Source organism: Staurois parvus, unplaced genomic scaffold (assembly GCF_062004578.1).
Source record: "Staurois parvus isolate SC_StPar_1 unplaced genomic scaffold, SC_StPar_1.0 ptg000347l, whole genome shotgun sequence".
In the NCBI taxonomy this organism is placed as follows: Eukaryota; Metazoa; Chordata; class Amphibia; order Anura; family Ranidae; genus Staurois; species Staurois parvus.
In genome coordinates this window covers 2326644-2470822 of record NW_028318143.1, presented here as the reverse complement: position 1 = coordinate 2470822, position 144179 = coordinate 2326644, and the positions used below count along the sequence as shown (strand labels likewise).

Here is a 144179-nt window from a genome sequence, read left to right as displayed (position 1 = left end):
TTTTGCTGACAAATAATGCTCATATATCCTGGGGGGCGCGCAGTTTGGCATGTTTGCCCTGGGCTCTAGATGACCTTGTCCCAGCACTGTAGGGCCCATTCACACCGGAACGTGGTAAAGGAAACCCCGTGTTCCATGCGTGTTTCCAGCACTGGGCGCAAAATCTGCTAAGGGTATCAGTGTATTCCTAATGACACCCCAAATGCAGATCACAAACGCAGTGTGTTTGCCTACACTAGATCGCATGGTACCGTAGCACCCTGCAATCTGGTAGCTGTGCATTCTTAAAAGTAGTGCATGCATTACATTCAGTGCAATCCAGTGCAATTGCAACCTATTCAAATGAATGGGTTGAAAATTGCAGCGCAATGAATTGCACAGAAATCGCTCAGGAACACGCAATGTGTTCCTTTGTGATTCTGGTGTGAACTGGCCCTTGCTGCATTCAAAATGAAAACAAAATGTTTTGCCTGTAGTCCAACTTTAAGGGCTAGTTCACACCAGGAGGTGATTTGAATATGTGCACATTTTTGCGTTTTCCCGTGCATTACACTTTCGGGTGGCCTACTAATTTCAATGTGCTTCCCTATGTGTGTGAATGCACAAAAAAAAGCAAAATGCATAGTACTGAGGCACCATATGGGCCCGAACGTGCGTGTGTCTGCTAGATGCATGTGGGTGCCATTAAAAATGCAGCTCTTCCATTCAGTAATTTTTTAAAGGATACAAAGGGTTCTGTGATTGGACAAGAGAAGATTGTGACCTTGGTATGTCCTATGTCCAATCACAGAATGCCTTGAATTCTTTGAAAACTGGGCTCCAGTTTTATCATCGGAACGTCAGTGATGACATCACCATCAGATATTGCATGTAAAGGGAGAAACAGCAGCCACCAGTGGGGTACACACCAGTAGAGGTATCTTACTAGTGCCTGGCTGATGCCTCACTTGAGCTTTACCAAAACAAAATGGGGCAAAGTCAAGAATTTCATTGTTAGGATTTACATTCCCTTTAATTCCACGTGTCTTGTGGCCAGTCACATGACAAGCCAGGGTCCTTATTCAAACTTACTGTTACCTAGCTAATGCCCCAATAAAGTTTTTAAGGTTTTTTGCATTTCAGTTTTAAAGTGTTTGTAAACCCTTAGGCTCCATTCACACTTGTGCGACTTGTTATGCGACTTTGGACATCAAAGTCACATGAACAGTCGTGGCCCATTCTTTTCAATAGCATCCATTCAAATTGGTGTGACTTAAAGTTGCAGTGACTTTGAAAATGTACCTGAACTACTTTGATGCACCTTTTGATGCGACTTTGATCCAGAGAGTGTAAAGCTGGATCAAAGTCATATTCAAAGTCGCATCAAAATCGCTCTCACAGTCAAACTGGAAATCGTGCAACTTTGGAATCACGCAAGTGTCAATGCAGTTTTACGTATACCCAGTGAAGTGACTGGCCTCAGGTGATACACAGCCTCCTACATAAGTTGTACCTGTTTATCTGCAGTCTGCTCTTCTCTACATCTGTTCAAGGTGCTGAATTTATAAAGCTTGCCTGAGAGCAGGGGCGGACTGACAAATCATGGGGCCCCCGGGCAATAGGGGACTATGGGGCCCCTATGTCATCGCCCACACTCAAACCACACCCAAAAAAGCCTATGAAGGGTACCAGGGACATCTCAGGGGGCCTCCTACTGACCCCGTGCCCTCAGGCAGTGCCCGAGTTCCAGAATGGTCAGTCCGCCCCTGCCTGAGAGTTCAGAAAAAGAGCTGAAATGACACTGCAGAGAGGAGAGCTCACAGGGAAAGAGCTGAGGATGTGAATCTGCTGGCGGTCCCTCCCCTGTCTCCATTCTTCTCTTGGTGTCAGGAAAACTTGTCAGAAGTGACTCATGCTGATAGCTGAGGAAAAAAGCAGCAGACAGAAATGACATGTAGTGGTCTGGATTGAGAAATATTTCACCTCTGAGGTTTACAACCATTCAAAAATACTAATTGGTGTGATTTCTGAAAGAACCAAACAATAGCCTCTTGTGCTCTTTGCCTGGGAGGGAGGGGGCTGAGGGGTGGAGTTAAAGTGGGAATGGACTTTAATAATGCTTAAAAATGTAAAATTTGTTAGTATTATGACACTATGATGTCTTGGGTAGACAGACTTTTTTTTTTTCAAAATTCAACTGACATGTGAATCATACTTTCCTTTCAAGCCTGCAAATGTCTCTTTTCTCTAATTGTGTGGATGACCGGTCTGATGCTGCGTTTGACCCTTTTCGTCTTGCTTTTCTTTCCACACAGCTGGTCCTATTGAGGTTCCGTTTGTATTGCAGGAAGAGCCGGTTAGCTGCAGCCCCTTTACCCAAATGCGTGCATTCCAATGCAAATTGAAGCTTTCTTAAACAAAGCCCATTAACACAAGCTCCGGTCTTCTCCTGGACATCACCATCCTACCATATGTGGTGGTACAAGACTATAAAGAATAATTATGGTGTGAGACCTGAACTGGACTAAGATGCCCAGCTTGACCAGACTCCCTAATCCCAAACTGGAGTAGAGTGTCGGACTGTGTTAGCCATTGAGTAATGCTTTTGGTGATACCCCATACAGGCTAATTTGAGTTTCTAAAGATGCTAATTTTTGGGAGTAAATGTAATAGTGTTGTACCATGCAGGGGTGGACTGACAACTCATAGGGCCCCTGGGCAATAGGGGATCGTGGGGCCCCTGTGTCCTTGCCCACACTCAAAAAAGACTATAAAAAAGGTACCAGGGGTGTTTCATGGGGCCCCCTACTGACCCCGAGCCCTCGGTCAGTGCCCGAGAGCTCTAATGGTCAGTCCGCCCCTGGTACCATGTTAGTGTCAGGACCGGAGCTGTGGGACGGACAGGCAGGCTTAATGGCAGGGTCACGCACCGACTGACGACAACCACCAACCACAGACCGGAGTCACTCAGGGCGCGGAGTCTAAGTCCCAGGCTGCCCTTCACCAGGGCCCCTGATGGTGGGGATGGACTTGACGCAGCCAGGGACCAGGTCGCGGCCACCGAGACACCCCAGCTGCGGTAATGGCCGCCGCCAATGGCGTATAGCTGGTAGGAACAAGAAAACAATAGCGTAGTTGGGCAGGCCGGGTCGATAACAATGGGACAGAGAGTACAGAACGGTAGACAAGAATAACAGGTCGCAAGCCGGGTTCAGCAACGGGAGGTCAGATAAAGGGATAACGCAGAGAATAGTCTAGTCAAAAGCCGAGTCAGTTTCCAGGAGAGCCAAGAGAGTATAAACAGAGCTTGCTGCAACACAAACATACAAGACACGAATGCAAAGGGGACATGCGGACAACAGGCTTATATGTGATCAACCACACCCCTCTGGGGGATGGACCGCAGAGGCCTGATGGCATAAAAGACTCCCACCATGCTCTGCAGAAATCCAAGATGGATGCCAGCACATGGAGCAGCATAACCTCTGGGAAAAGATAGGACCTTGACAGTTAGTCATTGATTTATGCCAAAAATTTGGATTTTAAGTGATATCCTTTATTGGCTAACTTTAATTATTAACGATACAAGATTTTGGGATGAAATGTAGTAGAGTGTTGTACCATATTAGCCAACAAATAATGCCGAAAGTTTGGAGTTTAAGCGATTCCCTTTATTGGCTAATTTGAGTTATTAAAGATACCCTTGCTAGTGCCAAAAAAATCTCCCCCACTCCATTACACCACCGCCAACACCAGCCTGAACCGTTGATACAAGGCAGGATGGATCCATGCTTTCATGTTGTTTATGGCAAATTCTGACCCTACCATCAGAATGTTGCAGCAACCAGTCTGCCCATTCTCCTCTGACCTCTGACATCAACAAGGCATTTTCCTCCATTCTCTGTAAACCCTAGAAATGGTTGTTTGTGAAAATCCCAGTAGATCAGCAGTTTTGGAAATACTCAGACCAACCCGCCTGGCACCAACAACCATGCTGCATGAGTCACCACGCTAAATGCATTGTGTTGCTGCCATGTGATTGGCTGATTAGTAATTTGTGTTATCAAGCAATTAAACAGTTGTAATAAAGTGGCGGGTGAGTGTACATTTCTGATGAAGGGATCTGAGTTATCCCAAAAAGATTGCATCTTTTATGTTTAATTTCACTTTAAAAAGAAACTCAGAGGATCCACACTATCTGGACACATAGGGGGTTATTTACTAAAGCTGGAGAGTCCAAAATCAGACTCCCTTCTGCATAGAAACCAATCAGCTTCTAACCTCAGCTTGTTCAATGAAGCTTTGGCAATGAAACCTGGAAGCTGATTGGTTTCTGTGCAGAAGGGAGTCTGATTTTGGACTCTCCAGCTTTAGTAAATAAACCCCATAGAGACACTTTTGGACAAGTGTATTGGGGATTTCCAAGATGATTAAATCCTTTCAACATGGAGGTTTAGCTACCTGGTGCCCTCACTGTGCATGCCTTCTGCATTTTTTGTGTGGGGATGGTGGCCCCTTTTTGTTCTTCCCCCATTACAATCTTGGGTCTGCATGACTCCTTGAGGGTTCCTTGTTGGGTTTTCTACCCGCTTTGGTGCTCAGTGTTCTGGAGGGAGTGTCTGTTCTTTTAGTGGTTCATTATTTATGTGGATTATGATATCCAGCCATGCTCCCTGAAGAAGATCTTGGTCAAAATGCGTTGGGGCTTCACCTGGATATTGCATGAGAATTGGTTTTGAACCTATGATCAACAATATTTTATAAGGATTGATGTATATTGTATGGTGAATATATCATACTGGAGCCACATATATTAGAGTATCCCATGTTAATTGCTTTTAACCATGTATAAATAAAACTATATACGTTCAGAGATGTTTAATATGTGGTTGCTGCCTCAAAGTTCCAAGGGGTATTGGTAGTGTGCTTTGTTTAATTAATCTCACTTTGGAGTTCAAGTGATTCCCTTTATTGGCTAATTTAAAATATTAAAGATGCAAGCTTCCGGAATGCCTTAGATTTCTTCTCCAGGCTTTATACATTTCATCTCGAAGGTTTGGAGATTAAGTGGTACCTTTTATTGGTGAACTTGAGTTATTAAAGTAGAATTCTATTAAAGTAGAATTCCAAGCTGGCTCAAATTAATTTTTTCCTTTGCAGAAAAATGTGGCAGCTGGGTGTGCTGTAATGGACTGTAGTAGCGTTAGCTACACACAGCAAGCAGCACTGGGTTTTCAGCAACAGTATGGACAACTTCCCATCTGCTGCTGGATGTAAAGAGAGTCATGCCTTTCCACCATTTAGGAGAACCCTTGTTTTTAATCAATAAATGCAAGGTTTCCTCTGGTTGGCCATGTTGAAGACATGATGTCATCCATCTGCTTCTGCACCTCGACCAACTAGAGGAAGCCTTGGGGCAGCACTAGGGTTGTTGGTTCAAGTCCCAACCACGGCATTACCTGTACAGAATTTGCATGTTCTCCCTGTGCCTGTGTGGGTTGCCGATTTCCTCGCACACTGCAGACACAGGTTGGTAGCATGTATGTGTATGTATGAATGTGAGTTAGGAACCTTAGATTGTACGCTCCTTGAGGGCAGGGACTGATGTGAATATACAATATATATGTAAAGCACTGTGTAAATTGATGGCACTATATAAGTACCTGTAATAAATAAATGAATAATATTCATTCATAAAATTCAAAGCTTCTCCTGAATGGTGGAGAAGCACTCAGCCCAACTCTTTTTATATCCCACAGCAAATGGAAAGTCACCTGTATACTGCCGGAACATAGCCCCACTCACTGTATGTAGTTAATGATACTAGAGTCTATTACAACAAACGTAGCAGCCATATCGTTATGTAACTGAACTATTTTGTTTGGGCCAGCTTGGCCCACACAAGCTATTTAAAGTGACATTAAACATGGAATTCTACTTTATGATGCCAGCTTTCAAGATAACTCAGATGCCTTCATTAGAAATGTACAGTGCATAGCTTGATGAATGGATCTGAGTTATCCTAAAAGCTTGCATTTTTAGTAACTCAAAGTAGCCAATAAAGGGTACCACTTAAACCCCAAACTTTCTGGATGAAATATATGAAGCCTAGGGAAGGGATCTAAGGCATCCCAAAAACCTGCATCTTTAATATTTAAAATTAACCAAGAAAAGGTATCACTTAAACTCCAAACTTTTTGGTTAAATGTGTGAAGCCTGAAGAAGGGATCCAAGGCAAGCTTGCATCTTATAAATTTAAGTTGGCCAATAAATGGTATTACTTAAACTTTCACTCTATCGCCACAATTTCGGGATTAAATGTATAAAGCTTGAAGAATCTAGGACATCCGGAAAACTTGCATCTTTAATATTTAAAATTAGTCAATAAAGGATATCACTTAAACTCCAAACTTTTTAGATGTAATGTATAACACCTGGAGAAGGGATCCAAGGCATTCCAAAAGCTTGCATCTTATAAACTCAAGTTGGCCAATAAATGATATTACTTACACTCCAAACTTTTGGGATGAAATGTATAAAGCCTAAAGAAAGCGTCTAAGCAGGGGCGGACTGACCATTTGGAAACTCGGGCACTGCCCGAGGGCCCGGGGTCAGTAGGGGGCCCCATGAGATGCCCCTGGTACCTTTTTCATAGGCTTTTTTCAGTTTTGGCAAGGACACAGGGGCCCCATGATCCCCTATTTCCCAGGGGCCCCATGAGTTTTCAGTCTGCCCCTGCGTCTAAGGAATCTGGAAATCTTGTATCTGTAATATTTAAAATTAGCCAGTAAAGGGTATCACTTAATTATCTCCAAAGTTTCAAGATTAAATGTATAAAGCTTGAAGAAGGGATCTAGGACATCCAGAAAACTTGCATCTTTAATATTTAAAACTAGTCAATAAAGGATATCGCTTAAACCCCAACATTGTTGGATGAAATGTATAAAGCCTAAAGAAGGGATCCAAGGCATTCCAAAGGCTTGCATTTGAATAACTCAAGTTGGCCAATAAATGGTATTACTTACACTCCAAACTTTTGGGATGAAATGTATAAAACCTAAAGAAAGGATTTAAAAGTATTCCGAAACCTTGTATCTCTAATATTTAAAAATAGCCAGTAAAAGGTATCACTTAATCTCCAAAATGTCGGGATTAAATGTAGCATGAAGAAGGGATCTAAAGGGCATCTGGAAAACTTGAATCTTTAATATTTAAAATTTGCCAATAAAGGGTATCACTTAAACTCCCAAGTTTCTGCATCAATCCCAGGCTGAACACAGTGATAATGCTCGGTGACACACCATCAGAGGAACAATGTCTATATTGTGTAGGTTTGTGGCCGGGGGTGGCCTCTTGTAAGCAGTGCCAGTCACCAGGGGGGTTATTCTACACAGTGGGAGGCTTCCAATTGGTGTTTCCAAGGATTTCAAGTGAATTGCAGGAGGGTTGCTGAGTGTCAGCAGATGTAATTATTGACACAATTATCTTTTCTCCTTCCTCTCTTCCTTAAGTGTTGTACTACTGTGTAGCCTCTTAGCAAAGTAATGAGCTAAATCAGGGCTGGAGCATTTATAACAGGTATAATTAGCAATGGGCTAGATTTCAATATGGCATGTCCGTTCCATCCTTCTGGCTAATATTGTAGTAAAAGAGAAATGACAGTACAATGGGGCTCATTTATAAGTTATTTAATAATCCATGTTGTGTTTGGGTCATCTGATCAGAGTCCTGCTTCTGCGTGGAAAGCCTATATATTAAAACTGAATTCCAGGCAAACAGCTAAATACACAGACGACAGACATTTTAGGGGTATGTTTTACCTTCCAAAAGGATTTTTATTTTTGTCCATCCAGTGCTGAGATTTACACAGCTCTGACAGCCCGGTCCTGTCTAGAAGGGGAGGAGACCTGAGCTTTCCCAACTGCAGTTTCACTGGGAAGGTCTGCTTTCCACTCCAACTCTTGACAAAACAGTGAAAAGCAAAGCAACACACCAATGAGCCCATCTCTCCATCAATCTGCTCTTTCCTCCTATCAGCAGGCTCCTTGTTAGCATATGAGCATTGCAGCACTGTTAATTGTGACTCCTTGTACTGCTTCCCTTTCCTCCAGTCTAAGCTCTGCTGTACAGGGTATTATAGTGTCAAGTCAGATTCAGTTACACTGCTTGCATTAGGGTATTATCAGGGGCGGACTGACAACTCATGGGACCCCCGGGCAATAGGGGATCATGGGGCCCCTGTGTCCTTGCCCAAACTCAAAAAAGCCTATGAAAAAGGTACCAGGGGCATCTCATGGGGCCCCCTACTGACCCCGGGCCCTCGGGCAGTGCCCGAGTTTCCAAATGGTCAGTCCGCCCCTGGGTATTATAGTGTCAAGTCAGATTCAGTTACTTACACTGCTTGCATTAGGAAACAAATCAATGTATTAATGTATTATTGAATACAGATCTTCATTACCCCAGGTTCACACCTAAGCGTTTTCTGCACTGTTTTTCATTTTGTAGAAACTCAGTACAGTCCATTTAACATGATTTCCTATGGGACATATTCACACCTGTGCGTTTTGACCCGGTGCGTTTTTTGGAAAGGGTCAGGGACTTTTTTTTTTTTGTCGCAAAAAGTTGCGTTTTTGTCCATATGGAAGAAAAATATATTTGAAATATATTTTAAAAATATTATTCTCAAATATATTGCCATATATTTGAAATTCTACAATTTTGGCCACATTCAATATATTTAAAAAATAATTTCAATAAATATATATATAAATACTGCCTGTTGAAATGCGTTTTTATTATAAAATATATGAAAAATATTTTTAAAAATACATTTCAAATATACTGTATGTTTTTAAAAATACAAATCTACATTTTTGGAATGCATTTACAAATATATGTAAAACTATGTTAAAATGACTTTTTTAGATGTTAAAAAAAATCTGAAGAATATATTTAAAAAAAATATATTTAAAAAAATATATTTTTTAAATATATTCTTCGGATGTTTTGTGCCAACAGGTTAAGTTTGTTATACATTAGTCACCCTCTTCATGCTCCAGCACTGCTCTCTGCATCCTCCTCTGCTGCTGGTTGCTGCTCCTTGACTCTGAAGAGCAACTGATTGGTTGTTTGTGCTGCTCCTTCCTTCCCCAGTCTTAGCTGTGCTGTACAGGGACTGCAAGAGGCTAATATCAGGTTAAATTCAAGTATTTATACTACTGGCATTAAAAACACATTTAAGGATGTATTAATGACTACACAGCTGCAAAACTTGTGTTTTTAACATGTTGCTGCCCGTGTAATGCACATGTGCGCAGGCACAGAGGGTGGGCTTTTCATGTTCACATGCTGCACATGTTCCTACACTTTAACCTTTAGGCTAGGTTCACACTTATGCGGGTAGCTGGAAGTGAGGGACAACGTGTAAATCATACCTGTCCAGCAACCACCCGCAGCCAAAATGCATTTTTTGCAGATGCATGGGGCTGCCATTCATAATCTTAATAGCACCCCCACACATCTGAAAACGCAGCACATATTCGGTTGTGGGAAATCGCATGGTGAAAAAATATGCAATTTCCATATGGCTGTGTTTTTTTTTAAAAAAAGGTGCAGGAATCTTTTTTTCCGGCATGAAACGCAGGCACGGCAGTCCATTCAAATGAAAGGGTTGTCATGCCCGAGCAAATGCAGCTCATAGAGCTGCTTAGGTGTGAACCAAGCCTTAGGGCTCATGCACACTGGGCTGAAAAAAGGGGCGCTTTAAAGGCATTTGGCTTTTTTTCTGCCTGTAAACAGGGTGCTATGTTAGCCCATGTGCCCTTGCATGCATAGGCGTTCACTGGTAAAGAGGAGCATTTACAGGCTGAACATCTCCAGTGAGTTTTGGGCAGAAGTAACGCTTGATGTGCCTAAATTCATCCCAACACATCTAAACGCGTCTAAACGCTAGACACATTTAGCTCTTCAGTGTTCATTCATTCCAATAGAATCCATAAATGGTTAAATGCTTGACACACCAAAAAGCGTGCGCAGCAGTAGTGGACTGACCATTTTGAAACTCGGGCACTGCCCGAGGGCCCGAGGTCAGTAGGGGGCCCCATGAGATGCCCCTGGTACCTTTTTCATAGGCTTTTTTGAGTTTAGGCAAGGACACAGGGGCCCCATGATCCCCTATTGCCTGGGGGGGTCAGTAGGGGGCCCCATGAGATGCCCCTGGTACCTTTTTCATAGAATTTTTTGAGTTTGGGCAAGGACACAGGGGCCCCATGATCCCCTATTGCCCGGGGGCCCCATGAGTTGTCAGTCCGCCCCTGGTGTGCAGTATGCAGCCATAGGCACTTTTTTTTAGCCGCAGCCATCTCTCCTCTCTACAGTTGTTCACAGTGCAGTATGTATATAGCTTTTCTTAGCTTTCAGAAAGTAGGGGCGGGGAGCTGAAGTTACACGTAGTGAGGACAACTGAGAGCTGATTGGAGGGAAGGGACACACCCCTTCCCCCCCACAGAGCACACAGGAACATAGATGAGGCTGTCAATCACAGGCTGTGTGCTGATGCTCCCTCCCCTGTCACCTTTTTTTCTCTTGGTGTCAGGAACTTGTCAGAAGTGATTCATGCTGAAAGCAGAGGAACAAGGCAGCAGACAGAAATGGCACTTTGTGCCCTGGATCGAGACAAGTACACACTATAGAGGGATATGCTTTGGTTATATTTCATGTCTGAGCTTTACAACCACGTTAAAATACCCGAGATTCATTTAGATTTCACTCTGACTTTATTGTTGGGATCCCTGTGCTGAGTGCCTTGCTCTGTAGCCATTTGGAGGGGTTCCCACTATCCCTTCATTTTTTTGGGATTATGGAGAATGTAACGGGGAAGCCTAGGCAAAGGTAAGTGGGGATACCCAAAACCCTCAGCTGGACAGGAATTACATTAACCTGTTGTCACTCTCAAAACAATATATGTAACACACATAAAAAGGGTGGGCTTTGATGCCCACACCCCAAACATTTGAGTGCATGGGTGGCAGAGGTGCAAGCTCGCTCACTGCGCTCCCAGCAGGATGACCGACCTATCAAAGATGCGCCCAGCCTGTAGTAATGCACCGGTGGCTCCCGATTATGTGACCACTGTGGTCAATCACAGTGGTCACATGATCAAGCAAACCTTTCCCCCCCAGGTGCAATAGCTCAGTTAAAGGGCTGGATGGGAAGGGGTTAACATGTTGACATCTATACAAGATTTTAGGGATTGGGTTCATTTAACTTAGCTGCATGCAAATGTTTCCTGGCACTTACAATCTGTCTCTAATACTTTATTATTAAAAGAGATCTGTTTGTATGTATTTGCAGATAAATGGGAAAGTCAAGGCGCCTCTGCACAGCGTGGTCCCCACTCCAATCTGCAGGAGCACCCACTTTGGGATAAATAAAGTAATGAATAAACTGAGAGCAAGCTTACCAGGAGGCAAATCATATTTTTGCAAATGTATGCAAATAGAAAGCTCTGTTTTAACAAAATATTACAGGCTGATTCCTTTGGGTTTCTCTTCCAAGCTGACATAGTAAAGTGCTGACAAAAGTTTCCATTTTTTAAAGGAAACAACATTTTGTTTTTGGTCAGCTGTATTTATTTTTTATAATGATTATTTTTTTTTTTTTACTATTTTCATGCAAACTTTGTTATGAAAAAAGAAATACATTTAATACATGACAAAGGATTCCCAGAGCGCTGTACAATGGATAGAGACAGCACAACAAAAATAACTCACATTCCCGGAAGGATCTCTGTCACTGAAACTACAAATTGAGCAATTTGATAGAGGATTCAATCACTGTGTATACATTGCAGCTTAAGCTTCTGAGCTCTGTAAATTAAGAGACTTTTGTTTGTATTTCATGTGACAAGGAGACATAAAAGGAATTTGAAAGGGAGCCTAATGTCTTACTAAAGACTGAATTAAAGAGGAACTTCAGTCATCTGTAAAAAAATAAAATAAAAAGTAATCAGCAACGAATACTGGGCCAGTTCTTTGTCTGTCTTTGGATCCAATGCTGCCATCTAAGGCTGGCCATACATTATACAATTTTCTTGAGCTTTTTGGTTTGGATTTACCAAAAACCATATAATAGGAGGTTAAAACTAACAACACTTTCAATTGTATCCAATTAGGCCGGCTCTTGTACTACATAGTTGAAGTTAAATCTAAAGGAAATTGGGCAGAAACTGGACAGAAAATTGTATAGTGTTTGGGAAGCCTTAGTTGTGGGAGCCGACTGTGATGACTTCCTGCTCTTTTATTGCTGGATCCACACTGTACATGTGCAAGATCGTGCTGTGCCATTAGATTGGCCCCGCAGCCTCCTGGGACGTATGACCCCCTACCTGGAACTGCAAAATCACCTATATATACGTGATTTTGCACACCCGTGCCACCCTGTAGCAGTATTTCTGCTAAAGGGTGGCACGGAAGTGGTTAAGGTCCACTTTAAGGTCTACATAATATTCATATGTATCACTCAAATAGAGAAGGATTGTTATGTTAGAGGGAATATCAAGAAATAATAATTTTTTTTGAAAAATGTACATTGTGTCTTGAGATCCTTCTGAAAGATAGTAGTGCACTTCCTGTGCCTAGGCACTCCTGTGCTTTGAGCCTTATAGATGTATGTCTGCTGCGTGAGTTCATTGAAGGCACTGCTGCCTCTGTCTGCTAGTCTCATCAGATTTAGTATGAGAGATCTGGTGATGCCAATACTGTGCTGCTCACTGTTTCAATATCTGAGGTCCTGCAGTGCAAGAGTCCCCCTGCATCATTTATTTTGAGGATGTATGCTACCCAGGGGCGGACTGACCATTCGAGCACTCGGGCACCGCCCGAGGGCCCGGGGTCAGTAGGGGGCCCCATGAAATGCCCCTGGTACCTTTTTTATAGGCTTTTTTGAGTGTGGGCAAGGACACAGGGGCTACATGATCCCCTATTGCCCAGGGGCCCCATGAGTTGTCAGTCCGCCCCTGATGCTACCTCCACTTCTCTCTGCTGCTTAAAAAATCTAATTAGAAAATCTGTCAAAGTGACCTAACACCTAACCCCCTCCCCACCCCCACTGTCCCCACTGTACTTACCTCCCGCGATCCTGAGATGCCAGGGCCCCTGCAAGCCACTCAGACGGTCCAGGGATTTGAAATCCCTGCTGCTTTTTTTCCTCTCCATCCAGCGCTGCAAGGATGGATCAGTGCTTAGAATCCATCTGGTCCTTCCTAAATATTTGGTCACTCTGTCCTGCTTGCTGGAGAAAAAGCTGCAATGCAAGGATTTCCCTTCTTCTGCTTCATTCACTCTCCTGCTGCTTGAATATTCCCTGACCAGTCGTCCTTCCTCAACCTCTTTAGCTGCTGTTTGAATATTCTCTCACCAGTCATCAGGGGATCAGCTCTGATGCAAAGTTCTGGCGCTACCAAGATTGCCACCTCCACACAGAGACACAGAGAACAAGGCATGGGAATCAGTAATGAGGAAAATACCACCTGCCTGGAGTTTGCAAGTTCTCCCTGTGACTGCATGGGTTATCTCCGGGTACTCTGGTTTCCTCCCACACTCCAAAGAGATGCTGGTAGGTTAATTGGATCCTGTCTAAATTGGCGTATGTATGAATGTGAGTTAGGGATCTTAGATTGTACGCCCCTTGAGGGTTAGGGACTGATGTGAATGTACAATATATATGTAAAGTGCTGCGTAAATTGACGGCGCTATATAAGTACCTGAAATAAATAATAAATATCAGCTGTAGGTGGACCATGGGGAATATTGGTGATGTCTAGTCTTTTGTACTTTTTTTATATATATATACAGTGTACACACCGCTTCCAGAGTTCAGATCCTCTTAAAAACAACAGAAACACATCTCATTATCATGTCATTAAACACACATCACTAAAAACTTCAATAAATGCTGTATTACATGCTGTTCATACTCACTCAGTCATTATGGGATTCATTTTTTGTATTCTGCAAAAAACCTGGTTGATCCTGTTGTTCTCTACCTCTCCCTCCTGTCCATGTCCCCACTGCAATTGGAGATTTTGCAGAGCAGTGCTGGCAGCTAGTGCACATGCTCAGTTATATTTCTACCCTGAGCATTTCTTCCCTATCACATCTGAGCAGCCCATGTGACTATAAAATCATACATGTGGGTGTATACCCAGTGGTAAATGACAGCCCACTCACTCCCTCCCTCCCTCCCTCCTCCATGACAACTGAACATGTAAACACAATGGGGACAGCATATTACATCTTGATTGGTGGAGGCTTCACTTTCCTCTTATTCTATACACATACGCACAATAGACACAGGCTGGAGGGTTGTGACACAGCCTGTGGCTGTCAGAAATATGCCCGTACCATGCTACTGCTAAAAATAACAAAGATTGAATTTCACATATAAATTTGTATAACTATTTAAAACAGTTTATTGATATTATTTATTTATTTTTACTATGTATTTCAAACACTGTTTTTTCTTTCTTTTGAACATATGACCGGTAGTAGAGGACTAGAGGCTGTGCAGTCAAGCAACTAGTATTTGTGGATGGAGAGGTCAGCAATGGCAGCTCACATCTTGTTCTTTGTTATACCAGAATATATTTTTGGAGAAAGTAAGGTAATGGTAAGTAAGGTCTGTCTTTTTGGTGATGACACAAAGGTGTGTAACAGGGTTGATATCCCTGGAGGTGTCTGTAACATGGAACATGATTTGCCATTGCTGGACGTTTGGTCAAAAAAGTGGATCTGCAGTTCAATGTTTCTAAATGTAAAATAATGCACCTAGGGTAAAATAATCCATTGAGAGAGTACAATATTGGGGTACAGTGTTGGCCAGCACTTCAGAGGAAAAGGACTTGGGGGTACTTATTTCAGATGATTGCAAAATGAGCAATGAGTGTGGTCAGGCAGTGGGGAAAGCAAGTAGAATTCTATGATGCATCACTAGAGGGGTCACCAGCAGGAGGAAGGAGGTCCTGATTCCCCTATATAGATCTTTAGTTAGACCTCATTTAGAATACTGTGTCCAGTTATGGAGACCTCACATACAAAAAGATATTGCTAAGATAGAAGGAGTTCAGAGACGGGTAACAAAAATAGTGAAATATCTGGGGGATTAAACATATCAAGACCAATTTCTGGAACTTAACATGTACAGCCTGGAGGAAAGAAGGAAAAGGAGAGACATGATTGAAACCTTTAAATACATCAAGGGGGTGAATAAGCTTCAGGAGGGCAGTATTTTCAACACCAAACCAAAATCAAGAACACGGGGACAGGACCTTAAACTAACTGGAGGAAAGTTCAAAACTAATTTCAGAAAGTACTATTTTACTGAAAGAGTAGTTGACGCTTGGAATAAACCCAACTTCCCAAACTTCCAACAGAGGTAGTGAGCCAATCAACAGTGATTAACTTCAAACATGCTTGGGACAAGCATAGATCTATACTCAGACAAAATAGTTAACAAAGAACACCCCCCCCCAAAAAAAAAAAACAGACACACACACACACACACACAAAAGACGGGCAGACTCGAAGGATCACTCAGTCTTTTTCTGCCATCACTTTTCTATGTTTTTATTTTATTATCTGCAGAGCTACCGTTGTACTGCACAACCTGTCAATTAGAGGAATATGTGGTGGTTATATATCAATAAAGCTGCGGAGAGTTTTGGTGATATCTCTCCAGGATCAAGATTAAGGTTAAAGAGTCAGTCCACCCAAGATGATTCTGGTTATAGAGGGAGCCTGGTGGGCTGAGTCTTAAATGTCTTGGAGATTCCAGCAGTGAGATCTCATTGCCATAATTCATGTTCTTTTCCACTTGGGAGTTTTGGATGTTCTTGCTTACATTTATGTGTTCCAGTTCCTCCTGTTATGTCACTATATGGGGTTATGAGAATCATAAAGAAAAAGTTTGATTTTCCCACCATGGAAAGGAATGTTGTTTTGCTGAATTCATGTTTTAATATTTGGTCAGTTCACATACCATTAGAGCTTAGCAGATTTCTTCTTTAAAAGGTCTGTTTACCCCAAAAGGATATCTCAGTTTACAATGGAATCTGGTGGGCTGAATCAGCTTCTTTTATATCTTATCTACTCAGACAGTGAGATCTACCTGCAATAATTCCTGACCTATTCCACCTGGGAATTTTGGGTATTCCTGCACATCTGTGTGCATTCAAACATCTCCAGCAACCTCCTCCATAATATAAAATAGGTTAATAATCCAGCAGGAAAAACATTGGGACCTCTCATATTGACCACATTAGGCTTAGACACAGATTTGTCATTAGTCTACTTGCGACAGAAACAATTGAGTACTGACGTGATACTTTTTTTATTTGCACTAACATACAATTTTGAGGACAAGCTTTTGGGGTATGTCCCCTTCTTCAAGGTCCAGGCAGTACTGACCTGGAGTACTGCCTGGACCTTGAAGAAGGGGACATACCCTGAAAGCTTGTGCTCAAAATTGTATATTAGTGCAAATAAAAAAAGTATCACGTCAGTACTCAATTGTTTCTGTCATTTGGTTCAAAATTTTCAGCTTCTAACTAAACAGCTATATCTGTTTGAAAGCAATGAAAGGAAATGGAGGTGGCCCACAACGGTGTCATCATCATCATCAACATCCATGTTTGTCCATAACAGAATTATCTCTATATACAGCTCTGTGTGAATGGCCCACCTAGTCAGTTGGTTCAAAATTGTTAGCATCCAACCAAAAGAGAAATATTTGTATTGGGTGAACTTAATGAAAGCAGCAAAAGAGAGTGCAGGTGGCCTATGAATGTATCATCATTATCCATATGTGTCTAGAAAAGAATTATCTATCCCCTCCCTCCTAGATTGTAAGCTCGAAAGAGCAGGGCCCTTGACCCCCTCGTGTTTTGTTTTGTTACTGTATTGTCTCATGTTCTGTCCCCTACTATGATGTACAGCGCTGAGCAAACCTTTTGGCGCTATATAAATACTGTATAATAATAATAATCTCCATAAACAGCTCTTTTTGACTGACCCACATAACCTCTGATTTAACTTTCCAACAACTAACCAAAACAGAAATATCTGTTTTAGGTGAACTTAATGATGGCAAAAAAAAGAGAGTGAAAGTGGCCTACAAGGGGGTGACATCATCATCATCCATCTATGTTCAGAATAGAATTATCTTAATTGACAGCTCTGTTTGAATGGCCCACCTAACAGTTGGTTAAATTTCCAGCATCTAACAAAAACAGACAAATAATGGGATTGGCATAAAAGGGTGTCATCATCATTATCATCATCCTTGTGTGTCCAGAACAGATTATTTTCTACAGTTTATTTTCTACTGTGTGAATGGCCCAACTACCCTGTTGGTTTCAAATTTTCAGCATCTAACCAAAACAGAAATATCTGCTTTGGGTTAACCGCATGAAAGCATTGATAGAAAGTAGAGGTGGCCTACAAGGGTGTCATCATCATAATCATCACCATCATTATCACCATCATCATAATCACAATCATCATCCATGAATTATCTCTATACACAGTTCTGTGTTAAAAGCGTACTTAATTAGAGCGTTGTGAATTTTCAGCATCTAACAAAAAAAACAAAAAACATTTTGGGTGAACTTAATGAAGGCAATGAAAGGCAGCGGAGGCAGCCTATAATGGTGACATCATCTTCATCCATCTGTGTTAAGAACAAAATTATCCCTATAGATGCTTTGTTGAATGGCTCACCTAACAGTTGGTTTCAATTTCCAGCACCCAACCAAAACAGATATATCTGCTTTGGGTGAACATGACAAAGCAATGAAAGAGAGTGGAGGTCGCCTACAAAGGTGTCATCATCATCACCATCATCATCCATTTGTGTCCATGACAGAATTATCCCTATATACAGCTCTGTGTGAATATCTCACCAAATCAGTTGTTTTAAAATTTCCGGCATCTAACCAAAATGGAAATATCTCTTTTGGGTGAACATAATGAAGGCAGCGAAAAAGAGGGGAGGTGCCCTATAAGGGTGTCCTCATCTATGTGTGTCCAGAACAGAATTATCTCTATCTATAGCTCCTTGTTAATGGCGGCCTAACCAGTTGGGTTAAAATTGTAAGAAGCTAACCAGAACAGAATTATCTGTTTTGTGTGATCTTAATGAAGGCATTAAAAGAGAGTGAAGGTGGCCTATAAGGGTGTCGCCATCATCATCATCATCATCCACGCGTGTCCAGAACAGATTTACCTCTATAAACAGCTTTGTGAATGTCCCCCTAACCAGTTGAGTAAAATTTTAAGAAGTTAACCAAAACAGAATTATCAGCTTTGTGTGATCTTAATGAAGGCAGAGAAAGAGAGTGGAGGTGGCCTATAAGGGTGTCATCATCATCATTATGTGTGTCCAGGACAGAATTATCTCTATTTCCAGATCTTTTTGAATGACCCACCCAATAGCTGGTTTAACATTCCAGCATCTAACCAAAACAGAAATATCTGTTTTGGGTAAACTTTAGGAAGACAATAGATGTCATCATCCATGTGTGTCCAGAACAGAATGATCTCTTTCTACAGCTCTGTGTGAATGGCCCACCTAACTAGTTGGTTTAAAATGTTAAGCATCAAACCAAAACAGGAATATCAGTTTGTAAGATCTTAATGAAGGCAACAAAAGTGAGCAGAGGTGGCCTATAAGGGTGTCATCATCATCCATATGCAGGGGCGGACTGACCATTTGGAAACTCGGGCCCTGCCCGAGGGCCCGGGGTCAGTAGGGGGCCCTATGAGATGCCCCTGGTACCTTTTTCATAGGCTTTTTTGAGTTTGGGCAAGGAAACGGGGGCCCCATGATCCCCTATTGCCTGGGGGCCCCATGAGTTGTCAGTCCGCCCCTGTCCATATGTGTCCAAAACAGAACAGAACTATCTCTATAGACAATTTTGTGTAAATTGCACACCTAACTGGGAATATAGAATCCAGAAACCATTTGTGTGCGCCTAACAGCGACGAGTAACAAAACCAACTCACCATTTACTCTGACATAATACCACACGTTATCAGACAATTGTTACAGTTCAGCTTAGATTCTTTAGAAGTCACTAAGTAGTGGTGTCCATTATTGTCCTGTCTTTAGGGATAATGCCAGCACCCAGGCCATATTCAGCGTGATTCACTGGTCACACATTCATTAAATCTTTTTTTCAGCTCAACCTCCTCACTCTTCATTGTGTTTCCAGCAAGTGTACATTCCAAAAGACAGAAAGGGGAGAGAGAGCGCGCGAGAGGGGGGAGGGCAGAGATCTGCAAAATAGAGATGTCTTTGTTCTAAAACTAAAAACTGCTGTTTGTTTTGTGAATTGCAAAAATAACACATGGCCGCTTATTATTTTCCTGAAAGTACAAAGTGGTTCGGGGGTTTAACGCGCAGAAAAAAAACTTTATTCATCCCCCCCAAAAAAAGAAAAAAAAAGATCATCTGGAAGAAAGACTTTTTCTATAGCAAAATACTTCTGTTTGTGTGTAAGAGCGTGCTCTGCTTAAGTTGAGTTATGTCACCAACTTGTTACGGCTTAATCCCACTGGAAGTAGTTTAGAAAGTTTTTGGTGTGTATGTCACATTCCATTTTTCTAATAAAAAACAAACAGAAACCTTAAACATTTTCAAGAGGCCTATTACGGATTAAGGAAGCTGTGTTTTCTTTCAGTGTGTGTTGCTGCGTTTATCTGTTGTAACAAGTTGGGTAGGGTTGATGAAGTGTCAAGGCAAATAGTGTTTTGAATGTTTATGCTATTTAAGCATTTTCTTTGGAAAAGTTAACAAAGGATGTAGATATATATATATATATATATATATATATATATATATATACTGTAGTATATAGACCTGTATTTATGATAATTAAGTAGTGTTTGCTATAAATAAATAAATACATAAATTATATATATATATATATATATATATATATATATATAATTTATATATATAATTTATAAATATATATATATATATATATATTTGTAGACACCCATTTATGCTGTTTAACCACTTCCGGCCCAATTTTGACATTCCTCTCCTACATTTAAAAACAGATTTTTCTTTTTGCTAGAAAACTACTTAGAACCCCGAAACAATATATTTTTCGTAACCTCCCTGGCGATATGATTATTGCAGATTTTTGGTGCTGAAAGCGGTACCATTATTTTGCATGGAAATTTGGCGTTTTATATTGTAGGCCTGTAATTCTTAGGAATAACTCACTTAAATCTGTCCAAACCAGAGTCTAGTAAACATCCCGGGTAGGATAAAATTTGAAACACGAAATCATAAATTATAATATAATAAATAATCATAAAAAATAATAATATAATAATAATAAATTTAATTCAATAATATAATCAAACCAAAAACACTGAAATTTGAAATAGAGCGCCAAGTTCGCACATCGCTGAGCAAAGTCGCAAAATTGTTTTCAGTGTCTGATGATGAATTTCCCCACGAATAATTATCATTCAATTCTGCAAGTAGTTCTAATTTACTATCGCTGTTCTCTAGCTGGTCTAAAACTGATTTTGACCTAAAGGGACGCTTTTTGGACTCCATGGATGTTTCTCAGTTTTCAGGCAGAAAGAACAGTAAAAATGCAGGCAGGGCACAGGACAAAGCACTCGGGACAAAATGTATGTGAAATGGTTTGATACAGTAATGTTATACTATGTGATTTTAGTGTATTTAGTGAATGACACTTTTTGTCATTTTCAAATTTCCCACCGTTCCGTCCCCCGTACATCCCAACACTCGCAGGGGATGGAACCCAGATGACAGATGCTGGCATCTGCTGGATTACATTGCCGGGGACACTGCAGGAGGGGCATTGCGGGAGCGCAGGACGAGGTAAGTGATCGAGGGATCGCGGAGCAGCGCCGCATGGTAAGCCCGAGTGTAGCTCGGGGTTACCGCTTGTGGTACTGAAACTTTACCACGAGCTACACTCGGGAATACCGCCAGGGAGGTTAAGCAAATGCCCTAGAGAATAAAATGACGGGTGTTGCATACACGACATGTTAAGCTGAGAAAATAGATACCAAACATGTCACACTTTAAAATTGTGTACGCCCATGGAACAGTGCCAGTTTAGAGTTACACAGAAGGTCTGGAGCTAGAATTATTGCTCTGATGTTCAATAACTCACATGTATGGTGAAATTGCCATTTACATATGCATGCAGGACCAACGCGTGCGCCCACCTTTGTGCATGAGTACGGGGTGCTTTATTTTTTTAAATTTTATTATTTATTTTATTTGAAAGGTTTTTATTTTAACATGGTATCTTTATTTATTTATTTAATTTTTTTTTTTTGCAATTACAAGGATGAACAACATCCTTTGTGATAACATGAGCCATGACAGGTCCACTTTATGGAGATATGTGGGGTCTATTAGACCCCATTTATCTCCTATGGCCTCCAAAGCATCAGATCAAACCAAGGTCACATCAGATCATGGGACCAAAAACGGAAGTGATGAAATCCTAATCGCTTCCAGTTTCTGACGTTGCACAGTGGGAGGAACCACATCAGTTCCTCCCACTATATCCCAGGAACTGGATGCTGCCAGTCGCATTCTTGCTGGGCGCTCCTTCCGCCTCCTGTAAAAGTAATCCAGTGGCCTCAGAGCTTTTAGGATTACTTTTACATTGAAGGGATTCGCTGGCCCTAAAAAATGTCTCTTTCATAGCTGCAGCTGCAGTGATGACTGAGATGTCACCTTTCCAATCCAGCAACATACATCACTGGATGGGAAGCAGTTAAGTATTCTAAAATATACAAAGCTATAGGAAGAAAATGTGGTCAGATGCAAAATTCTGTAGAATGGAAACGTCAAAACATTGTGCTAATATGAAGAAATATAGTTAAAATGTAAAACTTTTTTTTTAGTTCTGGATAAAGTATGAAAATGGCTATTTTTGGCTGTTTGTGTCCCACTGAGGGAATTTCCCTTCTTGCCCTGTCTTAGGAATGCAACAGGAGGTAAAAGGAAATCTCCCCAAAGTTGGGGAAATTTCCATCTTAAGCTGGTTATAGGCTAGTAGATTTTCAAACCACCATTTGTACAAATATTCGTATGAACATACGCACGAAAATTCTTTGAAAATTTGATGATTGGACAAATGTAATTTGAAAGTAGTTCGAAATCTCATTTGCTTTTAACATTACATTTTGGAATTAATGTAATTTACATAGTTAGTGTGGCTGAAAAAAAGACAAAAGTCCATCCAGTTCAACCATTAAAAAAAAAAAAAGTTATAACCCTACACCCACAGTTGATCCAGAGGAAGGCAAAAAAACTAGCAAATCATGATCCAATTTGCTCCTGCAGGGAAAATAATTCCTTTCTGATCCCCTGAGAGGCAATCGGATATTCCCTGGATTAACTTTACCTATAAATGTTAATATCCAGTTATATTCTGTGCATCCAAGAAGAATCTAGGCCTTTTTTAAAGCAATCCACTGAGCTGGCCAGAACCAACTCTTGAGGGAGTCTATTCCACATTTTCACAGCTCTTACTGCGAAGAAACCTTTCCGTGTTTGGAGATTAAATTTCTTTTCCTCCAGATGTAAACAGTGCCCCCTTGTCCTCTGTGATGACCTCAGGGTGAATATCTCTACACCGAGTTCACTATATGAACCACTGATGTATTTATACATGGAGATCATATCCCCCCTTATGTATTATACATGGTGATCATATCCCCCTTATGTATTATATATGGTGATCATATCCCCCCTTATGTATTATACATGGAGATCATATCCCCCCTTATGTATTATACATGGAGATCATATCCCCCCTTATGTATTATACATGGAGATCATATCCCCCCTTATGTATTATACATGGAGATCATATCCCCCCTTATGTATTATACATGGAGATCATATCCCCCCTTATGTATTATACATGGTGATCATATCCCTCCTTATGTATTATACATGGAGATCATATCCCCCCCTTATGTATTATACATGGAGATCATATCCCCCTTATGTATTATACATGGAGATCATATCCCCCCTTAATCTCCTCTTCTCAAGTGAAAATTTCCCAAATGAAACCACATACACTTTCTATCCTGCTCCTTTGCATTTTCTTGTCACTGTGGTCAAAAATGAATAGCATTGTGACCTCACTAATGATTAGAAAATCAAGCAAATATTCTTGAAATTAGAAATTTCATATAAATTTCTACTCATGAATGACCAATTTTGAAGAATTGTCACCAGAGGTTGTGCCCCCATTAGATAATTTTCCCTCTTTTTTTGTTTTTATGAGATTTATCATTCATGGGGTTAGCAAAAAAGTTGTACTGTGAATTATTCTGAAAGGTTTATCTCGGAGAGCAAAACATTCAAAAGTCAAAAGGCTCCATTGTGCAATGGGAATGTATGTCCTCAAAGTGGGGTGGGTCAAGGCATTGGAGGATCTAAATGTTTTGTTGGCCCAGGGATTAAAAAGGAGAGGGTGGAGTTTTAGTGTAGGATCTCAGGATAGATTCATTTATCTGGTTGGGAAGGAGCTTAAAGGGTAAGGATGGCAGCAACAGTCAAGGAGCATCCATTGGTGTGGTACAGCAACAACAGCATGTACTGCCTACTCTTCCTTACAATTGTTTGGGGTTTTGGTTCATTTAAGTGTTGTAATTGTGGTGTTGGGAGGGGGGCACTTTCTTAGTCTTAGGTTAGGTTGTATGTTTGTAAGGGGATGGCACGTGAGGCAGTGTGGTCATGTTTTTCCCATCATGGGCCTTATGACAATGGCGCTTATGACATCGTAGGACAATGACAATTTATACCCAGTGACAAAGATGTTTGGACAATGAAGGACATTTGGACAATGGCTATTTGATATATTATGCCTGTACCCACTTAGGCTAAGTGAATATCAGGGGGTCTGTGAAAGGTATGATATAATGGGTGATTTGATTACACTCCAACATAGATAGGAAGGCTTGGTCAGTGGTCTGGTGAGTGGTCATGGAATTGGTTTACAGCTATTTACATATACATTTTTACACCTTCCTACCGGCCACAGGCATATATACTGCCTCTCGGTGGGTGGGCCTTAATGTGGCCCTGTATAAACAATGTGATCCCTGCAAGCTTCCAGCACAGTAGCCCACGGGGATCGGTAAGCTCCCAATGAATACTTGTGATCGGGAGCTTACCAATAATGTGACGGCTGTGATAGCCAATCACAGCAGTCACATGACCCAAAGGACCCCCTTCGCCTTCCAGCTTTTAGAAGTCTTAAAGGGCTGGGAGGCGGTCAGTGGGAAGGGGTTGAATATATTCATATCGATTGCTGTTAGGTTTTTATTGCTGTCTGTGCCATGTTGAGGAGATTCATCTTCTTCATTTGTCCTGTTTATCGTTATCATCAAAAGTGAAAGCAAAAGAAAATCCCAAATTTTGGGTTGTTCCCGCAATAGTAATAGAGGGGTAGTCTTCCAAAGGGGACACTATTTCTGGTGACTTGAGGGGGCCCCAAGGGATTCCCTTAATTTGCAGGGATTTCCTCTAACTTCCTGTTGTGGCTATAGGACAGGAAGTGAAAGAAATCTCTTTAATGGAACACAGATAGCAAACAAACACCTGACACAGGTTTATATCCCTCCCTTACACTACCCAAAATGAGAAAAAAAAAGTTTTGCCTATAGTTCTACTTTAACATTCAGATTGATAAAATATGAATTTAAATAAAGATGCAGTGTCCGTGTTGGAGTTTTAGGAGAGGTCATTTACCCCAGGTCATGCAATATCAATGCCAGAGAACCCCTGAACATACAGGGCCTGGCAATGTGAAGCCCTTCAGAATTAATATTTGGCAGTCAGCAATGGCATAGCCGAGGTCCTAAAAGACCTGGGGCACCTAGTCTGAAATATTCTTGGATTTATACAACAAAGCAATGGGGTTAGTGAGCTTGGGTTTCGTTTCCTGTTTGTCATCTCTTCATCTTTCTTCTTTGAGAATAGTTACTACAAAGCAGACCTGGGGCACCGGGAACAAGCCCCTGGGGCCAGGGTGTAGAATTGCCCCTGGCAGTGACTACTTCCAACATACTTTGCGAAAGCTTATATGAAAAATGTGCCTATCAAGTACTAGCCACTTATGAAATGTATCTGAAAGTGTCTTTGTTGCTGTAGGAACTAAGCAGGTGTCTGTCATAACTTTCCATAACAAATGGAATCTGACTGTTTTCTGCAATACAAATTTATTTTTCAGACAATTTCCTATACATGACGCCGTGATAAAGATCAACAAACTCTGTCATCGCTGGCTACAACCCAAGGTTCATGTCATTTACTGTCCTTAAAGACAATCTCCTACGTGTTTTTTTCTTTTTTTATTTCCATCTCTCTTAGATCAAAAACGCTGGGAGAAGAAATTACATAAACAGGATAAAATGCTTCTTGATATAAGATGTAAACAAATCCACAAGGAAACAAAACAATTTGTGTATGCTGTAATGTGCTGCAGATTCGGGTTTGCGGATGAACACATCTCCATGGGAATTTGGTATGCAGACAGGAAAAAAAAAAAAAATTGGCAAAACCTTTCCCCTAGTTTCAGTAATTTTCCTAAAGCTAAATTTCTTTCAAAATATAAACATTCAATCTGTCGGCGGGTCAAGTGTCTGAACTGAAAATTCACTGTATGTTCTACAAAGAGATCAGGAGAAGGTATAACTCAATGCTGTAATACCTTGGCTTGTTGGCTCAAAAGATGTCTTTAATTGGTGGTTATTAAATCAGATTTATGAAGGAAAGATTTATTATCTTATAGGAAACATCTAGAAGTGGTAATCATGCCAAAACAGTGCCCTAAAGATGTAATTTTTGCCTTGAATGCTTCTCGAAAAATAGTGTTTCACTTTCTGTGCCCAGGAACCTCTTTTCCATGAGCTTCATTGCTGTATGTTTATAGTTTTGGATCATCTAAGGCAGAGGTCTCCAAACTGTGGCCCAGGGGCCAAATGCAGCTCTTTGCTTGTCTTCATCCAGCCCCTGGGTCATTATTCATCCCACTAATAGGAGACACTATTCTGCCCACTGACACCAACAATAGAGCATAATTCCTGCCACTGACACAAACAATGGGGACTATTCCTTCATCTTATATCAAAGATGAGACACTGTTTACTCCCACTGATGCCAGAAAAAAATCTATTCCTGCTGGCCACAGTCCAGACCCACTAAAGTCTGAAGGACATTAAATCATTAGTAATACCTCATCTGGAATATGCAGCTCAGTTTTGGACACCAATTCACAAAAAGAACATTGGGGAACGGGAGAAAGTACAGAGAAGGGCAACCAAACTGATATGAGGCATGGAGGAGCTCAGCTATGAGGAAAGATTGGAAGAACTGAATTTAAGGAGATTAAGGGGGGATATGATCAACATGTATAAATACATAAGGAGGGATATGATCCCCATGTATAATACATAAGGAGGATATGATCTCCATGTATAATACATAAGGAGGATATGATCTCCATGTATAATACATAAGGGGGATATGATCTCCATGTATAATACATAAGGGGGATATGATCTCCATGTATAATACATAAGGGGGGATATGATCTCCATGTATAATACATAAGGGGGGATATGATCTCCATGTATAATACATAAGGAGGATATGATCTCCATGTATAATACATAAGGGGGGATATGATCACCATGTATAATACATAAGGGGGGGATATGATCTCCATGTATAATACATAAGGGGGGATATGATCTCCATGTATAATACATAAGGGGGGATATGATCTCCATATATAATACATAGGGGGGATATGATCTCCATGTATAATACATAAGGGGGGTATGATCTCCATGTATAATACATAAGGGGGGATATGATCAACATGTATAAATACATAAGGGGGATATGATCTCCATGTATAATACATAAGGGGGGATATGATCTCCATGTATAATACATAAGGGGGGATATGATCTCCATGTATAATACATAAGGGGGGTATGATCTCCATGTATAATACATAAGGGGGATATGATCTCCATGTATATTACATAAGGGGGGATATGATCTCCATGTATAATACATAAGGGGGGATATGATCTCCATGTATAATACATAAGGGGGGATATGATCTCCATGTATAATACATAAGGGGGGTATGATCTCCATGTATAATACATAAGGGGGATATGATCTCCATGTATAAATACATAAGGGGGATATGATCTCCATGTATAATACATAAGGGGGGATATGATCTCCATGTATAAATACATCAGTGGTTCATATAGTGGACTCGGTGTAGAGTTATTCACCCTGAGGTCATCACAGAGGACAAGGGGGCACTCTTTACGTCTGGAGGAAAAGAAATTTAATCTCCAAATACGGAAAGGTTTCTTCACAGTGAGAGCTGTGAAAATGTGGAATAGACTCCCTCAAGAGTTGGTTCTGGCCAGCTTAGTAGTTTGCTTTAAAAAAGTCCTGGATTCTTTCTTGGATATACAGAATATAACCGGATAGTAACATTTAAAGGTAAAGTTAATCCAGGGAATATCCGATTGCCTCTCAGGGGATCAGGAAGGAATTTTTTTTCCCTGCAGGAGCAAATTTGATCATGCTTTGCTGTTTTTTTTTGCCTTCCTCTGGGTCAACTGTGGGTGTAGGATTATAACTTTTTTTTTTTAATGGTTGAACTGGATGGACTTTTGTCTTTTTTCAGCCAGACTAACTATGTAACTATGTAAAACTGAACTGGCGCTTTTTTTAAAAAAAAGCTTGGAGACCCCTGATCTGAGGCATTATGGTTTTGCTGTTGCCCTCATTTCCTCTAGAGCTTATTGAATGTAGTGAAGCATCACTTTGTAAAGAATACCCAATCAGGTGCAAAGAATATGCTTGCATATGATTTGATAATGGAAATCAGAAGAGGTTCACCATATTCACTAAGCTCTGGGGGGAAATGAGCCTTTTACTGCTATTCTAATTAGATTTAGGTCTCTTTTACCCGATGGCTTTGGCTGTATAAACAGATGGTTTAGTGGTGGTTTCACTGCCCTCCCGGCCACCTACCTAATGTCTAGAATACAGCATGAGAAGGCTATTCACAGTGCATGCGGCATTTGCAACATGGCCGCAGCAAATTTAACAAAAATGCTTGGCTCACAGTTTTGTCACCTTAGCACCATTGTAAAGGCTTTTAGTAGGTGGCAGGGTCAACTTTGGAATGTCCGACAGTGGCTACTTAGCCTCACTTTACCGCAAATCACTTTTCAGAGCACGAGCTACTGTGAGCCTAACGTAGAATGAGATTTGGTGAATGAGCCCTAAAATGAACCTGAACTCAAAATGTGGAAATTTGCTATATTATCGCAAACATCTGGAAGATGTTAATTGTGTCTAAGCAGTACCCTTAAAGATGTATTGTTTCTTGAAGTCTTGAATTGAATAGCTACATACAGTAAGTGACGCGGTAGCAGTACTAGTGACCTCCTCCTCTGCTGCCACGTATAAAAAGAGTCAGTCTTATGCTTAGTATACACAATGAGAATATCGGACGAACTATGCTAATCTCCATATCAAAAATGAAGAGGTTACTCAATTTACGAAAATTCTCGTACGACTAAATAGAATTTCAAAAGCGATGTTGTGTATTTTATTGTATTTGTATTGTATTTTCGGACGACTACTTTTCTGATTAAACGAAAATCTTATGATCTGACATTGTAAGAGAAAAACTTTTGTGCTTGTCCCTTCGTATATTGTCATATGAATTGTCATGATCGGCTCTCAAAAGCTGTGAACCAATGATCAGATTATCGGACAATTGGTCCTCTTGCGAAAAATTTCGTACGATTTTCTTATCATGTGTATAGTGTCTCTGCCACTCAGGAGAAGCCTTGTATTTTTATAAATGGATACAATGCTTCCTCTGATTGGTCGAAGTGAAAATTGTGACGTCATCTGTCTGCCTTCCACTTCAGCTAGTCAGAGAAAGCCTTGCATTTATTAATAACAAATGTGAGGCTTCTCCTGATTGGTGGAGATGCACTAAATCCTTCTCTATATATGTCAGCAGAGGGAAAGTCACTCATACTGCTGCCTGCTGGAACACAGAGCCACTTACTGTATTTAGCTAATCAATTACAGCGCCCCCCCATTGAAATAATTCCTTGGGCCAGCTGGAATTCTCTTTTAAAATATTTATAAAGCCAAAACCTTTTTTAATTTTAGATAGAGTTGGGGAGCTTTACCCCCTCCCCCCCTTTGTGCCCTTTGAGATTTCCCTTTACTTCCTCTCCTGTAGATTGAACGAGACGTGAGAAGATATCATCTCAATGTGAGCAAAATCCTATCTTATACAGTTGTCACAGGAACAAATGTTCAAATTGTAGGATGTCCCCTCTATTTCTATTGTGGTAGAAAATTAAAATTTTGGATTTACTCTCACTTTTTGTTTCGTGGATATTGGTAATTATGTCAATTAGAGAGGGAGAAAGATACGGGATACAGACAGCCTCAAAATCCTGACATTGGTTCAACCCCCCCCATCACTTTATCAATGGCTAGAAAAAATGTTTTGCCTTTACCTACACTTTAACTTTCAGAGTACCTTTAGGCACCATATACATGGGCATTACAATGGGGATGGGACTTTCAACAATTTAAATTGGCACATATATGAAATGTGTCCTGATGATGGTCTTATTCCACTATGGCAACAATCTGGTGCAGAGATATGTACATCAGCAGACAACCTCTATATAGTTCACAACACAGAAAGAAAAAAATAGCAGCTACTAACCCTCACCAATCCAATCAGATTTTAGCTTCCATGTCTCCAGTGCTAGTTAGAAAGTAAAAGCAAGCTAGTGGTTGATTTTTATGAGCCAGACCAGTATTCCTCCAAGAAATCTTTTTAGTGTTCGTTCTTCTGTATATAATACTCCTTTATGCTTAACACAATTAAGTAATCTTTTAAAAATAATGCTCCTTTAATGTTATTTTTTTAAAATCTGAGAACAAATGCTTAATTGTTCACATGTTCTTTTTTAATTTTAAAATCCAGTTACATTAGCTCAGAACCTACCAAGTTTTACCACGATTTTATTGTTTTTTCAGACTAAGTTGTAGGCACGGCTGCGGAAAACACCCATTTCCATTTGTTTTATGTTAGATCAACACATAACCACTTAGAGTGATTTCATTCAGAGAAAACACAAGGAACATATTAGTCTTGTGGTTGGGGAGATTGATGGGCTTCAAACATTTTTAAGCCGGGATATTCCTTCTCAAGTCTACACTCTCATGCTTTTAATTTAACTAGGCCAACCAAAAAAAAAAAAAAAAAAACTTGGAGGATTCTGCTTGAACCGTTCACTTTTGTTTAGTTATACATGGAATGAAAAAAGGACCATAAGCATTTTTTAATTATTTTTTTTATTTATAGAAATATGATACTTGAGGTATAGGTGGAGTCTAGTCGTGAGGTATCCACTGTCTTCTCTCCACCCCTCTCTCCTCTAGCTAACCCCACAATTAGATTTAAAAAAAAACTAAAGTATATGGTCTAAACATTTATACACTCTGCCATGTGACACACTGAGCCTCCCAATCTTCTTTCCTCTGCACTGAAGAGGGAAGATTCCTTCTTTGGCTGGGCCTCTCCCACCCTAGTGATGTGGATCCCTTATAATGACTGCTCATTGGTTGAACCTTCAAGACTCCAGCAGTGGCATGATGACATCACAATTAGATGTGGCTACAAGACCTGCAGAACATCATTAGGGTCACATGATGGGAAAATCAGTAGAACAAGTTTTCAAGAATTGTTGTTTTTTTAATTTTAGATGGGTGGGAGCCATGAAATGGGATTCAGTAAAGAATAAATGAAACATCCAACAGAAAGATTTGCAATTAGATTGGGAGGCGGAGAGCAGAGATCCATTCTCCAAAGTCTCTGACAGACATAAGAGAATTAGGCAGTTTAGTACCACAGCATCTAAAACAGGCATGCTCAACCCAGGCCCACAGAGCCATCTGATGTGGCCCATGACCCAGGGGCGGACTGACCATTTGGAAACTCAGGCACTGCCCGAGGGTCCAGGGTCAGTAGGGGGCCCCATGAGATGCCCCTGGTACCTTTTTCATAGGCTTTTTTGAGTTTGGGCAAAAACACAGGGGCCCCATGATCCCCTATTGCCTGGGGGCCCCATGAGTTGTCAGTCCACCCCCACCATGACCTCAGACCTATTGCAACCTGCACAGCCTCCTTTGGATGCACGCTGCTCCCAAATTGCTGGTCCTCCATAATGAGCTGTCATGCAAAGACACTATTGTGGCTTGCTCCCCTCTCCTCTCTTTCTTTCCTAACACACAGACACGCCTTTAGATGAGTGGATTACATCTAGTGGCATCAGGGGTGGACTGACAACTCATGGGGCCCCCAGGCAATAGGGGATCATGGGTCCCCTGTGTCCTTGCCCAAACTCAAAAAAGCCTATGAAAAAGGTACTAGGGGCATATCATGGGGCCCCCTACTGACCCCGGGCCCTCAGGCAGTGCCCGAGTTTCCAAATGGTCAGTCCGCCCCTGAGTGGCATCCATACAGAGGTTCTGAATGTGGATTTTCACAGTTGTGTGATGAGCTTGATGTCATTCCGAGAGCATGTAAGTGTATTATGTGTCATTTTACTTTTGCTTAACAAAGATATTTATTGCACTACTAGAGCATGCACTTCCATGGTCTGCTTTTTTCTTGTTTAGATTGTCCACAGTGCTTGTTATGGCACGTCAAGGCATGGCTGAAAAGATCCTGATATCAGGAGCGTACCTACAAGGGTCACAGGGGTTGCAACTGCGGCCAGGCCTCATGCTGCAGGGGGTCCGTGTGGCTCCCTGTACACCTGGATAAGAGGAGCAACAAGGGAAGCAGCATATAGAGTAACCAATCTCTCCATATTCCCCCTGCAGCCGCTGAATGCCTGTGGGAGGGAGAGAAGGAGAAGCGGGCATTCAGCGGCAGCAGGAGGAACATGGATAGATCAGTTCCTCTATATGCAGCCACCCCCACCACTCCTCCTATCCAGATTTCTTGTGCTGCCCCCTGTGTGCTCTCTCCAGCCCCCTGTGCTCCTTGTCAACCCCCCGTGCTCTCTCCTGATCCCCCCTTGTCCCTCACAGCTCTGCTGGGTTCTCCCCTCTCCCGCCCACTGCTGCAGGAGATCTGTCAGGATGAAGAGTAGGGAGTGGGCTGGTAAATTTGTTTTATTTACCTGAAACTTTATTTTCTGAATAGAGAGTCAGTGATTCATACCAATTACTGACTCTGTCCTTTCATAAGTGAAACATAGTAAACTGTGTTTACTATGTTTCAGTTTGTGAATGGAGGGAGGCTCTGTACAGAGTTATTCCTATCCATTTATTTATTTAGTGCAGCTGAGGCTGCAGAGATTGAGATTGAGAGCTGTGTCCTCAATCTCCTTTTTCTGTCTCAATGGTTCTAGTTACGCCACTGCCTGATATAGCGAAGGCTGCAACACTGGTTCTAAGCTTTTTTGGCTAGTCACTCCTGAGCACGAGAGTGAGATTAATGGTCATCTGGTTAAAAAAATGTGATTGTGATTAAACATCCAATGGGTATTGGCCCCACAGAAAATGATGATCCTGATTGTTGTTTAAAATCTGCATTATGCTATTCAAAAAAAAAAAAAATCAATATTCAGCACCATTGCATGTCATTGTGGCCCACGACCGGTTAGAAAATCACTTAAGTGTCACGTGTTCTTCAAAAGGTAGAGCATCCCTTATCAAAAAGAGCTGAAATATATATTTTCGCTGGATTAGTCCTTTATTATAATGCACACAAAACAGTAAAAAACAAGCTATTACCAAAAGAAAAAAGAACAGAATTAAGTAATATTAACAGTAACTTTTGTTTTAAGCAAGGCTGAACTATACGTAAAACATACACTTTGTCTTAGCTTTCCTCTTAGGACATCAAACGCTTTAAAATTGTTTAAAAATATTATCCCTGTCATTAGAAGCATGCTTTATAAATTAGATTAAGGCCCCAGTAGTAGAAGCTCAGACATGTCTATATATCACTTGTAAGCCCTTGCTGGCTTAATTCTTACCAAACTGACGTCTGCGTGTGTCCATTTTATTCCGGTGGTAAATGTTAGATTTTACTGTGCACCTAAGCATTTTAGAAATTATATTTTTATCATAAACTACAGTAAAGGCACGGGCCAGACAAGTCAGCCTACCTGGTGATTGTATGTATTTAACAGCTAGCAACTGGGTAGCGGAGGTACAGAAAGAAAATAAAGCAACATAACTGCTCCTTTTTAGTAGTTTTTAGTCCTGAACAGTAAGTGAATTTGACAGTAGGCAAAAGTTCAGATTAAAAGTCTTTCAAACCCAAGACTAACAAACTATGGGTTCCTAAATTCAAGGTATTATTTACATTGTTACATTGGACCAGCTTTGTACCAATGTACATACTGTATGTGTGTGCCAATCCCAGTAGGCTGTGGTCTAGGTGCAGCATGGTGCGGTGACAGTAATGACACTGAGGCCCAAGATGCAGAAACTGATCATTTGTAGAACTTGGAGAACAGTCACAATGACCTGGCAGGAGAGTGCCCATCTGGCAGTGGAAAATCAGTGGCCTAAATTGAACACAGCTTCTGGCAAAAATTAAGTGTGGTGTGGTCTGTCTAACCCAAGAGGCAGCTTGCGAAAGTGTAGATGTAAGCCTTTCGCTTTCCCTACTCCTTTGAAACCTTTTCCTAGTGCTGTCCCTTAAAGACCGAGTATCTCTCCCTACACTAGCCACTTTGCAAATGCGTAAAACCTGGGGGCAGGGTTTTAAAAAGGCTCTACTTGACCCAAGATGGCTGCTAGGGCCATCTGGATGCAGCATAGCCAACCGGAATGCTGCTGCAGGGGACTGAGGAAACCATAGAGAAACAGTTTCTTCACCTACAATGGAAAAAGCAGACTGCACCTGCCTACAAGACAGCTAGCTTTTCATTGAAAAAATGGAAAGTGTTGTCTGAAAGGTGACTGTGCCAGGCAAATGACCTTCTGTGTTTTGCAGGCACCAGTGCAGCCGCACAGCACCCAGAAGCTAGTGGAGATACTGGAGTAGTGGTGTACCAAAGTAACTACCGGTATGTAAAAATTGCCATACCTGAAATTCAGCTTTAGGCTATGGAGAAAGGTGAAAAGAAACCCTACCAAAACTGAAACAGTTCTTCTGGCCTTCAGACAAAACTTTCCAAAGGGTATTTGCTAACTAGGTTTTGAGAGTCTCTTGGACTTCCACCAGATCCCAACTGCAAGGGCAAATCCATTTCAAAACCTGGCTGACACACTGCCTGATGAAGCTGGATCCAAGATCGGTGATCATGATGCTAAGCTTGCTGTGCTTTGTGACCATGGATGAATGATACCCCCTTGCCATTTGTGTCCATATGCTCCTTGCTATCAATTAAAGATTTATAAAGGAGTTTTATTTTATTTTTACAGACTGTTTCTCCTATACCCAGTGTGGTTTACTGAGACTTTGAGTACTGGGTTACTCTTGTGCTACAGTTTATTTGTTTTTTCAAAGCCTGCTTGACCTTACTAGATAGGTTACTGTCCCAATCTACATAGACTGCCCATCCCTACCAGATAGGTTCCTGTCCTATGTACAGTTCTACTCTATGGCATCTTAGTGATGCATCATATGCTAGTTGTAGCATATCTGCATCCTAAAATGGCTTCTGAAATATATTGAGAACTTTGTGTCAAAACTAGACACATATGGCTGCTGGAGCCCATGGCACATTAGTCCTCTTTTGAGCTCCCTTTAGCATCAGTAGTAAGCAGTAGTCATTTGACAACTCTTTTTACTACTGAAAGACAAGGGAGGGGTGATAAAGGGATCACAGAATCACTGCATCAGGTCCTAGCATTCTTTGTGATGTAGGAGTGCTGTGGGGTCTTGCTGGACCCCCAGAAGAGTTTACTAAAATTTTCAAAGGATGGGAACACCACACCAGCTTGTATAATACTTTAAAAAAGTTCATTTAACAACAGCAAATGCGTCTCGGGGACTTAGCACTCCCCCTTCATAAGGGCTAAAAAATAGATTATGTAGGCGCCTGCAATGGAAAAATCTTCCCACCATAGCTAATTAGATAGAGTGATACCTTCACTTCTCTGGTATAATTTTCCTCCATATTCCTGCCTACATTACATTTTTTCACTCTGGTGATCATCTGAAACACCAGGCTACCTAGGCCACTAAATCACTCTGTATGACTTAGTTTCTAGCTGTGGCCCTGAATCTATGTCTGACAAAAGGCAGATCTAGCACTCTATGGTACCATTCTCTGCACTTCTCAGAATGGGAGCTGACACACTACAGAATTATGTCATCAAGAAGATGTAGTCCTACTCAGAACCCATCATGACAGCTCCCGAATCTCACCCTTTCTGTTTAAAAATTGACCCCACTGTATTAATTACTGCAATGCAGTCAGGCTGTATATAAAGTCAATAAATGCACTATTTTCTGTGTATTTTAAAAGTGTGCTAGCAGCATGCTGGAGAGTCGAACCTCTGCTCTCACACACATGCCGAATTTTGATTCTCTAATAATCCAATACACCCATTGCACACGACTCCAATCATGAGCACTCACTTAGCAGAGCTGTTGATTGGAGCAGCATGCAGGGGGGAAATGTCAGACTACTGGAGACCTGGGCCCTTGTGTTACATGAGCAACAGTCAGACTCTCCAGCATGCTGGAGTATTTTAACCCTTGCTTCACAATTTTGTGTATGCAAAAATAAACAGAAAGAAGAGTATTATTTACTATATACACAGCCTGACAGCATTACATTAATATATAGTGAGGGTTCAAATGGCCCTTATTGTTACGGAAAACCATACCTTACGCATGAATCTCAATACTCAGTCTAAACTAATCATAATTGTGGCAGCACAATGGCTAAATGGTTAGCACCTGGCAGTACTAGGATCGCTGGTTCAAATCCCAACCATGGCACCACCTGCCTGGAGTTTGCATGTTCTTCCTGTGCCTGTGTGGGTGTCCTCCGGGTACTCCGGTTTCCTCCCACACGCCAAAGACATGCTGGTAGGTTAATTGGATCCTGTCTAAATTGGCCCTAGTATGTGTATGAATGTAAGTTAGGGACCTTAGATTGTACACCCCTTGAGGGTTAGGGACTGATGTGAATGTACAATATATATGTAAAGCGCTGCATAAATCGATGGCGCTATATAAGTACCTGAAATAATAATAATTACCTATGGAAGATTTATATGTACCTTTCTATTTAGGTTTACTAACCTTTGCTGCTCAGCTTCAGGCCTCAGTCATGCTGTAGAGATACAAAAGGGAGCACCAGACCAAAACCGGATGAAAGAGTACAGGACCATTTTAATTGTTGGTTGAAAGGCATATAACAACACACTGTCATGGTCATACTTGTGCCATATATTAGAAAAATGAGTCTCATCTCTCTATGCACACCCTCAAGCGTATATTAAATATGCTAGATACAAGTCTGATTGCTTCAATATCTCATGAGGAACTAGACAGGGCTGCCCCCATCACCACTTTTATTCACACTCACTATAGAACCACTGGCTGTGCTGATTTGCACGAATCCCGACACCCAAGGCATTGCGGTGGCTGGTTATCAACACAAATTATGTCTGTTTGCAGATGATATCTTACTGTTTCTTACCGCCCCTCTCATAACAACACCTAACTTATTCCATACCTTGGAGCCTTTTACCCTGGTGTCAGGTTTGGAAGTGAATCAACAAAAGTCGCAGGCCTTGAATCTTACTCTCCATTCATCAACCCTTGCACAACTACAAGCTGCATTTTCCTTTAAATGGACAACTCACGTTCTTTCTTATTTGGGTGTCGAATTGACTTCCCATCCTTCTACTTTATTTCAAGCCAATTACCCGGCAATGCTAACCCATCTAGCTACATTAATGCCCAGATGGTCCCCATTGAAAGTCTCATGGATGGGTTGTGTAACAGCAGTTAAGATGACTCTATTTCCCAAAATATTATACCTGTTTAGAGTTCTGCCCGCTACGGTTTGCTCACATTATTTGAGAATACTACAATGTAGGGTTTACTCTTATATTTGAGGTCATGACCCCCCAAGGTTGTCTAAGGTGGCTCTTATGCGTTCAAAAGTTAGGGTTACCCAATTTTATCAAATACTATCAGGCCCCTCAACAAGCCCATCTAGCTCAATACCACACTGTGAAGGAGGCCCCTTTCTGGCTAAGCCTGGAAGAGACAGAATGTGATCCACTAGTATTGGGCAACCTCCTTTGACTTCACCCCAAAGAACGAAGACTAGTCACGAACCCCATTGCATACACTACCTGTCAATTTGGGACAGACTAAAAACCTCTTGTATCCTACAATCACCGTATATCCCCCTCTAATCTTTCCTCCATAATTCAGATTTTTACCAGGTACTGTGTCCCCGTCCTCCTTCCATATATGAAGCTCATTGGGTCTTACCCATTTAGGCCGTCTAGATACGAACACCTCTTTTTATTCTTTTGTTTTCTTCGCAAGAACTATTTCAAGTTCCATCCTCGGAAATTTTCTGATATCTCCAATTTCTTCTCCACATGTATCAAGGGTCGATCGGATCTACAGACTCAAACTTTCTATGAATGTATTTGTTCCACAGACCCCAGGGCACCAGGCCTGATCTCCAAAATCTATGCTCATTTACTTTCCATATCAAAATTGCCACGACCAAATTATGCCTCCTGGAGTACTGCTGTCATGATACTCAGCCAGAAACAAAAGACTGGTCTGAAATCTGGGATAATACAAAATCATCTTCCATTAACATATTAGCTTTGGAAACTAATTATAAAGTATTGACCCGATGGTACTTAGTTCCAGCTAAAATCTTGCCCTTGTACCCATCACATTATTTTAGAGGTTGCTCTGATGACAGCACACAAAAGTACATGGTGGACCTGCCCAATGGTTCTTTCATTCTGGACTGAAGTATTTGGCATGCTTTTGCTCATGTTGCACACACAACTTACACCTGACCTAACCATAGAGCCTCTAATAAACGCCCCTAGGACCTGGCACAATTTAAATTATTATTATACATCACTACTGCCTCAAAACAAACTATTGCTAGATCATGGAAGAAACCCTTCTTGTGGATTCTTGAGGTGAAGCACAGTATAACACAATCCATGATTCATAGTAAAATTGAGGCCATGATCTTGGATCAGATTCCAATGCACCTAAAAGTTTGGCAACCTCAGATAGACCACTTTTTGGCACCTAATTTTGATTAATCTCTGTTAGAACCCTGATTAACACAAACAGAGTGTGTGGACTCCTCCTACTGGTTTCATGGATGCGGATGGCTTTTGGGAGACGTCAAACACCCTCTCCTGACATTTCCTCTCTTTTCTCTTTGCCTCTTTCTTTCTCAGTTCATTTTATTTTTCTTTATCTTCCTCTCTCTCCTGCTTTCCTTTCCTTCCTTGATTGCATTTTTCTGTGTGCAATAAGATGTGATACAATTCACTCCGATTAGGATGCCTTGGAGCTTTGTGTATCTCATGCTCCTTGTAAAACAGGGTACCTAAGAATGTTCTGTTAGTTATCACTTGCTATGAGATGTTTTCTTATGTAATCAATCATTTACTGTACTCATATTTTGAAAACGTTGCAACTTATGACAACGCAGTATTAGAAACCAATTTTTATTCTTGTATCTAAACATTATCTGTACACCTATATGTTTTTCCAAAAAAAATATTGAACAAGAAAGGCATCTAACAACATCCAACACATTTCAGGGACACCACTTCTCCTTCATTAGGGCCTAACAAAGGATAAAACTGGATGGACTCTGCGAAAACACTGACTTAACAGATCTAAATTATAGCTAGTACTGCACTTTGCTCATGGAGGAACAACTTGACAGCAGTAGCTGGGCAGCAATGGGTAGTGGTGTTACCCCAAAAACTCATTGGCTGTTTTTCTATGACTCATTTTCACCAACAAATAAAATTATCTTGGATCCAGTTTTGGTCTGGTGCTCCTTTCTGTATTTATATGGTAAGTGAAACTAATGCCAGTTTGAAACAACTTGACAGCAGTTGCCGAGCAGCAATGTGTAGTGATGTTGCACATTGGCTGTTTTTCTATGAGTCTTTTTCACCAACAGTTAGTGAACATAGCGTCAGTTTAAAACATGTAATGTGATTAGTTGGTGTTGGGGACCGTGTCAGGGATCGTTCTGGACTGGCTGAGTTATTTATATATTATCTTTTTTTTGGTGATTCTGGAGGTAAATGGTGATGTTTGGTTCCCTTTGGAGGTATGGGCTGCTACCTTACTGGCACATCTGCAGAATTGGTTCAGTGACAAAGGTATTGGGATGGAGAGAAAGGAGTGCCGAGTGTCCAGAGTAATACCTCATTTCATAGAAAGGTTACAATCTTTTATTGAAGATAATGGCTATACAAGTTTAGCCAACACATTTTGAGGGAACTGACTACCCCTTCTTCAAGGCTTTGGGAACATGGGAATGGAGGTGGGTAAACACTTCAGGGGTACCTGAGATTCTTGTGAGAACAAACATTGGCATTGATTGGTGCAGTAACACTGAGCCTACTGAGAACCTCAAGTACCACTGCGGAGTCTGCAGAAAAAATAATAATGTGAACTAAGAATTCACAAGAAAAAGCTGTTACATGAAGGACAATGTGATACTCAATTTAATTATCAAAATATGCTTTTATTAGCAACATTTCAATATGAGACAATTAAGTAAAGACTGCTGGTAGCCATCACCTCAATATAAGACAATACAAACATCAACCCTAAAGCAAAAAATAAAATGAAAAAAGAGAGACATCATGGCTAGGCCATAATTGTACTATGCTGCAGAGACAACGACTCAAAGGTCATTTGCTAATACAGCAAAGACACATCGGGGTGCACCACCATGGTGGGGATACATGTATTAATATCATGGAGAAATGCAATATGGCAATAGATAAATCATGAAGGTAATAAAGGTGTAACCTCTATTGGCATGGAAATAGAAACCCATCTAGGGAAGATATACAATGAGGAATGAACACAATGACCACATAACTGGATACATTCCACATATGAATGCCTGTATCAAAGTAACGGTGAATGAGGCACTTGATGCAATCCAGATAATGTATAACTGTAGGTCAATTCCTGAGACCAGAAGACACAGCCTCCAAATATAATGTGTGGTGGTGACTAATAGGCCCACAAAGGGCAATGAATATTGCATATAGTTCCTTAGAGATGGATGTATTATCAGCAGAATGTGGGCAAAGTTCCAGTTTGCTGCCAACTAGATGTGAAATAAAGTCACTGTCCCGTGATGAACAAGTAGGAAGTCTGTAAGGCAGCCGCCGTGAGTATACCCACGTCCATTCACCCATACCCAAAGCCCTGAAGAAGGGGGAGTCAATTCCCCAAAACACATCGGCTCAACTTGTATATTAATTACCTTCAATAAAAAATTGTAACCTTTTAATTGAAGGTATTATTCTTGATACTGGGCTCTCCTCCCTCTCTATCTGGAAACATTTAAAGTGGAACTTGACAGCAGAAAGGAAAGTTTGCAAACAGGCAGGTTTTCGTACAATTTCGGCATCTGCTAGGATGAACGCTTCTGCGCAAGGAAAAGACCGAGTGAAGCTGTTGGTGGCTGGCAAGGGAACTTGTGGATGTTGGATAGCTGGAGGGGATGCAAGTATACTTCTGATTTAAAGTGAATTTATAAAGTATAGTAGAGCGAATGTGCAATACTGGACAAAAACACCAAGTAGGCTCTTGGTGTGCTTTTGTGGCAATCCTTTCTGAGAAGCGGTATGTGATCCCATACAGCCTATCCAGGGACTAAGTGAGTGTATTTATACCAATCAAGGCCTTGCTGTTAACAGTGTTAAGAGGTGCAAATGTCCTGCTAACCTCAAGGTCCATAGAGATCTGCACCAAGACCATTAACTTTACTTGTAAAGACTTTTGACAGCCATCAAATATTAACGCCCTTCCAGTCAATAACAGCCACTGTCTAATTTTGAACCAAACGACCTAGAGGTGAAATGTTCTAGTAACCCTTAGGTAATGTTGGAAACCAGACCAGTATTAACTTCCAAATGGATTTTTAATAAATATAAATCACAGTGGGGTTTAAACCACATGTATGTATAAATAAATCATGACGGAACTGGGGTGGCTTATAGCCATAAATCACAAATGGATCATTTTTACTTTTTTTCCACCAGAAAATCCACCAGGAAAAGTAAAGAAGGGGGAGAGAAGTCTTTTGTGTGCTTGTCACACCTTGTTTTAGTTTTTAAAGTTGAACTTCATTCAGATATAAAGGACACAGGCTAGACATGTACGATTTGTTTCTTTACAAATCAAAATTCAGACCAAATTTTCCTTATTCAGGGTTTCGGATGTATCACAATAGTAATGAATTTCAGCGAATTTGAAATTAATTATAACAAAAACAACAAATTCATTTGTTTCATTCGTTTGCGACTTCAGAGGGTTTTGTAAGGTCAATAATATGTGTCACACTCTGTATTGTTATGATTGGCCAAAGTCAACTTCAAAGTCGCAAGCAAGTCACATCAAAATGGAAAGCATGTGGCATCCAAGTCGCAAGCAAGTCCTCAAAATAACATAATGAATGAATCCAAATCTTCGGAAATAACCTCTGAAAAAATGAATCAATTTGGAACAATGAATACATAAAACAATTTCAAATATATGAAATGAATTTCCGAAAACAATATGATGAATATGACGAAACAAAATGATTAACAAAGAATGAAGCAAAACCAATGATTTTGTCCTGTGGATCTCTAGTTAATGCAGCTCTGTAATCATTAATTATTCGTTAAATTTATCTTTTAAATACAAGCAGTGTAAGGCTCGGTTCTCATTGCTGCGACCCCGAAGTGGTGCGGCTTGCTTGCGATTTCCTTGTGGATTGCTTGTGATTTCCTCATGACCTGCTTGCGAATTTTGGTATTTAAAGTGATATTAAAGGCTTAATTTATTTTTAAAATAACAAACACATCATACTTACCTGCTTTCTGCAGTGGTCTTGCACAGAGCAGCCCCAAACCTCCTCTTCTTGGGCCCCCCACCGGTGCTCCTGGCCCCTCCCTTGCTATGGTAGAACCCACTGCTCCGTGTCCATTTACATATGCAGCCACAACTTGACCCCATCCCCCCTCTCTCTTCTCATTGGCTCACTGGCTGTGATTGACAGCAGGGGGAGCCACCTTGTTTGTTTTGTCTGGAATTACACATGCCTACCACTCTATAGTAGAAGTACTGCTACAGGGTGACAGGGATGCACAAAATCACGTATATATATACGTAATTTGCATTTCCAGGCAGGGGGTGTGCGCACGAGCGTGTACGCCACCCTACCTGCACCACCATTGGCAGCTAGAGATGTCAATCAACCAGTCCCGGCCGCTGATTCCCCACCGGCACTCATTGATCGTTGGGGAAGACTGACAGGGTTGAGACCTGTGTATAAACAACACAGGTCTTTCTCCTTTCAGCAAGGACATGCTGCTTTGTATTTCTCTGCACAGCACAGAAATGCAAAGCAGCATATGTCCGTTGTAAAACAGCACACAGTACATAAAGTGAAACACACACAGCACAAAGTTAACCCTTTGATCGCCCCAGATGTTAACCCCTTTCTGCCCAGTGTCATTAGTACAATGTCAGCGCTTTTTTTAGTCACTGGAAAGGTCAGTTGCAGTTAGTAAGTTCCCCTTCAGTATCAGAATGCTCGCCGCAGTCCCGCAATAAAAAAAAAAAAAAACTCCATTATATATACCATTTGTAGATGCTATAACTTTCACGTAAACCAATTAATTTACATGTATTGGGAATTTTTTTAGCAAAGACATGGAGCAGAATAGATTTTAGCCTAAACCTATCACAAAATTTTATTTTTTAAATTCTTTTACTGGACATGTTTAATAGCAAACAGTCAAAAATATTGTTTTGTTTTCAAAATTGTCGGACTTGTTTTATTTATAGTGCAAAAAGTTAAAAACACAGAGGCGGGGAGCATGCACGTCGATCCAAGATGGTGGACACATGAAGGGTGAGCTCCGCTGACCCTCAGCCTTCACAGACCTCCCGCTCCGTTCCTGCAGCAGCCACAGACCCGGGAGAGCTCTCTCCTAAGTCAAGATACTCTCAGACTTCTTCATGGGAAAAATCGGCATTGCAAAATGCCCACAGCGTCTCCACCGGATCCCCGGCCTTCCACGCTTGATCGCTTCTTCGAGGCCTGCATCCCCGGTCTCGAGTAGCTGCGGCGGTCCAGAGTGTTCCAGAGGGTCCGCTGAAATGGAGAGGACAAACACAGAAACCTCTGCTGCTTTACATCCCACCCCGGTGCTCCCCTCTCTGACGGTGGATATCCTGGAGGACAAACTACAAGTATTTTTACACAATATCATCCAGACTATTTCTGCTGAAATTGGGAAACTGTCTCAGGAGTTTAGGGAGATTACCCAATTGGGAGACTGCACAGACCACCTTGAGTCAAAGTTTGATGAATTGGTGCAATATGTTTATGTTCTGGAAGAGGATAATTCGAACCTGAAACACTCTGTGTCTCAGTTACAGCTCCAGCACGAAGAGCTGGAAAACAGGGAGCGCCGCCAGAATATTCGTGTTTGTGGCACCTCTGAAACAGTCCCTGACTCCCAACTTCAGCATTATTAACTGTCTCTGTTTACCACTCTGACCCCCAAGGTCCCAGATGTTGATTGGCGAATGGACCAGGCCCATAGGTCGTTAGGCCCGAAACTTCCTGAGGGCACCAGGCCCAGAGATGTTATCATTCGTTTTCACTACTTTGACAGCAAAGAAGCCTTGCTCTCTTTCACTTGCAACAAGTCCTCCCTGGAATTTAAAGGGGAAAGGCTTCAAATTTTCAGTGATTTATCCCCCATCACCTTGGCAAAAAAATGTGTCTTGAAGCCAGTCACCACTCATCTCCAGCAGCATCGTATTGCTTACCGGTGGGGATTTCCTTTCAAGCTAGTTGTCTCCAAAGATAATGCCCAAGTCATACTTCATGACCTGCATGAAGCAGACTCCTTTAAACAGCTGGGACTCCCTCCCCTACTGGAAGAGGCCTTTCTGCAACCTCCTACACCAAACCAGGCCTTCTTCTACTCCACACAAGATCTGGACACCCGCTAAACCTGGGAAGAGGAGATTTCCTCGCACTCCTCAACGTCCCCGCCTTCCTGGTTCGGTGGGTCCCACCACCTGACTCTTTTATGTACCAGGTTTCCCGCCTTGTTAATTGAGCTTCTATATCCCCATGTGTGCCTTAGCAATTTCACTATTGATGTGTCCTGATTACAACTGCTATGTGAATTACTGAAGTAGGCACCTACCATATTTAGGGTCAGCTGCCATGTTGCCCCCTGGTGCATTAGGCCTTTGACCCTGACGACTCGGGATATCTCCAATATCCCGGTACATATTTTTGATGATATCTTTGTTTCCAGCCGTAATCCCTACAGTCTCTGTTCTGAGTGATATATTTTTTTGCGATAGGCCTGTTTCCATGCTAATCACCTGGTTCTTTATTTCTGTTGTTTTCTGTTTTGCCTCATCAATGATGATTTTTCTGTATACTGAGGTCACGCAGCTGCTACACTCATTACTGTTTCATGATGGCTTTAAGGCTGTTGTAATATAATGTCAAGGGTCTTAATTCAATCCAAAAACGGTGGATGGCTCTAAAGTAGTTCAGACCCTCAGAAGCAGATATTATATTCATTCAGGAAACTCATTTCAAACAGGATGGCTCTTTTCACTTTGCCTCCAAGAGCTCTCCTCACTCCTATTCGGCTTTTGATCCCTCCGGGAAAGCCGGAGTGGCTTTTTTAAATCAGAAAAACTGCTCCCTGTGGGTGTCCTCCTCTTGGGTTGACCCACTTGGTCGTTATGTTCTGTTGGAATGTATGTAAGAGGGCTCCCCATTTGTGCTTTTGAATTTGTATGCACCAAACTCTGGTTAGCTGTTATTTCTCTCTCAAACTCTGGTTAAATTGTGTTCCCTATCTACTCCATGCATGATTGTTGGGGGGGGGATTTTAACCTGGTTATGTCCCCTCATAAAGATAGGAAGGTCCTTTTTTGCATCTACTTCGTCGAAGAGGTTATGCTCCTCTTCGACAGCTTTCTGTAAACTGGTCTGGGAGCATTGCCTCTTTGACGCCTGGCGGGTCAAACACCCTCTCCATAGGAAATTCACATTTTATTCTACTCCACATTGCATGTTTTCTTGATTGGATAATTTTTTTGTTACCGCCTCCCTAATCCCCTTTTTGGTTTCCTCGAAGATCAATCCAATGACTTGGTCAGATCATGCCTCATTGTCACTTAATCTTCTTCTTTCTAACTCGTCCCCTAAGGTCTGCCAGTGGCACCTCAATGAGAGTTTTCTGAGCTCTGAACAACTTTGAGAGGAGCTCTCTCGGGGTCTGGATGCTTACTTTCAACATCTTCTACCCTCTGGGAGGCCCATAAGGCTGTTTTCAGAGGCCTTTGTATTACCATTGGCACTCGTTTAAAGACAGCCTCGGTTTGTGCTAGACAATCTCTCTTACGCCAATTATCCTTAGCCGAACATCGATTGTTGGATAACCTGTCTATACCTCGGCTTCAGAAAGTTTCCCACATATGGGATCAAATTAGGGCTCTTGACCTGCATAAAACTGCCCAATCTCTCACCTAGGCTAGGCAAAAATTGTATGAGTTTTCTAATAAACCACATCGCATGCTAGTAAATAGACTTAAATCTCAGGTATCCCCCTCACTACCGGGCCACCTGCTCCAGTCTGATGGCAAACCCACATATGACTCGCATGTTAAGGCTGCAGTATTTGGGGAAAACTATGAGAAGCTTTATAATTACCTAGCCCTGGGTACTCACCCTCCCCTTCAGATGGCTGCTTTTGATGCTTTTTTTGACTCTTTACAATTGCCACGTTTGACACCTTCCGATGTTACAGCTTTGAACGTCTCCATTGAGGAATTATTGGATGTTGTCAAGCATCTTCCTACTCACAAGTCCCCAGGGCCAGATGGTCTTCCTTACTCATATTACAAGTCCTTTATTGGCATCTTAGTACCCCATCTTTTGTCCTTGTTGCGGGTTCTCCTGAAGGGGTCGTATCCACATGATGATTTTACACATACATTTCTGTGATCCCTAAGCCGGATAAGGACCATTCCCTTCCAGATAATTATCATCCTATAGCCTTATTAAACTCTGACTACAAGATTTTTATGAAAATACTAGGTTACAAACTGGCCAAATGTATCTTCAAGCTTATACACAGAGACCAAGTGGGCTTTGTCCTGGCTAGACATGCCGCAGACAACACCAGGAGGACCATAGACCTGATTTATCTTGTTAATAAGTCCCCGACTCTTGCCCTCTTGTTGAGCTTGGACGCCCAAAAAGCGTTTGACAGATTAAGTTGTCCATACATGTTTCTGGTCCTGCAGAGGTTGGGTTTAGTGGTCCATTTGTAGTTGCTTTAAAAGCCCTTTACTCCACTCCCTCTTCCCAAGTCAAATTAGTGTCGTTCTTATCCTATTCCTTTTGGATGTCCAATGGGCCAGGGATGCCCGCTTTCTCCTTTGTTGTTTATCCTCCGTTTGGAACTACTGGCTATAGCTATTAGATCCAATTTGGATATCCATGGGATACGCACCCACAATACTGACTTTAAACTGTCTTTGTGATATCTTGCTGATGCTGACGGAGCCCCACTTTACTCTGCCGGTCTTACTTGGTACTTTAAAGCTTTTTGGAGCCCTGTCGGGTTATAAGGTTAACGCATCTAAAACTGAATCATTACCACTACATATACCATCTACCATTTTATCTTCCCTTCAGTTAAATTAACCTTATCGCTGGTGCCCCCATGCCTTGAGGTATTTAGGTATTACGCTTACCTCCTCTTATCACTCCCTTTATGAAGCCAATTTTTCCCCTCTGTTTCTTGCAATTTCTCAATCCTTAAAATCTTGGGATAACCTCGCCATCTCCTTTCTTGGAAGGATCAACGTGCTAAAAATGACCATACTGCCCAAACTTCTGTATCTGTTTGAGACTCTTTCTATTCCTATTCCCATGTCCAAGTTGCGCTCCCTTCAGAAATCCTTCCTCCACTTCATCTGGCACAATAAATCTCACCGAATTGCCCGTACGGCCCTTCTCTCTCCTCGATCTAGGGGGGGTCTGGGGGCCCCAGACATTGTGTTATATTTGGCTACTCACCTTCATGCTCTTGTCTCATGCTCCTGGCAGCGTCACTTTTTCTCCTCCAAAGCTCCTTCTCTAACTCTTGAGAAGCCTACGCCCTTTGAATATATCTGCATTCAGGGTCCATACCAACGGGGCATAATTGCTTCATGACGCTCGCCCCCTTACTATTGATGCACACCTTTATATGCGCAAATGGCTCCGAATCCTCCAATGTGATATTGCCTTGGATCAATGGAGTAGGATTTGGGAGGCCGCCTCAGGATCTTCTATTTGTGTAGTCTACAAAGAAAACACTTATAAAATTCTGATGTTTTGGTATAAGACCCCTGAGGTTCTCCATGCTCGTAATCCGGGTATTTCTCCTGTCTGCTGGCGATGTGGCGAGGAAACTGGCACTCTCACATTTTGTGGACTTGCCAACACATTGCACCTTTCTGGAGAGAGGTCCTTAACCTTTTGCAGCTACTTTTACAGGCTCCTATTTCATTTGAGCCTATCCACATTTTGCTGGGCCTACCTTTTTCAGGCCTCTCCAAATTTGCCAGGAAACTATCCTCCCATGTTTTAACAGCGGCCAGGAGAACCATTCCCATGCATGGGCTCTCTACTACGCCCCGTACCCGATTGGAATTGGTGAAAGTTGTAGCAGAGATTAGACAAATGGAGTACCTCACTGCTGTGCATGCTCTGTCCCCATCTTTGAAGCAGTTTGGGAACCCTGGGATCTTTCCATTTCCGATTCACCTACTCAATTGGCTGAAAATGATGGCTAATTCACTGTTATGTACTGACATTGTATGTACCTATATGTCTCTCATCGATGAGCCTTTCTTTGTTCTTTCATTGCCTTGTGAATGTCATTCCACGATTTTATGCAACTCTGTTGGTTGTAGACTTTTGAAAATTAATAAAAAGTAAATTATAAAAAAAAAAACACAGGCAATCAAATACCACTGAAAGAAAGTTCTATTTGTGGGGAAAAAAAGGACAAAAATGTCATTTGGGTGCAGCGTTGCATGACAGCGCAATTGTCAGTTAAAGTAACGCAGCGCCGTATCGCAAAAAAGACCTGGTCAGGAAGGGGGGTAAATCCTCTGGAGGGAACACCATAAACTTGCTGTGATGTCAGATATGATATTGAAACATACATTAGTTGCACTTACAGTAAGAGCAATGGTAATATTGAAAGAAGAAAAAAAGAAGCAATGAGAACAAAACCAGTTACTATATGAAGGAGAAGAGGAACAAAAACACTAAAAGCTTAAAAAAAGCACAGTCATTACTTCTTTTATGAATATTATCTCACTCACAAACAACTCAAAGTAAATCTAAAACAAAAAATGTAATATATTGCAGCATATCAGTCCTCAGATGTGGCAGCTGCATTCATTTTCTTTTTTTTTAGACTGTTTTTCTTTATTTTCACCTGGTGATTCTGCCAATAAACCCTGGTTATAATGCGACTTGCGACACATAAAGTCTCATGACAACTCAAAACACATTCATTTCAACCGGGGCCTTCTTAAAGTGGAACTTCACTCTCTCAATCAACATGGACTTTTTTGTAATCCTTCTGCTGCTAGCATTAGTAAATGATAGGAAAGTATATCATATTTACTTGTTTTAAACTTCTTTTTACATTTCTTCAGTTGCTTCCTGGTTTCCTGCCTAGGCGAATGATGTCCACATCCCAGGAATCTTCAGGAGGGGAGGGAGGGTTCTCAGCTCAGCAAATGCCTGAGCTAAGGGCAGATGGATTCCAAAAAGTAAATGATACATGAATCATCTGCCCTTACTCAAGATAGCCACTGCCAGAAATGTCAGGGGGTGTTTTTCAAAATGATTTCTCAGCAAAATAAAGCATGGAGACATGGATTGCTTTGAATATCAACAATGAATTAAATTGCATATTTGGTTTGTGGTGCTCAGATGCAGTGCAGTTCTGCTTTAATTAACGTAGTTCAAATCACGAAAAAAAAAAAAAAAAGGTTCCTGCACTACTTTTCTGCAACTTTGGTGCAACTTGAGTGCCATAGACTGCAATGTTAAATCTCAAAAGTAGCAAGCAAGTTGCAAGTATGTCACAGGACTTTGGGGCCTAAAGCACTTCTTGTCCCAAGGTGACAACTAAGGGCGAGCTTGAGTTTGGCCTGGATTCAGTTCATGGCTATATGGTCATTTTAGGTCAGTGATATCACCAGCATCCCTGCCCCTTTGTGTAAGTGCGGTTGGGAGGCGGGGAATGATTTGGTTACAGCTGATTGGCCCACCACTGACAGCTTCCTTCTGGGTTCGAACTAACACAGGTGTGGACTGAACCTGTGCTCATCCCTAGTGACAACGCTCACTCACTGTACTGCAGGAGGAGCAGTGTTGTCATCCTAGGCTGGTTTGGACTACAGAACACCTCCCTCTACTACTGTCCATAACATATAGGGGATGTTCTGTAGTTCACAGGAGAGAACTGGGGAGGGTTATTATATTGTTTGCAATTTTGCTTAGGAAAGTTACAAAAAAGTTACTAAATTTGTGGCAGGGTCAATGGGTAATTTTCTATACTTGCAGAAAAAAATGTTATTAACCTAAAAAAGAAAACTAATGCAGCCACTGCATCTAAAGACTGATAAGCTGCAATATATTACATTTTAGTTCTAGATTTCAGTAAAATTGACAGCAAACTTTAGTTTGGATTTTTTTTTTAACTGATTTTTGCTGCAGAGGGGGTCCAGACTCCACTTCTTTCCTGCATATGTTCAGCACATTTTGCATGCTTGGTTCACTGTTGTCACCTATAGGAAACCTGTGCTGAGAAATGCCATGCAGTCATAGCTGGAGTGAATGAAGACAAGAAGTGGCTCCAAACAGGCTGCAGGGGATCAACAAATGGTTGAAAAAAAAAGCTGAAAGTATTTTATATAAAAGTAGTTGGATACACAGTGCTTTAGAAAAGTAAATGACAGACAGTTGCGTTTCACATCTACTTTAAGTTAAAATATAATGGATGTATCTCCACTTTTCAAATATCTCTCCGCAACCAGAAGAAGGTAAACAAACCATTAAACGAATTGGTCCAATTTGCCTTAATGCTGGACCAACACGCTACCATGTAATTTTTCACAACAACACTTTATAGTTGATTTTTAGGAAAACATCCAACTCCATTTTGAAGAGTCTGCCGTATGTGCTACAAGAAGATTATCGCACATTTTCACAGCAGGACCTTAAACATCCTTTTTTTTTTTGTTTTAAGATCAAGGGCAGCCCTTGTGTTTGTTCTTTTCAATGACCTTAAAGCTGAACTCCAGGCACAAAAACTGTCATTGAAATATATTGCTCAATAGCCACAAAGAATATAAATTTTCTTTGTGTGCACCAAATACATTTGCAAACCCAGATATTACCTTATAAATGTAGCCGTGATATCATCACTGTACTGTACATAGCCTGGGCAGAGAGGGAGGAAGCCAGCAGTCCAGCCTACTGCAGGCTGCCTACGGAAAACTGCAGGAGGGGGCGGAGACAAGACCAGTCATCCTGCGCAAGGAGAGCAGCACTGAGTGGTCTTTATTATAGGAATTTCCTGCATAGAAGTTTCACACTGGATTACTGCACAGATCTGGAAGAAAAGACAGAAAGAAAGAGAGAGAGAAAGAAAGAGAGAAAGAGAGAGAGAGAAAGAAAAAGAGAAAGAAAGAAAGAAAGGAAAAAGAAAAAGAGAAAGAAAAAAGAAAGAAAAAGAGAAAGAAAGAAAGAAAGAAAGAAAAAGAGAAAGAAAAAAGAAAGAAAAAGAAAGAAAGAAAAAGAAAAAGAGAAAGAGAAAGAAAAAGAGAAAGAAAAAAGAAAGAAAGAAAGAAAAAGAGAAAGAAAGAAAGAAAGAAAGAAAGAAAGTAGGCTGTGTCCATTCACACACAGAGATCTGTGTTTACAAATCACAGTACTCTGTGTACAGGAAACAGTGATCTGGCTGTTTTTTCTCCCTGCAAAGCAAGGGAAAAAAAAAGCCATATAGTAAAGTAGAAGCAGCACATATTACACACATTACACATTGCTAGGTGCACAGTTAACCCCTTCATTGTCCCTATATGTTAACCCCTTCCCAGCCAGTGTCATTAGTACAGTAACAGTATACAGCACTGATCACTGTAATAGTGTCACTATTGATATCAGTGCCAGTTAGTGTACCTCCCAGCCAGCGTCAGCTAGCGCCAGTTTGCGCACCACACTCTCATAGTCCCACTATAAGTCACTAGTATAGTGTCACAGCTGTGTAAATTCCAGTATACGTATATACTATAGTTTGTAGATACTATAACTTTCACACAAACCAATTAATATACACTTGTTGGGATTTTTTTTAGCAAAGACTTGCAGCAAAATATATGTTGGCCTAAATTTCCGAAGAAATTGGATATTAGTGAATATGTTTTATAACAGAAAGCATAAATAAATAAATTATATATATATATATATATATATATACATTTTTTGTTTTGTTTTGTGTTTTTGTTTATTTATTTTTCTTGTGTTGAAGACTACATTTTGGCCTAAATTTTTGAAGAAATGTTATTTAAAATTTTTTTTTAGCGGATATGTTTTATAAAGCACTGAGCAAACTGTTGGCGCTATATAAATCCTGTATAATAATATAACTCAAGTAGAAAATATAGTTTTTTTTGGTCTTCATTCATTTATTAAATAAAAAATAAAAAAACCCAGTGGTGATCATTTGTGTGAAAAAAGTTATATCAATTTAATATGGGTACAGTGTTGCATGACCGAGCAATTGCCAGTTAAAGTAGTGCTGTGCTGAATAGCAAAAAACAAAATGCCCTGGTCATGAGGGGGTGGGGGGGGGGGGGTAAAACCTTCTGGAGCTCAAGTGGTCAAAAAATGCATTGAAGACATGTTAATGAACATCAAAACGCATGTTAGAAAATAAAGGAAGCACGAGTTGACGCGTGACAACGCACCTGCCTAACGCTACAAAAAATACACCTCTGCGCACCCGTGTAGGCAGGTGCCTACAAAAGGGTTTATGTTTTTCCTGTGCTGACTCATGTTCTGCAGCTCTCTGGGTTATCTGTTCTGTTTCTCAACTGAATTTTTACAATGTAGATGTGTGGTGGATCTGAGGAATTGATTGGCTAGATTTTCCTGCCAATTTTCTAAAGATCCACGTAAAAAAAGTGTCTCTTCTGTGCCCCAGAGAGCTCTTGCTAAATCGCTGCCAAGATGTAGGCTATTACTCTGCTAGACTGTGCCCCACACAAGGGGGAGGCAGTCAGGCTTCACTGAGAGGCTGGGAACCTGAGGACTTTATGGACTCTTAGCTGCTAGCTATGGACTTATTGCCTGTATGGATTATTGTCAGACATGGACTTTAAAGAACTCCGAGGTAGGCAAAAAAATCACCAATTAGTACATTCCCCTACAAAAAACTCTAAGCAGGTTAATACAATTTTGAAAATCCTTACCATTTAGGAGAAAAGTCTAATTTAATTTTCATGACCTCTTCTATGTAATGCAAATGATAACAGCATCTGGTCTGCCTAGGAGGAGGTGTCACAGCAGGGATTACATCATATCTTCTCCTCTTTCTCTGCAGTAAAAGGAAACTACTGTTCCCGTCAACCACAGGGAATTGCAGTGAATGTGGGTGGCTACGCTAGGCCTGTACATTTGAATGTGTCTGAGAGTCTCAGTCCGTCCACCACTGCAAGTGGGTCTAAATCACATCACTTCTTCCTGGAGAAGGAACTACAGAAGGGATGTGCCAAGACCAGTGGGTGGGGGAATAGGAAGCATAGCAAGAAACCATGGGGCTGAATTACATCACTTCTTCCTGGAGAAGGAACTTCAGAAAGAATGTGCCAAGACCAGTGGTTGGGGAATAGGAGGCATAGCAGGAAACCATGGGGCTGAATTACATCACTTCCTCCTGGAGAAGGAACTACAGAAGGGATGTGCTAAGACCAGTGGCTGGGGGAATAGGAGGCATAGCAGGAAACCAAAGAGAGTTAGCGGTTTGATTTGAAAATGAATAGGCTACTTCAGAGCAACTACTGAGTAAACCAGAAGATGGATGACATATTCAGTGAAGGTGGGAAATCAGCAACGTAAAGAAGGTTTGGCCTGAAGTTCTGCTTTAAGGATACATGCTACCTCTCTGGATTATTTGCCTTAATGGACTCTAGCCTCTAAAGGACTATGGACTTGCTGCTACCCCATGGGCACTAGAGAACCTTTGTACAGGAATGTATGTGAAGTTGCTTTGGAAGAACTGTTCCTGTATGGTTTGTACTACATCAAAGACTGTTGCTGTTGCTTTGATTGCCAAGTCTGAAGTCTCTCAAAAGGGGTGTATTGCATGGAGTACAGTTGTGCTCAAAAGTTTACATACCCTGGCAGAAAATGTGAAATTGTGGCATTGATATTGAAAATATGACTGATCATGCCAAAAAGTTCTCTTTTATTGAAAGACGATGATCATATGAAGCCATTTATTATCAAATAGTTGTTTGGCTCCTTTTTAAATCATAATGATAAAAGAAATCACCCAAATGGCCCGGATCAAAAGTTTACATCCCCTGGAATGTTTGGCCTTGGTACAGACACACAAAGTGACACACGGGTTAAAATGCCAATTAGAGGTTAATGTCCCACATCTGTGGCTTTTTAAGTTGCAATTAGTATCAGTGTATAAATAGTCAATGAGTTTGTTAGCTCTTACGTGGAAGCACTGACTAGGCCAGATACTGAGCCATGGGGATCAGAAAAGTCCTGCGTAACAAGGTAAACTTGTTACGTAACAAGGAACTTTATAAAGATGGAAAAGGACATAAAAATATGTCCAAAGCCTTGACTATGCCACTCAGTACTGTTAAATCACCTATTAAGAAGTGGAAAGTTCGGGGATCTCTTGATACCAAGTCAAGGTCAGATAGACCCAGAAAGATTGTAGCCATAACTGACAGAAGAATTGTCTGGGACTCAAAGAAAAAGCCACAGGCAACCTCAAAAGAAAAAAAGGCTGCACTGGAAAAAGATGGTGTGGTTGTTTTTAAGGAGTACAATACGGTGATACTTGAACAAAAATGTTTGGCCGAAGTGCCAGAATGAAGCTTTTACTGCACCAATGCCACAAAAAAGCCCGGTAACAATATGCTTGACAACACCTTGACATGCCTAACCGGGCCTTTTTGTGTCATTGATGCAGTAAGGCTTCTTTCTGGCACCTCAACCATGCAGCTCATTTTTGTGCAAGTGTCATCATATTGTGCTCCTTCAAAACCACCACACTGTCTTTTTCCAGAGCAGGCTGTATTTTTCTTGTGGTTACCTATGGGTTTTCCCTTTGTATCCCGAACAATTCTTCTGGCAGTTGTGGCTGCAATCTTTCTTGGTCTACCTGACCTTGGCTTGGTATCAAGAGTCCCCAAACCTTCCACTTCTTAATAGGTGATTTAACAGTACTGATTGGCATATTCAAGGCTTTGGACATCTTTATATGTCCTTTTCCATCTTTATAAAGTTCCATTACCTTGTTACACAGGACTTATGACAGTTCTTTTCTGATCCCCATGGCTCAGTATCTGGCCTAGTCAGTGCTTCCACGTAAGAGCTAACAAACTCATTGACTATTTATACACTGACACTAATTGCAATTTAAAAAGCCACAGATGTGGGACATTAACCTCTAATTGGCATTTTAACCCATGTGTGTCACCTTGTGTGTCTGTACCAAGGCCAAACATTCTAGGAGATGTAAACTTTTGATCGGGGCCATTTGGGTGATTTCTGTTATCATTATGATTTAAAAAGGAGCCAAACTACTATTTGATAAGAAATGGCTTCATATGATCATGATCCTTCAATAAAAGAGTATTTTTTGGCATGATCAGTCATATTTTCAAAATCAATGCCAAAATTTCACAATTTCTGCCAGGGTATGTAAACCTTTGAGCACAACTGTATCTAAAGAACAGAGCTTTTAACAGGGGGACTGTAGGTGACAGTGGAAAGTACATTTTAGTCCAGCATATAGTTTGCCGTCTAGAGTGGGCAATATTGCCATTGCTAGGGACCAACGTACATGTATCATTGCTTTATGCAACCAACCAGCCAGGGAATGGGTGACTGGCAAGGGGTGATGTTTACTCAGCCAGTGAAAAGCTGTTATACTTGGCCCTTCACTAGCAACCGACTCCCCACATACTGGGACCAAATCTGCAGCACAGCGTACCTAGGGACCTAGCCTAAGAGTCACGGAAGAGATGTAGAGGGGCCCTTTGGAAGAGAACAGGCATGTATTTGTGAGTGAAGTGTGTTCCCTATATCCATTAGTAACTGTGAACATGTCACTGTTTTCCTGGACTCGGAAATCTAGGACCCACATTTACCTGTGTTGGGGAGGCAAGCAATTTCTCGTATATTCCCATAGGCATAGTAGTGTGAACCTAACCTTAGAGTTTTCATCACTGAATACCTTGAGATCACACATGATGTGGAGCCACCTGTGTTCTCAGACGAACCCCGGGAACTGCATCGATCCTCATCTTCCCCCTCTGATTTTTTTTCCTTGACTTAGAAATCTAGGACCTAATTGGTAGCATGTCCCCCTGTGTGTTAGGGAAGCACGTAATTTTGTGCATATTCCCGGCAAGCAGTAATGTGAACACAGAGCTTTCATCACTGAATACGTTGAGATCACACTTAATGTGGGGCCACTTGTGCTCTCGAACAAACCCCAGGAACTGTGTTGATCCTCATCTGCTCCCTCTGCTTTTTTTACCTTGACTTAGAAACAGGGGCGGACTGACCATTTGGAAAGTCGGGCGCTGCCCGAGGGCCCGGGGTCAGTAGGGGGCCCCATGAGATGCCCCTGATACTTTTCTCATAGGTTTTTTGAGTTTGGGCAAGGACACAGGGGCCCCATGATTCCCTATTGCCTGGGGGCCCCATGAGTTGTCAGTCCGCCCCTGCTTAGAAATCACTGACCCAAATGGTAGCCCGTTCCTCTATGTGTTGGGAAGGCAAGCAACTTCTTGTATGTTCCCTACACATAGTAGTTTGAGTCTAACCTTCATCACTGAATACTTTGGGATCTCACACGGCATGGGGCCACTTGTGCTCTTGAACAAACCACAGGAACTGCGTTGAACCTCGTCTTTCCCCTCAGCTTTTTTTTCCTTGACTTGGAAATCTAGGATCTTCATTAAAAGTGACCTTAATGTTTTCCTTTTTACTTGACGTTCCTGGATATAGGCTGCTTGCTGCTGGCTGAGCTTCTGTAAAAGTTGCCGAACGCCTACCAGAAAATTAACAATGCTGGAGCCACGTCCCTGGGGGAAGGAAAACTGAATTGTATTTTGTGTTGCCCTCCTAGCTGCAAATCCTAAACAGCCCAATTAAAAAGTCATGTTGCGGCTTATATGTGCAATGTCTGCAGTTTGTGTTCTGTTTATCGGTAGAGAACGCCGTCACTTACCCCAGAAACACCCGGAGGGCACAATCCGAACGGATCGCAGATACAGAATCAGACAATGGAGGCTTTAGTCATGCCTTGGCTTTGCAGGTACCTGGCGATGGAGACTGTGCTTGGACAGTTCACACCCTGGCTACATTGCGTCTTCATTATTATTTGTGGGGGTCTTTTCTGAACGGTGGGAAACGACCCGGGGTCCACCATCACCAGATTCGGCAAACTTTTCCTTAACACTTCGGCAAGTACAATGAATTGAAATCATCTGTTTGCTAAATTATATGTTAGTAGGAGGAAGCCTGTGTAAATTGTATAAGCAAACAGTTACAATTAAATCTTAATTATATGCTGAACAATCACTTGACTTGAATCACAGCATTAGCAGAAACGTCTTTATTAAACATCAAAACACGCAGGCGAGCGTCTTCTGAAGACTCGGGCGTAGATTTCGTTGTTGGCGTTTTACCGTATTCCGTATTCTGTTTGATAAAATGTTTTGTCAGTGATATCATAAAAAAAGGAAACAAAATATTTTGGCACCGTTCACATTATGCATTTTGGAATCACCGCGATTCTGCCCGCATTTCCAAATTGTGTCAAAACGTAAGACGCATTTTATGATGTTATTATTGCTAATGGCACTCCAAACTTGGTGTGATTCTGCCATAATTGTTGCACGACAGAACTACACAGCAATCATGGCAAAACATGCATTTAAAATTTGTGCTAAGCGTGTCGCTGAAAAGGGAACAGGAGCTTCATTTGGACAACAAACACGCATAGGGCAGCCCATTGAAGTGAATGGACTGCTTTATGTGTGACACAGGAAATCACGTGAAATTTGTGCAACAAAATTAGGGGCAGGAATGCAAGTTCCCACTATGCGATATGTGAACGGGGCCTTAAAGTGGTTCCAAAGTCGACATTTTTTACTTTAAAGTGTTACTAAACCCCGAACCCCGCACTCACTATATCTGGTCTCCCCGGACCTTGCACTCACTATATCTGGTCTCCCCAGACCCCGCATTCACTATATCTGGTCTCCCCGGACCCTGCATTCACTATATCTGGTCTCCCCAGACCCCGCATTCACTATATCTGGTCTCCCCGGACCCTGCATTCACTATATCTGGTCTCCCAGGACCCTGCATTCACTATATCTGGTCTCCCACAGTACACACAACATGGAAATGCAATCATTTTAGTAAATATAAACTGATAAATACATTTTCTCATCAGCAGTTAGAGCAGTCTTGTGACTTCTATCAGTGTCCAGCAGAGCACTGGTTAAAGCTTATAGGAGATTTCTTGCTGCTGTAGGAAGATGCAGAACCCCTGACCTCTGTCTGGACACCGCTGATTGACCCTGATTACATGCACTCTCCCAAGAAAAAAAAAAAACTCTCTAGCAATATACACCAAACTGATCATGTGCAGAGTGTCTCCACACTATATGTCTTATTAGGAGGTAAGAAGGAGACACCGGAAGAAGGGGAGGAACAGAGAAGACAGGATCAAACAACCTTTTTAAACAATGCAGAGCATTAACGCCTTAGGTTCCACAGTGAATATAACCAGCATGCTTTACTGCATATACAGACTGATTTTACTGTTGTGGGTTTAGTAAAAGTTTAATGCATTCCCTGAATTAAGATAAAAATGTCCCAGTATTTTTATCGCCCTCTCTCACCCTAATTACTTACCTTTCTCAATCCAGGACTGTTCCAGATGCAGTGACAATCTCCCCTCTTCCTCTTCTCACAGGAAGTAGAGCCCTTGGCTCCTGCTTCTTGGCAGTCAAATCCTGTGAGAAGGGAACTGGGGGTGTGGCCGAGTTGTGCTGTATGTGTCCATTAATGCACACAGCCTGGCTCGTTAGCGAGCCCACATGAGTGCCCCCTTAGCAGCTGGCTTGCTATGAGGTTGTAGCAAGTAAATAATTAAACCTTGCAGTAATGCTGTAATACTAGGCTGCAGCTAGAGGGAGTTCTAATGATCTGTAAATCAAGAATGCAAGTGGGCATCATGTGTTTTCTGCTCTCCTCTTTGATACAGGTTAGTCACACTTTGCTTATGATATCTTTGTTCAGTTTTATGTTTGTTCTTACATTCACTTTCTCTGTTTAGTATCCTATATGTTAGTAATGGTAATTCTCTAATGCAAATTGATGAGCTTTTCTGTGTGACCTGCACTGCCACCATAAAGAAACTAATTATCTGTATAATGTGATCCACTTCTGTTTAAGACATTAAACTTGAAATGCAAGTGAGCAACATGTTTTCTGCTCTCCTCTTTGATACAGATACTTATACCTCCTAACATTTTGAGATGGGAACGAGGAACACCTATTAACAAATGTATGTAGACATAGAACACACACTCCTGCTACACCCCCTTAACCTCTTCCCAACAGCGCTATAGCCGAAAGACAGCTACAGTGCTTGTCTAGTTCATGGACGTCCTCCCAGAACACGCCCCAGAATGGCGCTGCCAGTGATCGCTGTGTCCTATGGACACAGCTGATCACGTAATGTGGTAAAAGGCCAATAACAGCGGCTTTTTACCACTTGATCAGCTGTGTCCAATGACACAGCAGATCACCGGGTAAATGCAGTTGCCGGTTGTCGGCTGCACTTTCCTCACACTGTCGCAGCGTGAGGAAAGTACTGCCGATAACTGGCAATTGTCAGAGAAGAGATCGGCACTGATCATCAGAGCACTGATGATCAGTGCCCTGATGATCAGTGCCCAGCAGTGCCACCCACCTGTGCCCAGCAGTGCTGCCCATCAGTGCTGCCCAGCAGTGCCATTAGTGAGTGCCACCCATCAGTGCTGCCCATCAGTGCCTATTAGTGCATCATCATCAGTGCTGCATATCAATGCCGCCTATCAGTGCCTCCTATCGGTGCTGCCTATCTGTGCCACCTCGTCAGTGCCCATCAGTACTACCTATCTGTGCCACCTCATCAGTGCCCATCAGTGCTGCCTATCAGTGCAGCCTCATCAACGCACATCAGTGAAGGAGAAAAATTACCTGTTTGCAAAATTTTATAATAAAAACAAAGAAAAACTTTTTTTTTCAAAATGTTTGCTATTTTTTTGTTTATAGCACACAAAATAAAACACCTAGTGGAAATTAAATAGCACCAAAAGAAAGCTCTATTTGTGTTAAAAATATTATTAAAGTTGCAAATGGGTACAGTGTTGCATGACCGCGCAATTGTCATTCAAAGTGCCACAGCGCTGAAAGCTGAAAATTCGTCTGGGCAGGAAGGGGGTATAAGTGCCCGGTAGGCAAGGGGTTAAATGATAATTATTAAAAAAAAAAAAAAAGATTAGTTTTTTTTTTATACCAATACTATTCCTTTATACTGGCTTTTGAAGTTTACAAATGCAGCAATTTAAAACTGGATGAAAGATGAAAAGTGGGAAACACTTTTTGAAAGATAAATAGTTCATTTTATATACAACTATATATATCAGACCACAATGAGGAACAAATGAGGAGGAAAGAGGGACAGAGGGACTTTGCTCCAAATCAGGGACAGTCCCTTGAAATCAGAGACAGTTGGGAGGTATGGATACTGTGTAAGCAGTGTACCGGGGTGGGCTCCCCAGGATACAGTGAAGTCACTAACGAGGAAAGTAACCCCAACACCAGCTTTTGCCACAACAGAATTTTACTTAGATGTGGCAAATAAACACAATCGCAACTGCTGGAAACATACAATAAATTTACATACACCCAGCCCAAAGGCTGAGACGGCGCCTCCTGATGGATGAAGGTAGAAAGTGAAGTAATTTACCTACTGGGGGGCACAAATAAGCTGCCACACCTTACCTGTTATTACCCTAAAAGAGCAGGAATCAGTGTATGGGTGTACGGTATGGGCTAGCCTGCGGTGCAGCACAACAGCTTACAATCTTACACAAATCTACAGTATTCCCCCTCCCATAACTGGTCCTGTAGCACGTGCCTGAGTATTCCTTCTGAGCAAAACACCAGTCTGGCTTGAGTTTGTAGGATTTTATCAGCTCTCCAATATGAAATGTCACTTTAAGTTGTGGAGTCCTTCCAATAATCAGTAACAACACTTGTGGCCTGACACAAACAGAGACCCTAACTAACTATAGGCCTGAACTCAGTCTCAAGTTGCCAACACTGAAATGAGGTGCGTGCACGACCTTACCGACTTGGGTCTGCTTTTCATCCGCTGGTGACTCTGAAGAGAACAAATGTCTCTCCAACAAGCATGCGGTCTTGCCGTATATGTTGCTTAGTTCCTCTGGTCTCATCAGCTTCCTGGCAACAAACTCATCAGCTTCACTCAGCTGCAGGTCTGGTTACTGAGGGACGCATTCACACCTGGATGTCATCGGATTCTCAGCTCACACGGCCCCTTCATTCAGCATCATCCAAAACATGGCTGCAGTCTCCTCTTCCTGTTCACTAAACTCCAAACTCTGAGTGCAAAACCCCACCTCTTCATGAATATACAAATATCTATGCAGTCTGAAGCTGTGTTAGAAAAACAGTGACATCTTGTGGCTAAACCTCAGAATGTCAGTCAAAACATTAATTTACTTCCACACAGTGTTCAAACAATGAGAGCTGTTTCCCCATCTCACAACTGCATGCTGCATCTTTGTCATACCTCGCACTTAGATCACCAATAATATAACAGGGTCACAGGAGGATTGGAGTACACTGGCGGGGAACCACAGAAGAAGAGGTTTGGAGCCGCTTTGTGCAATACCAGGAAGAAATATCATGTTTGTTATTTTAAGAAAAAAATGTATCCTTTATACTAAAGCCTAATAGGGCACCAACAGGAAGAAGGAACAGAGAGCGCTGGCGGGGAACTCCAGAAGACGGGGTAAGGGGCCATTTGATGCACAGAGCAGGTAAGTCTAACATCTTTTTCTATTTTTGCAGAAAAAAATGAACTTTAATATCACTTTAAAGGTTAATTTAAAAGTATTATCTTTTGGACCTTAGCAAAGTTCGTCTCTTTGCTTTAGAACATCATTGTATTAGCTCACTGAATGCATTCATTTGTTCCCAGGGATTGCTCTTTAATGCATACCAATGCATAGTTGGCTGAATTCAGGACTGGGTGTATCACCAGTAGCATTGCAGAAGGTTGAAAAGGCTTCATTGAAATGCACAGGGGCAGTTTCCTAACTGTGACACCAATAATTAAGACAATGAGACACATCAAAGTCCTGTAATAATATACCGGGAGCTATGTGTGTCTCTTAACTTAATTGAAGTTGTCAGATTAGAGTGTGCTGATTGCACTGTTTGTTGGGGAGGCTGCTTCGCTCCCAGAGTCGTAGAATTCACAATGATGTTTTCAGTACTTAAAAGGTTTGATCGCACTCATCAGCTGATTTTAAAGCCCAACTCCAGAAAATACTAAAAAAAGTAAAACAACCCCTCGTGGGATCTCCTTTACCCCAATGCAATTGATAAATGCCCATTAACTGTTGGGGTTTTTGATCACACAGCAAACTATGCAGAAAATGTGTGATTTGCCATGATTTTCAGAAAAGCACTACAGACTCTCATTACGCTTGTGTTGCCATTAAATATTAATGGCGTTTCAAATGTGGTTAGCAGACATGTGATTGCCGCGTGTTTTGTTGCACGACAAATGTGCTACAAATGTGTGCTAAAACTCAGCGCCACAAAAAAAGTACAGGAGCTTCTTTGGGGTGTTTGTCACACATAGGGCAGTGAATGGGCTACTCTGTGAGCAATGGGTATTTATGCATTAAAAACATGCAAAAAAAGTGAGCAGGAATGCTCATTCCCACTACTTGAGGTCCGATCAGGGACTCAGTGAAAGAGAGGAAGCTTGGAACAGACTTCCAGCAGAGGTCAATCAACACTATCCGGGCCCATGCAGATCTATGCCCTCCTGTGAGGTACATTAACGCACATTATGTTGTACATTCATGTGCACTGCGTTAAGACAGCTCATTCATTTGAATAAGCTGCAGATGAACCAAATTTGACCAAAAATTGAACATGCAGTCTTTTTTATCAGATACCTTATCGCATGGCAGTACCTTACCATGGGTTGTGGTGCGCTGCAGTGCATGGGCATCAGATAAGGTGCCATTTAAAATGAATATCTATCTATCTATCTATCTATCTATCGATCTATCTATCCTATATTACCAAAAGTATTGGGCCTCCTGCTTTTACCCACACATGGCACATGGCATCCAAGTCTTAGTCTGTAGGGTTTAACATTGAGTTGGCCCACCCTTTGCAGCTCTAACAGCTTCAACTCTTTTGGGAAGGCCGTCCACAAGGTTTAGGAGTGTGTGTATGAGAAAGTTTGACCATTTTTCCAGAAGCGCATTTGTGAGGTCAGGCACTGATGTCGGACGAGAAGGCCTGGCTCGCAGTCCCCGCTCTAATTCATCCCAAAGGTGTTCTATCAGGTTGAGGTCAGGACTCTGCGCAGGCCAGTCAAGTTCCTCCACCCCAAACTCGCTCGTCCATGTCTTTATGGACCTTGCTTTGTGCACTGGTGCACAGTCATGTTGGAACAGGAAGGGGCCATCCCCAAACTCTTCCCACAAAGTTGGGAGCATGAAATTGTCCAAACTGTCTTGGTATGCTGACGTCTTAAGAGTTCTCTTCACTGGAACTAAGGGACCAACCCCAACCCCTGAAAAACAACCCCGCACCATAATCCTCCCTCCACTAAACTTTACACTTGGCACAATGCAGTTAGGCAAGTACCATTCTCCTGGCAATCGCCAAACCCAGACACGTTCATCAGATTGTCAGACAGAGAAGCGTGATTCGTCACTCCAGAGAACATGTGTCAGGAAAGGCCTACCCATAGTGCAGGCGAAGATCCACGGCGCACAAATACAGTATGTGCATAAGCAGAGTTATTATGAACTGGGCAGATGTGCGGGTGCTTGGGCATAGGCGCACGCCCGTCACTAATGCTGGTGACAAAAGGGCTATTTAAACTGCCTGGAGTAAATGTCTCATTGCTCATTGGTCTTATCCCTGCTTGTGTTCCCTGATTCCTATGATTGACTCCTGATACCTAACCAGCTTGTTCCTGACTTCCGCTTGACCGCTACCTGCCCTGACCTCTGGCTTGCCTTGGATTACCCTTCTGTCTCCACTCCTGTCTGATTGATCTTCCACTGCTGACCTGGCCCGTGACCCAACTACTCTTCCTCCTGCTGTTTATGCCTGATCTACCCCAACGCTACCGAACCTGGCTAGTCTGACCCTGCATCCTCAAAAAGCACTCTTAGTGATCCATCCATCCAGCACGGCTGCATTCGGATCCTGCTCCCTGCCTTCAGCCTGCTCTGCAGCTCACCTTCTTACCAGCTACTACTGGACTGATCACAGGCACTCATACCCAACCGTGCCCCTGCGGCCGCTGTCCCACCATCAGCGGTCCTTGAGCCGGAGTTGTACGGGAGGCATGTGACAACATGTCTTCATTGCTCTAGAGTCCAGTGGCAGCGTGCTTTACACCACTGCATCAGACACTTTGTATTGAACTTGGTGATGTAAGGCTTGGATGCAGCTGCTAGGCCATAGAAACCCATTCCATGAAGCTCTCTGCACACTGTTGTTGTGCTAATCTGTAGGCCACATGAAGTTTGGAGGTCTTTAGCTATTTACTCTGCAGACAGTTGGCAACTTGTACACACTGTTCACTTCAGCATGCGCTTACCCCACTCTGTCATTTTACGTGGCCTACCACTTCTTGGCTGAGTTGATGTTGTTCCCAGTTGCTTCCACTTTGTTATAATCCCACTAACAGTTGACCGTGAAATATTTAGTAGCCAGGAAATGTCACGGATGGACTTCTTGCACAGGTGGCAACCTATCACGGGACCACACTTGAATTCACTGGGCTCCTGAGAGTGATCCATTCTTTCTCAAATGTTTGTAGAAGCAGTCTGCATGCCTAGGGGCTTGATTTTATACACTTGTGGCCATGGAGGTGATTGGGACACCTGAATCACATGATTTGAAGGGCTGGCCCAATACTTTTGGCAATATTGTCTATCTATCTATCTATCTATCTATCTATCTATCTATCTATCTATCTATCATCTATCTATCTATCTGAGTTCCGTTGGGCTGACTGCATAGGGTTACTCCTGTAGGATGGCCTCTATACAATATTATTCAGTTTTCTTCCTGGAGGAACCTTCCCTTGGATTTGCTCTGGAAGGAGGGGAGCATTGTCTGCGAGGAGGCAATCGATCTGGGCTTGGAAGAAGGCAGATGGCAGATGTGTGCAGAAATCAATCAGGGGGCATTGGCTTTATACAGGCTGAAGTCTGACCTAGGTGGTGACTTTTTTCTGTCACTCTAATCCTTAATCCACCGACATGTACAATGTGATCTCCATAATTAAGATGCTATCATGTTGGAGAAGCAGAATTCGCAATCTGGACCATCCATGGCGCTGTGGGTACAACATTGTAAACAGACGTATTTTCCTATCAGTTCTGTGCAGACAAATTAAACACATTCTCCGTATTCCTATGTGCTGGGTATAAATCAGCTAGCTGTTACTTCCAATTTGATCAGATCTGAGCCATTCATACATTTTTCAGTTTGTTCTTTTATTCTGATATTCTGATGACAGAGGTCTTTTTTATTCCATAGAACCAACTTCTTTTTTTTTTTTTTAACAAAATTCCTCTCCATAGGTAATCTGTTGTATCATAGCCTAAACATACGCATTAAAAGTCCTATTTCAGACAATACAAAAAGGTCAGTGTAGCGCTTCTTTAGGAAAATCGCACATGTAACAACTCTTAATGCATTTCATATGAAATAAAGTGACTCAGTGTAATTACATCAATTATGCAATCATATGCTTTCAGAAACATGATGTAGTGCTCCTTTAGGAACCATACATGTAAGAACCTAAAATTACTTTTATTATCAAATAAAGTGATGTAGTGCAAGTTTATCAAATGTGCAGTATAAATGTGTTCATAGGCATCCAATCAGAAACCACGTGCTTCACAATTTTATGGGTATACACATGCAGATCCACAGCAGTGAATCAAACTTGTAAACCAATTGACTTCTAAGGTGACTCGAACTCGTTCGCCTCTGTGCCCCTTTCAGGTGGAACCTATTTTGATGGACCTTCACTCTCAGACAAGGTCAGTAACAGCTTAATTCTCTGTTCCTGCTGCGAAGATCTTATTGAGTATGGTGTGATCTGGTTCTCGCCACTTGCCCTCCAGAGGATTTACCCCCCTTTCTGACCAGGCCATTTCTTGTATTACGGCGCTGCGTTACTTTGACTGACAATTGCGCATTCATGCAAAGCTGCACCCAAACGAAATTTATGCCCTTTTCCCCCACAAATAGAGTTTTCTTTTGGTGGTATTTTATCACCTGTGCGGTGTTTTTTTTTTGCGCTATAAGACCAACAATTTTGAAAAAAAAAAACAATATTTTTGACTTGTTGCTATAAAACATATCCAGTAAAAAAAAAAAATTTGTCATAAATTTAGGCCAAAATGTATTTTTCTCCATGTCTTTGCTAAACAAAATCCCAATACGTGTAAATGAATTGGTTTACATGAAAGCTATAGCGTCTACAAATGGCGGCATATACACTGGAATTTTTAAAAACATTTTTTATACTAGTAATGGCAGTGATTAGCAACTTATAGTGGGACTGCAGTGGGCATTCTGACACTGGGGGGAACAGACTAACTGACACTGACATCCCCAGATACCCTAATACAGTGATCAGTGCTAATAACAAGCACTGACACTGTACTAATGGCACTGGGCAGGAAGGGGTTAATATCTGGGGTGATCAAAGAGTTAACTGTGGCCTGTGTGTGTTTTACTAGGGAAACATGCTGCATTGTATTGCTTTGCTGTGTAGAGCAATACAAAGCAGCATGCTGGTTCTGACAGGGGAGAGATAAGTGTTGTTTACATACAAACCTCTCCCTTGTCAGTGTTCCTTGGCGATTGCCGGGTGGCGGCAGGGAATCTCCAGTCAGGACCCAGTGATCAACTGCTGTAGCCATCAATGCAGCGTGGGTAGGGCGGCGCTCACACCCCCTACCCGGAAATGCAAAATCACATATATATCCGTGATTTTGCGCAGCCCTGTAGCAGTAGTTCTGCTGTAGAGTGGACGGGAAGCGGCTAGAGATCCTCTCGCCATCCCATGTGTGACCGTTTCCACCATCCAGAAGTAAACTCATAGATACCTATATAGTGTGTACCATCCATTTATTATAGAATAAAGAATTAAAATGCACTCACAATTTCCCAATATACAAAAAGGTCTTATCTCATTATACAAATTTGTCAGATAACTCGCAAGTTGCCAGGCAGAATCTCGTTGTGTTCTGCTGGTGTGATGACATCACTAGTCCCTCCTCCCTGACACGTTGCGTCTCAATGGACTTTTTCAAAGGTAGCTTTCCTATTTCAAACCATGGTGAGTTAAAGAAGAATTCTAACTATGGATATTTTATACATAGTTGCATTGATCCAGCTTTGACCAATGACATTGTATATATACCATACCTGACCGATGACCCTGAAAACTGAAAGTAGACATTACTACTTGCTTCTGGGTCCCATGCTGAGCTGCTGCATTCTGAACACAGAGGATCGGTCACTCGCCTTGGGCACCATTCATAGAATGCTTTGCACTATGTGAATAAATGCAACACTTTCTCTGATTGGATGAGGTAAAGAGCGTGACAGCACCACCCTTCCTCTCTACTTATATTTTACCTTCCCCATAGACATATATATTACAGTTCTGTTTTCGGGTTGTATACGCTTTAACCCTAAGGGCTTGTCCGCATGTACTGTGCCCTGTAAAGAGCAATCTGCATTTGGATTACTTTTAAAAGGGCATTTCACAGACTGGTTTAACCCTGTAATGCCGCACTACCGTGCTGATACCGCATGCATTGCACACGGTTGCGAGGTGTTTGTGCACAGCCCTATGGATGTGTATTCCTTGCTTTTAACAGCAGTAACATCTGCCAAATGCAACATGTTGTTTAGTTTTTCTCTCAGTCACAAAGAGCAGCATCATAGACACAGTAAACGTACAGCCATGAGTGGCTGGGTGTCAGTGTTTAGGCAGGTGGTCTGGAAGCAGTAAAACCAAGGCTCAACTTCTTGGTTTTACCACCCCATGGCCACAAGTATAAACAGGGCCTAAGAGGTTTTTTAGAATAATCCAATGAGTATAAAAAAGTAAACATTCACAAGTAACACAACTAAAGTTTACCCCAGGCTCTTGCAGTTTACAAAGTTCAATACTACTGGCTCTTGCTGTCAGTGTTGCTTTCCTGAAATTTCAGTCTTCGCAGTAAAGAAACAGTGGACATTACAGTCTCCAGCCATTCTGTTAGTTTGGTGAAGAGAGGAGGAGGAGAAGGAGAAGGAGAAGGGAGGAACAGGGGAGTGCCTTGCCATCCTGGGCTATGGGGCTGTGAGTTTTTATTGATGCACACAGTGCAGGAAAACAAAACTGTAGTCCCTGCATGCAAAGGTGGCTCCATATAATGCTGAAAGAGAAAGGAGCCATCCTGAGGTTTGGTTCACATCTGAGCATAGCAGGAATTTGCGTTCCCTTTGAGTGTTTTGAAGCCCTTCTGCTGGTTGCACATAGGGCATCCAATTCATTTGAATGGGCTGCCCTACATGCAACAAATGCCCCAAAGAAGTTCCAAAATCTTTTTGAAGTGGAGCCTGGCACTTTTTCAATGTGCATTTTGGCACATTTTTAGTGGCAAACACATGCCTGCGACCTGCACTTGGGTAGATTATACACTTGTAGAAGCTAATGGGATTTGAGCACAAGTATATCTTTCTTCTATTGCATTGCAGGTCAGTGACCAGACTTGTAGACTGAGACTTGTAGCTCTCCTACAACTCTTTTTGCCCCATATTGGTACTGTATCCAATGTAGCTTTTGCATTTTGCAGAGCAGAGTAGGGACTGGCCAGAGAATGATTACCTTGATGCAGTTGGCCAGCTTACACATGTATTGAAATGTTTTTGAACTAAAGATCCCTTTTTTTCTTGCAAAGTTTGCTACAGGGTACGTTGCAGTGTGCAGAGGGTTCATCCAGAATTTTTAGTGCCACTTGCGCTTGGGGAGTCATTAACGATTCAGTTGAATGAGTTGCCCTATGCATGAGAAATGCCCCCAAGAAAATCCAAAAGCTTTTTTGGAGTGGAGCATGGCGCTTTTGTTTACAGCACATTTGGTAGCATTTGTAACTTGTTTTGCAGACAACGTGCACTTATTACCTGCACTTGGGTGCCATTAACAATTAATAGCACCACAAGCATGATGCGTGTTTGCAGAGTGTTTCCAAAAACTTGTGGAAATGCACACATTTTCTGTGTGCTTTGTCGCGTGTTCAGAAACATGCAGATGTGAACTGGGTCTCAAACAGGACAGAACTCATGGCACCAACTTAACCCCTTGGCGCCAGCACCTACTGGCCCTTTAAGAGGTTTCAGATGCTGGGAGACGGGATTTCCGAATATATGACCACCGTGATTGGCTGTCACAGTGGTCACATGTTCATAAAGCTCCCAATTGCAAGTAGAGATCAGAAGCTTTCCATTAGCTGCTGGTAACTGTGCCGGGAACTCGCAGGCGCACAATGTCGGTGCTGGTCTTTTTATCTTTAGGTGCACATATATGCAGCCTCTCAGAGTTTAGACCCACCCACTGAGAAGCTGGTAAGCTGCAATATAATAAATGTTTGCTTTTGAGTTTAACACTGCTTTAAATGCTTAAAGTGTTCCTAAACCCCGAACCCTGCATTCACTATATCTGGTCTCCCACAGTACACACAACATGGAAATGCAATTATTTTAGTAAATATAATCTGCTAAATACCTTTTCTCATTGGCAGTTAGAGCAGTCTTGTGACTTCTATCAGTGTCCAGCAGAGCACTGGTTAAAGCTTGTAGGAGGAGTTTTCATTCTCCCCTGATTGTCCTATGAGGCTGTAGGACCCCTGATCCTCTGTCTGGACAGCGCTGATTGGCCCTGTGATGATCACATGCAAAAAAAAAAAACCTCTCTAGCAATACACACCAAACTGATCATGTGCAGTGTGTCTCCGCACCATATGTCTTATTAGGAGATAAGAGGGAACACTAGGGTTGCCACCTCATCCCTTTAAAACCAAACACGCATTAATTACACAGGTTCTGAATTCTAAGTTAATGCACACAAGACACTGAGTTTAATTAGCACCTTAATAGGCCACAGAACCTGTGTAATTAATATGTGTTTGGTTTTAAAGGGATGAGGTGGAAACCCAAGGGGGCACTGGAAGAAGGGGAGGATCAGAGAAGACAGGATCAAACAACTTTTTTTACACAATGCAGAGGATTAATCCCTTAGGTTCCACAGTGAGTATAACAAGCATGCTTTACTGCATATAAAGCAGCACAGCGGCGAAATGGTTAGCACTTCTGCCTGGCAGTACTCGCATCGTTGGTTCAAATCTCAACCACAGCACCACCTGCCTGGAGTTTGCATGTTATGCCTGTGTGGGTTTCCTCCAGGTACTTTGGTTTCCTCCCACACTCCAAAGACATGCTGGTAGGTAAATTGGCCATAGTATGTATGAATGTGAGTTAGGGACCTTAGATTGTACACTCCTTAAGGGTTAGGGACTGATGTGAATGTACAATATATATGTAAAGTGCTGCATAAATTGATGGGACTATATAAGTACCTATAAAAAATGTACCGACTGATTTTACTGTTGTGGGTTTAGCAACTCTTTAAAAACCACGGGTTACCCTTTAAATGCAAAATCATCATGTCTGGCTGGAGTGCCCCTTTACATTCCCCTTCCTCCTCTGAGTTGCACTGGGAAGTTCTTCTTGTGGCCGATGACTACATACTGTACGGCTTTTCCTGTTAGGTCTCCTTTTTGTTAACAAGACAGCTTATGTTTTACGCAGCATTGCTGACCCCGCTATGTTATCGACAATTCCGTAATATCAGTTCCATCAGCCTCGGAATCTGTTTGGATAGCTTGCATTGCTCTCTTACACGCTGCAAATGTCTGAAGTACAAGAGGATTAAAATGATAAAGTATATAGATCATATATATTTGACCATCTTCTCCCAGGCTGTGAATTTATTTCCGACAAAGCGAGATGTGTTTGACAGATACCCTATTGTCTGACTGGAAGCTCCAGTTACGCCTCTGTAACGATGCCACTGTTCACAGTGATACTAGTACAAATCTATTCGCTCAGCAAAAAAAAAAAAAGGCTCGACTGCTGCCGGAAAAATCAGAAACCGTGGAGGAATATATGAGGGACGCAGATATTATAAGGCTAGGTTCACACTAATGAGATGCGGTACATCGCATGTGATTCGCACAGGAACCTGTGCAAATCACATACGATTTGTGTGTGGTGTGATTGAAGCCATACATTATGTATGGGTGCAGGACCCTTTTTTTGGTGCGCACTAGAATCGGATCACATGGGTATTCACGCCTATGTGATTCAATTCTGCGCATCGCACCGCATTTTGCGGACTGATTTCGGGGTGTTGCTAATTTAACATACACAACCGCAACTGAATGCATGAACAGGGTGCGATTCTGATGCGGTGCGGATTTCGCACAGAAAACTCTGCAAATTCCGCACCGCATCAATGTGAACCCAGCCTAAAACATTTTATTTTGCATATGTTCATGGCTAGCATTGTGTCAAAATCACTTGTGCATTCAAGAGAAGAATGGTTTGCCTGAAAAAACACCAAATACGCCTAAAACGCGTGGAAATGCATCTACATGTGTCTAAGCGATAGGCATATTTAGCGCTTGAGTGTTTTTTCATTTCAATGGTCAGAATAAAGCGGGCCATACGTGGGTTGAACTCAGAAACGATTTTTGAAAGAAAATTCTTTCGAAGAATCTTTGTTCAAATTTCGCAGCATTAGTGGGTCACAGAAATGGCCGACTTTTGTACGACCATCAAATTTGAGTGATCAGGCATGTTGGAAATTTTTTTTAAAAGGAACAGATTTTTAATCAATGATGGGAGAATATAAACAAAAAAAAAAATGAGCATGAGCTGTAACCTGAAAAGAAAAGAAAATTCTCAGCCATGAAAATTCTTTTCTGTAACAGCATGAGGTGAAATTGAACGCTTGGTTGGTTGAATTTTGAAATCAATGGTGGCATCATCGGATTACAAAACGTACAAAATTTCCTATTTTCTAAAGAAAATTTGTTTGGAATTCGACCCATGTATGGCCTGCATAAATTAATATTCTGGCCAGTTAAATTTATTTATTTCAGGTACTTATATAGTCCCATCAATTTAAGCAGTGCTTTACATATATATTGTACATTCACATCAGTCCCTAACCCTCATGGAGTGTACAGTCTTAGGTCCCTAACTCATACATACACATACTAGGGCCAATTTACCTATTGTTATGTCTTTAGTGTGGCAGGAAACTGGAGTACCCACACAGGCACAGAGAGAACATGCAAACTCCAGGCAGGTGGTGCCATGGTTGGGATTTTCACCAACGACCCTAGTACTGCCAGGTGGTGCTAACCATTTAGCCACTGTGCTAGACGTGCCTAAAGCTGACCATACACGTGTCGAATTCCAAAATAATTTTCTTTCGAAAATCTTTTTGCAAAATTTTCATTCAAATTTCGCACCATTAATGGCCGATTTTCAATCGACCATGAAATCCGAGTGATCAGGCATGTTGAAAAGTTTTTTAAAAACGAACGCATTTCTAATCAATGATGGGAGAATCATGCGAGAAATGTAATTGAAAAAGAAATGAGCATGAGCTGCGACCTGGAAAGAAAAGAAAATTATTGTCCATGAAAATTATTTTCTGTAGCAACATGAGATGAAATCGAAAGGCTTGGTTGGCTGAATTTTGAAATCAATGGTGGCACCATCACATTACAAAATGCACAAAATTTCCGATTTTCTAAAGAAAATTAGTTCAGAAGTTGACTCATGTACAGGGGCGGACTGACAACTCATGGGGCCCCCGGGCAATAGGGGATCATGGGGCCCCTGTGTCCTTGCCCAAACTCAAAAAAGCCTATGAAAAAGGTAGTGCCCGAGTTTCCAAATGGTCAGTCCACCCTTGCTCGTGTATGGCCTGCATAAATGAATATTCTGGCCAATTAAATGAATAAACGCCAAAGTGCTAGACGTGCCTAGAGCTGGCCATACACGAGTCCAATGGACTGTAGTGCGTTTCTGCAAACTGGAATACGCACTGATATCTGCATAAGTGTGAACGTAGGGTTAGTAGAACCCCAGCGTGCATGAAACCATAGTGGGTTATCTACTAAAACGGGAGAGTGCAAAATCTGGTGCAGCTCTGCATAGAAACCAATCAGCTTCCAGGTTTTATTGTCAAAGCTTAACTGAACAAGCTGAAGTTAGAAGCTGATTGGCTACCATGCACAGCTGCATGTCTATACTGAAAAAAAGAAATTATGACCTCTCTGCCATGATATAAAAAAAAAATGTAACACCAATAACCAAATGCCTACGGCAAGCCATGGGACCTCTGCACAAGGGGTGGATCAGAATTCAGACAGAACTTCTGACTGGGTGGCTCTAAATGTACGTTCCTTAAAGTGTATCTAAACCCCCAAATAAAAATGTAATATATTACAATATATAGATGTGGTGGTTGCATTAGTTTTTTGCTAGTCAGACCTTTTCCTCTTTATTTTCACCTGGTGATCCTTTCAGCAACACACTTCCTGTGTAGGGTGATGCTACGCATGAAGTAACTCACTGTACTATATCTATGGAGAAGCAGAGGCACATCATTATGGCACATAAATTCAAGCTGAGCTGTGCATGCACGGCTCAGTGTACATAAATGCTGACCAGCAAGATGAAGGGTTTTAGGCTAGGTTCACACCTATGCAGTTTGCATTTGATCCGTTTCTGCAGTGCTTTTTGCGGTGCATTTGCGTATTTGCACATGTGTTTTTGACGTGTTTTTGCTGTGTTTTTATTTATTTTTTCTTGTTGCTAGGCAGATTAAAAAGCAAAACACAGCAAAAATGCAGCAAAAACTCACTATATGCTTTTCTACAGCGTCTCCTTTGAAGTCTGTAGAACCAAAAACGCTATTTTTTTACATTTAAAAAAGTCCCTGACCCTTTCCAAGAAATGCGCCGGGTGAAAATGTGGAGATGTGAACCTGTCCCATAGGAAATCATGTTAAATGGACTGTAGTGCGTTTCTGCAAAACACAAAACGTTGTTGAACCTAGACTTAAGTGTTACTAAACCCACATCGGTAAAATAAGTGTGTATATGCAGTAAAGCATGCTTGTTATACTCACTGTAGATCCTAAGGGGGTGAATCCTCCGCATTGTGTAAAAATGCTAATTAGCAGTATTAGCACTGATCACTGTATTAGTATCACTATTGATGTCAGTATCAGTTGATCAGCATACCTTCTAGCCAGTGTCTGCACCAGATTGCCTGCCACATTATCACAGTCCCACTAGAAGACACTGATCACCGCCATTACCAGTAGATCATCAAAGCTGTGTAAATTCCAGTCCATATACCATAGTTTGTAGACGCTATAACTTTTGCACAAACCAATTAATATACATTTATTTATTTATTTTATACCAGAAACATGTATCAGAAAACATTGTGGCCTATATGTATGAAGAAATCTTATTTTGTTTATGGGATATGTTTTGTAACACAAGTAGAAAATAGTGTAGAAAAACATGCTAAGAAATGCAAAAAAAGCTCCAAAAACACAATGTGGTGGTGGCACTCAAGTCTGATTGGGGTCTAAAGATGTTGCAAACACTCTAAGAAACATTTTTTTAAATGAAATGTTCAGCAGAGAGGGCATGGTTGGTGCAGAGATTGTGATTTTGTGTATAAAATCAGGAACACGTGTTTTTCTCTTAGTGGATGTCCCACCTGAACGGTTCAAGAGGTAGTGGTAGAGGGGTACTAGACACGAATTTTCACAGGTTATCAAAATGAGGACAAAGTCATTAATTGAGCTTAACTGGCCAGTATTTAGCAGCTCACCACAAAGATGGGGACTTCCCAGTAGAGGACATTCTCCCAAGTTGAGAAAGTGTATTCAGTCAAGGAGACCACCAAATGAAAAATCTTTAGAAGTTCAATGACTTTATTGTTCAGCTGGTAACAACAATCAGGGCAGAAGATATTCAACGCATTTTGGGGGCCACATACTCTCCCTTAATCAGGGCTGGAGGAAATGGCAGAATGTTAAATTGACCCAAAGTACTCCTAAGCAGATTGATCTACAGTCCAAGGAAGTTATAAGAGCTGGTATTCCCAGTAGAAGTGGTAAGGTAGTTCCATGATGACCCCCGAAACACGTTGGATGTCGTTTGTCCTCTTTTTGTAACCAGTTAAACAGTAAAGACTTTGGACTCCCTTAAAAATGTTTAATTTGACTCTCTCTTTGATCTATAACATCTGAATGGTTCAGGTAGGGGAGAAGACGTCTATATTGGGTCTCCGTGGAGTTTTCTTAGCCTGGCAGCTTCTAGTTCAGTGAGAACTTCTTTAAAAAGCTGCTATAAAGCTGACAGAACATTTGACATAAAGTAGCACAGAACATTTCCAGAAAAGGTGAACAGGTATACGATGATTTATTTAAATGCCGGTTGTGAGTTTTTGCCCAAAAGGTGGAATTACTCCTTAAATTGCGGCCAGTTCATCAATCACATTGCGGTTGTCGGGCTAAAGTGTCGCTGGAGACATTATAGTCATGGCAAGCTCCTGAATCTTCCCGTTCTTCTGGTTATAAAAGCGCAATGAATACAAATTCTCTATGCAGATGTCATTCTCTTTGCAAACCAAACAACATTTTGCTATTATAATTTGGACAAATAGGCCAGTAAAAAGTTTCTTCTGCATAAAAGTGCAAGGCGACATAGCGGCATAAAATGTCGTCTCGTAAATAATTTTCTTTTTTTTTCATAAAATGGAATGGTTTAAACCGATGCCGGAGATGGTTTTACGGAACGAAGTTGCCAAGCTTGAAGGAAATTTGTGTCATAGAAGCCTTTAGGATAATTACCAAAATACTTGAACTTGACGCAGATGTGATAAGCCCTTAATGCTGAAATAAGATTTTTAATCAGGGAACAAGGGCATGCATTCCGACGCGGCAATAAGTATTTCAAGTGCAAGCGCTATAGCGACAAAATTATTACTTTGCTAGACACTTCGTTTAATGGGAGCATTTACAAACCTGATTTAAGTTGAGATTTCTGTTGTGTTTCTGTATTAGTATCTATCTTCCCCAACTATATTTTCACATGTTAAAATATATGCAAGAACAAACACTGAATATATTGCAGCTACCTGTTGTTGCCAACATTTCAAAAAAGTTTTTAGGGACACCTTTTTTCTGCGAGTCCAGAAAGCCACTGTAGGCAGAGCATGTACGTTAATTAGGGGCAGGGCATTCATTTAATATGGGGGTGGCTCCACAAGAAGCATATCATTAACATGTTAATTTTTTTCCTTCTGGCTACAGACTTTAAAGTTGAGGTTTCAGGAAGGAGCTGAAAGCCTGAGCCAGCCACTGCCTCCCCCTCTCCGGGGGAGGGGGGGGGGGGCAGAACACAAACCGGTGACTGACAGTCACCGCTCTCTGCCCACAGTGGTGGTGAGAACTCAACGATAAGTGGTCATGTGATCACCAAGTTCTCACCCTTAGAGCAGGCGAGGGACAGATCGCTTCTCGGCCTTTTGGCTAAGATCAAGTGTAGTATCGACCTTGCCTTTAGGGGTGTCCCGGCTTCCAGCTAGGACGTTGAGAAACACTTGCATCTATCCAAGCCATTTGGTCTGTGTGGGGTACCCTCTTCTCGGCCTTGTAGGATCGTCGATTAAATTCGGCTTCACCTACTTGCTGCTATTGGGTTTGAGGCTTAGCCCCCACACAGAACGAGTTTGTGTTCTTCCCCCCCCTTGTTCACTCTGCGTTACTACCTCCGGGCAGTAGACGCTCAATAGCCTTTTCAAAGGCTAAGCAAGCGAGAGTGAAGCCGCCGAGGAAGAAGAAGGAGAAGGAACCCGACCAAGATCTCTGGGAAGCCCTCCTGAGAACTCCTCTGTGACAAGATGGGGAAGAGAACGACCACCAAGAAGCCACAGAACGCGGCCACCGCCGCCCCCGCCAAGACCCCGGGAGAAGCCCCCTCCGCCTCCACCTCCACCCCAGACCGCTCCGGCCCTGCAGACGGTCTCCCTCCCTTGGAGCCCTAGATGAAGCAGACAGTCGTGCTGCGGCTGAAAGAGGTGGACGGCAGAATCCCGGAGATGACCCCGGAAGTCTTTGGCAAGAAAATGATCCTTGAACAAGGATTCAGCAAAGCGGAGACCCTGTCGGTGCAGTCATTCGTGAAAGGTTTGTTCCTTGTCACATTTGTCTCCCTACAGGTGTGCAGAAGGTACTGGGAGGCAGTGAAGACCGCTGGACCCGACTCCCTCTTCCGAAAGTTCGCTGCGAACTCTCCCATTCAAAGGGACGAAAGAAGGATCACGGTGTCCATGAGGAACCCCCACGTCCCCGGCAGAGACATAGCCACCTACCTCCAAAGGTTTTGTGTCGTGTTGAAGGACCCAGTCCGGATACTAGACACCAACGGCTTCTGGACTGGTAAGTGGGCTGTGTTTTGCAGGCTACTAAGAGATCGTCCCGCTGGAGATCTCCAACACCTGCAACAATGCTTCTCCCTGGGATCGTCATCAGGACTCCTACACTACCCAGACCTACCCCAGTCATGCCGCAAGTGCGGCCAGCCGGGGCACGAGGGTAAGGAATGCAGTGTGCTTTCTTGTAGGTTCTGTAGGTCTGCAGGTCACGAGACCAAGGACTGCCCAAGGTCCAGAACCTGCAACCTCTGTGGACGGTCCGAGCACGTCTACAGAGACTGCCCAGAAAGAAGCAGGACGTACGCCGGGGCCCTGAGCAAGGGCCCGGCCACCAAACCAACGCCACAAAAGCCTCCAAAGGACCCGGGTAAGAGGAACCCCCCCCAGGCCCCAGGTACCCCTGCCCCTGGCCCCCCTGGTCCCCCTGCCCCTGGCCCCCCTGCCCCTGGCCCCCCTGCCCCTGCCCCTGGCCCCCCCGCCCCTGGCCCCCCTGCCCCTGCCCTTGGTCCCCCTGCCCCCGGCCCCCCTGCCACCGGCCCCCCTGCCCCTGGTCCCCCTGCCCCGGGCCCCCCTGCCCCTGCCCCTGGTCCCTCTGCCCCTGCCCCCGGCCCCTCGGCCCCTGGTCCCCCTGCCCCTACCCCCCCTTGCCCCCCTGCCCCTGCCCCGGTCCCACCCCCCCGGACCTCTCCTCCCAGGAGGACTTCCCGCCCCTTCCCCCTGTCACCCCTGTCAGCAACTCTGCGGCGGGGTACAGGAAGCGGAAGAAGGAGCAGGCCAGCCCGGCGGCGGAGGACACCTCCTCTGCCACCAAGCGGCCTGCCGTCCTCCAGAATGCCGCAGGCCCCGACCCCGTGGGGGAGGACCTCGACACGCTGGAGGAAGAAGAGGTGGAGGAAGAGATGGCTCTGACCCAGTCGGAACCAGATCTCTCCACCGACTTCAATGAGGTCCTCAACGAGGTCCTCAATCAGATTGGTCTGGGCCAGGACACCTGTCAGGCTGCAGAGGTCACAGAGGTCGCCCCCCCTCCCCAGGGGAGGTAAGCACAGCCCCTGCCGACTAACTGTCCGATAGAGGAGGATGGGCGCAGCTCCAGCATGTACGCAAAACTCGACGCCACCTCGAAGCTGCTCCGGGAGATGATTGCAGAGGCCTCCCTGCGAGACGCAGTGGGATCCGTGGGGCGCGGTTCCGTGAACTACTCATGGAGCCGCCCCGATGGATCCGTGCGCTCCAGGATTGACTTTGTGCTCACCTCCAGGGCAGTCAGGCACCGCGGGTTCTCCATGGTTCCCTGCTTTTTCTCTGACCACAGGGCCATTCACTTTCAAGGTGATCTGGGAGAGGGCTTTGCCCCGGGCCCAGGCTCCTGGAAGCTGAATTGCACCCTGCTGGGCGATGAGGAACTGCTAGCGGAGCTCAGGGATATCTACGGTGCCTGGCGAGAGGAGAAGTCTTTCTTTCCTAAGGTCAGCGACTGGTGGGAGTTCGTGAAAGTCAAGCTGCGCAGCTTCTTTCAGGCCAGGGGACGCCAGCAAGTGTGTGCCAGGAGGAAGGAACTCAGGAGGCTACAGCGTCAGCTGCAGTCCCTGCAGGACCTTCATCACTGCGGCTGGGACGTGAGGCAAGACCTGGAGGACACCAAGAAGTGCTTGAAAAAGCACTTTGAGGAAGAATCCAGGCACATTGTCTTCCGTGCCAAGGTGGAGCATCTCGAGAAAGGTGAGAAGTGTAACTCTTTCTTTTTCAGGAAACTCCACTCAGGACACACACCCCTGTTGGAGCTGCGTGACAAGACTGGAACACTCCAGAAGGGGAAGGAGGCCGTGATGGAAGTGGTCAGCGACTACTACTCCGACCTCTACTCCCCTAAAGAAACAAACTCGGAAGCGGCCGACAGGTTCTTGTCAGGTATCTCTAACACTATTGATCCTGCAGGTTTGTCGGACAAACCTCCTTGACGTTGGAGGAGCTGCACTCTGCCGCTAAATCCTTTAGGCAAGGCAGGACCCCGGGCTGCGACGGTCTCCCAGCGGAGCTCTATGTAGCGCTGTGGGATCTCGTGGGCCCGGACCTGCTCGAGCTGTACGAGGAGATGGTGGTGGAGGGCAAGATGCCTCCTTCGTTGAGGGAGGGGATGATCACGATCCTGTACAAGCGTAAGGGGGAGAGATGTGACTTGAAAAATTGGCATCCCATCTCTCTTCTGAACGTGGACTACAAGATCCTCGCCAAGGTCATGGCGAACAGACTGAAGGCTGTCATCGGACAGATCATCAACCCGGATCAGACTTGTGGCATTCCTGGCCGCAGGATTGCGGACAGCCTAGCGCTTGTCCGGGACACGGTCCAATACATCAAGGACCGCCGTGTGCACGCGGCCCTGGTCAGTCTTGATCAGGAGAAGGCCTTTGACCGTGTCTCCCATGGGTTTATGTGCAGAGCCCTGCGCAGGTTTGGTCTCGGGGAAATGTTTTGTTCATATGTTGACATCATGTATAATGACATCTGTAGTTCCGTGCAGGTGAACGGCTGGAAGACTGACCCCTTCCCGGTTCTCTCCGGGGTCAGACAAGGCTGTCCTCTCTCACCTCTGCTTTTTGTTTGCTGTATAGAGCTCTTCGCCGAATGCATCAGACGGAATCCAGAGATCGGGGGAATCACCGCACCGGGACCAGACAGACGGGAAGTGAAGTGCTCGCTCTACATGGACGACGTGACGGTGTTCTGTGCCAACCAGCGCTCCATCGACCTGCTCGTCCAGACCTGCGAGGACTTCGGCCAAGCTTCGGGGGCAAAGGTCAACTGCGGGAAGTCGGAAGTCATGCTCTTCGGAAAGTGGTTCCTGCCTTCTTCTGCATCCATGCCCTTTGGCATCAAGACAGACTTCATGAAGATTTTGGGAGTTTGGTTTGGTGCCGAGGGCGCAGCCCTGAAGTCTTGGGAGGAGAGACTGGCCAAGATGCGCCAAAAGTTTGGACTCTGGAGCCTCAGAGACCTCACCATCGAAGGGAAGACACTGGTACTCCGCAGCGAGATTCTCCCTGTGTTGCAGTACCTCGCCCAGGCCTGGCCCCCCCGGGTCAACACCTGCAAGGCCATCACCAGGGCGGTGTTTCACTTCATCTGGGGCTCCAAGATGGACAGAGTGAAGCGGGCAGTCATGTTCAAGGAACCCCTCAAGGGCGGTAAGGGCGTGCCCGACATCGCCACCCAGCTGAGGGTGTTCTTTGCTTGCAACTGCGTCCGCAGAACTTTGCCAAGACGGACTACGGACTCTGGCGGGAACGCAATGTCTCGCTTCTTCCTGTTGCCTCTCTGGAGGTCCCTGGGGTGGGACACTTGGGATAGTTCCATCCCCTACAACTGGGACACTCCTTGGTTCTACTTGGATACCTTCAAGTTCATCAGGGAGCAAGGGCTGCAGGGAGTCAAGCCGGACTTGTGGAAGCCAAAGACGATCTACAAGCTCATCCGAGCCAGCGACATTTTGGAGTCGGTTCCAGGCCTGCCTTCAGACACCTGCAAGGTGGTCTGTAGGAATGTTTCTTCCAACATCCTCACCAACAGGCACAAAGACCTGGCATGGATGGCTATCCAGGGGGGACTGCCTCTCAGGACATTTATGCATGCCAGGAACCTGAGCAGATACAGACACTGCCCCTTCTGCATCATCCATGAGGAAACGTCTTATCACGTTTTCTGGGAGTGCTCCTTTGCTCAGGCCCTGTTGGGGGCCCTGGAACCTGAACTCAAGGACTTTGTGCCACAGACAGCCATCACTCACTTTGGGGTGTTGAATGGACTATTCTGTGGAACTTTCTCTTTGGAGGACATTGACGGCGCCTGGCGGGTGCTGTGCTGTTTTAAGGACGCTTTATGGTGCGCCAGAAAGCGCCTCATCCACCAGCGGGAGAGGATGTCCATTGAGGACTGCCGCAGACTGATCCTCAGTCTGCTCAGAGACTATTCCTTGTTGGACTTTAAGGAGGAAGAGGACGTCTGAAGATTTCCCCCTTCCCCCTACTCCCCCTTGCGTGTCTTTGTCCCTTCAATAAAGCTTCGGGCCTGTGTTTCCCCCTTCCCTCCCCTTCCCCCCCCCCACACACCCGATGCCTATTGTTGATAGTGTTTTTTTTCAGTTATCGTTTTCGTGCATGACATAGTGACTAGGAAATGTATAGTGTATTAGGATGCTACAGTATTTGGGGTAAGCGGCGTCATGCATGACGTGGTGATCCGGGGGATTCATCCTCTGTGCACATCACGTCAGGCATCATACCGCTGAGCGAATGTATTTATTTGCCTGAATGTATTTATCGAATGTTTGGAACTGTATTGCTATGTGGTGCGCTGCGTCGCAGTACAGGGTGAGATGTACCCCGATTACACGTAACATGTTGTTTTTGATGCTTCTGCAATAAAAGTATCTTTTCAATCAAAAAAATCTGTTCTTATCAGTGTCCAGTGGGGGTGCTCCCGACCATTCTAGTTTACGGGGATGGTTGTTGTATAGTACCCTCACTGGTATGATGGGGGTCCGGAAGGCTAGTACCGGAGGGACAGAAACCAGGGAGCGCCATGATTCGTTCTGGGGCCTTGGGAGTAATTCCTCTGGGGAGACCGGAAAGACCCAGTACCTCCTGATCTGAACATGCTACCTTGGTCTGGCCGGAGGCTGGGGACGCAAAAAGTCCGCAAACTCAGTGCCCCCTGGGGAAGACGCTCTCAGGGGTGTCACTAGTAACACTTGGGTGTGGGACCCCACGGTGTGAAGATGACACATGGCCACTGTTTTTCACTTCTTTTTGCACAGCGCCCTAAGGACCAGGTCTTTTGGCTAAGTCCGGGGCAATTTTTGCTACAGGCCTCAGGGCCTGGTCTGTGCACTATTAGGCACGGTACCACTTTTTTATTTTCTATTTATTTACCACTCCCACGTTTTGTCACTTTTTCTGTTCTTATGTGTGTGTTTTTCACGGATGGAGGGTGTGGGTCCTCGGGCCTTACCTGAAGTCTAGGGGGAGGATGTGTGGCCATACGGTTCCTTCCTCCCCTGATCCCTAGGGGGTTTTCTCTTCGGAAGAACCCCCTCGCCTAGTACTGGATGTCCGGCTTCGGCTGGGCATAAGGAACGGTGGTCCACCAGGCCTTTTGGCCAGGAGGACCAAATGGGAACCTTGTCCCTGTCAGGAGCTTCGTGCCCCGGGGGATCAGGCGAACGGTCCAACCCTTTCGGGGGTAGGACAAACACACCCCTAAGTGCACGTTTTTCGTGTGGTGTTTTGCACTTGCACTTTTTTGCGGACACTTACGGGTTTTTTCGATATAGTTGCACGTTTGCGGACTTAAAAAAAAAAAAAAAATCTGTTCTTATCAGTGTCCAGTGGGGGTGCTCCCGGCCATTCTAGCTTTGCGGGGATGGCTGTTGTATTGTACCCTCACTGGTATGATGGGGGTCTGGACGGCTAGTACCGGGGGGACAGAAACCGGGACACCCACGAGTTAAGCTGGGGTCCTGGGAGTAATTCCCCCGAGGAGACCGGAAGGACCCAGTACCTCCTGATTTGGACGGATCTACCTGGTCTGGCCAGGGGCTGAGAAGGCAGAAAGTCTGCAAACTCAGTGCCCCCTGAGTAGACGCCCTCAGGGGTGCCACTAGTAACACCTGGGTGTGGGACCCCACTGTGTGAAGATGGCACAAGGTCACTGTTTTTACACTCTTTTTGCACAGCGCCCTAAGGACCAGGCCTTTTGGCTAAGTTCAGGGCAATTTTTGCTACAGGCCTCAGGGCCTGGTCTGTGCACAATTTGGCACGGTACCACTTTTTTATTTTCTATTTATTTAATTTAATCACTCCCACGGTTTGTCACTTTTTTCTGCTTTTGTGTGTGTTTTTCACAGGATGGAGGGTGTGGGTCCTCGGGCCTTCCCTGAAGTCTAGGGGGAGGATGTGTGGTCTTTTGGTTCCTTCCTCCCCTGATCCCTAGGGGGTTTTCTCTCCGGGAGAGCCCCCTGACCAAGTACTGGATGTCTGGCTTTGGCTGGACATAAGGAACGGTGGTCCACCAGGCCTTTTGACCAGGAGGACCAAATGGGAACCTTGTCCCTGTCAGGAGCTTCGTGCCCCGGGGGATCAGGGTAGTGGTCCATCCCCTTTGGGGGAAGGACAAAGCACACCCCTAAGTGCACTTTTTCGTGTGGTGTTTTGCACTTGCACTTTTTTTGTGAACACTTACGGGTTTTTCATTATAGTTGCACGTTTGCGGACTTAAAGAAAAAAAAAAAAAAAATCGGACCAAAGTTGCATCCACCTAGGTAAGTATAATTTGGAAGAAATAAAAGAAGCATACTTCTCTTTTAACCCTTTAATCTAGTCATTAAAGGGTCAATCATGCATCTTCACCATCTGCTAGCAAATAAATAGTTAATCGTACATTTCTAGCAATGAAAGGTAGAGTTAATCATGCATGAGCAACCTTCAGGGATCTATTAGTAATCTACACTTGAATATGCTTTCTGGGCCACCATAGCACATTTCTCCGACTGCTCTCTCACCTCTCTGAAGCCTGACTGAGCTTCTCAGACATGTTCCCCTCACCACAAGGTAGAACGGGTGTGATCATCAGAGCCGGCCACATCCCCTCGCCCAATCACTGCGACCCGTTCAGCAGACTCAATCTCAGAGATATTATCAAAGGAGTAAGTCCCCAATAGCCGCCTAATCATTGCTGGGGGAAGAAGGTGGGGGAGGGATCTGTTCCCAGCATGTGTTCACGGATACCCCACCCAGCAGTACTGTGGTGAACACACAGAGCTTCTGCTTTCCCCAAATATCTCTGATTCTTGACTTTCCGCTATCAGCCTTGATTTCTGCGATGGAGCCCGGGACAAGGTTGTGTCGGGCAGGGCTTGAAAATCAGCAAGTATCCCGGACAAATCGGGACAGTAGGCAATTATGCATACCATTTCTTAAATGTGGTGGCTACCTTGGTTTTACTTTATTTTCACCTGGCGATCTTGTCAGTAACACCCTACTTATCCTAAGATGAGAATGTTCACTTACACTCTTCAAAACAAAACAGTACAAAACACCCACCCACCCCTTCCTCTTCCACAAACTGAAAATGCTAATCAATCAATTTTTAATATTTAAAGCAAACTCTCTCAACCATCCATGTCTCCATGCTTATTTTTTTGAGAAATCACCTTGAACCCCCCCCCTTATATTTTTATCCATCTTGAGTAAGGGCAATTGATTTGTGTAGCATTTACCTCCTGGAATGCATTTGCCCTTAGATCAGGCATGCAGGCAGGAGGACATGTTTGGCTGAGAAAGACCCTTCTTCCCTCCTCAAGATGAAAGAAAACAAAATGTTAATGAAGACTCCTGGGATGTGTGACATAATTTTAGCCTAGGTCAGAAACCAGGAAGCAACTTAAGAAATAAATAAAGTTTAGTGATAAGAAATGACGCCATTGTCTTTTTAATTTCTTGTATTATGGTTAGTAAAGGAGTTGGGATTCCTTATTCAAAAATTGTGCGAAAAGCACCTGCGAATGACTGGTTATTCAAAGTGAACAGGAATTTGATTTTCACACGATTGGATAATAAGTAAATATTCACATACTTTTTGAGTAAAGATTCACCACTGCTTTTAGTACATCCGCCTCATTTTGTGTACCTGATCTGAAGCACCTATGGTGCCATCCTTCTCTAGACATCATGGGTGATTTACAACAGCATTGCCTTCAGAAGCCTTCAGTTGTACTCCAAGTGTCAGAGAAGTCCTTTGTAATGTGCACAGGCATGTGCAGGAATGAGCATGGCCATGCGTACACATGCAGGAGCATGTCCACAGTCAATGTTGGCACTTGATGGCCTGTTCAAAGGATGCCTTAATCCAGTGTCCATGCTGATGTATGCTGTGCCTTGATTGCCGTGTATGATTCCTGATACTGACCCAACTTGCTGCTGACCTGATCTTGGTTTCTGCTTGAATCGCTGCTTACAAGTCCCTGACCTCGATTCTGTCCATGATCTTGCCTCTGTTTACTATTCTATATTTTGTTGCCTGCTCTTTGGTGACCTTGGTTTCCCTCTAATTGTGGCTCCACACTATTACTGAGTGCCTGCACCAGCTGCACTTGGCCTTGGCTCCAGTCCTTCTTGTGTGTTCCTGTCGGGGAGCATAAGTGGACTCTGTCTTCTGAATCTACAGTGCAACCAGAGTTACCCTTTAACCTTTGTTGGTTCTTCTTGCTGTGCTACTGTTCCTGACCAAATGATATACTGGACCTGCACCTCCAGTCCAAGGCTCTACTATCCACATCTACCGGAACTTGTGTTCCTCCTATCCCTTGGCACCTTCTGTCTCACTTCCAGTAGAGTGCGGGCTGGAGATACAAGAGAGGCCAACCTCAGTATGCTAGCAGGTATGTGACACCAGGTCTCCTATCCCTTGGCACCATTCCAGTAGAGTGTGGGCTGGAGATACAAGAGAGGCCAACCTCAGTAGGGTCCAGGGAGACCAGATATAGTGAATTCAGGGTCCGGGGAGACCAGATATAGTGAATGCAGGGTCCTGGGAGAACAGATATAGTGAATGCAGGGTCCGGGGAGACCAGATATAGTGAGTGCAGGGTCCGGGGAGACCAGATATAGTGAATGCAGGGTTCAGGGAGACCAGATATAGTGAATGCAGGGTCCGGGGAGACCAGATATAGTGAATGCAGGGTCTGGGGAGACCATATATAGTGAATGCAGGGTCTGGGGAGACCAGATATAGTGGATGCAGGGTCCGAGGAGACCAGATATACTGAATGCAAGGTTTACTAACACTTTCAGTAAATAGCTGAAAAGCCATCAATGTGCATGCGTGGGTAAATGTTGATGCAATAAAGCATCAGCAGTATGACCTCATAAGCCATTGCTTGAATGGCAAGCTGTACGCGGCACAGCCGGCTCCCCTGGAGTAGGAAGGAAAGCACCGGGAGATTTACACTAGGAATATAAAGCGCCTATTTTAGTCCCTGTGTATAAACCCTTTGTAATATTTATAATAAAGCAAATGTTTAAACTGTGGGACCCAATTTGATTTTGACATTCACCCTTTTGGAGAGGGCAAACCATTGATTCCCATCATCAAACTCGCTCCATCTCATGCACTAACCACATATTCAACATCCTGCAAATCCTCTTTGCGTTCACCCTCTCCACCGGGGCACTATTTATCTTCCTTGAACGTGCGGGCTAAATGCGAATGAATGACTGGAGTCTGCTGGAGAATATAGACAAGCCTTGAGTCTACAGGCACCTACTCCTTTTAAATACGCTCCTAAATCTACTTTAATTTTACTTCAAATAAAAACAAATGCCTTTCCCGTCATCTATTTGTAAAGTAGCCCACAAGGGAACAATCAAGTAAAAAAAAAAAATCATTTCACAAAGAAATAATTCTGATATTCATTATGATGTAGCAGAACATTTTAATCATTGTACATCAGAGAATAACCTTTTGTACATCAATTTGAAACCCATAATCTTCCTATGAAAATACAGAAGGTAATTAGAAAAACTGAATATTAATTGTTCTACAACGCATTGATTTTTCTGAAAGGTCATCAGCTGGATTATTAAGACTTTTAAGATGTATTTGAAATATAAAACTTCTCTTTTTTTCCGGAACCTTGTACAATGAATCCAACAATAGTTCAGTATTGCGGCATGGAAGAGATCATTGAAGTGTCCTCTGAAAGCCTTTATTAATTCTTGTGTAGCCAAGCAACATGGTGAAAAAAAATATGTTAGCGGATTGTCGATCTGGCTTAGTTATGGCAAAAATATGTCCTTATTTTCCTTTTCTCTTGAACCCAGATGATGTCTGCAGGCAGTGGTGCATTAACAGGGGCAGCAGAGGTACAAGGTCCTACATGACCCATAGCCCTGAGAGGGCTCCAGGCTGTTGAAATGTAACTTCACCTTTGAGTAAATATTCAGTGATTAAAGCTCCAGCAAACCAGTTAAATACACAGGTGAAATACATATAAGGGAGATGGTTTACCTACCAAATGATTTGTATTTCTATCCATCCAGTCCTAAGATTTAAACAGCTCTGCTACATAGCACAGTCCTGTCTGGTGGGGTAGAAACATGGTCACATTGTGTACTTTAGGGGTTGTAAAGGCATGAGGTTTATTTATTTACCTTCATGAATTCTGTGGATGAGGGTAAAAAAACCTTTTGTGTGTGCCTCTCGCCAATACTTACTTAAGCCCGCTCTTAACCCAGCAATATGCACGAGAGCAGCAGCTTTCCTGATTCTCTCCCTCCTTACTGGGTCAAAGACAGCAGTGGAAGCCATTGGCTTCGGCTGCACTCAATCACAGCCAGTAAGAAGGGATCGGGGGGGTGGGGCTGAGCTGAGGTCTGTGTGCCAATGGACACACAGAGCCAGCCTGAGAGTGAGCATGCACGAATGCCCCCACAACAAACAGCTTGCTCATGGGGCATGCCACGGGAGGACCCAAGAAGAGGAGGATTGACGCTGCTCTGTGCAGAACCATTGCACAGAACAAGTAAGTGTAGCATGTTAGCTTTTAAAAGATACAAAAGGTACATTTTTTTTAAATAGCAAAGTCCACCTTTTGCAAAAAAAAAAAGAAAAGAAGAAAAGAAATCCATCTATATGATGCTAAAAAATGAGTTTTTTTTTTTTTTTTAAATTGAAATCTGCAAAGCATTGCAAGCTTGATCCCTGGACTGCAAGTGCAAGGTTCTGGCTCTTGCAGACTATTCCTCCAGCTGCAGGTCCATACAGAGTTCCAAACCATCAATGATCTCCATACTTGTGCTGCATTGAGAGTGAGTTCCTCTGCTGTGATGGAAGATGGGAATTGTAGTTTTTTTGTTTACAGTTTGCAGTGAATGAATGACAAAGCTGGGCAGGTGGAGCCACGCACAGTCACGCCAAGTTCAAATAATGGCAGAAGCTGGCAGGGAGAAAAATTCTTGGATTCTGTAAGAGGGGAAAGGGTTGGCAGTTTGGGGTGGGGATCTGTACACTGTGACCATACTTGATGTTACACCTGAAAAGTGCAAAGCATTGTGGAACCATGCACAGTCACGGAAAATTCAAATATTGGCAGGAGCAGGCACGTAGAAAACCCCCTGGATTATGTAAGAGGGGAAAGCGTTGGCAGTTTGGTGATGGGGTCGGCACACTGTGACAATGTTACATAGTTAGTCTGGCTGAAAAAAGGCAAAAGTCCATCCAGTTCAACCATGAAACAAAAAAGAAAAAAAGTTATAATCCTACACCCAGAGTTGATCCAGAGGAAGGCAAAAAACCAGCAAAGCATGATCCAATTTGCTCTTGCAGGGGAAAAAAATTCCTTCCTGATCCCCCGAGAGGCAATCGGATATTCCCTGGATTAACTTTACCTATAAATATTAGTATCCAGTTATATTCTGTGTATCTAGGAAAGAATCCAGGACTTTTTTAAAGCAATCCACTAAGCTGGCCAGAACCAACTCTTGAGGAAGTCTATTCCACATTTTCACAACTCTTACTGTGAAGAAACCTTTCTTTCATGGTACATGGTACACCCTAAAAAGGGAAAAACATTGTGGAATCATGCACAGCCACTCCAAATTCAAATAATGGCAGGGGCCAGCAGGGACAAAAACCCTTGGATTCTGTAAGGGGGGAAAGGGTTGGCGATTTGTGGATGGGGGCTGCACAATGTGCCAGTGTTTAATGGTACACACTAAAAATGGAAATGCACTGTGGAACCATGCATGGTCATGCCAAATTCAAATAATAGCAGGGCCAGCATGGAGAAAAAAGCCCTGGATTCTGTAAGAGGGGGGAGGGTTGGCGGTTTGGGGGTGGGGAGTTGCACACTGTGACCATGTTTTATCTTACACCCTAAATAGGCGTAACATGAAACATGATCAGAAATGTGGACTTATCTTTTTAGTGATCATTACAAGCCATGTCCCTCCCCCAAACTGCAGCTGGACAGTGAAAGGAAAAACAGCAGACTGATGAGCTCACTGCTTCACCCTAAAAAATTAGCCTTTCTTCTCCAAACATTTTACACCTGAAACTGTGGAGGATCCTGAAGGAGTTTATCTTGCACATAGTCTTTTTATACATGGATATTGTAAGTATCAGTATGTACGATTATAATTCATCAATAGGGAGACATATAGATCCATATGAGTTAAAAATGTTGTGGGGGCACCCCCAAAATCCATACCAAACCCTTATCCGAACATACAGCCCGGAAGGTCAGAAAAGGGGGGGGGGGATGAGCGAGCACCACGCTCCTCCTGAACTGTACCAGAACACATGCTATCAACATGGGGAGGGGTGCTTTGAGGCAGGAGGGGCTCCCCCCAAAGCACCTTGTCCCCATGTTGATAGGGAAAAGGGCCTCTTCCCCACAACTGTGGCCGGTAGCTGTGGGGGTTTGCGGGTGGGGGACTTATCGGAATCTGGAAGCCCCCTTTAACAAGGGGACCCCCAGATCCCGGCCCCCCTCCTATGTGAATGAGTAGGGGGTACATGATATCACTACTCATTCACAAGAAAAAAATGTAGTGTAAAAAATGACAGTAGACAGTTTTCTTTACAAGTCCTTTATTAAAAACAATAATAAAAAAATGTCCCCCCAAAGTAGATCCAATATCAGTCACGATGCCCGCTGCCACTGTCGACCGGAAAATAGAAAATAAAATGCTCTGCTCTCGATGCTGGCTCCCGTTGTCTGACAGCTGTGATGACAGTTCTTAAATACTGTGATGACGTCACAAGGGGGTGGGGTTACCACCTGTGGTCAGGTTCATTGCTTAGCCAATCACAATGCACTGTCAGGGCGCAGTGCATTGAGAGGCACGGCACACGAACAGCCCACCAAACGCCCTTACCGTTCATGTGTTTGATGTTTGAATTGAACTAACGTTCGACTCAGACATATAACCCATCACTATTGTTAGCTAAGAACAGGAAAAGCAGGCTACAATTCGCACAGGCTCACCAAAATTGGACAAAAGAAGATTGGAAAAATGTTGCCTAGTCTGATGAGTCTCGATTTCAGCTGCAACTTTCAGATGGTAGGGTCAGAATTTGACGTAAACAACATGAAAACATGGATCCATCCTACCTTGTATCAATGGTTCAGGCTGGTGGTGGTGGTGTAATGGTGGTGTAACTTAAACAACATGAAAGCATGGATCCATCCTGCCTTGTATCAATGGTTCAGGCTGGTGGTGGTGGTGTAATGGTGGTGTAATGGTGGTGTAACTTAAACAACATGAAAGCGTGGATCCATCCTGCCTTGTATCAATGGTTCAGGCTGGTGGTGGTGGTGGTGTAATGGTGGTGTAACGTAAACAACATGAAAGCATGGATCCATCCTGCCTTGCATCAATGGTTCAGGCTGGTGGTGGTGGTGGTGTAATGGTGGTGTAAGGGTGTGGGAGATATTTTCTTGGCACACTTTGGGCCCCTTAATACTAATTAAGCTTTGTTTAAATGCCACGGCCTACCTGAGTATTGTTGTTGACCATGTCCATCCCTTTATGACTACAGTGTACCCATCATCTGATCGTTACTTCCAGCAGGATAATGCACCATGTCACAAAGCTCCAATTATCTCAGACTGCTTTCTTGAACATGACAATGAGTTCACTGTACTCCAATGGCCTCCACAGTCACGGATCTCAATCCAATAGAGCACCTTTGGGATGTGGTGGAATGGGAGATTCGCATCATGGATGTACAGCCAACAAATCTGCAGCAACTGCATGATGCTATCATGTCAATATGGAACAAAATCTCTCAGGAATGTTTCCAAAACCTTGTTGAATCTATGTCATGAAGAATAAGGGCAGTACCTAATAAAGTGGCCGGTGAGTGTATATACCATACCTGGCCAATGCCCCCGCAAGCTGGAAATCACTGAAGTAGACATCTGAAGTGATCTTCTCTTGCTTTCAGGTTCCATGCCAAGTGGCTGCCCTGCTGCACTCTGGACACAGGAGGTTGGCTGCTTGGCTTGGGTGCCATTCAGAGAAAGGTCTGCATTTTATGAATTATTGCAAAGCACTCTATGATTGGATGAGCTGGGGTGGTGACATCATGCTCTCCATCTTGCCCAATCAGAGAATGCTTTACATTCATTGAGAAAATGCAAAGCATTCTCCAAATGGTGCAAGTGCCAACCTTCTGTGTTCAAAATGCATCAGGGCAGCCGCTCTGCTTGAGACCTGGAAGCAAGAGGAGATCACTTGCAGTGTTACATTGATCCAAACTAAACCAATGTAGCTATATACAAAATATCCATTGGATAGAGAGAAAACAGGTGGCGCACACACCTAGTGCATTATCCAAGGTTTATTGTAGGAGTGAAAGAATAATAAAAACATACTCACAGACGAAGCATGTATCTAAAAAGCATAGAAAAATGACAATGGCCACAACAGCAGGCAAGGTGTCCTCACTGTCAGTGCGGTCAAATGGCTGGCGCGTTTCGGGGACAAATCCCTTTCCTCAGAGCTGATGACCAACCTGTATGGAAGTCAAGTAGTAAATAACCAGGGCTAGATGCCTTGGGAGCAAAGCTCCACCTCCTGCTCCAGCCCGTCAGCCATTTGACCGCACTGACAGTGAGAACACCTTGCCTGCCGTTGTGGTCATTGTTATTTTTCTATGCTTTTTAGATACATGCTTCATCTGTGTGTATGTTTTTATTATTCTTTCACTCCTACAATAAACCTTGGATAATGCACTAGGTGTGTGCGCCACCTGTTTTCTCTCTATCCAGTGGCTGATTTCCCCGTCTGAGGAGGGCTGCACCCCTGAAGCATTTCCTTTGTTTGTCGCTGTCCTGGTACCCTTGGCTTCCCTTTTGGCTGTGCATATCCTAAGATGCTGGAGAGTACATACGATAAAAAATATCCATACCTGGAATTCTTCTTTAACCTCCTTTTGCGGTGATCGCATAGTCACAGTTTCCAGGTCAAAGTAGTATGGAAATATTCTAAAACTTGGCAACATCAGCAAATATGTTGATCTATACAATTCCATTGTGGAACCACCTTTCTATAAAAAAACAAAATATATGCTTTATAAGAACAAAAGTTTACCAAAGTTAGTATTGGACCCTTTATGAATAACCCCTGGTATTGTTTTAGTATAAATAAAACTTGCTTAGGTTTGTGAAGGTTGGGATTCAGTAATGACTGAGCAATTCATTGCTGATTACCACCAAAGTAGCTCCGTGAATACACCAAGTAAAAACAAGCATATTTGCTAAGTGCCGACTGACAGATCAATCTGTCATTAGCCGAAATGGAAAGACTATAACAGGGATTTACTGAAGTTGTTAATTACTGTGAACATATGTGTTGGTGTATCTATGTTTAGTTGTTGTAAACATGAATGGGAAAAGGGAACTACCGGGGCAAAGGTGCTTGGTTGCTAGGCTACTCACACTCTGCCTTGGCGTTTGCATGGGAGGCACAAAGCTGTGTCAGCCACCTCCTTGGCATTTCCTCCATAGATGAGGGGGCTGTGTGGCCACTGGGGTGTCCACCTTTTGGCAGGCATTGTAACTTAAGAGTCTATAGAAATTTGCTATGTCTAAGCATTTTTTCTGTGCTGGAGTATGAAATTATATATAAAAAATTACATCACCAAGCTTCTAATTCACATTCTTGTTATCTCCAGTTTATTACAACTCTCTCCTTGTTGGCCCACCTCTACACAGGAATTATTATCTTCCCTCCTCCTCCCAGAACCTCCTGCTCTCTAGCTCCTCATCACCATCAAAGGTTTCTCCAGAGCTTCTCCCATCCTCTGGAAATCCATACCACAACCCGCCAAGCTATCTCCTACTGTGCCCACCTGTAGATGATTCCTGAAAATGCATCTCTTCAGGGAAGCCTCTCCTGCCTACACCTAAAAGCTGTACATATTTCTTTCTCTGTTACTCCCCAGCAAGAAGTCTACCCTTAAAGGTGTAGCACTACCCTTTTGAAATCTGCTGGTTTTTGGGTCCCTCATTACATCCTGCACAGCCAAGCAACATACATTTTCCACTTGCATGCAGAAACAAGAAACAGCCCATGGGCTTGGTTTTTAATTTTTATTAGGGAATTTAACTTGGTTATGGGATGCCCAATTTGCAACTTGCAGGATCTCTAAGTCCCCCAAGTGTTCATAATAACAGCCCACTTGGCTATGGTGTCTGATCCCAGGACAAAGGATTGGGTGAGCTAAGAATGGTTTCCTGAAGAATTAACAGAACTTGCATAAAGTTGACCTCTCTATTTCAGGCCTCTGTAGCTGGTCTGGTTCCTCTCCAAGCTTGCAGGCTGTTCCTCCCCACTGGACTTCAGGGCAGATCCTGTTTTAAGCTTTCCTTCTTCAGCTTCCAGCCTCCAGCTTGGATGCAATAACCCTCCTCTCCGAGTACTCCTTCCAGGATACACAGCAGCACCTCTCAGTACTCCATCTTCCACCCAACTCCCTGCTGTCCAGGCTCTGTCATATTTATAGGTTGGATTGCCATACTGCCATGCCCCTCTGCCTGGGATTGGCCAGACTTCCATAAATGTGCAGATCAGCCCATCCCCACCTCCACCTACCGGCTTCTAGAAGCTTTTTCAAGTTTCTAGAGCAGGGGGAGGTACCAGAGGTCTGACCTATAGAGCCCTCCAGCCGTGACCTGAAGTAACCCCTCTTACTAAAACCCAAGCTTCTAGCAAGCCTCTAGCTACACTCAACAACTATGTACACCAGAGGGTGCTACAAAGGAAATAGAGAAATCCCATACCATGGTTGACCTGAGAATGCCTGTCTGGCTCCTGTGAGGATCCTACTTATAAGGTGACTGAGTCTTATGGGATGCAACCCCACCTCTTGTGCTGCCAGTGGCCTACAGATGCAGCATACTTCAGTTCTGAAGTGTTATCCAGTTAATCAAATACAGCACTTCCTAATGATTGACATAGTCACAAAAAGGCACTTACTGAGAACAGTTTTTGCCTCTTCCATTTAACTACTGCCCAAGCACAAACATTTACTCACTGTGGATAGTATAAGTGGAACCCTAAGGCCTCGTTCACATCTTAGTAATTTAAAGTTTTACAAGAAGCACATCAATGCTCGATTATAGAACTCCAAAATTATTCAGTGATGCCCGTTTACCCCCGAAAGGAGTGTTGCTTGATTCTCAACGCTCGAAAAAAGTGCATGACCTTCTTTTTGGGCAGAGTTGGATATTTTGACCCCAGTAGACTAATAAGAACATCTGAAAAGACTTGAGAAAAACACACATTTTTGCCTAACAACTAACATTTTTGCCTAGCAACTAATTTTCTATTGACTAAAAATAAAAACCAAAACAAAAAAAGCTCAAGCATGAAACACTCAAAAAATGCACAAAAACATCTATATAAATACCAAAAACACCTGAAAAATTACTAAAGCTACTCAGCTCAAATGTCAATGGGGCTTAAGCCGGAGAGGGCCATCATTCAGCTGGACAATCTGCACAAATGGAATTTTTGTCCCTGCCACTTCTTTATTAGGAAAGTGATGTCACACAGACAACACCAAGGGAGCACAGACTTCTTGGTGGCAGGATTGCTGGAACTTTGCATAGTGAACAGGTAGGTGGTCCTTTGGATTAGGATTTACTGGTTCAATGTAATACAAGATGAATCAAATCAGTGGTACAACATATGGGGTCTGCTTCATCAAACCACCAGTGGAGTGGCTTTTCCATTATAGGCTCATCCCTAATGACAACACATGTGGTGTGAACGAGCCCAGTGTGTGTTTAATACCACCATTGTTATAGATGACAGGGAGGTTTCATCAGTCAGAACAGAAGAGTTGAAAAATGAGAGTGAAGGAGCCCCTGAGATTTACCTACATGCTAAGCCTCCCCTTTATCTCAGCTTAGAGAATGGCAACATATAAACACATTATATGTGCATTGAATTATCTTCTCTGTGTACACTGTATGTTGCAAAACAAACACTTTCAGTTCATTTGCTGATAAGTTACACTGGCAGGATAACAATTGGGGGGGGGGGGCAAACAAAAGCCATGGATCTCGCCTGGCAGCTCTGTCTCACCTGCGTTAAGCACTTGAACCTAGAAAATAATCCTTAAAAGATCCTTTCATTACCTGGTAAGCATCCAATGCTCAGCAATTCCTTCTTATTCACTGGCTCTGAATGATGGCTCACAGGAGAGACCAGAGGTCTGGCCACCACAAAAGGGCCCCAGGATGTCTGAGGATTTGGAGAATCCGGGGAATTTAAAATAACAAAGAAAGAGTACAGTCCAGGAGCACAGCATTAGGGGTTTAGAACTTTAGATTCACTGGTCAGAGGCAGAATTTTAAATTGATCTACTGTCCCTTTTTAAAAAACACTTTTCTTAATGGAAATGTTTGCTCCTCACAAATTTTCTCCTTGCTAGTTCCAAAATGACTTAACAGCCTTCAAATGCACTTTGAACAATTGGGAAGAAATAGCAGCAGGCACCAATTTAGAGTCTAATGCTTACATTAAGGAGACCACACGATACCTGTCTTCCTTAAGCTCTGATAGTCAATGGTTTCCTTCCTAAGGGAACATCTATAATACTGAACAGTTCTTCTAGTGGACACCCTTCAGATAGAACCTCCCATAGCATCCTTGGTACCCAGTGGTGGGCCATCAGGGCCAGCAAGGCCTTCTCTGATGGCCTAAACACTGCCCAAACTATCAGAATATCTGACTTACATTTTAATATATTTTTTCATGAATGTGCTATTCCCAATAGTCTATTCTCTTCATTTCATATATTTTCTCTTGGTTTTGCAGCTTCCAGTTGTGTATGTTTATATTGCTTTTATCCAATCATATTTCAGCCATGATAGCCATCATGTGTTGCCAGGGTCAAATAAAGTTGCTTTGAGGCCTTCAGAATCAACAGTGCAGGCACCTGTATCGTACAGTAAATGGCATTAAAACGATTGCTTTAACCAATCCGATTTTGAGATGGTGACTCCGGGGCCATCTAAAAGGTGTACAATGCTGAATTTTTAAGGTTACAGCCAATAATTGCTGGATTAATTTAGGTAGGACATCACTGAAGGCCTAGGTGTGAAATGCACAGTTCACCACTGCTGGCACCTAGGCTTGCAGAATCTCCTGGACTTACATATGATCTCAGTTATCAAGTCTATCCTGTTGCAACGCCTGTTTGTCCCTTTTAAACAGATTCCTGTTCCTAACTACTGTATTTGCCTGTCCTTACCAGACAAGTTCTCCTTCCTTCAATGCTTTCCATTCTGGGGCTCCTATCTTTAGCACATCTGCATCCCAAAATGGCAGCTGAAATCTCATTATAGCTCTTTGTCAAAACTAGCCACAGGCTCTCCCAAGATGGTACCTGGAGCCCAGAGCTTGCCCCCACACTGATTTGTCCACTACTGTTGCCATCTTCTGCCAATCTTCCACATCTGCTTCAGCTGTTTATATCTCTAGATCTGCTGATCATTTTATTAATTTGTTTTCTTTGGAGTTAACTTTTGTTTATGCATGTTTCAATTGTACAGTCAGTGTGAATTGTCCAGATTTGTGACGGGTTTACTTTAAAGAGTGTCCAAACCCAAGAACCCAAGATGGCAGTTTACCAATATTTAGATGTGGTGGCTGCATTAGTTTTCTCTTTTCCTTTATTTTCAACTGGTGATCCTACCAGTAACACACCTCCTGTCCTAGTGTGACAATATTAACTCACCGTACTATATCTATGGAAGAGTGTTAAGGCTACAGAACTCTTCACATTCTCCTGATCTCCATAATATAGATGAGAGGTGTTGTGTAGTCCACTGAGAGAACTGGGAGCAATGATAACTATTAGGGGAACAGTCATAGAGCACAAGAAGATACAGTAGGTGCTCACTAGATTTCTGAAAGGACCAATTGGTATTATTGCATTTATCAAACAGACATAACCAGACTTTCAATGGTAAATGAACAAAAGGGAGTAATAAATTCAGTGTTAGGGTTTATATACATTTTAAAACTGCTCAACCAATAAAGCAGGAAAATGGGAAATCCCATAGGAGCTTCCCTTGGCACCCCATAGGCAATAGCACTCCGAGGCACCCCATAGGCAATAGCACTCCGAGACACCCCATAGGAAATAACACCCCTAGGCACCCCATAGAATATAGCACCCCTAGGCACCCAATAGACAATAGCACTCCTAGGTACCACATAGACAATAGCACCTCTAGGCACCCTAAAGGAAATAGCAACCCTAAGTGCCCCATAGGCTATAGCATCGCTAGGCACCTCTAGCACTCCATAGGCAATAGCATCCCGAGACACCCCATAGGCAATAGAACCCCTAGGCACCTCATAGACAATAGCACCTCTAGGCACTCCATAGGTAATAGCATCCCTAGACACCCCATAGGCAATAGAACCCCTAGGCACCCCATAGGCAATAGCACCCCTAGGTACCCCATAGACAATAACACCTCTAGGCACTCCATATGCAATAGCATCCCTGGGCACCCCATAGACAATAGCACCTCTAGGCACCCCATAGACAATAGCACTTCTAGGCACCCCATAGGTAATAGCACCCCTAGGTACCCTATAGACAATAGCACCTCTAGGCACTCCATAGACAATAGCACCTCTAGACACCCTAAAGGAAATAGCAACCCTAAGTGCCCCATAGGCTATAGCATCGCTAGGCACCTCTATCACTCCATAGGCAATAGCATCCCGAGACACCCCATAGGAAATAGAAACCCTAGGCACCTCATAGACAATAGCACCTCTAGGCACTCCATAGGCAATAGCATCCCTAGACACCCCATAGGCAATAGAACCCCTAGGCACCCCATAGGCAATAGCACCCCTAGGTACCCCATAGACAATAACACCTCTAGGCACTCCAATATGCAATAGCATCCCTAGGCACCCCATAGACAATAGCACCTCTAGGCACCCCATAGACAATAGCACCTCTAGGCACCCCATAGACAATAGCACCTCTAGGCACCCCATAGGAAATAGCACCCCTTGGCACAGACTTACCATGACTACTGATAAATCTGGTCTTTTTTTTTCAGTTCAGTTTTTTCCTCTCTCTTTGCCCCTTTTTCCCCCTCCACATCCACCCTAGATGTCTTCACACATAATGCACTTTCTGTTGCTTGTTACATATTTATTTGCTGTAAAAAAAAATAAACCTTGAAAAATTTAAGTGTGAAACTAAAAAAAAAAAAAATCATGACAAAAAGCGGGTCGCTTTGTGTTTGACAGGTGATTATGCTGACATTTTGAATAACTCTATCCTACCGATGCCTGAGCAACTCACAAGAAAAGCAAGGTTATATACATGCAGAGAGACAGAAATACAAAACCCAGACATTTACTGTAATGGGTGCAATAATACTTTCAGAAGTGAGGAAGGAGTACTTTAAGGTAAGCTTGCATTCTTTGTGTTGGTGCAGACAGATGGAGTGCAGTGAAAATGTAATGTTGTTTATTAAATTCACCTTTCAAAATTGTATCTAGTCATATTTTTAGCATATCCAGAGAAGCGTGTTTTTTTGCAGCTGCTGCATTGTTTTTAAACACATTTAAGAGCCTCATGCACACAGGCATACTGAGTTTTACAAAGTAAAACGCAGGATCTTACTTGAAGTGCCCAGAGTCTTTGGCTGCCTCTTGCCACCTTTTGTCCTGGGTTGCCAGAACATAGGTAGCTCTGCCGCCTAGCATTCTAAGTTGCTAGGACACAGGCAACCATTGCCACATAGCATCACTGGTTGCTATGATGCTGGTTGCTCCTACCGCCTAGAGTTTTTGATTGCTATTACACGGGCATCCATTATCACCTAGGGTCCTTTGTTGCCAGGATGCCGGCAGCCATTGCCACCTAGCATTCTTAGTTGTAAGAAAGCAATTGGCTCCTGCCACCTAACATCATAGGTTGCTAGGAAGCAGGAGGCTCCTGCTGCCTATTGCAATACACAGGAGGCTCCTGCTGCCTATTACAATACACAGGAGGCTCCTGCTGCCTATTACAATACACAGGAGGCTCCTGCTGCTTATTACAATACACAGGAGGCTCCCGCTGCCTATTGCAATACACAGGAGGCTCCTGCTGCCTATTGGTATACACAGGAGGCTCCTGCTGCCTATTGGTATACACAGGAGCCTCCTGCTGCCTATTGCTACGCACAGGAGGCTCCTGCTGCCTATTGCTATACACAGGAGGCTCCTGCTGCCTATTGCTATACACAGGAGGCTCCTGCTGCCTATTACAATACCCAGGAGGCACCTGCTGCCTATTACAGTACACAGGAGGCTCCTGCTGCCTATTGTAATACAAAGGAGGCTCCTGCTGCCTATTGCTATGCACAGGAGGCTCCTGCTGCCTATTACAATACACAGGAGGCTCCTGCTGCTTATTGCTATACACAGGAGGCTCCTGCTGCCTATTGCTATGCACAGGAGGCTCCTGCTGCCTATTGCTATGCACAGGAGGCTCCTGCTGCCTATTGCTATACACAGGAGGCTCCTGCTGCCTATTACTATACACAGGAGGCTCCTGCTGCCTATTGCAATACACAGGAGGTTCCTGCTGCCTATTGCTATATACAGGAGGCACCTGTTGCCTATTGCTATGCACAGGAGGCTCCTGCTGCCTATTGCTATACACAGGAGGCACCTGTTGCCTATTGCAATACACAGGACGCTCCTGCTGCCTATTTCTATACACAGGAGGCTCCTGCTGCCTATTGCTATACACAGGAGGCTCCTGTTGCCTATTGCTATACACAGGTGGCTCCTCCTGCCTATTGCTATACACAGGAAGCTCCTGCTGCCTATTGCTATACACAGGTGGCTCCTCCTGCCTATTGCTATACACAGGAAGCTCCTTCTGCCTAGGTTCCTAGGTTGCTGTAAGCAGGTGGTTCCTGCCTCCTAGCATATTTGGTTGTTAGAATGCAAGTGGCCATTGCCACTTAAAATACCTGGTTTCTAGGATGCAGGCAGCCATTTCAGGGTCAGTACTCTATCTCCCATCTCTTATTTCCAGGGACATCATCAAGAACCATGAAATGTGTGAGCATAATATTTAAAAAATAACAAAGGATTCCCAGAGCACTAAGGTGTTACCTAAAGAGGAGGGAGAAGCTGCCTGGTTTTAAGATCACTCTTTACCATTAGAAGCTCCAACAATCCTGTCCAAAAAGAAAGGAGTCACTTCTCTCTCTTTCTTTAGGTGTGTGGATTTCAGTTTGAGCTGTTGAGCTTTGTAAACATCAACCTAGTAGCAAACACGGCTTGGTGACTTGTACTTACAGGTAAGCTTGTAATAAAGCTTACCTGTAGGTACTAGGAATATCTTCTAAACATTCACTCTTTCGGAGATATTCACTATCTCTGCAGCCGGTGGTGTCACTGAGGCATGCGCACTGTGCTCTGAAGGGACGGCATATGCAGAAATTATGTCAATGTGGCTCGGTCATTCACATGCCCAGAGCCCGCAATCCTGGAAGGAAAACTGAGTGAAGATGGAAGCCCTGTCAACAATGAGGGCTGGAGGCCCTTGAAGGCTTCATTTCAAGGTAAGGCTTTCATAATGCCATTAATAATGAAGTTACTAATAATGCTATTAACTTGCAGACGGAGGATTTAAGAAAAAAAAATTCCAGATTCTACTACCGCTTTAAGTTGTTTTGTGTGTAAACTATGAACTTCTTTTTGGTCCATTTTATCTGGTAAATCTTCCATTGAAAGTGTTTGATAGTTTTAAAAAAAATACCCGTTGACCCTGCTCAAAATCTTGTGATCTGATAACGGTGCTTTTGCCTATGCCAGGGGTAGGCAAAATGCGGCTCGCTAGCTGTTGTGGAACTACATTTCCCATGATTCACTGCAACATTACAAAACTGACAGTTACCGCTATGACTTGCAGAGGCATGATGGAACTTGTAGTCCTGCAACAGCTGGAGAGCCACAGGTTGCCTACCCCTGGTCTATGCTAACTGTTGTCAGTTACCCTGTTCTCAGATCTCTCCAGGGACTACAGAACCACACTCTTCTATGGTAGGGAGAAAAGCAAGGGGGGAATCTTATTTCTGTTGTCCTAAAGTATGGTAATTGAGTGATGTCACTCTAGGACAGGAAGTGCATTACTAGCGGGATCACCAGGAAAAAATAAAAGGAAGGCGCCTCATCTAAGGAATGGTAAGCAGCAATATATTACATTTTGTCTTTGGGTTTAGATACGCTTTAACGACAGCTGGGAATTTTATTATTATTATTATTTTTTTTTATGTTTTTGGTTTTTAAATTTGATAGGATTTCTTAATGAGAGATTGTACATTTTTTTTAAACGTGTTCATAAGACATGTTTCTCTTTAGCAATCCTTACTATTCCTGGTCGCTGCTATGAATGTGCAGCGACCGTCATCCAAATGTTACGGTAATTAGCTAACACATGCTGCTTCCGAGTGGACAGCGGTGCGTGTGTGTAGCTGCATTAGCTCAAGGCAAACAACATGCAGGATATTTGGCACTGAGCCCCAGGCGCTGCATAACAGCACTGAAATACTGTTCAGCTCTGCAGTCCCTTATGTTACGTCAGATTTATGCACATCATTAAGGCCATGTGTGACTGATTATTCCATCCTATTCGTTCTTTCCCTGTTTGTCCAACCTGAATATTTTACACAGCTCACTCTTAGTGCCCAAATTCAGCTTTAACCTGTAACATATCTATCATATTGTCTCTACTTATTCTTTCTTTCTTTCTTTTTCTTTCTTTCTTTCTTTCTTTCTTTCTTTCTTTCTTTCTTTCTTTCTTTCTTTCTTTCTTTCTTTCTGTCTTTCTTTCTTTCTCTCTATCTCTCTCTCTCTCTTTTTCTTTCTTTCTCCACTTTCTTGATTCTTTAACCACTTCGTGTTCAGGATATTTTTTAAAAACATTCCTCACACATGTTAAAATCAGCATTTTATGCATGAAAAGGACTTAGAACCCCCAAACATTATATATTTTCTGAAAGTAGGCCCTGTAAAATAAAATGGTGGCAGATGCAGATGGAAAAAATAAATAAAATGAATTTTAGTGCACACAAATACTATACAGCACTACATTTTTGGCAAAATATAACAGATATGGTTTGTTGCGAGTAAATAGATACCAAACATGTCAAAACTCAAACTTGAGTGTGCCTATGAAAGGGCAAAAAGCTGTGATATCTAAAAAGCCTTTGCAAGTTGTTAGTTTCGAGTTATTAAAGTGTTACTAAAACCCAGACCCCGCATTCACTATATCTGGTCTCCCACAGTACACAGAACATGGAAATGCAATTTTTTTAGTAAATTTAAGTGGCTAAATACATTTTCTTAACAGCAGTATAGAACAGCCTTGTGACTTCTATCAGTGTCTAGCAGAGCACTGGTTAAAGCTTGTAAGAGGAGTTTTCATTTTCCTCTGACTGTCCTATGAGGCTGCATAACCCCTGACTCTGTCTGGACAGTGCTGATTAACCTTGTGCCGATCACATGCACCCTCCCCCCCCCAAAAAAAAAACTCTCTAGCTATACACACCAAACTGAAAAGAAGAGAGGGGCGCCAGACTAAGTGCAGCATTAGAAGGTTGTTTAATTGAACAAGTTATCTTGCTGAATTAAACAACCTTCTAATACTGAACTTAGTCTGGCACCAGGGGCGGACTGACCATTTGGAAACTCGGGCACTACCCGAGGGCCCGGGGTCAGTAGGGGGCCCCATGAGATGCTCCTGGTACCTTTTTCATAGGCTTTTTTGAGTTTGGGCAAGGACACAGGGGCCCCATGATCCCCTATTGCCCGGGGGCCCCATGAGTTGTCAGTCCGCCCCTATCTGGCACCCCTCTCTTCTTTTCTTCTTCATGTACAAAGTCCAACTTTACTTTAAGGGTGCTGCCTCCTGATGTTGTTGATTACACTAAACTGTACAATACGGACTACTCCCTTATAATATTTTGGACTTTCAAGTCTTCCCTTTCTCTCCAGCGCCAATTTTTATTTTACACACCAAACTGGGCATGTGCAGAGTGCCCCCATGGCTCTGTACTATCAGCAGATGGATTGGAATTGTGGAAGAAGGGGAGGATCAGAGAAGACAGGATCAAATAGCCTTTTTACACAATGCGGAGGATTAACCCCTTAGTGAGTATAACACACATGCTTTACTGCATATACAGACTGATTTTACTGTTGTGGGTTTAGTAACACATGAACATACAAATATGGCCCTAGAATTATTGCTCTCACAACATACACAGCAATACCTCACATGTGTGGTGCAATTGCTGTTTAGATACATGTGTATGACCTATACCTGCATTTACATTGCATGTGCGGAGGAATGGGCTGTTAAATTTTTATAATGCTTTTTAATTTTTTGGTTTTAACATAATTGCTATCACAAGGGGGCCAAAAAGCCCCCTAAGTGATAATGTGGAAAGGTGACAAGTCCTCTTTGTGGAGACACTTGGGGACTATTAGTCTCCGCAGTGTCTCCGCTGCCCTCCAATGCATCTAATCAAGCACAGATTGCCACTGATGCTCAGACTAAATTTAGCAGCATCAATAGACATACTGTATAGTATATTAACTAGATAATAACTCTATAAATAATTTGCCTAGCTAATGATTTTTTCTTAGATTTTTTTTTAAAGGATATATATTTGGTATGCTGTTTTAATAAATACCCTGATCATGTTTTATATTATAAATTATTATTTTTTTACACACTGTATTGCACTGTGACATTTGTAGCTTGCTGGTTTCTGTGAGTGGCTTACTGACAACTGCAGCCAGCAGGTTTATTTATAAACAAAGCTCACCTGATCACCACAATTGTTTTGCAGTTTGTTGAGAACAGAGACTGTCAATGTCAAAAATAGGAGCGTGCGCAAGTTTGTTCCTCTAATTTTGCAGTAAAAGGTAAATGAACATTCCCTAAGCATGGGGTACTGTTGCTGAGAATGACCAGCCCCCTGATGGCATTCATTGTGATGAAATGCGTCGAGTGCTAACATCATCTTGCCTGCTCGGCTGAGCTGTGCTGTGTTACAGGCTTGTCTCTACATTTACTTGTTTCTGAGTAAATTTATTTTATAATAAAATGGCTTTACTTTGAAGTACTGCACTACTTTTGTTTCTCTTCTATATTGCTCATTGTCTGATCAAAACTGGTTGAGATTATGGTGGCAGAGGCAGGGGCGGACTGACCATTTGGAAACTCGGGCACTGCCCGAGGGCCCAGGGTCAGTAGGGGGCCCCATGAGATGCCCCTGGTACCTTTTTCATAGGCTTTTTTGAGTTTGGGCAAGGACACAGGGGCCCCATGATCCCCTATTGCCCGGGGGCCCCATCAGTTGTCAGTCCGCCCCTGGGCAGAGGACATCTGAGCTACATCTTGGAGTACCTGTGGTATAATAGAAGTGCTGTTAGACCTCCTAAAATCAGGAGTCTAAATATCTGGTAAGCACTGTAACCCTAAAGTAATCACACTTTTGTGTGTCATTTACTCCTGGGTGTACTCACAAATTAAAAAAAGAAAGAAAGGTGCACCAGCCTAGTGCATTATCCGCGTGGGTTTATTGATAAAAAAGGCTAAAAACGTACTCACAAATATAAGTGATGAATGGCATGTGAAGCCAACATTTGTGGCACAATGGCTATAAAGACCAGAAAGGACCCAACACCAAAATAAGCGCCATCCAGGATCCAAGACAGATCACCCTCTCAAAAAGTGTCAGCTATCTTGGATCCTGATCAAATCTTCAACTCCATTTGTAGAAATGCAGCCACAAACTTGCAAGGAACCTCCATCATGCTTCACTGTTGCCTCCAAACACTCATTATTGTACCGCTCTCCAGTCCTTCTGCAAACAAACTGCCTCCTGCTGTATATATGAATACATTGCACAAGCCCATGGCAAGCACTGTTTTTTCCTTTATTATTATTTTTCATTGTATTTTTATTTTTTATTGTTTTTATTTTCTGAAGTGAGGAGTTGGAGTCTTACTTTTTTTAAATAATTTTTTTAATTGATTTTCAAATAGTACAAAACACGTATAACAAAAACAACCCAAAATTGCATCGCAGGACCAAACTTGTACACAAAAAAAGAGTACAAAAATATACACATTTACATTGAAGGAAATAAGTATTTGATCCCCTGCTGATTTTGAATGTTTGCCCACTCACAAAGAAATGATCAGTCTAAAAATCTATAAATGTCTTTTATACAGGTAACAAAATGAGATTAGCAGCACTCCTTTTAAGAGACTACTTCTAATCTCAGCTTGTTATGTGTATGAAAGACACCTGTTAGCCAGAAATCCTGCTGAATGATAGGGGATCAAATACTTATTTCCCTCATGAACATGTAAATCAGTGTATCATTTGTTAGACATGCATTTCTTTTGAATTTTTTGTTGCTTTGCTGTCTCTCAGTGTTACAATACACCTACCTTTCGATTTTTAGACTGATCATTTCTTTGTGAGTGAGCAAACATTCAAAATCAGCAGGGCATCAAATACTTATTTCCTTCGCTGTATACTTATACAGTGGCCGCTATGCCACAGTAAAGGTACAAACCAGAGGCCATATAACCTATCCCCCTGCAATACACTTCCCTGAAAGGATTAAGAAGCTCCAAAGGGGTCTCCAGGAAGGACGACATATCCTCAGTTCCCAGGAAACTGAAACCTAAGGCTACGGCTACAACAGAATAGCCAATCCAGACTATGTACACAGTCCGTAATGTCAGGGCCCCATACTAAACCTGCAAAGATATGAGAGAGATGAGGGAAAACTCAAAGGTAATGAAACAACCAAAAGGGGACCCACCCCTCAAGCACTAGTGGAAGAACTATAAAGCCAGGGCTTCCATACCTTGTGGAATTTGTTTGGACACCTCCTACTCAGATTGGTAGCTTTGTAAAATGACATGACCTTATTAACCAACCCCTTCCAGACGGTTAAGGAGGGCACCATAGTTTTTTTCCCAGTACAATATCAGTGATATTCAGGAGTAAAACAATAGGAGACTTAGTAGGGTCTATTGGGCCCAATTAGGCGCCAAGCCTTCCACCATCTCCAGTAAATACACTGAAACTGCCAGGGCCAGTTCCAAAGCTGAGACACTGGTAATGAATCGCAAAGTCTCCCTCCAGAAACCCTGTGCTGAAGAAGGAGTCTTACTTTAACAAAAACGTAACAGTCCGGATGGAAGAACTCGAATTCAATTTAAAGAGAGTGCAACCATTTCTTCCTCTTGGATTTTTAAAGCATTAGAGACTAAAGCCCCCGATTAGATGGTGAAGGATGCAGGTGTGAGCTCACCATTGTAATCCCCTCCTGTTTGTTTAAGGCAAACCTTGCAAGTTAAAAAAGAGGCAGCTTGGGGTCACGCTATAGACGGCCGGAGAGAAAACGTTCGGAGAACGTGCTTAACTGCGCGGCCTAACAGCTCATCAATTGGATCCCTCCATACGAAAAAAGCTCCCAACGCAGTGTGACTTATAGCAGCCTCTAGTTGCCTCGGCTTGCCAGTTAAGGAAAGCAGTGTTTAAATATGCTAGTTATATTATTAACTTCTTGAAAACAGAAACAGATGTGTTTGCTTACTACGCCATTAAATGTATGATTTACATAGTACTCTTGAATCGACTTTGGCGGACTTGGAGCCAAATGTTCTAATTTGCTGTAGGTTAAGAAAGAGAAAAACGATCTGGTTTATGTACGGCCTGAAACGCTTTCAACGAAATTAGAAAGTGGTTGTTGTATTATGTATTATTAAAGGGCCAGTAAACCTTAATTGCAAGAGTGGTTAGGTAAAAGAGCAAATTACTGCATTTACAGACACATATAAAATTTTTCTGTGAGTTTTGAGAAGTGGAGGTATGTGAGATAAAGGTATGATGCAGAGAGTGTGTTTTCTACGTACAGTTGACCTCCTGGCCATTAGATCGGGAAGCTTTAGGCAATCTCTGGCAAGCCCCCTTTTTAAGCCTAAAATGGTTGATAATGCCAAATAATAACTGGGTTTATTTCAGTTATTGGGCACTCTGTAAGGTCCTCCCACAGGCCAATGGGCACTCTTTGCTCACCCCTCAGACCTTGTTTTTCTGCTGGAATGAACAGGAATTTATAAATAAGTGTTTATTGTGAATTTGTGCATTCTAGAATGTTTTTTTTTTTTTTTGGCACTGTGAATCCTACTTGCTCGGTTTTCTTTTCACTACAAGTTTATTCACTAACAATCAAATACTTCTAAAGGCGTAGAAGGTCCTGATGAAGCTGGAGGTTCCACGAAACACGTAGACCACTTAATTGTGATTGTCTTGTGTCATGGCTATTTGACTATGTTTTAAACTTTATTTTTTAAACTTTATACTTGTTGGAAATGTTATAAATAATTTTTTTAAAACAAAAATTGTTGGTGTTACGTACCTGGTTGGAGACTGAATTGACAAGGTTTGCTTCTCTTGTATCTCCAGCCCAGGACCCACTGAAGGTGGAGCACATGGTGCCAAAAGACAGGCGGAATAGAGTGCTGGCAGGTGTTGATAGAAGAACTTGCAGCCGGAGTTGTAGACTCGAAAGGTCAGGCAGAGCATTAGGTCAGGAACAGAGACCATGCAGGGAAGACCATCTGAGGTTAAAGGGGTACTGGATGCAGAGCTTGTTGGAGCACCCAGCAGGATTGTGTGAAACACACAAGGCAGGCACTCAGGGATAGCATGGAGCCAAATCGAAGACAGAAGCGCTGTTAGAGGGGCAGTCAGGGTCAGCAACAAGCAGGCAAAGAGGTACAGAATAATCAGGCAGAGACATTTATTTATTTAAGGTACTTATATAGCACCGTCAATTTACGCAGCGCTTTACATATATATATTGTACATTCACATCAGTCCCTAACCCTCAAGGGGCGTACAATCTAATGTCCCTAACTTACATTCATACATACACATACTAGGGACAATTTAGACAGGATCCAATTCACCTACCTGCATGTCTTTGGAGTGTGGGAGGAAACCGGAGTACCCGGAGGAAACCCACGCAGGCACAGGGAGAACATGCAAACTCCAGGCAGGTGGTGCTGTGGTTGGGATTCGAACATGAGTTGTCAGTCCACCCCTGGTATAGACAAAACTTTTTTGTAATTCATATAGTAAAAAAGGATAGAATAACCTTTCCAGGTTATTGTTAGCCATTGGAGTCCTGTTGGAGAAATTTCTCTTTACTTCCTATCATGAGATACAGCAAGGAGCAGGGGTGGACTGACCATTTGGAAACTCAGGCACTGCCCAAGGGCCCGGGGTCAGTAAGGGGCCCCATGAGATGCCCCTGTACCTTTTTCATAGACCTTTTTGAGTTTGGGCAAGGACTCAGGGGCCCCATGATCCCCTAATGCCCAGGGGCCCCATGAGTTGTCATTCTGCCCCTGGCAAGGAGTGAGAAGAAACCTCCTCAAATTGAAGGAGAATCTCCTCTTATAGGGCTTGTTTACATAAGCTTTGACCTCTGAAGAACAATCTGTGGTGGATCACTTTTTAAATGATGTTTGACAGGCAGTGAGGAAGCTGTTTAACTCCTAAAAACCAGCACTACCGTGTTGCAGCCCTATACATTGCACAAGGTTGTGGCACGGCCTCATTTAATTGAATTGGTCACAAAAATTATCCCCCCCCTCAAATGCCAAACGCAAAGCACGTATACACCCCAGTCCACTGTCTTTGCAGCTTAAAGTGGTTGTAATCCTCAGACATGAAATATGAACAAAGCATATCCCTCTATAGTGTGTACTTGTCTCAAGAGAACTAAGTGTTGATTCTCTATGCTGCCTTGTTCCTATGCCATCAGCATGAATCACTTCTGACATGTTTTCCAGACACCAAAAGAAAAAAGGTGACAGGAGAGGGGGCTCTAGCACAGACTGTGATTGACAGCCTCAGTTCTGTTCCTGTGTGCTGTGTGAAGGAGGGTGTGTCCTTTCCCTCCAATCAGATTTCACTGAACTCTGCAGAGTGCAACTTCAGCTCCCCACCCTCTGCTTTCTGAAAACTCAGACAAGCTGTATAGCGTCTGCACTTTGAACAGCTGAAAAGATGGTACTAATGGCTCCCTATGGTGTAAGCTACACTAATAGCATGTAGTATCCATGAACCTCAAACAGTTGGGGAAATAAGTGATAGGGAGAGGATAACCAAATACTTTTTGTAGTTTACAGCAGGAGGCAACTTGTTCTCTCTGTCTATTGAATGATTGCTATTCTTACCAATATATTTCTAGCAATTTTAGATAATAGAGCTACTAAAATCATTAGCAATTAATAACTAAGAGTAGTGATGGACAGATACACAAAAGGAACATGACTCCCTATGGTTGTTTAGTGATTAAGTGCTACTTTTAGTGATTAAACGGTGGTGATATTAGAACTAAACTACTAAAATCCCAACATGTGGGGAGGTTTTCCACTTTCATCTCTGCCAGAGCCATAGAGAAGCACAGGCACTCTACAGGAATCTAAAGGCATGAGACGTCAGTCATCCTTGTTGGAAACCTTTCAATAAAGGGATAAGCAGATATTCCTATTTCCACAGGGAAGGGGGAAATGAACCCCTTTCTGAACAATTTAGCAGTCTTTGTAATATGATCTCTCCTGCTCTTTAGGTTTTTCTTTTTTTTTCTTTTTTTTTACAAACATAGCTGTAAAAAAGGTAAATTAATCTGCTTATTGCAAATGCTGCATATGGGATTTGAATGTAATGAAATCCTGACAGAGGTTTTAAACCTTCCTTATGCTACTAAAAATTTGTTCTTACAGCTACGTGTCCCATTGCATGGATTTCCCTTCACTTCTTCCCATCAAATAGGAAGTGGGAGATTTTACCTCACTTCCTGCTAAAAAAGAGGAAGTGGGAGTTTTCCCCTCACTTCCTCCCATCAAATTGAAAGTAAGAGATGTCCCCTCGCTTCCTCCCATCATATAGGAAGTGGGAGATTTTCCCTCCCTTCCTCCTATCAAATAGGAAGTGGGAGATTTTCCCTCACTTCCTCCCATCAAATAGGAAGTGGGAAATTTCCCCTCCACTTCCTCCCATCAAATAGGAAGTAACAGATTTTCCCTCACTTCCTCCCATCAAATAGAAAGTGGGAGATTTCCCCTCCACTTCCTCCCATCAAATAGGAAGTGGGAGATTTTCCTTCACTTCTTCCTATCAAATAGAAAGTGGGAGGTTTCCCCTCACTTCCTCCCATCAAATAGGACGTGGGAGATTTCCCCTCACTTCCTCCCATCAAATAGAAAGTGGAAGATTTTCCCTCACTTCTTCCCATCAAATAGAAAGTGGGAGATTTTCCCTCCCTTCCTCCCATAAAATAGGAAGTGGGAGATTCCCCTCCACTTCCTCCCATCAAATAGGAAGTGGGAGATTTCCCCTCACTTCCTCCCATCAAATAGGAAGTGGGAGATTTCCCCTCCACTTCCTCCTATCAAATAGGAAGTGGGAAATTTCCCCTCCACTTCCTCCCATCAAATAGGAAGTAACAGATTTTCCCTCACTTCCTCCCATCAAATAGAAAGTGGGAGATTTCCCCTCCACTTCCTCCCATCAAATAGGAAGTGGGAGATTTTCCTTCACTTCTTCCTATCAAATAGGAAGTGGGAGATTTCCCCTCACTTCCTCCCATCAAATAGAAAGTGGAAGATTTTCCTTCACTTCTTCCCATCAAATAGGAAGTGGGAGATTCCCCTCCACTTCCTCCCATCAAATAGGAAGTGGGAGATTTCCCCTCACTTCCTCCCATCAAATAAAAAGTGGGAGATTTCCCCTCACTTCCTCCCATCAAATAGGACGTGGGAGATTTCCCCTCACTTCCTCCCATCAAATAGAAAGTGGAAGATTTTCCCTCACTTCTTCCCATCAAATAGAAAGTGGGAGATTTTCCCTCCCTTCCTCCCATAAAATAGGAAGTGGGAGATTCCTCTCCACTTCCTCCCATCAAATAGGAAGTGGGAGATTTCCCCTCCACTTCCTCCCATCAAATAGGAAGTGGGAGATTTCCCCTCCACTTCCTCCTATCAAATAGGAAGTGGGAAATTTCCTCTCCACTTCCTCCCATCAAATAGGAAGTAACAGATTTTCCCTCACTTCCTCCCATCAAAAAGAAAGTGGGAGCTTTCCCCTCCACTTCCTCCCATCAAATAGGAAGTGGGAGATTTTCCTTCACTTCTTCCTATCAAATAGGAAGTGGGAGATTTCCCCTCACTTCCTCCCATCAAATAGAAAGTGGAAGATTTTCCCTCACTTCTTCCCATCAAATAGGAAGTGGGAGATTTTCCCTCCCTTCCTCCCATCAAATAGGAAGTGGGAGATTCCCCTCCACTTCCTCCCATCAAATAGGAAGTGGGAGATTTCCCCTCACTTCCTCCCATCAAATAAAAAGTGGGAGATTTCCCCTCACTTCCTCCCATCAAATAGGAAGTGGGAGATTTCCCCTCACTTCCTCCCATCAAATAGGAAGTGGGAGATTTCCCCTCACTTCCTCCCATCAAATAGGAAGTGGGAGATTTCCCCTCACTTCCTCCCATCAAATAGGAAGTGGGAGATTTCCCCTCACTTCCTCCCATTAAGTAGAAAGTGAGAGATTTTCCGTCAATTCCTCTCATCAAACAGGAAGTAGAAGATTTCTCTCCCTTCCTCCCATCAAATAGGAAATGGGAGATTGTCCCTCACTTCCTGTTGTGCTTGTCACCAGTCAAAAAGAGAGGAAATAAAGACTAATCTCCCAAATGGGGACACAGACAGCAATGAACCAAAGAACACATAAACACAGAAGACTGACAGCAGAAAAAGACCAGGTGGTCCATCGAGTCTGACACTTTTTAATTTTTTAGAAACCTTTTTGTATGACAATTTGAATCATATTTACATTTACTAACTGATAAGTGACACACTCCCCCTGCAAGAAGTCTGTTTCATGCATTAAAGTATAACTAAAGGCACATTTTTAAAAAGAGTTTTGAACAGAGTGGAGAGGGATTAGAGCAATTCAGGTTTTTATTGCTGTCTGTGTCCCCCATTAGTGAGATATAACCTCTTTATTTGTCCTGTTACTATTATCATTGAAAGTGAAAGTAAAAGAAAAGCCCATATTTTGGTTTGTCCCCAGGAATGCAATAGAGGGAAAATCGTCCAACGGGGACACTAGTTCTGGTGATCTGGGGGTCCCCAAGAGATTCCCTTAGTTTGCAGGGATTTCCTCTCACTTCCTGTTTTGGCTATGGGACAGGAAGTGAAGGGAAATCTCTCCATTGGAACAAAGAATTCAAAAATAAACATTGCAGGAGTTACAACCATGCCTTATTCTATCCAAAATTTAAAAAAGTGGTTGTAAAGGCTCAAGATTTTTTTTACCTTCATATATTCTATGCATAAAGGTTAAAAAACCTTCTGTGTGCAGCAGATCCCCCAGCCCCCTCCCCAATACTTACTTGAGCCTCTTCTCGATCTAGCTATGTGCACAAGAGCCTTGGGTCTCCCAGGTCTCTCTCTTCTCATTGGCTCCTGCTACTGTCAATCACAGCCAATAAGCCACTGAGGCAGCAAGAGTGGGATTGAGCCATGTCTGTGTGTGAATGGACACAAAGAGCAGCGACTTGGGTGCGAGCCTACTGGAGTGCCTCCATAGCAAGCTGCTTGCCGTAGGGGCATTTGGCAGGAGGGAGGGGCCAAGAGCACCAGTGGAGGACTCAAGAAGGGGAGGATCAGGGCTGCTCTGTGCAAAACCATTGCACAGAGCAGGTAAGCGAGCCTACTCGGGTGACTCCATAGCAAGCTGCTTTCTGTTGGGGCATTTGGCAGGAGGGAGGGGCCAAGAGCACCAGTGGAGGACTCAAGAAGAGGAGGATCAGGGCTGCTCTGTGCAAAACCATTGCACAGAGCAGGTACGCGAGCCTACTCGGGTGGCTCCATAGCAAGCTGCTTGCCGTAGGGGCATTTGGCAGGAGGGAGGGGCCAAGAGCACCAGTGGAGGACTCAAGAAGAGGAGGATCAGGGCGGCTCTGTGCAAAACCATTGCACAGAGCAGGTAAGCGAGCCTACTTGGTGGCTCCATAGCAAGCTGCTTGCTGTAGGGGCATTTGGCAGGAGGGAGGGGCCAAGAGCACCAGTGGAGGACTCAAGAAGAGGAGGATCAGGGCGGCTCTGTGCAAAACCATTGCACAGAGCAGGTAAGCGAGCCTACTCGGTGGCTCCATAGCAAGCTGCTTGCTGTAGGGGCATTTGGCAGGAGGGAGGGGCCAAGAGCACCAGTGGAGGACTCAAGAAGAGGAGGATCAGGGCTACTCTGTGCAAAACCATTGCACAGAGCAGGTAAGCGAGCCTACTCGGGTGGCTCCATAGCAAGCTGCTTTCTGTTGGGGCATTTGGCAGGAGGGAGGGGCCAAGAGCACCAGTGGGGGACTCAAGAAGCGTAGGATCGGGGCTGCTCTGTGCAAAACCATTGCACAGAGCGGGTAAGTACGATACGTTTGTTATTTTTTTTTTAGTTGTCTTTACAATCGCTTTAACTGATTTTTCAGTAAAAAAATGGAGGCATGCGGGTTCATACCTGCAAATAAAACGTTGATAATGCGTTCTAATCATTCCACTTTCTATACTATTTTTTTAAACTTGAGCTGAGCTTTGAGTTGTTGTCATCCTTCCTCGGTTATCTAGTCATCAATCATGGCAGAGGTAGGTGTATCACATAAATACGTACATTACTTTACAAACCATTTGGATGACAAAACCATTCCTATGGATGTGTTTCAGCTGCACATTTAACCATTTCCCCCGAGACACCCTCTAAAGGTGGAATTCTCATTCGAGGTTTTGGGGAGGCTTGGTCGTGATTTTTTCTTTTTTCTCTAGGCAAAAGTAAAATAGGTCGTATATTTTGGTTTTCAAGCAATTCACCTACTTATGAAAATAAGATAAGTTTGTTTCCTTGGAATTTTGGAAGCAGAGATTGCCAGTGCATTAGCGTGGAATGTAATCCGACTCTGCACTAAGATCTAGAGAATGTTTGCGAAACTGCTATTCAAAAGCTTTCACACTTTTCGGACACCGAGGGTTCTCAAATTAGAAGCGATAAGGCGTGATCAATGGCCTCGCGGCTTTACGATAAAAAATGTGGAATTTTAAAGCAAATCATTTTTATTCCTTTGAAAGAAAAAAAAAAAACAAGCCCGTAATAAGCATGTTGGATAGTGTCCCTCCCCCGGTAGATACTTCAGCTAAAAATTCAGATTTCTGCAGCACGGGCCAAGTGCTATTACAGCAAGCTGAAAATCTGTTGTTACAATGATTTATGCTGGTTTCTCATTTAACCGACTATATTTTTTACTTAATAAGTCACTGAGGCACAAAGAGGGGAAAGTCAGGCTGAAGAATATAAAAGTATTTATTGGAGAACTAAATCTATTTTTATTTTTCACAACCTGAAGAGTCAGCCTGGAAACCTTTCACCGAGACTGCACTGCAGTAAAAACATACAAGGTATGAACCTGCAAGCCTCCATGGGTTTCCAACAGTCCTTTCCACATGAAGCTTATTATCTTCTGCGGAAAGACAAACAGCTTCGCCTCTGCTGTGTCTGGGTGTATAAAGCCGGCATTCCTCTAATGGAACTTATACATTTTAAACAAATCTCGGCAAATATAAAAATTGTCAATTAAAGCGACCCATCAAGATTTCAAAAACTGCCACATAATGTTAAAATGTTACTAAACCTACAACAGTAAAATCAGTCTGTATATGCAGTAAAGTATGCTTGCTATACTCACTGTGGAACCTAAGGGGTTAATCCTCTGCATTGTGTAAAAAAAGCTGTTTGATCCTTTCTTCTCTGTTCCTCCCCTTTTTCAAGCGCCCACCACTTATCTCCAGACTGAACCGTAGGCATGCACATGCTCCGTTTGGTGTATATTGCTAGAGAGTGCATGTGATCAGTACAGGGCCAATCAGCACTGTCCAGACAGAGGTCAGGGGATTTCCATCCTCCTCGAGAAGAAAGAAAACTCCTCCTACAAGCTTTAGCTAGTGCTGGGCTGGACACTGATAGAAGTCACAAGACTGCTCTACCTGCTGATGAGGAAAGGTATTTAGCAGTTTATATTTAGTAAAATAATTGTATTTCCATGTTGTGTGTACTGCGGGAGACCAGATATAGTGAGTACAGGGTCCTGGCATTAGGAACACTTTAATTGCTTAACCACCTGCCATCCTTCTGCTGTTTATAAACGGCAGGGTGGTGGCATTCCAGGGGCGGGTTGCCGTTCATAAACGGCACCCGCCTTTTCTAGCTGTGCGCGCTCCCTGGGAGCGCAGCACCGCAATCCGGTGCCCGCTGTGTCCTCCGATCGGACGGGACCTCTGTACGAGGTCCCGATCATGTGATCACTGATTGGCCAATCAGTGATCACATGCAAAGTAGTAAGCAAGATGCCACTTGTGACATCATTCCTTACTACGTGTGAAATCTTTGAATGATCACAGAGGTCACATGGTACAAGGCTATTCACAACAGCCTTGTACCATGTGACAAGCTGTGACCAATCACAGCTCACTCAGTACTTCTCAATGACTGCAAGAATGCAGACAGAGAGAAAGAGAAATGATTGCTTTTACATCCTATATGGGTGTAAAAGCAATCAGTGTAAAAAAAAAAAATCACCCCCCACAAGTAGTACAGTGTCACCATGGTGACACTGTACTGCTAGGGTGACAGTATGTAAAAAAAATTTTTTAATAAAAAATAATAAAAAAAATAAAATAAAAATGTAAAAAAAAATGTTTAAAAATTATAATTTTTGGTTATAAACTAATTTGGTTTTTTTTTTCTTACTAAAAAAAAACGGAATAAATTTTGGCCAAGATTTATGATGAAATATTATTTATTTGCAAAATTTTATAAAAAAAACACTTTTTTTCAAAATTTTTGGACTTTTTCATTTACATAGTAAAAAAAAAAATCCCAGCGGTGAATAAATACCACCAAAATAAAGCTTTATCTGTCTAAAAAAAATGGTAAAAAATTCATATGGGTACAGTATTGCATGACCGCGCAATTGTCATTCAAAGTGTGATAGCGCTGAAAGCTGAAAATTGCCCTGGACAGAAAGGGGGTGAAAGTGTCCGGACAGGAAGTGGTTAAGAAAGGGTAGTATACTCACCTCTCTGGCGGCCTGTGCCTCCTGCCTTCCCTTAGTTCCAGTGTTGCAATCTATGCCAGTCTCTTCAGCATTTGACACTTCGAGGAGTGTTGGAGACCCATGTCCTTGCCACATGCTGTTGATCTTTTCACCAACACATCCATCACTGCTGAATCCTGTAGTCATATAAGTGTTCTGCTTCCTCAATCTAAGCATTGAAAGTGTGATCTCTATAACTGATCCAGTTGTGGTGTGATAGCTTAACGTACAATCTCAGCAGCTTGGCAGACAGTGGAGATTATTTACTAAACCTAGAGAGTGCAAAATATGGTGCAACTCTGCACAGAAACCAATCGGCTTCCAGGTTTTATTGTCAAAGCTTAACTGAACAAGTCAAAGTTTGAAGCTGATTGGCTACCATGCACAGCTGCACCAGATTCTAAGTGTGCTAGTTTTAGTAAATCTACCCCAGTGACCAGGGGTGGAATGACAACTCATGGGGCCCCCGGGCAATAGGGGATCATGGGGCCCCTGTGTCCAAACTCAAAAAAGCCTATGAAAAAGGTACCAGGGGCATCTCATGGGGCCCCCTACTGACCCCGGGCCCTCGGGCAGTGCCCAAGTTTCCAAATGGTCAGTCCGCCCCTGCCAGTGACTCAATCCAAATGACATACTGCAGATCATAGAAAGCTTGTATCCTAAACATGTGCAGATCATAACAGATGGATATCCGACAAGTAAAAAAAAATCATAGTATGTCTAGCTTCAGTGCATGTGGCGAATGGAGGCTAAAGCATGAAGAAGAAGGGTGGGACTAACTACATAGACCATCCCCTAGCTACGAAGTGAGGTAGGGACAAATTTAGTAAAGGCAAACAAACTGACAATGCATGTGTACCATGATAATAAGGGTTGGAGAATGGGCTTTTTATAGCAGAGGATGACAGGAGACGTCTGACCATTTCTGATTTTAAAGTGCACTGGGTCTAAAGCTTCGGGAGATTTACTAAAACTGGAGCACTCAGAATCTGGTGCAACTGTGCATGGTAGCCAATCAGCTTCTAAGTTCAACTTGTTCAGTTAAGCTTCGACAATAAAACTTGGAAGCTGATTGGTTTCTATGCAGAGCTTCACCAGATTTTGCACTCTCCAGTTTTAGTAAATCTTCCCCTCAATAGATGGCAGAGGAGATTCTTTCATTCATGCTGTAAAGTGTGGATGGAGGAAGCTATTCGATTTCTCTAATACCTGTTAAGTTTAAGAGGAACTTTACTCTAATACCCCTTCCCCCTTTTTTAACCACTTGCCTACTGGGCACTTTTACCTCCTTCCTGCCGAGGCCAATTTTCAGCTTTCAGCGCTGTTACACTTTGACAATTGCGTGGTCATGCAACACTGTACCCAAACAACATATTTTTTTTTTTAGACACGTACTGTAGAGCTTTCTTTTGGTTGTATTTTATCACCACTGGGCTTTTTATTTTTTGGTAAACAAACTAAAAAAGACTAAAAATTTAGAAAAAAAAAGTTTTTTCTTAGTTTCTGTTATAAAATTTTGTAAATAAGTAATATTTCTTCTGCACTGATGTTTGTAATGAGGCTGCAGTGATGGACACTGATAGGCTGCACTGATGGGCACTGATAGGCGGTACAGATGAGGAGACACTGGTAAGTGGCACTGATGAGCATTGACAGGCGTCACTGGTGGGCATTGACAGGCATCACTGATGGGCACTGAAAGGCAGCACTCATATATGACACTGATAGGCAGCACAGATAGAAGGCACTAATTGGCACTGATAGGTGGCACTGATTGGAACTGTTAGGCAGCACTGACTGGCACTGATAGGCGGTTCTGATTGGCGGCACTGTTAGGCAGCACTGATTGGTGGCACTGATAGGCAGCACTGACTGGCACTGGTAGTTGGCACTAAAAGGCAGGTCTGTTGGGCACTGATATGTGGCAATGATGCGCATTGGTAGGCACTGATATGTGACATTGATATGCACTGATGGGCACTGACAGGTGGCATTGATGGGCACTGACAGGTGGCATTGATGGGCACATCCAGCGCAGTGCATGAGAGCAGCGACTCTCCCAGCTCTGTCCCTTTTCATAGGGTAGATTGATAGCAACAGAAGCCATTGGGTGGGCTGAGTCACCCTGTCTGTGTCAATAGGTTTAATATCACTTTAATTCAGGTACTCACCCACCTAACGGATCCAGTGCTGTCCTGTTGTGATCTTCTTCTCTGATGCCACAGCTCAGGTCCCATGACACCAACTTCTGCAAAATCATCTGGAGGAGACTGTCTCTTCCAGGTTTAGGAAGCCCCCTCCAAATGGTATGCTGTCAGGCTTCCTGCTCTTTTCAATCATAGGAGTCCATGCCTCCTGGGATAAGTGATGTGTATATCCCAGGAGGCTCCAGGAGTACAGCACATCATTTTGGCTTACACCAAAATGGAAGAGGGGGACAGGCAAGAACACAAACAATAAAAAAAGGTAAATAAACGGGAAAAAAATGGGAGTCTTCTTTTTGCCGAGGGGTGAAGTTTGGAGGGGAGAACAATGCAATTTTAAGTTAAATTCCAGTTTGGATATGGAACCTGTTGACTGTCTCAGTGACATATATACACCATGTACAAAGGAAGGTAAGACTATGAAAACAGAGATTGTTAATACAATGTCTATCCCATTACATACCTATTTCTGTGCCTTAAATTCACATTTAAATAGTGATATATACAACTTCTGTTTATTCTTTACTTTAAAGAATACTTTGTTTGGCTGTTTTGGCTGCTGGTGGGATGGGAGATCCCAAGAGGAGAGCCGCAGGTGTGTGTGTGGAGGGCTAGTTAGCTCCGCTCCGATTGCTTGTACAAGCGAGCCAACCGCCAGCTCCGGTATAGCCACCAAAAGTCGGGAGATGTCAAGAGATGTATGGGTACATTGCTGGTCCAGATTTGGTTAAGCAGATCAGTGTCAATTTGTTCCTTGCATAAACATCATACTTGGTATTGCTGATCTATATAATGATAGTAGAACCGCACTCTTCAGTGAATAATTTATTTTAAGGGAGAATACTGAACACTAGGACTTTCTTTAAGGGACATCACATCAATCTTTTATGAATCACTCAATCTCGTCCTCCAGTTTAACACTATTGGATAGTTCATGGCCTCTTTTGACCAGCCTAATCCAATTTAAGACTCAATTGTCAGAATACTTCTGTCAAAATGTTGCCATTTGAGAGTTTAATTAATGCTTAACTCCAGCAGACACTTTTCTTTGGTTCTTGATTGAGTGAGAAATATTAAATGCCAAGTCAGGTTTTATGATTTCCTGCCTCTTTCCATCCTGCTGATAGGGAGAATGATTTTTGTCACATATAGCCCTAGGATATAGATGTTTGATCATATATCAGTATGATGGAATGGCTGGAAATTTTCACCCACAGAAACAGGCAGTTGCTGTAGTCCAAAGCCAATGTAGACCTTATCTGCCATGCACTGGATTTTATTATTATTATTATACAGTATTTATAAAGCGCCAATAGTTCGCTCAGCGCTGTACATTACAAAGGGGGACAGAACATGTGACAGAACAATACCAATACAATGTAAAACATGAGGGGATAAAGTAAGTTTAATTTTTTTAGTAGACAAAAAGAGTTTGATGCTCCTGAAAAGAATAACATGTCTGCTCTGTAACTGTGGAAACGATTGGACTGCTAATCAGGAAAAGACTCAACAGGCCTGACCTGCACTATATCAAAAAACAACAAATTGCCAGCCAGGGGCGGACTGACCATTTGGAAACTCGGGCAGTGCCCAAGGGCCAGGGGTCAGTAGGGGGCCCCATGAGATGCCCCTGGTAACTTTTTCATAGGCTTTTTTGAGTTTGGGCAAGGACACAGGGGCCTCATGATCCCCCATTGCCCGGGTCCCCATGAGTTGTCAGTCCGCCCCTGTTGCCAGCTCACTTACCAGCCAGCCAGCAACAAACCAAATTGTCCTGTCTAATGGTTCACTTTGACATCAGGGGTTTAGTTTTCACACATTAGCAATTATATGTATAAGCTGTAGAGGCCACATCATGGCACCCCAGTGTACTGCAGTCCTGACTCATAAACCATATGATGACTCCTAAACCATACATTTTGTGAGTCTCCAAAGTTGGAGCACATACACTATATTCCAAAATAATTCTGTGCTAAGTGTCTTGTTAAAGAGAAGATAGAGCAGCTAATGTATCAAATTGCCAGCAAGAATGGTAAAATGAAAATACAAAACATAATGTAGAGCTTAATCTCTCATAATTGGCATAAACATTATAAAATCAAAAGAAAGTCCTAAAAAGAAAAAGTCTTTAAAGTTGTGCTTAAATCTTCCATATATCACACTGGAAAAGAAGTGATGAGTTGTTCCAAAGAGGGAGAGAAGAGATTCTCCACCAACACCATACACAGCCTCTTACCAGAGAGTAAGACAACAGGTCATGTGGTCTTACACAGTATATACAAACGGTCAAATGGACGGATATGACCATATATCTTCTCCACCTGAAGGCACTTCCACAGCTCACACCACAAAGTTTGTACTTCAAAATGATGGTTACAAAATAAGGATGGAAATATAGGACCATAGAGCTTCTCCACCAAAAGGCAACGCCACAATTTATACTGTACAGGTGATACTTCATTAAACCATCTCAGGATGTTAAGATGCATGTAAAAGAGAAACAAAAGCTTTGCATGGCATAGTATTAAGGAAATATAATGTTTGATAGAAGAAGATGCACTTACAAACCAACAGTAGTATAAGCATATAAATTTGCTATTGTTTCCAACCGACAAAATGGGCACAGTACATGGCGTGATAACATCAGAGGCCGTAGCTCCATCCTAGGCGTTTCATCAGAAATGGTGTTGTTAGGGCCCATTTATGACGAAATGCGTAGGGTGGTGCTACGTCCTCTGACTTCATCACGCCACGTACTGTGCCAATTTTGTCGATTGGAAACGGAATCGGTCGGTGGGCCAACTCGATATTGAACCCTACAGACTACGACTGGGATGCCATTAAAGTTCATGTGCGTGGAAAGGCAAGCATCCCAATACTTTTGGCATTATAGTGTATATAATAATGGATAGATTAAGGGCAGGTATGCCTGGAAGGAATCCACCTCTCCCTAAAGGTATAGAGATGCACTGGACACCCAGCAATAGCACAATGGCAGCGAAGGTATCCAGTGCATCCCCGGACAGAGTGGAGAGGGGTTAGAACCCCGGTCAGGTTTTTATTGCTGTCTGCGTCCCTGTTAGGGAGATGTACCCTCTTTATTTGCCCTGTTTTTCATTATCATTGAAAGTCAAACTAAAAGAAAATCCCACATTTTGGGTTGTCCCCAGAAAAGTAATAGAGGGGAAATCTTTCAATGGGGACACTAGTTCTAGTGACCTGGGAGGCCCAAGAGATTCCCTTAATTTGCGGATTTCCTTTCACTTCTTGTTTTTGCTATGAGACAGAAAGTGAAGGTGAATCTCCCCAATGGGGGGAAAAACCTGACAGGGTTATAACCCCTCATTATTCTATCCAAAATAAAAAATAGAACAGTTTTGCCTAAAGGTCTACCTACTCTAAAGGTGAGAATAGAAGCTGATCATTCATTCAAATTAGAGTATTGTTCATTCTAACTGTGAGAGCTTCCATGAGTTTAACTTCATGAGTTTATACACCTATTTATACTATTTTTATATAATATTTATGATGTCCAAATCAAAATTTCCCTTTGAACCACCAAAATCCCATCTAAAGCAATAAAAAAATGCAATAACTCTAATCTATGCCCAATTTGGCTACTGAAACCCACCACAATTCAAGAAAATATGTATTTTTGGTAGCCATATTTGAACAAGATTTTTTTTAACCTTTGTGGTAAATATAATGTGAGTTTAAGCAGTACTTTATTTCTGTTTGGAGTATAGAAAAAAAATAATTTTCTATAGTTTATATTTATATACCTATAAACATACCCAAATTTTACTCAACACCATCCAAAACCCAACTAGCACCATTCACGAACAGAAACTCTAAGCTATGCCCATTTGGACTATTGTAACCCACCACATTTCCATGAAATCTGAGACTTGTGGTAGATACACAGCTGTCTGGATAAGGTTTATTTTTTGAACCTTTACTTTTGAATATTATCTGCATTAATGCAATCCATGTTTTCTGTTTGGGGTACTGGGAAATGTATTTTATATGTAGCAGCATACACAGTGGACCCAGGAGATAAGCAAAAGTACAGAACCTCCTAATGTCATTTCCTTCCCTTCCTCATTTCCCCGAGCTATGCTGCGTCCTCACCGACCGTGTATCCGCGGTCAAGAAAGAGAATTATTTTTTTTTCCTTCTTTCCCTCTGTCTGTCTCCCTCCTTAACTCTAAATATGACTTTTCTAAAGAACAGATTCACAAAGAAACATGACACAGACGGGATTAGTCTCTAGTATCTAAAAACAAGAAACCATATGGCTTGAAAACAAACGATATCATAAAAACTCACAGCAGGGAATATCACTCGCAGATCTGAATTCTCTTGTCTGGAGGGATGGAAAAGAGCTTTTTTTTAAATTTTTTTTGGTCACCACATTTTCTCACATAGGGACTGAACTTACTTAAACTCTTCACTGTTAGCACTGACAATGGCGAAAAATTCATGGAAAATATTAACACTTATGTAAGCGCAATCTGGAAAAAAAATGAAATCTTTATTTTTAGTTTCCAATGTGTAAGGCCATTTAGATCTCTAATCTGTTAACAGTTCTGTCTTTTATTCTGAAGCAGAAAACCTGCTAATATGCAGATCAGCCAGTTAACGAGTCCATTAGAACATGTTATTTTTTGTTGGCACCCTTTGTGCCAAGAGTGTTGGGAGTCAGTGGGAGCACTCGGGCACTACCCGAGGGCCCGGGGTCAGTAGGGGGCCCCATGAAATGCCCCTGGTACCTTTTTTATAGGCTTTTTTGAATGTGGGCAAGGACACAGGGGCCCCATGATCCCCTATTGCCCGGGGGTCCCATGAGTTGTCAGTCCCCCCTGAGTGGGAGCCATGCCCAGAGCAATATTTCTAATGTACACGTTCCTGGACATGGCTGAAGAGTGAGTGGGTGTGGTGGCGACCACTGAATGGAGATCAGAAAGACTTTAAAGAAAGAGATATGTCACCAGCACACCAGAACTCCATAAGATGGTCCACCTCTTTACTGTATGACCATATTACAGCAGAAGATAATGACGTTTCAGAGCTATGCAGGACTCCTTCATCAGGCATGTACTATGACATTCCTGAGAAAAGAGTCCTGTGTGGGTCCAAAACATTACTATCTTCTGCTGTGATGTGAGTCATACAATAAAGCGTTGGACCCCATTATGAAAATCCCTGGTGTGGTGGCGACATATCAGTGGGAGCCATGTGATGCCTAAGCCTACCTCTACCATTGCATCACATTGACTCTGCCAGTGAAGCAAAGCTGCTTGTCAAGTAGAAATTAATGAGCCACACACCAATGCCATCACTGATGTAAAACCAGCTTTAATATGATAAATAGAGGATTCACAACATATAGTCATGCCTTGTCCACCTGTTGTATAGAGTTAAGCCATTTGTGGGGTGGAAAGCATTGGAGCTAGTGTTGGACAGGAGAGATAATATTTCCAGCTTTAAATCTTTCAGATGCATACAGGGCACAGTCTACCTGCTGAGCTCTTCTGTTTTTTATCTAGACCTTGTCATTTTATACCAGCCTACCTCATTCTTTTCTGGCCAATCCATCTGGTGATCTGATAATACCATTTGTACACTTTGTTTAGTGCAGGAGAGATTTCAAACATGACGACTGCATTGCCCTTGCTGTCTGTTAAGTTGGCCATACACAGAGCGAAATTCTTCCAATTCTTGATGAAGCTGCTATGCATCTTGGTGGCCCTGTTGGCATCCTCCTGACTGATATACAGTACTTCAACCTGATTATCAAAGGAGCAAGGCAGAACATTGCTGGCTGAACAGCTGTGTGTTGGCTGTCAGAATACAATAGCCTGTAGGCAGGTCTAGTTTGCTTTCTCCACTGCAGGTGGTGCTCAACCACAGCAGCATTGCAGTGGGATAGGGAGTCAAGAGGAACATGGTTCCTCTATGGTTTCCTTGGTCACTGGGGAAACTATCCAGTTGGATGTTTCCACCCCATGTGACTCTGGTGGCCATATTGGGTCAAGCCCAGCCAGCTCCTGGGCTTGGCATGCATTTCCATGTGGGAGCAGTGTAAGGACAGGTTACCCATCTGTCAGGGACAGTGAATAGGAAGGGAGAGGTTCCAGACGAGTAGGGAAAGGGTAGGGACATGCCATCCTTCCTGGAAGCCTCCTATTTGGGTATGGATTGGCCAGGCCACTTTCCGCCCCTCGATACAGACTCTGTCAGCACATTCGAGACCTGCTCTGCTACACATCACTGTTACATCCTGTGAGTGTTCCCGGTTGGGTGCCTTTCCGCCAGGCTTGTTGTGAAATGTGAACTTTAACTTTAATACTTCTGATTCCTGTAACCGAACTGAGTGTCTACTGCCTCCATACCACCCTGTACCTCCACACAAGCCGATAGCTCTGTTTAGCATGAATGGGGAAGTCGGGCTGAAAAAAAGAAAAATCTAAGAATATATGGCCAGCCTTACACACAAAAATCCTGTATCAAAGAGTTATTATTATTATTATACAGGATTTATATGACGCCAACAATTTGCTCAGCACTTTACAATATAAAGGGAGACAATACAGCAACAATACAGTTCAATACAGGAGGGTTAGGAGGGCCCTGCCCCTTGGAGCTTACAATCTAAGAGGGAGGGGCTGGTGGTACAAAAGGTAATAACTGTGGGGGATGGACTGGTAGGAGGAATAGAAGAGATCCTGTATTAGCTGAAGGCAGGATAGTGGGCAGAGTAGGCGATAGTCTGATATATTGGGGTAGAGAGTTCCAGAGGATGGGGGAGGGTCTGGAGAAGTCTTGGAGATGAGCATGGGAGGAGGAGACAAGGGAGCCAGAGATCAGGAGGTCATGCAAGGTGCGGAGAGGACGGTTTGGGTGATATTTGAAGACAAGATCGTTGATGTAATTGGGGGCAGAGTTATAAATGGTTTTATATGTTAATATTAATGTTTTGAATTTTACTCGTTGGGCAATGGGAAGAGTTAGAATAGAGCTATACAGATATTAGTAGCTCAATCACACTAATAAAATTTGCTAGCGATGAATTGCTACGAGTAGCAAATTATCACTAAGCAGATAGAACAGATGGCTTCCTATTGTGTAAACTACACAGGTAGAACATAGTAGTCATTAACCTCTCAGTATTACACAAGGTTCCAATCATGTGTGACATCCCCACAACATGATGCTGCATACTATTTACTTTATAGGGAGACATTTATTCCATCTGTTTGCAGCCAGTTGCTATTTGTAGCAGTTGTTCGTTAATGATGTTAGAAGAGTGTTTGACCTACTAAAAATCTCCCGTGTAGCTCTTGCCTAAAGCTGATGTCACAGTCACACGAGTGGTCCTGCAGCAGAGCATCTTCAGCAGCAGAATCACCTGGGAGGGGTTTCCACTTACCTCTAGAATATTGCCTTCTCATTGTCCCTCAACACTGCCATATCTCCCTCACTAGTGAGGGTGCAGTGACATCTCACAAGTCCAACTATGTGAGGGAGTGACTCCATTAAAACACCTAAGAGGCTCAGAGGGGGAACTTCACACAGCACCCAATCAGAATTGATTTTGCTTGCCTGAAATTGTTCTTTAAAGCCCAAGCTTAGTCAAACATTTTTTATTTCAGTTGGCACAAGGGACAGTATTTGCTAACAATGAGACATGCCCCAGTGCTGATGCCTTTTTGGTTGAATTCAGAAGTCTTCTGATCCTCCCCTACACCCTCTGCAGTCGCTTTCTTCTGGTTCTGTGGGTCAATTGAGTCAAGGCACCTGTCACAGGTACTCATCAGAGTGATGACTGCCCTTTCCAACCCCTCCTTCATCAACGAAAGGCGCCGTATGAATGGAGGAGGATGACCTTTCATTCATCTGCCTATCCTCCATTCATAGGTCAATTTTTATTCATGGAACCTTTAGTGAACCATAAATTTCTGGTGCTGTGGAGGTATGGGGGAACGGGGGGCAGAGGATTTTGGATATCAACTAAAACAGCATGCGGCAGCACAGGGGGCATGTCGCATTGATAAAAAGTACTGTCCCTTGTGCTGATTTAAAAAAAATGTTTGACTAAACTAAGGATTTAACAGATGTTCTTTTATAGAAGACATTTACCAAAACATCATAAAAACAACACAAATGTTCCTCACTGAAATACATTACAGAAATAGCTAACTAGATCATTTTGGGCATAGGGCAACATCAACTGATCATTTTTTACATTTTTAAAAACACTTGTTAAGCATCTTAACAAACAATGGCTTGTATGGAATGACAGTTCTGACATCACAATTTCTTCTGTAGCTTTAACCACTTGTACCAATTTCAGATTTTTAAGACTTTGCCCTTTGGCACATGCACTGCTATCACATGAGGTTCACATACTTTGAACTGACAGTGCTTCCTGCCGGACAGTTGAAAAATCAAACCTTAGAAGCTTCAAAATTACCTAGATGCTATGAGCATTCTTTTTGGCAAGACACGGCTGGCAATGGAATGCTTGGCTTAGGACTCTAGTTTATTGAGCCAATACGTCTTTTTTACATGTTTCATTAAAGGTACACTTTGGTTGAAACATGAAAATAAAGGCTGAAAAAGATTTGGAGGCCTTGGGAATAGCTAGAAATGTCACTCTTGTTCTCATGATGTGGGAACACTAGGAATCTTGCTGTTTGAATGTGTAGGGGCTTATTCCTGACCCCTCCCAATTATTTCCTAATGCCAAAAGATCACGAAAGAACATCACCATATAGAAACAATTCAGTTCCACCAACACATACATACATTTCTACCTTAGCAAACCTTCTACCCTGTGCTCTCCACAGACATCAGCTAAAACTCTTCTGATTTAGAACAATTTAATGTCTATGTGGCAGCTTAGCACGCCATTGGTCAAGTTAAAAGACAGAAATGGTCAATCACTTTATTCAACAGTAAGTGAATTTAGACATGCTATTGATGTACAAAGAGCTATCCTAGACAAAATTGTCCAAATTTAATAGACCACTTGGTCTCTTCCTGCCATCATACTTTGATGTTGCTAAAACTTTTCCTAGTATCTAAAGTCCTAATATCGTGGAGGGACTATCTGCACATTAACATTTTTCTTCCTCTGCCATTGACTTAGGGCTCGTTCACAAAGCCAGCATTGGGCAGCATTGCTCAACACAGTCTCAATGCAAGGATAAAGCAAATAACAAATAGGTCTTCAATGGTGCAAGTTCGTACCAAATCCTTGTATCAGTGTGTGCTGCACCCAGGCACCCCTAGGTGGCAATGCTCAAGAGGCCAGACAAAATGTATTTTGGTTCCTACTCTGGTGGCATTGGAGGGTAGACGTTTATATTTTAGGGGAGGAGTTAGCTAGAGGGAGAGAGTTGGGCGTTTGGAGAAGAGGAAATAGGTAAGATAGGGGGAGTGTGAGATATGGAAGGGCAAACAACAAAAGGTCCAGGGCTCTTTTCCAGGGGGAATGTGGGGGAATGCAGTTCCGGCACCTCCAGCATTGAATGTATGTAGTGGCACGGTGTGCTGGAGGGTCCATTGATGGTGGTTCCTGGAGGATCTATTGTCACTGGAGTAGATCTATTGTTGAGAGAGGGGTCCATTATTACTGGAGGGTGGTCTATTGTTGCTGGGGGGTTTTGTTGCTGGGATGGATCTACTGTTGTGCTGTAAAGGAGGCGTCTCTTGTTTCTAGCTTGTGGAAGGTCTAATAATGCTGTCTACTAGAAGATCTATTGTTGTTGTCTAGGGGCTATTGTTCCTTGGGGTTGATCTATTGTTGCTGGGGGGGGGGGTTGTTGCAGAGGGTCTGTTGTTTCTGTGCCAATCTACTGTTGTTGTGGGATCAATTGTTACTGGGGAGAGCTATTGCTGGGGGGAGGCTATTGATGAAGGCTGTAGGCAGGGTCGGTGCTAGACTATTTTACGCCCTAGGCAAGACCGGCTACTTGCCCCCCCCTCCCAAAAAAAATTTAAAAGCAGTAGAAAATATTAAATCAACAAAACATTAAACTGCTAAATTTCTTTTAATTTGCAAAAATAAGTGCCATAAGATAGCTCTGACAGATCCCAGGCTGGAATTCCCCAGGCAATGGGGGGAGATAAAAAGCTGTGACAGCAGGCAACCCAGCCCACACACACAGAGAGAACACCTGAACTGAGCGATCCCTCACAGTGACAGATCCGACACAAAACACCTCCACCAACACTGACACAGATCAGCAGGCCCAGCAGGCACTAAAAGAGCAGGCTGTGGAATTGTGATGGATGGCTGGCTGGGTCACACTCACGCAGACACCAGACATCAGAGTCAGACATTACCTTCCTCTGCAGGTGCAGCTCCACCTCCGCTGAGGAATGGGAAGAGAAGGGCTGGAACTCCACAGTGATCAGCAGTCACCAGCCAGCTTGCAGTAAGGCACTAAATCTGAGAGGAACACTGGCAGGAGCGGTAGCTCAGCTGCTACACTGGCCCCAGACAACTGGTATCTTCCTCTGTCCTTTCTTCCTGCCCCTCTGCCACCACTCCCTGCAGCTGAAAGAGCAATCATGATGTGGCGGTGTCCCACACAGAGAGAGTGCCAGTCTGTGCTGCACCCAGGCACCCCTAGGTGGCAGTGAGCCCTAGTTTGCCTAGAGGAAGCACTGGCCCTGGCTGTAGGGGATCTATTTTACTGCTTTTCTTGTTATCATTAACAAATTCCATGCAAATTACTTAACAGCACAAAATGATACTTGGTTCTGTTTTCTATAAAAGGGGCAGTACTGAGAGGTGGATAGGGGGTGGAACGAATGAACAATGCTTGAAGGTAAGTAGGGGACAGAGACAAGGGGTGACTCGGAAGGAAGAGAACCTGCACCTATTCTCTGAGAAAAAAAATCCCTGTGAGGCCTATGACCTAGAAGAAACCAAAAGTTTGAGACAGTATGAGACACTGCAACAACCATTGGATGGGACCAGTTAAGAATTCTAAGTTTTTCTGCCATAGTGATTGACATTTGCTTTATGTTTGGGACTTATGATACCACAGGCTTGGGTGGTGCTTTTTTAATAGCACATGGTGTACTCTGAAGATTTGTGTAATGGTTCACTGTTAGGTTGAAATGAAAGAATTTCCTTTGCCTCCCTGTAATACTAAGTGTGACTAACTGCAAAAAAAGTAGGTGCAATTGCATTGCTGGCAGTCTGGCAGAGCAATAAAGCTCAACGTTAATCTACTGATACTCAGGCCTGGTATATACCTGGGAAATTCTCTGAGGAGCCAGTTTGGGTATAGGAATGTGGTGATCAATTACATGGGCCAGTTGGGAGTGGTGACTGTGTAGGTTCCCCAAAAGGCACTGGCAATAAAGGTCAATGTTAATCTACTGATACTCAGGCCTGGTATATACCTGGGAAATTCTCTGAGGAGCCAGTTTGGGTATAGGAATGTGGTGATCAATTACATGGGCCAGTTGGGAGTGGTGACTGTGTAGGTTCCCCAAAAGGCACTGGCAATAAAGCTCAACGTTAATCTACTGATACTCAGGCCTGGTATATACCTGGGAAATCATCTGAGCAGCCAGTTTGGCTATTGAAATGTGGTGATCAATTACATGGGCCAGTTGGGAGTAGTGACTGGATAGGTTCCCCCAAAGGCACTGGCTAAGACATCTGGGCATCTGTGCCACACTAGTCCCAGCTGTAGTCCTGACCATATTTTAATTGTATTTGGAGCATTGAAGTAAATGAAGTCTCACTGTGAAGTATTCCTCTCTTTGACTATGATCAAAGAGAATGACAGTACTGGAAACCTGCGAACATGGTGGTGCTTTAGATGCTGTTGTATGGGAGGGCCCTGCCCAGGGGTGGATTGACCATTTGGAAATTTGGGCTTTGCCTGGGGGCCCGGGGTCAGTAGGGGGCCCCTTGAGATGCCCCTGGTACCTTTTTCATAGGCTTTTTTGAGTTTGGGCAAGGACACAGGGGTCCCATGATCCCCTATTGCCCGGGGGCCCCATGAGTTGTCAGTCCGTCCCTGGCCCTGCCTGTAAGTCCAGAAACTGGTTTAACAACCTGGGTGCTAAGGGCCGACCCTCACACACTTGTGTATCAGGAGCATGCCTGTTTAAGGTAGAAGTTGACCTGAAAAGAATCAGGAGATGGTTGACCATGTAACCCTTACCGATGTCTCCGGCCAGATTATAATCTATCCCTGCTGACCAATGCCTGGTTCTCTCTTGTACGTCTGCAGGAAATCCTCTGTATTGCAACTGGTTACTATCTGTGACCATGCCATCTGAAGCTAAGCTCTCCAGATGCATCCTGAAGCAGCAATCCCACCGACAAGTCCTTGGAAAATTACTACTAGCCAGTACAGGGCAACACAAAAGATAACTTCCCAGGGCTCCCTGACTGCAGCCCTGGTAAATCATGACCTGGATAGCATTACAAACGTATGATTGATTTTAGGGGTTGCTGTTTAAGTAAAGTTCATTCATCCACTTTATATTTACAGCCAGGGATTCCAACATTAGTAGGAAAATACCTAATTTAGGTAAAATCAGAGCCTTAAATCAACTGTGCGGTTCTTGCAAATTCCAGAAAGCGTATATACTCGAGAAAGTTACCGGTAACTCTTTTATATACAGCGACTTGGATTTTGGGCTTAGTGATCCTCTAACTGAAAAATGATTGTGAAATGAGAATCCTTCAGTCGAGCGTTTCTGCCTAGGCAGAACTTGGCTCCAGCTCCTTCTCCCTGATTACCGCGATGCATATTACAGTATGTTACAAAATGATTCCCGTGTAGAGACGAGAAATCTGACTCTTGTACATGAAAACTCTGCTGACTTTCTATGGAAAATCATTTTATGCGGCTCTCTGAAAAATGAATTTCAGGCAATTGAATGCAGTCTGCTACCTATGAGGAACTTGGAAGAGCCTTTTAGGTAACATGTTTTTTCCATATTTTCTATCTGTTTGCTGCACAGCCTTCATTTTATCATTCATACATTTCCTTTTTTATGATCCTTGACTTTGCTACTTTCTAGAAATTTTCCAGAGAGTAAATCCGGTGAGTCTGCATAAGGGCTGATAGAGGAAATTTAAAGTGTACCTAAACCCAAAAACAAACATTACATTTATTGCAGCTTGCCAGTCCCTAAATGTGGTGGCTGCATTATTTTTGCTTTTTCACCTAGTGATCCAACCAACAACAAGGCAGAGCACAATAAAAAAGAGCACAATAAAAACCTGAAGAAGGCTAAAGCCCCTCCAGATTTATTAAAATATTTTTTTAACTGCTGTCTTTGCCCCCGTTGGACCCCATTCCCCCCACACCTACTATCACATTGCAATTCCAAGCAAACTGAAAAGGGCCTTATTAAAGTAGAATTCCGGCCACAATCTAACTAATGTTAAACCTTCGCCCAACCCGATTATAAGCCTAATCTATCTAAAGAAAGTATCCCCTACAGGGGCGGACTGACCATTCGAGCACCCGGGCACTGCCCAAGGGCCCGGGGTCAGTAGGGGGCCCCATGAGATGCCCCTGGTACCTTTAATTGGCTTTTTCATAGGCTTTATGGGTGTGAGCGAGGACACAGGGGCCCCATGAGCCCCTATTGCCCAGGGGCCCCATGAGTTGTTAGTCCGCCCCTGATCCCCTATACCTATTTTGAAGCAGCTCCAGTCTGGTCCCAGGCTGAGCTGTCAGTGATGGCTTCAGTGTAGAGGAGGAGAAGTCGACAGCGGATACCCATAGTAAGTCTATAGATGATGTCATCTCCCAGGCATTTCTCAGCCGTTATCGGCTTTCTCTCCTGCACAGAAGTCTCTGCTGTGGGCTGGACCAGAGCGGATTTATCAAAGGTAAGTATAGCAATTTTTTTTTTTCAGGATTGGTCTTAAAATAGGGGTGGGAGTAGGTTTAGGGTTAATGAGATTATGGCTGGAATGCCACCTCAAATTACAGATTATCAAAGCTCTATGTATCAAAATCATTGCCATTTTTTCACCTTTTCTTTATTTTTGCTGCATCTTGGGGCTGTTGGACTTTCAGCCACTGTCTACATGCACTCCAGAAATGGCTGCATGGGATTTCTCAGGGTAGGTTTCCTGATGGTGATAATAGGACATGTCAGTGTGTCCACCTGGAAATCCATTTTACAGGGCGATAACGCAAGAGAAGAAATTGAAGACAAAAGGAGAACATTGTCACTTTCTAAGAGAGTTTGAAAAAGAGCCTTAACAGAATGATCAACAGGTTTTACATGAATGAAAGCTGCAGATTTAAAGTGATTGTAATTTTTTATTCTTTCTTTCTTAAAATAATAAACATGTCATACTTAACTGCTCTGTGCAATGGTTTGGCACAGAGCAGCCTCGATCCTTCTGGGGTCCCCCACTGGCGCTCCTGGTTCCTGCTCTTCAGCGAGTGCTCCCATAGGAAGTTGCTTCCTAGTGGGGAACTGGTGGGGGCTCATTCCAGAGCCCTGCTGCCTGCATCCATAGACACAGACAGTGGGACTCAGACCCACCCACTGCTCCATCATCACAGATTTTGATTGAGAGCAGCAGGAACCACTGGCTTAGGCTGGCCATACATTATACAATTTTCTTGAGATTTTTGGTTTAGATTTACCAAAAACCATATAATAGGAGGTCAAAACTAACAACACTTTCAATTGTATGCAATTAGGCAGGCTCTTGAACTACATAGTTGAAGGTAAATCTAAAGGAAATTGGGAAGAAATTGGACAGAAAATTGTATAATGTATGGCCAGCTTTAAGCTGATATCAATCTGCCCTGTGAGGAGGGAGAGAACAGAGGGAGCCGCTGCTCTTGGGCACAGCGCTGGATCACGATGGGGGTCATGTAAGCAAATGGGGGGGGGGGCTAAGGGGAGGTGTCGCAGAAGGTTTTTTTACCCTAATGCATAGAATGCATTAAGATAAAAAAAACAACAATTTACAACCACTTTAAAAATACTGAAGATTACATTTGAATTTCTTTTTACATATTAAAACGTATATGAGATGTTAGTGATTGGGTTTAGACATACATTAAAGTAATTTAAAAATAAAGAATATAAAAAAACAAAATTCATAAGCCAGCAGAAACCATCTATTTTTTTTTTTAATTTGTTGGGGTGGAACATGGAGATTCACTTTAAAACAGTCATGTTGGAGACCCAGAATTCACCTCTCCCTTGATATCTGGGAGAAGCTTGAAACTCAATTATATACATCTTTCAAAAAATCAGCATACTGCTTCAGAAATCTCTTTGTTCTTTACGAGCGTCGGGGAAGAAGGAGCACAAAAAGCCCGCCTCTTTGTGGGTTAATATCGAGGAGTTGTTATTTGGGACTTCACTGGCTGCTTGAGGATAAAGTTAATTCAGACCATGTGTTTGCTGACTCTGCAAGGAGGGCAGAACGAGGGAGGTTGGGGATAGTCACAGACAGGAATTAAGTGGACTGAGAAACAAAGTATTTATCCTTTAGGATTTATTCTTAGTTTGTAGTTCTATGTTCCCTAATACTATAAGTATGAACATTGTGCTTCCTATAAAGGGGACTGCAAATCCTGATACAATCCCTGGATGCAGGAGTTGGGTAACATCTGTGTTGCCAGACATTGCTATGTGCTGTTCTGTAGCCTGTGTTTACGGTCTACCACCAGTGGAAATTGAGTTATTGGTTTGGAATGACTGCTGGCAAGTTGCATCACATGCTGACTTTCAATATCAATCAGGGACTGTATTGGTGAGATATCTCCAGCCAACTATTGCAACAATGACAAAGCCAAATAAGGGTGTCTTACTGCTCATTGCCACTGGACCATTCTGGTTATTACACATGTTAAAGGGCACCAGGCTGGATTTTCATTCCAAATGCTAGACTTAATTTTTGCACATTCTGCAGTACTATGGGGTTGGAGACCTTTTTATAGAACACAGGACCCTAGTAGCTTAGAACAGAATAAGGGGGCTTTGGTACATCCAAGACACAGAGGATGCTCTCTTCAGATGTTTCACGAGACATCTGCAGACACAAGGAACTTTGTGCCAAGTCAACTGATAGCACCAAAGAGAGTGTTCAAACCATCATCTCAAGATGCTCTAGTGGATGCAGAGGACACTATTTTAAACCATGCCTCTAGTCTTTAACATAGTCCAACATTTCCCTGTTGTATGCCCCAATGGTACCCTAATACACTGTATATTCAAACATCTTGAGTGTTGTTTAGGAAATATCCACACAGGACTAGTTATATTGAAAAGATAGAGTCTTTGCTGAAGAGAAATTGGGAAAACAAGGATAACATTTTCAGAGTTGAGTGATAACAGTTTGGCTCTTTTTAGAATTTATCATGTGTGTAACCATAGTAGCTCTGGTGCTTACACCCTCACTGTGAGCAGCACTCTCTTTCTCCTTCAGATAGTGTCCTAGTGCCAACCACCCATCTCCAGAGGGTAGTAGAACTTGCTTTCCTTGGGGGAACCCAGCAGATAACCACTTTTCCTCAGGACGGGGAAGGTCAGCACTCTTAACTCACTTTGTGAAATGATTTTTCTCTCTACCTAAAAGAATGACAGAAGACAGTCCTTCAGCCAGCCTTCCTAGCCCACCTTCTTCTCTCTCCCCTCTACCACCACTCTTTATACTCCTGCCAGTTAGTTTCCAAGATGGACAGCTCTGCACCCAATTTTGAGTGGGGAGGCTCCTATTTCTGAAAGGGCACTTACACTCCCATGATGTTCTTTATGGCACGACCTCATGCCAAAACCCACCCACGAGGGCCCCAGGCACCCAAACTAAACAGAGATAACCAAAAAACAAATACATCATTCACAGTAGTGAAAGTTCAATCAACGAAAGCTCAAATATGACAATATTTCTAGACAGTCTCTATCCATAACTATTCCAGTCAGATAACTATAGGTGACACATTTTACTCTTTATTATTATAGTATTACAACTTATTATTTTTATATAAAAATGTGGGCCTGGGATGTAATTCAACTTTCAAGTCTCTGTGTTCCAACTTGGAATAAAGGACTTGAAATTTTGTCCTTAGAACATTCTTTTCCTAAGAATTTCCATTTGAGATTCTAACCATCTATGGCCATCTTTAGAATCATGGTTCTACTCTTTAAAGGAAACATGTTTACAGGAGGGGACATACAGACATGACCTCATCAGTGTGCTTCTGATCCTTTATGAGAGTGTGGTGGGTCCTGGACCAGTCTTTATTGTTCTAAAGAAGAACACTCTGCAGGAAGGTTCATACATATAGTATGTATTCCAATAGTGTATTTAGCTGTTTGCCTAGAGTTCGGCTTTAACTGCGTTGGCAAAATTCAATCTATGTTTTAATAATGTTGTTATAGTTCAGGTTTGCTGCTTTTTCTATTACTATGCCTATTAAAGGTATTAAACTCTCCGTGTTGGAAAAATGTGTTGAGCCGATATGAATTGGAATAAAAAATGATGAATATATGAAAGTTGCCCAGAGGCAGGTCTATCTTAGCCCCCAGCCATGTGTACTCTGTGTTCTGCTTAACTGTTAAGTAAAGAAATATATTTATAAGAAGGATCTGCAGAGCTGTTCACATAAAATATGATGATAAAGAACATTTGTCAAACAATTGGAAGGGATATGGACAGTGGTATTAAGTTTTATTTCTTGGTATTCAACAACTTTGCTGAACTGGCTATATATTATACATAAATCAGCACCAGAACAGGCTGTTAGCAGTTTGACCTCTACAGCCAATCCATCAGCTTTGAAATACGGATGGATGAATGATTTGATTACAGTTTCAATTCATATAAAAGCTGACAAATCTGAGAGTAGAAAGATATTCATGTGCAATCTGTGAATTTTGTTTTCTTGGCTATTTTTAAGCAGTTTCCAAGGACCTTTTTATGGATGAGAACTAAATTGGTATTGGATTGGATTTAGAACTCCATCTACCATAATGGGACTCATGTGTCAGTGCCTATGGCAGCACGGTAAGGGAGGGGGCAGCATAAAGCCTTAGCACCTACCAACCAACATTTTTCCTTATTTTGCCTGCATATACCTGAACATTAGTTGTTAAATTTAGGAAATTAACTATAGAGAGAAGTATACTCATGTTCAGATGTTGGGAGACGTTAGGCAGGTTTATCTCTACCATTTAAGAAACATTAAACCTTTTCCTTGTTGGATGGTCTGCACAGGTAAAGAGAATACAGAGTAGACATCATGATGCTTCTAATAGTCCATTCTTGTATTAGGTTTTACTGGAATAATTGGAATAATACAAAGACTGGAGCTTAAACAATATTAATGTTTAGGATTTGTCTAATTCCAGCCATATCTGGATTGCAGTGTATTATGTGCAATGGTGATACAAGGTACTTTTGTATCCAAGGCGTAAATGACAATGTGAGCCCCCATCACCTGAGCTGCGATAGAAAGAGCTTGCACATCCACAGATTCAGCAGCCTGGACAGAGTGGGGTTCAGAGCTTAGAGCTGTTTTCACTGAACCTAGGATTGCCACATTTTGGTCTTAGGACAACCAAACAAAATGGGGGAGGTGTTTAGACCACTGAAATTTAGTTATAATCAGCATTTAAAATAGGTTATTATTATAATTGTTTGAAAATTTGCTCTTCCTTCAGGGAACTAGAGTAATTTATAATTGTTCATCTCCATTACATGGGGGTTTGCACTTTTGATCAAAGGCAAACATGTTGAAAGTCCAGTTTGGGTGGCAACTATGGCCCTCTCTACAGCTACAGCAGAAGAGTTGAGGTATCCACCCATTCACAGGAAGTCAGTTATTTACAGGAATGTGAAGAAAAAAAAATAACAAAAAAGTAAACTAATGCAGCTACCACATCTAAGGACCATACTTGCCAGCTTTTGCCTGGAGAGTCCGGCTCTTTGCTCAGTTAACCATCTCTGCGGACGCTGGACTTAGTTTTCCAGCTTTCTGGTGAGTGACAGGAGTGACTGTAGCATCACTCTTTTCAGGCAAAGCAGTGACTAAAATAGCAGTTGGATATAGGATTCTGCACTCTTTCCTCCAAAAGAAGCCTACTGTGGGTGGAACACAGCAGGGAGAGGAGAAAGAGATCTCCTTCTCTGTATGGGCACCTGTTGGAGAGAGAGGGCAGACCACCCTTTCTACATCAAGGTCTCAAAGAGCACCTTAGCCACCCTACCTCCCTCAGAGGGATTCTGACCCCTTTCCTGCTTAGAGCCATACAGGACAGCCTAAGACACCTCAGAGAGCTCCCCATCCCAGCCTTCATCTCACTTACACAGGTGCCAAGACAATTCTCCTTGGACTGACACCACCAATGCAGGAGAATTTTTTCCTCCTACTGACATCAATATAGTAACAGTTTTCCTATCGACACCGATACAAAATGTGCACCCCTTGAGGGTTAAGGACTGATGTGAATGTACACTATATATGTAAAGTGCTGCGTAAATTGACGGTGCTATATAAGTACCTGAAATTAATAATAATAAATCATTTTTCCTATCGACACCGAACAAAATATTTTTTTTCTTACAGTGGCACCCCCCGTGTAGGGCACTTTTTTCCCACACCGATGCCAGGGCATTTTTTCCTTTACCACTGCTGACCCCCATATTTATGTACACTGCTATTAAATTTTTCAATTGGCTGTGGTGTACCCCAACTATCAGCACTGTTTCATCACACGCTGCAACCATTAGAATACAGCCATTACAATACCACCTCTAATCTCAGGCCCACTTATTTACAAAAGTTCCCAGGTATGCTAAGGACTAGTATTGGGCATAATGTTCAAGTCGTACATAAGTTGGACTCGAACATCGACTGTTCCTGTGTTTGGCGAACACACGAACGTTAAGGGTGTTTGGCGGGCTGACAGTGCATTGGGATTGCCAAAAGCAATGCACCTGATCACAGGTCAAGTGCAATGCTTTGGCCAATCCCAGTGCATGATGACATCACAAGGGATGGGGTGACCTCACCCCCTTGTAACGTCATCACAATATTTAAGAACTGTCATCCCAGTGCAGCTGTCAGATGGCGGGAGCCAAAGTCGAGAGCGGAGCATTTTTTTTTCTTTTTTCAGGTCAGCGGGCATCATGATTGATGTTGGATCTAGTTCGGGGGCCATTTTTTAAATTTTTGTTTTCAATAAAGAACTTTTAAAAGACTATATACTGTCATTTTTTTACACTACACTTTTTTTTTGTGAGTGTGTAGCAGTACCATGTACCCCATACTCATTCACATGGGGGGGGACAGGATCTTCCCCACAACCGCAGGCCACGGTTGTGGGGAAGAGGCCCTTTTCCCCATCAGCAAGGGGACAAGGTGCTTTGGGGGGAAGCCCCCCTGCACCAAAGCACCCCCCCTTGTTGAGGGCATGTGGCCTGGTATGGTTCAGGAGGACAGGCGCTTGCTCGTCCCTGTCCCCCCTTTCCTGGCTGGGAGACCCCACGCATTTTTTGAAAACATTTTTTAATTGCTGGGCAATGTCAATATTTCTTTTTACGAATGTTGACGTTGCTGTCAGTGGGGAACCCCGTAGACAGCTGAAACGTTAAAGAATGTTTTCACTACTAAAATACTGCATGACTTAATGATATTACTCATGCGGTATTGTAGGAGCTGTGCCGTATCTTACCACATATTCAGATGCAATAAGATACTGCTTAGTGAATTGTCCCCTCTGCTCGAAGTTTCGTGAGGTTCGAATGTTTGACCATGAACCAAACAGGGGGTGGTTCGGCCCATCACTACTAAGGACTGTGAGCTGCAATACGTACAAATTTGGGATTCAGAGTACATGGTCTTCACCCATAAAGGAACCGTCAATGGGGTAGATTTAACTAGGAGACCTTTCCAGGACATGACACTTGGGTTTGCCCTACTAACAACAATAAAAGTAGACAGGAGACTTAAAACTAGTCCTTAATTTATAGATAGAGACAAACTCTGTGAAGCAGATACTATATCAGGTGGCGTTAAAGGCACTCTGGAGTTAATAAGCCGGGGTGTTCCTTCTGTCTCAAAAAATCTTCTGTCTCGAAAAATCTGACCACCAAATGTCAATATTATCGTATTATTAAGCACTACCATAATGACAGACATGAAGGCTCCTGGGTCCAATTAAAAGTTTGCCCCACCCTGACACTGTAGTAGGAATAATTTATGTGAAGGTGCAGTCTTTTAACGCTCAGTTTCAGTATGATGAGAGGATAAATGTGTAGACAGTTATGAAAAGAAGTCTTGAGGTTTTCTCATGATGAGCAGTCACTGGTATATAACCTAATTAAGCAGCAAATAAGATCTAATTTCTCAAATATAAAATGCAAATTTTAGTTAAAACTCACTGATGTGGATAGAAAACATGAGTACTATTGGTTTCTGTAAACCAAGTTTTGCGGTTCATGCAAAATTTCCTGCTCAATACTATGGTAACAAGCCAAGGTCACACTCTGTGAAAGACAAACAGAAGGAATCCAATCGAAGCCTAAGGTTGGGACCTGGATGACAGATGTTGTCACAGACCTACATAAGGGACCAGAATCAATCTTTTTATTTTAGCTTACAGTATCTAAATCCAAAAACGGTTTTATTTTTTTTTTATCAAACGTATAATAATTACTTTTCATTGTATATTTACAGACCAAAAGGGACCAAACAAAAGAAGGTCATTGTTAGGGTTCACTGGACATAAACACTATTCTTATGCAATTGACAGAATTTGTTATTAGAAACTTAAAAACATTTGCCAATGTTCCCTTCATTTTTAGAAAACTTGGAAGTCAGGAAGTTCTCTCAGAAAAGTCCATTTAACGCTGGTAGTTCCAAATAGGTCTTCTGCCTTTCAAACATTAATGTGAAACTAAAGAAACCATGCACTAGTGTTCTACAAATGAATACTCTAATAATAGCTCCAAATACAAACTAGTGCATACAAATAATAATAAACTGTGTTCAGCTCAAAATATGTAAAAACAACTAATAAATACAGTAATAAAAAATACTAGAAAACAAAAGAAAAAGTCTGAAAGCAGTCCCATCCAGAGTGTGCAGGATATTGTATGTGCAATTCTTGTATCAAAAAGGCTATCGACACCGATCGAACACCCAAGGTGATTTAAGGATGGACTATTACCGACTTCCCATGACCCTCTCAGACTAAACAATGGTCTTAAAGCACTTATATGATATCTCAAGGTGTCCAAGTCACCTTCAGTAACTGTCTCAATGCAACCCCGGAACACCGTCACTCTTACATATGATCTAATTTCTCAAATATGAAATGCAAATTTTAGTTAAAACTTACTGATGCGGATAGAAAACATGAGTACTATTGGTTTCTGTAAACCAAGTTTTGCGGTTCATGCAAAACATCCTGCTGAATACTATCGTAACAAGCCAAGGTCACACTCTGTGAAAGACAAACAGAAGGAATCCAATTGAAAGCCTAAGGTTGGGACCTGGATGACAGATGTTGTCACAGACCTACATAAGGGACCAGAATCAATCTTTCTATTTTAGCTTACAGTATCTAAATCCAAAAACGGTTTAATTTTTTTTTTTATCAAACATATAATAATTACTTTTCATTGTATATTTACAGACCAGCTCAAAATATGTAAAAACAACTAATAAATACAGTAATAAAAAATACTAGAAAACAAAAGAAAAAGTCTGAAAGCAGTCCCATCCAGAGTGTGCAGGATATTGTATGTGCAATTCTTGTATCAAAAAGGCTATCGACACCGATCGAACACCCAAGGTGATTTAAGGATGGACTATTACCGACTTCCCATGACCCTCTCAGACTAAACAATGGTCTTAAAGCACTTATATGATATCTCAAGGTGTCCAAGTCACCTTCAGTAACTGTCTCAATGCAACCCCGGAACACCGTCACTCTTACATATGATCTAATTTCTCAAATATGAAATGCAAATTTTAGTTAAAACTTACTGATGCGGATAGAAAACATGAGTACTATTGGTTTCTGTAAACCAAGTTTTGCGGTTCATGCAAAACATCCTGCTGAATACTATCGTAACAAGCCAAGGTCACACTCTGTGAAAGACAAACAGAAGGAATCCAATTGAAAGCCTAAGGTTGGGACCTGGATGACAGATGTTGTCACAGACCTACATAAGGGACCAGAATCAATCTTTCTATTTTAGCTTACAGTATCTAAATCCAAAAACGGTTTAATTTTTTTTTTTATCAAACATATAATAATTACTTTTCATTGTATATTTACAGACCAGCTCAAAATATGTAAAAACAACTAATAAATACAGTGATAAAAAATACTAGAAAACACAAGAAAAAGTCTGAAAGCAGTTCCATCCAGAGTGTGCAGGATATTGTATGTGCAATTCTTGTATCAAAAAGGTCATCGACACCGATCGAACACCCAAGGTGATATAAGGATGGACTATTACCGACTTCCCATGACCCTCTTAGACTAAACAATGGTCTTAAAGCACTTATATGATATCTCAGGGTGTCCAAGTCACCTTCAGTAACCGTCTCAATGCAACCCCGGAACACCGTCACTCATACATATGTAAACCAATTGTCACCATATCCATTATGAAAAGTAAAAAAGAGAAAACCTGTCCACAGTGTAAAACCTCTTAAAAGCGTTATTGTAATCCAAGAATTGCACTCACTTGATATAAAAATAGATGTGCATGTAAATAAATGTATCGGACCGACATCCACAAACACTTCCTGAAACGTGGAAGACTTTTGTTGACAAAACTCGTTAGGCGGAGCTGACGTCATCGCGTTCCAGAAAGTTTGTGGATGCCAGTAAAGCTCACCACCTTTCATCTTACTTTTAGCCAATAAATATCTTTTGGACTTTATCTGCTATAAATTGTCTGGACCTCCTTGGAAATGTAATGGGCACAGTGATAAATGTCAATGATAACTAGATTTGCCTTTGCATACAATTGGATTGCTTTATTCTGTACATACTTGAAGTTTAGCTGATTGTTGGAATGTTCATAATTGGATATTGGCATAAAAGGTTTCACCCTACTACTCGCTTGTCCATGGCCAGTTACTCAAATAGGTAAAATGATAGACTCTCTTTTAAATCCACCCTGTCTCTTCAAAGTCCAACCCACCTATGTTAGCCTTCAATGCAATACCCAACCATGACGTCAGAAATGATGCAAAATGCTTGATGATTTCGGGTGTATGAGACCTTGTGATCCTCCGATGATGCAGTGCCCAGGCCTGGGATGCCAATCTACAATCTTATAAAGGGTTTGTATTTCTTTCCATCCATTTCTGAGCTTTACACAGCTCTGTCACACAGCTAGGCCTGTCTTTTAGGAAAGCAAACCTCATTTCTTTCAATTGCTTCATTCATTCAGTAAGTTTAAGCTGGCCATACACCAGTAGAACTTCTTTCAAACATTTGTACAGAAATTTTCAAAAATTGTTCATCAGGACATTTGGTTTTTCCATTGAGTCCGCTAATTTTATTCCAAAGCCTTTAAAATTTTATCTATACCATTACCTAATACTTGAGTGGAATTCCAGACATAATAAACAGGTTTTTTTATTCCTAAAACATGCAAATCACAATGTACAATTGTTCTTGAATAAAAACCATGTTCACAGTTAAAATTTTGTTTGTTTGAGAAAAAATTTCCATCCTGTTCCTTCAAATTTTCTCGTCCCTATGGTCAAAATGATTGTTGATTTGACCCAACTAACCAGTAGAATATCAAACAAATGTTCTGAAAATGAACACAATTCTACTTGCTGCATGGCCAACTTTACAGGTCTTGTTCCTCCCTTAGCCTGTGACTGGACAGTGAAAGGAGGATC

The 144179-nt window shown here is 42.7% G+C and overlaps 1 pseudogene; it reads left to right on the top strand.

Moving 5' to 3' along the window:
* The first annotated feature begins 76792 nt into the window (after window positions 1-76792).
* On the top strand, window positions 76793-76998 carry LOC149456786 (U2 spliceosomal RNA; annotated as a pseudogene).
* The last annotated feature ends 67181 nt before the right edge of the window (window positions 76999-144179 follow it).